The sequence below is a fragment of the Ambystoma mexicanum genome, chromosome 9 (assembly GCF_040938575.1).
Source record: "Ambystoma mexicanum isolate Mex_15411 chromosome 9, UKY_AmexF1_1, whole genome shotgun sequence".
Lineage (NCBI taxonomy): Eukaryota > Metazoa > Chordata > Amphibia > Caudata > Ambystomatidae > Ambystoma > Ambystoma mexicanum.
In genome coordinates this window covers 733,234,320-733,378,498 of record NC_090931.1, presented here as the reverse complement: position 1 = coordinate 733,378,498, position 144,179 = coordinate 733,234,320, and positions in this window count along the sequence as shown.

Here is a 144,179-nt window from a genome sequence, read left to right as displayed (position 1 = left end):
CAGGAAGCCGATTTCTTTGACTATTTTAAATGAAATTGCTTATAGGGGTGGGGCGGAGGGGCTCTTCAACAATGTCAGAGTCCCACAACCACTGTCAAAAGGAACTGCAAACACTAACAGAATTTGGCTCCAGCAATTGGAATCCGTATTGACTTGACATCATGAAAATCTCTTGCAATGACATCCGACGACCACTAATGACATAACCACAGAAGGGTTCTTTATTTACTACCCTTGTACAACTGAGAAAGAGGATCTGAAACATCAAACACACAAAAAATAGTTCAACCATAACCAATCAGCCTTGAAGTAGGAGGGCATAACCTGGATCGAAAATGGCAAAAATCTAAATTGAAGAATGATAAGATTATATGTGGTTATTAAATAACACCTTATGGCAGATTCTTTACAACACTAAGCTGTGTAATAATAGCTGTTATTTGTATCCACTTTAATAGTTTATGATTTCTGAACCTCAGTGGGATAAAGGGCCGAGTCGGCCCAATCTGGATTTGAAGTTGCAAAATACAGGTTGGTGCCATGGCAGAGGCAAGTGCTTAACCCATGACCTAGCCTTACAGATACAACATCCACACGAGAGGCCATCACCAAGCCATCAAGTATGCAAATAAACTATTTTACACAATTAAGATTCTGCAACAGAGCTGTTTCAAATGCACCAGGAATTAACAGACATACAAATCATGAAGTACTTCCATGCTGATTTCAGCCATCTCTTTTAGAACCTCCTGGTCTTCTTTATATTACCATAATTGTGAATGTCAAACTCAATCACTAACAACCCAACATACTCTCTTTTTGACCCTGTACATTCATCTGCATCTCATGTTGCCCAATCATTTTCTTCAATGAATCCACGGCAGGTTATGAATACTGAAGCCTTGGTCAAGGCCTCCACCTCCTGGTTGAACCGTGAATGGCAACTGGGAAGGAGATGAAATATAATCAGCCTATTCCGAGACTTCATTGATATAGTAAACACCTTCCTGAAGCACAACTCCAGTGCACCTAAGGTATGCAAATGGTACCCCCGCACCCCGTCAAAGACACTTGTACCACATCACAAAGACCCCTTCAACTATAGAACTGTCTCGAATCTTCACTTCCTAAGTAAGGTACTAAAGTGCAAAGTCATTTGGCAACTTCAGGAATTTGAAGAATACAAATAACTGCTGCATGATCAACAATACCGTTTCTGGCTATGAACATTAGCCAAGTTGGGCTTTCAATAAAGCACATTCCTTTAACCATTGTCAAAGAACATCCCTGCAGTAAAGAAAAATAACACAGATCTTAATGTTATACCTTTCAGTAAAGTTGATCAGCCAGTGGCTGTGCTTGTCGATTTCTACTGCAGACTTCAGTAAATGATGACCATTATAAAACATTCCTACTTAGGCCATTTACCAAACATCATTGTGTATTTCTGGATGCAGGGGGTTTTAGCCGCTGATTGTCATATTCTATTCTATTGTAGGTTCCTGCAACCATTTGTCACTAACTTGTCACTAAAACATTCTTCAGAATTGGTCTTTGCAAGCTCACTAACTATGGTGTGTTTGTGATAATGCTACATTATGCTTCTTCTGTTCATTACCACCAATAACAGTATTTCAGCAGAGTCCAACACACTACACCCATATAATGGACACTCCACTGTACTCCCTTTCAGCTGAAACTTCTCTGGAACATATGCAGAATCCTGCCTCAGCTCTGTACCATGAAATCACCTGCAGAAAGGATCCACAACCAATCAACATTGACTTTAATCAACATAATCCGGCGGCAACCCCTCAGTTTGAACCCTGAAGTCAGCATCCATCTGAAACCATTGGTCCTCTTGTTCACTCACATGAGTGTCCATGAACTCCAGTCTGTTCAATAGAGAGCCACAACCACTGATCACTATCACTTATAACTAGAGCATCTTTCTACAAATTTTGAAAAGCAGCGGCATCCTCTTCTTCTGAATGTTCATTACTTTAAGGATGCTCACGATAAACAGATCTAGTCTCTATTTGCATCAATGCCCTGCATATACTGAAACGTATAGGCACTCTGTGCAACAGAGTACAAATATCAATGGCCATCATGAATCTCTCCTGCAGCGTAGTCCTTTGCAATTTGTTGCACTTGATTTATCATCCAGCAATATTCCCCCGTGGCTTTCCATGCATTATAACCTTGACCATGTCGATTCATGCATGCAGGGGTTGGACATCTTAAACAACTATGTGTGTACACTGTGTAGCGAACTCACAATATCATCTACCCACCAACCACGTTGATGCTCCATGAAGCCCATAATTTTGACTATTGACTATTTAAAGACCTAACAAGATTGGATAGTATTGGTCATGCAGTTTCTCATAGAGGGGCTCCTGAGCAACTGATCAAAGATGTAATTTCCTCTGTCAAGAGTTCTACAACCTCCAACCACAGTCATACTACACTGCATACACTGACTGTGTTAAACACCTACAATCATAATCTGCATTGACCTTTCATCAAGAAAATGTTCTGCAATGGCATCTTGCATTCACACATTTTCATGTGCGACCGACCTAACCTTAGTAGATTTCTGTAACTACTGCCCTCTACAACTGAGAAGGATTAAATCAAGTATCACATGATCTAGTAACCTTCAAATGGGAGGGCCAGAATCCGGATTGAAGATGTCAAAACTACAATTAGAAGAATGAGAAGGTAATGTCAGGTTTTTATATTGCAGATTCCTCCGACCTCTAAGTGGGAAAAAAATTGCTGTTATTAATACCTATTTTAATGGTACTCAATGTATTGACCCCCCGAGAAATAAAGGCCTAGTTTGCTCTGCCTGGACTCGAACTTGTTAAGTGCAGGCTGCTTTCATGTCAAAGGTAAACGATTAACCCATGAGCCCCAGATACAGCATCACATGAGAGGCTACCACTATGATTTCAAGCATGAAATGAAAAGGTTTTATACAATAATGAGCATATGGAGCACCAGTACTGATCAGACCTGTTTACAATAAACCAGGAATTAACACATTTGCAAATCATGAAGACCATTATTCCTGATTTCAGCCACCTTTTGGCAATCTCCTGGACTTTATTTCTAGCATTGCGAATATCTGACTCGATGAACAACCGCAGCAAGAAGAACCGTATGAGTCCTCATGGACATCCATGAGGCTCTTCTGAACATCTTGGACGAGTTCTCAGCCTTGAACTACTTCGGCCTCTTGTCTGCGTACAGTGATGTTGACAACGAGATTCTTCTCAACGCCTACATGAATGGTTGAGTGTTGCTGAGATGGCTTTGTAATGAGTCTGTGACTTTCTTAAGAATCGAAGCCAACAGCTACAGATTTGTTCATCTGCAGTCAATATGGAACTGATAATATTCAGAGGTCAACAGGGCTCTTTACTCCTCCCATTGCTGTTCAATGCGTAGATGCACCCACTGGCACAATTAATTGAATGCTGCAAACTTTTCTTCCCAATGTTACAGATGACCCCCACATTTACATTGGGATTGGAGAACAATATCAATGGAACATTTCCATATCTTGAACATTCATATCATTGGATCAAAAAGAGCATCCCATGCCTCAGAGGAATCAAAAGAGATGTCTTCTGGCCAGAGGAAATCTAGGATTCAATACCTTTCCCATGGCCTAAAACTCGGAGGAACCCACCATCCATCACACAAGATAAAGAAGTTGAGATTTTTATTTATTTATTTCAGCCAGTGCTTTTCCCATCAATTTGGCAAAGTTGTGACACAAATTCAACCTGAACTGCACACACACCCAGAAAGATATGTCAGTTAAATCATTGCATACACCGCGTCCGGGTCTTACTCCTACCTTGTCTGGAATACTGAAACATCTTCTACAGAAGCTCAAGAGAATGCAGAATAGAGTGGAACTCGCAAACCATATCAGGGGTGTGGGGAGATCTCAAAAAACCTTTTTGTGGCTCCGTTGTACCAACTTCTCAAAAACCTTTCAGTAACCGGCCATACCTGGGTATTGCAATGAGGAGCTGGGGAGAAGTAAGGCCGTTTCTTGCAGGAGGCAATGATAGCAAGTCATGGAAATATACACAGCTGACCATGTGACCAATCCAGAGGAATTGGAATACTGGAGGAAAAAGCAGAAGCTCAAAAAACCTCCAGAGGCTGGCACCAGGAGACATCACAACAGCAGATGAAAGCCAGAGATCCGGAACACCAATGCAGTAGTCTCAGGAGGGATGAGAGCAGGCTGGAGAATGGCAGAGACAGAAAAACAGGGCCCAGGAGAAGTTGGTATGGGCACAGCAGACTAGAGAAGGAAAGTAGCAGAGGAAAAGACAACATGGGGACAGGCAACGTACACCTTCCCTCAGCAGTGATCACAGAGCAGATTCAATGAAACTATATTATGGTTTCCAGGAAGATGTGAGGGAAAAGTGGCAATACACGTAAAAGTAACATCTTGCCGTTACAGAACACGTTGGCTACCCACAATGCACTGATTTACTATCAATGTAAAACCTTGTTATTCCAAGTAGAATATCTCTGGAACCGTCATCCTCAATTAATTACAATATCTCTGGAACCGTCATCCTCAATCAATTAGGTATTAGTCACCTAGCAGGTGCCCCGAACATATTTGAAAACAATACCCTTCAGCCAAGCTTGCTGCTGTTGAAAACTATTCATTCGGCCCAACTCATTTTTGTTTTTCGGTTTATCAAAAGGGCCCTACTTTCAACTCCAGTACACTTTTGTATAATGTGTTTTCCACTACGCACAGCAGATGTGCAAACACAACTGATCAAAGACACAATACTAATTAATCCTGAGTTTGAGTCAACACAAACGTGGTTAATGGCGACTTGACTAGTGCAGATAAGGACTACGGCAAGATATAGTGTGACATTGATACATATACGTATATATGCAGTAAACATTACAAACAGATAGAGTTGCAATGACCAGACTTTAGGCCCTTACTAAGAATAACCCTGCAACTAAAAACAATCTCCAACGACCTACTATATACCCAGGATGCCAGTAGTTCTCTGTTTCTCTTTTGAACATGGCACTGACTATTATGTGGCATTGCCCTATTATGAAGTAAGCAGATCCTGCATTTACATTTATTTAGGCTTCCTGTTGCTCATGCAAGAAAAATCCAACGCCTCATTGCATGCAATTAACCATTCACTCCTCCCCTTTCTGATGACCACAAACCATTGTGAATATGCCTCATAATATTGTAGAAAGGGTGCCTCATGGGACCTCTAAGCATAGTGCTCCAATTGTTCACTCTTGCATTAGAATCCTGGCATCCTTGAGCATTTTGATTGATGGATGATTTCACGTTGTGCCATGGATGCTCATCGCTGGCCCTTTTTAAAATCAAAATGTATCTTATTACGATCATTCATGCCATGAATCACAATGCAACTCCTTGTTACACTATCCTTCATCCATCCATCAAATATCACCATTTGAATAGATTGTGTGCTCCCATGTATTTCTCAACTTTGATATACGCATCTTGGCAGCTTTTCTGCTTTGGAACATTTTTCTCAGCAGAGGGCGCTGTGCACGATGTTGTGGCATCGATGTCCCTTGAGGGCCACCGTGGGGTGTCGACGTCACCAGTAGTATAAACAGCTTGTGCCGCGCCCGTTGGCTTCAGTTCCGTTATTCCGATAGTTTTGCTTCGAGATAATGGCGCACTTTGTTTTTTCCTCAAGAGGAAATGTCTTCTTCTTCGACTCATTCTATCCCTAAATCGGGTTTAAAATGTCGATAACAGACCCTCACCGTGTCTGCCTTTGGTGTTTGGGTTCCGCTCATCGACCAATGACTGCGGCTCCTGTCAGTCTATGACTGAAAAAGCTCTTTGGGAACACAAAGGTAAGTTGGCGGTGAGGCGGAAAACTTCGAAGGGCTCTTTTGAAGAAATATAAAAAATCCACTGAGTTCAAGGATTCTACTCGCCATAAGCACCCGAAAAGGTCTCGATCGAGGAGTCGGTCGAGACTATCGTGGTCTTTTGCTTCCAAGAAGGCGAAGAAGAGACATCATAGGTCTCCCGCTTCGTCCGACACCTGCTCTGAGGTTATACGATGCCCGACTAGGTCGGATTCCCCCAGCAAGTGGAATGCTTTTAGGGTGGAAATGTTGCGAACATTTGAGAATGCAGCCCAGACCCCCTCAAAAGAGCCTTGCAAGAGCCAGACCCCGGTCGCTCCTTTGGAGGATGCAGGAAGGCCAAAAACTGCTTCGGCTAAGTCAAGTAGTAGGTCAGAAAATCTGCATTCTCGACCCAACACTAAGGTGTCGAAGGTTTCGACCCGAGTGTCGGGTCAGTCTCCGATAACGGCAAAGAAGCATAAGATGTCAAAACATTCGATGATTTCATCGACGCCATTGGCGCCAATCCATACAACGCCGAAGTCAAAGGAGACATTTACTCCTTTATGGAAGATGTCATCTACGCCTTCGGCGATACCTTCGATTCCCTCGAGGCAAACTCCATTCAGGAGAAAAGGTACAGACCTGTACCAAAGACAGATATTTTTAAGTCAATGTCCTCTATTTGTGCAGAGGAAACTGCCCCACAGGAGGATATTTCTCCATTTGGAGTCAAGTTAGGCACTAGAGAAGTGCCTGAAGAATTAATTGACCTTGAGTCAAGAATGAAAGATCTCAGCAAATCTCTCCACTCTGCCACTCTGCCAGTGGTCTTGTTAAATCACCAGATTTGGAATTTGCTAAGCCTGACCCTTCAGACCATGCAGATTCAGGGTACAGGAATCTCATGAACAGGGTTACTGAGTACATGGGTTGGAGTAGGGCCTCACCAACCTTTGACAGACATCCTGGACCAGGGTCCCCAAAAAGACCCAGTTCTACCTTTTCATAAGGCCCTTCAGAGGAAGGTGGTGGCTAACTGGGAAAATCCTGAATCTGGTTCAGCTGTCAATAGGAGCTTTGCCAGGAAATATAGGCCATCAACCAGTGACCCTGATTATCTCAGCAAACACCCTACGCCTGAGAGTTTGGTGGTCCAGGCTGCGACTTGCACCAGACAGTCAGCCTATCCCTCTATTCTTCCTTATAGAGACAATAAAAAGTGGACGCTTGGGCTCACAAGGTGTTTACCTCAGACAGGATGACTCTAAAGTTCACTAATGTCACCTGTACCCTAGCCAGATATACCCGTACCCTGTGGGACTGTGTTAAGATGGCGGCTGAACATATTCCAGAAGGCGAGGAAAGGAAAGGCTTTCTGAATATAGTTAAGGATGGCAAGGAGGGGATGGGAGGCGACAGGATTGGATACTGAAGACAGCATTAGCAGATCTATGGTTGCAAGCAAGGCACTGCAATGATTTGCGTGGTTGAGAAAGTCTGGGTTTGCACCGGACGTGCAGGCCAGGCTACTCAACATGCCTTTTGACGGCTTGAGATTAGCAAGGCGGATGAAAGCCTGGAGAAGCTGCAGACCTCCAAGGCGGCAGCTAAGTCCCTTCGCGCCTCCATTTGGCAACTTCAGCAACCTTATTCGGGCTCATCTTCCTGGAGAGGTCGTCCTTTTCGTTACAATTCCTCAGTTGGTAGAGGAAGAGGACAGGCCGTACAGAAAGGACAAAGAAAATTCCCTCGTAGTGGACGAGAAAGGGGTGCTAAATAAGCCCCAGCAGTGGCATCTTTGCCCTCAGCCGCCTCTAAGCCACTCTGAGTCCTTGAAACACAAGACCCTGGTGGGAGGCAGAATCTCTCAGCATCTGAACGAATGGCAGGGCATTACTTCAGATGCTTGGGCACTGGAAACAGTAGCTCAAGGTTACTGTCTTCCTTTTGTAAAAAGGCCTCAGGTTTATCCACCGGGAACCAATCTGTCCAGATCTGCTCCTTGTGCAGGAAATCTTAATCCTGCTACAGAAAGGTGCGATTGAACAAGTACCTGTAGCGGAGAGGAACAAGGGTTGATATTCCCCCTACTTTCTCATTCCCAAGAGGGACGGAGGATTGAGACCCATCGTGGATTTACGAAACTTGAACAAGTTCCTCAGGAAGGACAAGTTCAAGATGGTAACCCTTTCTCAGATCCTTCAGGCTCTCCAACTCCAAGACTGGTTGGTATCATTGGGTCTTCAGGATGCTTACTTTCATGTGCCAATCCATCTCAAGCACAAAAAGTACCTGAGGTTCGCTGTTGGTGGTTCTCATTATCAGTTTCGAGTTCTGCCATTCGGGCTGACCTCCGCCCAAGGGTTTTCACCAAGCTGATGGCGGTAGTGGCAGCAAGTCACAGGAGAGGGGGGATTCATGTTTCCCCCTACCTGGACTATTGGCTGATCATGGCTCGCTCACCCGAGCAAGCTCAGGAACATCTCAGTATCACCTGCCACTCCCTAAACAGACTGGGCTTCTCCCTCAATTACAAGAAGTCCCATATGACACCATTCCAAACAGTATTGCTCAAGGGAATTTCCTCAGAGAGGAGCTCTGGGAGACGCATTCGTGGAGGACTGGGAATTTCCACTCCTGTACACGTTTCCTCCAGTCCCCGTGATTCCTCACGTAATCAGGAGGTTGAGAAAGTTCTGAAAAACCATGATCCTAATTGCTCCGGATTGGGCCAGGAGGACGTGGTACCAGGACCTTCTGGACATGTCCATCTGCCCTCCAATACGTCTTCCACAAAGTGAGGCTCTTCTCTCACAAGAGGAAGGTCGGGTTCTGCATCCAGAGGTCAGGACACTCAGCCTTCACAAATGGTTTCTGAGAGGCTGAGATATAAGGATTGGGACCTCCCGGACGATGTAATGGAGATCTTGCTTTTGGCCAGAAGGCCAGCAACCAAGTCTTTGTATCGATGTCGTTGTAATAAGTTCAGTAACTGGTGCAAAGATAAGAATGTGGACCCTTTTCAGTGTGGCACTCCGATGGTGCTTTCTTTCCTGTTGAATCTGGCCAATCTGGGGCTCCAGATTGGAACAATAAAAGGATACCTAGCCGCACTTTCCATCTTTAAGCACTCCCCTGAAGAGGTTTCCTATTTCAAAATTCCATTGATTGTCCATTTTATTAAGGTGCTCACTAACGTGTACCCTCAATACCATTTAATGTCCCTGCTTGGGATTTGAATCTCATGTTGAAGTTTTTAACATGTATACCCTTTGAGCCTTTTCATTCCTGCCCGTTCAGGCTTTTAACATTGAAAACTGCCCTTCTTATGGCACTAACATCAGCCCACAGAGTTAGTGAGGCTCTTTCATGCAAACCTCAATATACTACCTTTCATAAGGATAGTCCTTAGAGTTAAACCATCTTTCTTGCCGAAAGTAGTTTCTGACTTTTACTTGTCACAAAAAATAACACTCCCAACTTTCTACCCTCCTCCTCATTTGGGCAAATAGGAAGAGTGGTTGCATAGACTAGACCCAAAAAGGGCTCTGAGTTTTTATATACCGAGAATGGCAAAATTACGCCAGGATGACCAACTCTTTGTGGGTTATACCGGTCCTAAATTGGGATTGGCAGTGAAAAAACAGACTATATCCCGCTGGATTGCTCTAGCTATTGGGGAGTGTTACAGGTTCGCTGGAAAGGAACCGCCGGAAGTGCTTGTTGTGCCCTGGGGGAAGCCCTGTGGTGGTGTGCGGGCCTCCCTGGGTCGGGACACCAGCGCGCGTTGGCGGCGCGCAAGAACACACGCCGGAGACGTCTGCTTGTTCCGGTGCTCCGGCGCGAACTGCCGGGGCACCGCCTTTATTAACTAGCGCGCATGCGCCGGCCCGCTGGGCCGCGCATGCACGCTTTGTGTACCACGTACACAACATCCCTCCTTTTCCCCCTCAAACAACAAACACATTAAACATGGGGAGCCAACATGGCTCAAAACACACGGTACTTAACAGACTTCGTTACTCAGGCTGCCGAGTCCATGATGAAGTCTTGGAACCTTTGCGGAGGGCGGCGCCCTTCTCTGCGCGGGTACCTGGGCGAGCCTCTCTCGAGGTTCTCTGGTCCCCCAGGGTCTTCGGGCGGTTCACCGCCTTCCTGTGGCGCCTCTGCTGCCTGTCCTTGATCAGGATCGGTTTCTTCCTCCGCTGCCACGGGTCCTATGCGCTTGAAGAAGGACACGTTTCTGGTCACCGTTCCTCACGCGTTCGCAGCTGTGACCATTGAACCTTTGACATGAGTTACTCCCATTGGTTGGGTTTCGTAAGTCATCGAGAGTTTTCCTTCCGGTTTCCTGTTCCGGACTAGGACGGTGTCTCCTACTGCTATCTCTTTTCCCGGCAGCCTCCGCCTTGTTGTTTCGCTCTCGTTTCTCGCGGCTCTGTCTGCTGTCACCTGTGCGCTATCGATCACTCCTGGGCGTCGGTCTCCCGCTTCGGGTATCAGCCCTCTGGGTATTCGCCTGAACAGCGCCTCGGCGGGTGCGATTCCGGTGGACCGATGTGGGGTGGACCGGTACTCACGGAGAAAGTCGATTAGGTTGTGTCGCAGGTCCTCCCCTCCATTGACAGAAATACGAAAAATGTTGTTAAGCGTCCGCATGAAACGCTCAACCTCTCCATTGGCCCTTGGCCACAGCGGGGTCACCTTCCGGTGCTTGATGCCTCGTTCCGCGCAGTACCTGGCAAACCGCTGCCCTTGGAACGGCGCTCCATTATCTGAGCAGATCTCAAGTGGGAACCCATGGGTGGCGAAGATTTTGTCCATGGCCAGGATGGTGTGATCGCTGGCGGTGGATTCCACGAGTTCCACTTCCGGGTACCTCGACCACTGGTCTGTGACCACCAAGAAATAGAGACCTCTTCCGGTCGAGCCGAAATCTGCGTGCACTGTTCCCCATGGCACGTCGCTCCGTTCCATGGCCTGAATGGGTGGACCCCTCTCCGCAGGACTCGTGGCCTGGCAGGGGATGCAGGTCCTCACAAATTCGGCTACCCTGTGTTCCAGATCGGGGAACCAGACCTTCAGCCTGAGGCGCGCCTTCATCCTCGCCATGCCTTGGTGCCCGGTGTGGGCCAACTGGAGGACTCTCATGACCAATGACCTGGGAATCACGATCTGGTTCCCTCGCAGCAACAGGCCGTCCGTGGACACTGAGAGCTCGTGTCGAGCTTTCCACAGCAGTTGTAGGTCCCTTTGTACCTCCGGGTTCCTCCTGGCATTGTTTAGGAGGATGTCCCGCCACTCTCCTGTGGCCACCGCCCTTTTCACTCTTAGGAACGCCTCGTCAGAGTTCGAGTCGTCCGCGATGTCCTCCCTCGACAAGGCTACTGGCAGGGCTGATTCGATGACGAGATGCACGGCGTCCCCAGCGTCTGTCATCTCTACGGGACTCTGGGCGTTCCCCGTGCTTGGGTGGCGAGAAAGGTAGTCGGCGGGGTTATGAGTACCTGGGCGGTATACTAGCTTGACGCCGTATTCAATGAGGGACAGCATCCATCTTTCGATGCGGGGAGGCGGCTTGGAAGACGTTCCGGACAGGATAGGAATCAGGGGTTTATGGTCCGTAACCACGACGACGGGTTTGCCGAGGATATAGATTCTAAAGTGTTTGCACCCCCACAGGATGGCAAGGGCTTCCCTTTCTATCTGGGAGTACCGCCTTTCCGTGTCGGTGAGGGCTTTGCTGGCATATGCTATGGGCCTCATGACCCCTAGTTCGTCTGCTTGCATGAGGACTGCCCCCAGTCCCACCGGGCTGGCATCGACCACAACCTCCGATTCCCGGCTGGGGTTGAAGTAGGCCATTGTCTCCTGCTCTGACAGGGCTTCCTTGATGGCATTGAAGGATCGTTGTTCAATCTCAGTCCACTGCCAAGCCACGTCATTTCTCGTAAGTGCCCTCAGTGGTTCGGACAGAGAGGCCAGGTCTTTGATGAAGCGGCCGCAGTAGTTGACCATCCCCAAGAAGCTCCGAACCTCCGCCGGTGATGTGGGTGGAGGCGCATCCCTTATGTCCTTCACTTTTCCAGGGTCCGGGGATATGCCCCCCGCATGGAAGGTGAACCCAAAGAACTCTAGCCGGTCTTTGAGGAATTCGCACTTTTCTTGGTGCAGGGTTAGGCCTACCGCCTGTAGTCTCTCAAACGTGTTCTCTAGCCGTTTAAGGTGTTCACTTTCCGACCTGGCGAAGACTAAGATGTCGTCGGATATGTTAATGACACCTTTCAGTCCGGACAGGGCTCCTCTGATGGCATTCTGGAAGACCTCTGCCGCGGACGAGATTCCAAAGTTAAGTCTCTTGTACTGGTACAACCCCTCGTGAGTAGTGAATGTCGTAATGTACCTCGACTCGGGGTGCAGTTCCAACTGGTGGTACCCAGACCTGAGGTCCAGTTTGGAGAAGACTTTGGCGCCTTGAAGTTCTCCGACGATGTCGTCTAGAGTGGGTGTGAGGTGACGCTCCCTTTTGATGGTGGCATTTGGGAGCCTCATGTCCACGCAGATGCGTACTGCCCCCGGCTGTTTCGGCTTTGGGGCTACTACGATGGGCGAAACCCAAGGGGTGGGGCCTTCCACTCTTTCAATGATGTCCCGGTCGACTAGCTGTTGCAGCTCCTCCTCCACTTGGGCTCTTAAGTGAAAAGGAATCCGGCGGTGTTTGAGGGCTGTCGGCCTCACGGACTTGTCGATGTGTAGGCGAATGGGCTCTGCGTTCAGTTTACCAATGCCCTTGAAGAGAGTTTCAAACCTGTGTAGCATGCTTTTCAGATCGGCGTGGTATACCCCAAACGTGAAATGGACAATGTCGAGTGCTTCCGACGCCGCACAGCTCAACAGGGAATGTGGGCTGACGCTGGTGACAAAGAACCTTGCTTTGATGGTGTTTTGTCCATGAGAAACCGGGGCAACGAACACACCTTGGATGGGTAGGGGTGTTTCCCCCCCGAATGCATATATTTGTGCCATGGACGCTGACAGTTCCGGTGGGCCAGGCAGGGCTTCATAATGTTTGGTGGCTAGCACGCAGACCGAAGCCCCAGTGTCGATGAGAATGGGGGTGGGAACGTCATCAATGTTGACAGTGCACGTGGGTTGGCGCCTCGTGCCAGGACCTTTTGCGATGCTGGAGATGAAGAAAACCTCTTCCTCTTCCTCTTCTTCTTCCGCGATGTCCAGGTCCTGCAGGCCCTGATCGATCGAAGAGATGCCTCTCACTCTGCGAGCGCCTCCTCGTCCAACTCTCTCCGGTCCCCTTCCTGCTGCAACGGGGGAGGCGGCTCGGCACATCCTGGCATAGTGCCCCGGTGTGCCACACCGGGCGCATGTTCTCGACTTTGCCGGGCAGTCACCACTGTGGGGGAGGTCATACCCACAGTATGAGCACGATGGGGCGTTGCCTGGCGTGGGCGTGGTATCGGGCCTTCTCGGCGCCCATCTTGACCTTCCCGCTGCTGACCATCCCACTGCAAATGCATCCTCGTCATTCTTTGGTCGCGTGGCAGCGTCCATTTTCGCACCTCTGGCTTCCGCCAGCTCATGTGCTCTACCCAGGTCCAAAATTTGCTGGAGGGTCAGGCCAGGTTCTCTCAATACCTGCCTTCGAAGTTTTCGGAGCTGCACCCCTGCAGCAATTGGTTGCGGACCATTTCTTCCTCATTGACCCATCTGCAGGAGGTTGCCAGGTGTCTCAGGCGGGCGCAAAATTTGTCTAGGGGCTCGTCGTCCAGTTGTCTTTCAGCGCCCATGACAAACCTATCAAAATCCACGTTAGCCATGGGGAGAAAATGGTCTTTGAGTGCCTGCTTGACTGCGTCATACGTGACCACGGGGATGACGAGGGAGTCGTAGATCTTGTGGACTTCTGCGCCTGCCGAGTAGATCATGGTCGCAATTTTGGTGTCATCATCGTCCACTCCAGATGCCCTGAAGAACATATCTAGTCTTTTGACCCTCAATAGCCATTTCGGGCCCAGCTTGGAAGGGGGCCCAGTAGTATCGAATTCCGGCATGGGGGCTAGGGAGTTGCGAGCTCTGCGGGGGATTGGGGCGGCGGCACCCTCATCGTCAGCCTCTTCACCCATTTCTGCGCCACGTACTCACAGTTGTCTGTCTTGAGAGAAGGGCGGCTTGTCCTGGTCTCGTGGCAGTGTTGGGGTGTAAAAACCCACTTCTTTCTTCTGAATTGCCACAGCCCTGCGCCTGCAGGACTGTGGGCTTTCCAAAAATTGTCTGTGTCCTTCAACACAGCTGGCGAGTGGCGCACGAGCACCCTTTCGGGCCGCAACCACGGCCGCCACGTGTGAAGGGGGAGCGAGTGAAAAGAAGATGGCTGCCGGCGCTCCGCGGGTCCGTAATACGGAAGACTTTCCGTCTCTCCGAGGTTGTCGGGGCACGGAAGCAGACCGTACCTCCTCGTCGCCAGTGTTGTGCCCTGGGGGAAGCCCTGTGGTGGTGTGGGTCGGGACACCAGCGCGCGTTGGCGGCGCGCAAGAACACACGCCGGAGACGTCTGCTTGTTCCGGCGCTCCGGCGCGAACTGCCGGGGCACCGCCTTTATTAACTAGCGCGCATGCGCCGGCCCGCTGGGCCGCGCATGCGCGCTTCGTGTACCACGTACACAACAGTGCTCATTCCACGAGGGGGTGGCAACTTCCGCTGTTCTTCTGAGGTGAGTCCCTGTAATTGACATCTGGTCAGCTGCAACTCGAGCATCAATTCATATTTTCGTTAAGCATTACTGCTTTGACTCTTCTTCTTCCCAAGAAGGCCTTTTTGCGAAGGCTGTACTTCATTCCATTCATGATAAGACGGTCACCCTGATTCATGGAATTATTTGCGCGTAAACCGCACGTTTGCGCGCCATTCTGCCCGAAAATCCCTGTTTGAGGTATGGGGATTTTCGGGCAGAATGGCGCGCAAATGTGTGTTTTACGCGCAAATAATTCCATGAATCAGGGGCTAAATAGTACTCACACCTCCAAAATTATCACTAATTTGGGAGACTATCAAAGATGAGGAATACATGGGAGGACACAAGCCATTCGAAGAACAAGTTACTTACCAATTGGTAACATTCTTTCGACTGGATGTTCCTCCCGTGTATTCTTCATCGCCCCTCCCATCCAACCCCGCTGTACAATTTACGTGATTTACAATCTGCGTTCCCATAGAGCTTACAGTCTGGGGCATGCATGGATGGTTCCTCGAATTATAAAATGAAAAAAAGAACTGAAGCCAACGGGCACGGCACAAGCTATTTATACTACTGCTGACGTCGACACGCCACAGCGGCCCTCGAGGGACATCGATACACAGCGCCCTATGGCGAGAAAAGATTTCTGAAGCACGAAGCTGGCGAGATACGTATATCAAAGATGAGGAATACATGGGAGGAAGATCCAGTCGAAAGAACGTTATCAGTTGATAAGTAACTTGTTCTTCTGCAGAGTTCTACAGTCAAAGCCAAAATGAACCCCCTACTGACTACTTCCTTAACTACTGAACATCAGGTATCCATTCAAAAGCAACATGCATCCAATTAAAATTATGCATTTTCTAAGGAATCCCTACCCCAACACAGAAAAGCCCTTAAAGCCATTATAGTAGAGATGTACAGGAAAAACATCTATGCAATACACTCTGGTGCTCCTATACCTAGATGCAACCTTCTACTCTCTGGATCATCATATCAAATATTGAAGGATCAAATAAGTGGTCAGCATATCTGAATCGAACATTGTTGTGCTTTTGCATTCTGTATAGTATAACCTGCCTGACAATTGAGAACTGCTTTACCACTTTCAACACTGAGACATTAGCGCGTCTCTGGAATGAACTCTTTTCACAGCACTGTTTAAGCCGTACTCAATACCGCAACATACAGGTTGAGCATGGGATTGAAGTTTAACTCAGATGACATTCAGCTGTACATCCCACTATCCGGCACCTTCCTGCAAAACAAACAAGTTTAAACTAGTCAAAGAATGGATGAAGGACAAATGGATGAGCAAAAATCCCCTCAACTGAATTTTTTACAAAAGTTCTGAAAAACAAGCTGGAAAAAAGAACACCAAGCAAGTCCAACTGGACGACCACCTTATCAAAATCAAACCCAAAGTGGATTTCAAGGCTTCCTTTTTACAGAACATAATGTATGGAAATACCTATTCAGAAAAATTGAACCAAGCTTCTTAAAGGCTAATTTGGCTACAATACATTGTGCCGTTGTAAAACACAAAGTTCATCACTGCATCAGTCAAAACATCTGGAAACTGTGAGAAACTAATAAATATATGACAACGGATTAAGAAAGTAGCTACTGTACAAGATCTTATCACAAGGCTTCAGGATTTCATACTAATAAAACTACATTTGCCAACAGTGCCTGCCGGGACCATGTTCCAAATGCTAAGTATGATGCATCAAATAATTCTTTAAAACTCACCAAATTGCCCATGCGTGAATATCCCCAGATATACACCTTTGAGGAATCTGCATTATGCCGCTGCAAGCACCCTGTCCATTTATATATGTATGCACAATTCTGTATTCAATTAGAGGAGAAAACCCTGCTCTTACAAAAAAAGCAATAACATTGAAAACATTTAATCTTCTTCAAACGATGACCTATGTTGTTCGCGTTCTCCTTTATATGTTGCTAAAGAGTTTGGATGCTCTTACGAAATAGCTCGAATAAATAGATTAATAAGTGTAAATGTAACTCTTCCCATAGTGTGTTTCAGCAGCCATTTTGACTCTGCAAGTGACTCCACCAAGTATCGTTGACTGTCAATGCAGCTAGCTCAGAAATGACTAACCACTTTATGCTCTTCGTATAGAATATCACTACTATCAAATGCTGCGCCTGCACTCAAAAGACCAACTACCCATTATTGCACAACTTCCAGCAGTTCTTTGCTTTATGATCATGCTGTGCATTTAAACCACAGACTCCTAAGACCAAAGTCCAAAAAGTAAGCCTGGTGTTCTATATTTCAGGAATTGTACATTATTGTCAACACTTTCCAGCTAAACCCATGTAACAGCTACCAACAAAGATTGCTGTTCACTGTAGCCCTACAATAACCAATCTCCACAAACTCTCATCAATCAGTACCATTTTCTGCCTTGCTCGAGCAGAGAGATTACGTCCTTCCATCAGGGTCTGAGAATAAATGACCTTAGTGCACTTACTCTGCACTTACTCTGTAGCAGAATTCTACAACCAGTGGTAATCTTGTTTCTCCCATCTATGGAACATTTAAAAAATTCATTGCAGCTGATATGCTATTGATAACATTGCATCAGATGATGGCAAGGCAGGTGAGATTTGTAGCCATCACCAATTTGTGACCCGTCCTCCAGCATGAACCTAATACCTTGGACCTACCTGGTCTCTACTGTCATTGCCATGGGCTCTAGCTCCCACTGGTCTTTTTCCATTTGCCCTATCCCTGCTCTGTAGCAGGATCCATCATTCACTTGCAATAATTTCTTTCATCTTAAAAAAGTAGTCTGCTTGCAGACATTTAACTGTAATTTCCCTCTTAATCAATGAATATCCCAACATTTACAAATGTGTAATACTGTTACAGGGTTGTAAACCCAGAACACCTAATAGATCGCTCTGCAATGGATATCTTAAACAACCAACCACCATCTCAGGCCTTTCTAAAAGAAAAGTGCTACAACCAACATAATTCTGACCATGCACATAGATCTAACATTTAAGCCTCCACTGTCAGGTGAGGACAAAGGCAGTGACTATGGAAAGGGAAATGTGCACAAAATCACACAGTGAATAGTTTTGAGTCAAACAACATGCACACAGGAATCAAGACTCATGTATACTAAAACCCAGGAGTGCAAATAGAGTGTGACAACAATACAAATATATGAAAAGGGATGTGAGGTATGCACTTAGAAGCTCCTTATGAATGCAAGGAAAGTCGGCAAGCTCCTTACCCACAATTGCTGTTGCAGGTACTGACAGCGCTAAGTCCACATAGAGGGCAAGCAACAACAGGATCTGTGAGCTAACACTCTTGATGGTATTGAATAAGGGATCTTAAAAACAGTACTCACGAGGACGAGAAATACCACTTGAATGTCAGCAAGCCCACATACCCTGTTGATCAAACAGGGACCCAGAAAGGCTATAACAGCAATGGGAGGATAACTAAATACATAAGACTCAAGACAAAGGGCAAGTAGGAATAGTGATTACAGAATAATGAGGAAAACATAGACATTCACACAGGAGCTAGCTATAACAGCACACCACACCTAATAATCAATGGGAAATAAATGCAGAAGTGCAAGGGAAAACATGGAATGGATTCCAAGAGAAGGTAAAGGAACAGGAGCAGGGAAAAACGAAATCACAAAGGCAAACTTCCCCCACCCATCCAAGGAAAAATGGCAGGAAGCTAAATCTATAAAGAGGAAAGACTAAAGCATCAAGATTTACAGCAGCAAAGGACAAAGTCAAATAAATATAGAACACAGGCAAACTTTGCTGCACCAAAAGGGAAAGCACTGAGAAATGCTGCCTGCAAACAGAGGAATACAGAAAGGGAATCTAGGAAGCAGAAATCAATTAAGCACATACATTCGAAATCCAGGGATAAGGAACAAGGAATAGAAACTCGGAACTAGGCACAAAGCTAAGAACTAGGAACAAGGGACCAGTCACAAACAGGAACACTGCATCAATGACCAGCACTGGACTGCAGCAAACTGAGGCTTTTAAAGCTGCTAAACGAGCACACGCCTCAGGTGTGCTGCTTGCTGCACCTGCAGCCACAGGTGTTGCCTATCCTCCACCCAGCCTTGTCCTGCAAGGGTGGAGATGAAGCTGTGGGCCAGGCATTCTGGGAAGCATAGTCATTTGATTAAAGCAGCATGCTGGCTGCCAAAAACCTGGAATGGATCCGGAAGTAGCTTGGAAAATAAGGGTTTAGCGCTCCCAATTCATCACAGCACTGTAGCATATGGTTCAGAAGGAAAGTCCAGTAGGGAATAAACCCCAAACCATGCCCCCAAGTGTTGGGAATGGGAGCGAAGAGAGCGAATCGTGACATCCACGCAGCAAAAACCTTCAAACATCAGCTCCAATTTACTTCCCAATCTGAATCGTGAAACCATTGGCAACACTATCTCTGAAGAAAGCATATTTCATCCGAAAAATACCATGCCATACCATACCACAGCCACATTGCCTACATGGAGCAAGGTCCGATTATTGCCTGCTGTTGTGAAACTCTCTTGTAGCATAATCATTCGGTGATTTACCAACATGAACCATTTTACACCATCTTTCGCTTTCTGTTCATCAGCTGAGATACCACCAAGCATAGAAGCAAATATGACAGTACATCTAATATAAATTTGCCAAGGATCACAATTCATCCAAGAACAGTTTCCTCATATTTGAGATATTCAAGAACTACCCAGTAAGTAGATTCTAAAGATCACCAACTTTGTTAGGCTCTTCATGGATTAGTTCAGCAAGTGACAATTACCTCTTCAGTCGGGATCCCCAGATGTTATTAACAGCCTAGCTCTCTGTAAACCCTCTTACACCGGGATAGCATGCATGCCGTCAAGAATGAAAGCTTTAGAAAATCTGACTTCTTGTAGAAATGGCTAATGTGCAAAAGTTACCTTCAATCACCTACAATTAAACTTCCCACATGCAGTAGGGGTCTGAGACACTGGACTATCTTGAACTCTCTCTAAAGTAGAGTTCTTCTTGCTCCTGCATGATTCCTCAGCAATTGCGATTTTATTGAACACTGCAGGATTTCTCTACACGTTTCAAATTTGGTAAACAGTGACAACATTGGAATATGAATGACGCATTGTCTTGCAAACACACACCCTTCATTCTCTTTCTCTATTCATGCTTTCTTATGCAATCAAAGAACCTTGTGGACTTCTTTATGTGGATCACTAAAATTTCAGTCCATTGTTGGCCCTCTGATTAATTTTACCACTTACAATTGGACATCTGGTGGGACTGGGGAAGAGAAAACCATCAATCATAACGATACTCCATGTAATAGAGGTCCCACATCAATTGCTGTTATCTTTGTGATATGTAGTGTTGAAACCAGAGTCAGAAATTACAAAATGATGAGATTTAACAGCCACTTAACATTAGGAAAATCCCTCAGAAGTGATCTGTATTCATCTGTCATCTTCAAAGTCCCACTTGGCGCTACACTTAGATCCTGTAAACACTGATCATTGAGATCTTGTAAATCAAGTCACCACAAAACTGCTTACTGCTGCTCCCGTTGTGAGCCTTTCAGTGTCTACAGACTTTGAAAAGATTCTGTTGTTATGTCTCCTTGGAGCAAGATCAAATAATATTTCGAGTCCCCCAAACTATGAACTTAGAAGACTTTCCCGAAAGCAAACATCTACAAACTGTAGGCAAAGAGAGTTTGATCACATTGTGCAGCTCACAGCCGACAGAAATGATGCAAACAGTGCACTGCAACCATAATCAAACTTTCATGCTTCAGGTGCCTGAAAAATCCATGTTTAAAAATGGTTTGCCTCCCATTTTAAGATCATTTTAAACACTGGAATTTATGTAAGGACTGCCTCCTGTGGTCTGTAACAACCACCAAACTGCTACTTAGAGAGTAAACTTCTAACAGTCATCCCCCCTTGCTGAAGTATAGCTCTTATGACAGTAGCTGCATCCGAATCTCTCAAAATATGTGAGCGAGTCCTGCAAAAGGTTATGTTATCTTAGGCTCAGAGTCCCTCTTTGGATTGGGAATGCTGCCCTACTCTTTACCATGGCTGTCTGTTTTCTTTTCTCCCCTCCGCTGTGCGGTTCTTTGACTCCACTAGGTTCAACATTCACCAAACCTTTCCTCCTGGGTTCTTCTTCACGCTGACCCAAGGGTACCCAGTTTCAATGGGGTCTACAATATTCGTACATGTGAACCCAAAGGACTAATTGAGTTCATTCTTATTAAGTTGTACCTACCACCTGCTTCCTAAATTAGAGGATTTGTTTTATTTTACCGCACTCCAGTCTCGAGCGTTGTCTGTCACAGAAAATTGGTGGCACTGGTGGGATTCATGAAAACGCACCATGGAAAGCATCATAAAGACCCTCACAGTTGCAACAGTTGTTGCAGGTACAGAGCCATAAAGTCCAGGCCGATCACCAGGCTTTCCAACAGGTAATCCAGATCCAAAGTGCCACTCATGAGAAGAATCAGGAAGTTCTCAAACAGATCACGTACGCTATGGTGGCCTTCAGAGGACATCCCATGGTCCTTACCAGCATCCTGCAAAAGTATCAACAGGGAGAAGACCCGATATTCTTCTTCACTAACTTTGAACGAGTGACCTAAAATACTCAGTGGGCACCTGAGAGGTCGGGACATTATATGGCACGACTCCTTACCAGCGTTATGCAAGGTGTTTACCAAGCGCCGAATCCTTCAGGTGACACTTCCTATGGGGATATAAAAAGAGCCATCCTGAAACATCTCGGGGTGGACGACGAGGCATATGGTCTACAACTTTGTGAAATTAAGCTCAAGCCAGAGGAGACACCCCGGTCAGTTATATTATCACATTCAGGACTTGACGGAGAAGTGGTTAAAACCCACCTCGGCTACAGTGGTCGACATTGTGGAAAAGATACAACTGGAGCAGTTCATTGACACCCTTCCAGGACCAGTACATAGGTGAGTGAGACAACGCCATCGCTCCACGTTGTCAGAAACAATTAATATTCCAACCGCATTTCGGAAGGCAGGATTCATCTGATATCAAAGAGTCAGAGTGACGGGAGAGGCCCAAAAGCACACGGCTGCTTGATGGCGTTTGGTCGAGCAGAAGCCACCCAGACAAGATCTGTGTGTACTCCCTGGACTTTCCCCCTCAAGACAATCCCAGTGCTTTGATTGTGGGGAGTTGGGACACATTGCCCGGTTCTGCCTGCGACAGACCAAACCCGAGCTGATGGAGGTGGAAATGCTACAATCCCAAGAATACCAAAGAAGAAAGTACCCTTATACGGTAGAGGTGACTGTAGACGGAAGACCAGCCCAGGCGTTGTTGGACAGCGGGAGTCAACAAACCGCGATAACCCCCATGTAAGTGGTAACACGGGTTGTGATCCCATATCAATACTAGTCAAATATTTTGACGGGGACGTCAGGTCATATCCATATAGGGTTGTTAGCCTAGTTACCCTGAACCAGACCATGGATGTCAGGGCCGCCATAGTACCGTCTCTGATGGGAACCCATGGTATTGGGGACCGATCACCCTAGGTTCAGGGCATACATTAACGAGAAGGAATGGCTACGGATGGCGCCCTTCTCGCAAGAATCAAAACAGGAGCCTGGACGCACAAAGACAGAAAGGTCTAGAAGGGAAGTCAGAGAAGAAAAGAGGAAGTGGGAAACCCAAAGAATCTCCGCCACCACCATTAACTGGTTTAACAAGGGTTCTGGGGCTTGCTTCTGGGCAGAAAGCCAAACTGATCCCACATTGTATAGACACACAGAACAAGCACTTAATATCAGGAATGCTAAAGGACCTACAAGACCGTGGTTTAAAGAAAGAGGTAGTCTATACTATCGAGTTATTAAGGACAGGGATGGAAGCGAATTGGAACAATTGCTTTAGGAAGCTGGTATTAAGACTCGCCCATACATAAGACTCGCCCACGACGAACCAACGGGGGTCATCTAGCAACAGAGGAAACTCAGGAGAAGGTGTTAAAAAGTATGTATTGGTTTGGCGTGTACAGGGAGGTCAATGACCATTGCCAGGCATGTGTCATATGCCAAAACATCAACCCTCTTATTCCCCACAAAGCCCCCTTCAACAAAGGCCTTTTAATAAAGGAATCCTTTCAACGCAAAGGTATGGATATCGTTGGGCCTCTCAAACCCATCAGCCGTGGATATCAGTACCTGTTGGTGGTGGTGAATTTACGCCACACATCAATTCGAGGTGTTCCCAATGAGGGGGGACCTCCGCTACCCAGGTTTGAGACCTCATTCCTTTCTTCGACCAAGGCTGGATTCCTAAGGAGATAGTATTGAATTTTAATGGTCCTTAGAGACACCCCTCAGTCGTCGATGGGTTTCGCTCCCTTCAAACTGTTATTTGGACACCAACTGAGGACCTTGTTGGTCATAACAAAGGAAGGATGGGGACAAGAAGAGGAATGACCTCTGCATATGTACATAGAGAAACTGCACAACCACCTAGAAACCTTAAGAAATCTGTCTGGCCCAGATTAATTTAGGGCGAGCAAAAGAGAAATAAGAGTTGTAGTATAATCACCACTGCCGGGTGAGGACCTTCAAGCATGGCAACAAAATACTGGAGATGCTTCCGACTAACAGTAATAAAATGCTGGCCCAATGGAGGGGACTCTGTACAGTCAAGTCAGTTTTAGCACCAGTAAACTATCTTGTTCACCAACCAGATAGACAGGACAAAGGCAAGAACTATCATGTCAACCTGTTCAAGGACTGGAAAGACCCTGCAAGGAACATGGCTTTGATTATCCCTGAACGTCCCAATAAAGAACAGTTCAATAGGGCTGATCCTTCAGGTCTACAAGATGTACAGTGGGGTACTCATGTGAGTCCCCAATCCAAACAGGAAGTCATACTGGCACTGAAACCCTTTGCTTACGTTTTTTGTCACTTACCCGGAAGAACCAATTTGATGGAACATTCCATCAACACCATCCCTGGAAAAATCATACATATCGTATCCCTGAAGCAAAGAGAGAAGAGGAACAAAGGGAAACCAACAAGATGATAAAAAGGGACATCATCAAACCCTCCTCAAGCCTTTGGTGTTCCCCTGTGGCTTTGGTACCCAAGCCAGACGGTTCTATCCGCTTTTGTATGGACTTTCGTCATTTTAATTTTATCTCTAATTACCAGGTTTACCCCATGCCCCTGCATAAACAAGCTCTTGGAATGACTGGGGGCGGCACAATATCTGAGTACGATTGACTTAAACAAAGGGTACTGGCAGATAACCCTCCGGAAGGGAGACTGACCTAAAACAGCATTCTCCAGTCCGAAGGGATTATACCAGTTCACAGTCTTTCCATTCGGCCCGCACAGTGCTCCTGCCACCTTCCAGCTCCTCATGGACAAAATACTGGTGCCTCATACATCCTACACTTCAGCCTACCTGGACGACATCATCGTGTTCAGTTGTACGTGGCCTGAACACTAGGAACATCTCCATAAGGTAGTTGCCTCCTTGGGAAACAGTGGACTAAACATCAACCCCAAAAAAACATCTTGGCAAGCAACCAAACCAAATGCATAGGATACACTGTGGGGGGTGGAGAGATATGTCCCCAAATTAACAAAGTCCAGGCCATTCTACGACTATACCTACCCGCCAACAAGGCCATATGTGCCTTTCTAGGTTTCATGGGTTATTATCATCACTTTATACCCTTGTTCTCCACCATTGCGACACCGCTCACAAATGCCCTGAAGTCCTCCCATTCTGGGGATCTCACTTTGGACTATAAGGCAGTGGCTACTTTTTTTTTAACTCGAGGACATCATCTTCTCGCTTCCAGTATTGAGGTGCACAGAATTTTCACAGCACTTCTTCTTACAGACTGATGCATCTGGGAGGGGCCTCAGCGCGGTCCTCTCCTAGGGATCTGTTGAGGACTTGCTTCCTGTGGAAGTTCTTACCTGGAAACTGCTTCCCTGTGAACTGTCCTATTCCGGCATAGAAAAGGATTGTTCAAATGGGCCGTGGAATCCTTCTGCTATTACCTTTTGGGTCGTCCTTTTACTATCTTCACCAGCCATGCACCCCTACAATGGTTGTCCACCCAGAAGGACTCCAACCATCGGGTTCTGCAGTGGTTTTTGACTCCAGCCTTTTACCTTCCAAACGCTGCATCAACCGGCTTCCTTCCAGGTAGTCCCAAACTATCTATCGCGCTCTACTGACCTGCCCAGAGGGCTTGTCCCTTCAGTGAATGTTGAACTCAGTGGAGGCAAATAACCGTACAGCGGAGGTGAGGAAGCGGAGGGGCGAAAAGAAAATAGCCGGCCACTGGAAAGCAGAGTGGCATTCCCAATCGAAAGACAGACAGGGGCTCTGAGCCCGAGAGGATGCACATCCAACCCCTTGTCCATGAATGTTGGGGAAAGTGGCTGAGTCCGCTTTGGGGCTGAAAGACCAGAAGACCATGCCTACACTATGCCGAAGCATGTTGCACGCTCGGAGAGCACCTGCTCTGATCTGGGCGAAAACCATCGTGCCCCCAGTCCACCTGGCTGGTGCAGTGGTGAAGGAATGGGATATACATTTTTGTTTAATGCCACAGTGGCAGCGCGGGGATGGACTGTGGCGACCCTGGGCGCCCATCGCCCAGAAAAGGCTAGTTCATCCGTATAGCAACGACTACCGCAAGTCATTTCTATAAAGACCCGCCAAATTGTTACTAAGTGGCATTCTGTCTCTGATTCTTGCAGGAGAGACACGTTCCAGAAGCAGAAAGATAGTACCATTGGGCCTATTAGGGCCCTCGGCCAGGTCAGCTCATAAAGGAGAAGACATCCTTACCTCCAAAAGGGGACAACTTACCTGAACCTGAAGGACTAATTGAGTTCTTTCTTATTAAGTTGTACCTACCAACCTGCTTCCTGAATTAAAGGATTTGTTTTATTTTACCGCACTCCAGTCTCCAGTGTTGTCTGTCACAAAAAAATGGTGGCAGCGGTGGGATTCATGACAATGCACCATGGAAAGCATCACCAAGACCCTCACAGTTGCAACAGTTGTTGCAGATACAGAGCCATCAGGTCCAGGCCGATCGGCAGGCTTTCCAGCAGGCAATCCAGATCCAAAGTGCCATTCATGAGAAGAACCAGGAAGTTCTCAAACAGAACACGGACGCTATGGTGGCCTCCAGAGGACATCCCGTGGTCCTTACCAGCATATCAACAGGGATAAGACCCGCAATTCTTCTTCACTAACTTTGAATGAGTGGCCTGAGTTGTTCAGTGGGCACCTGAGATGTGGGGGCATTATATCGCGCCACTCATTACCAGCGTTATGCAAGGCGTTCTTTACCAAGCGGTGAATCCTTCAGGTGACACTTCCTATAGGGATATAAAAAGAGCCATCCTCCAACGTCTCGGGGTGGATGCCGAGGCATACCGCCTACAACTTAGTGAAATTAAGCTCAAGCCAGAAGAGACACCCGGTCAGTTATATTATCGCATTCAGGACTTGACGGAGAAGTGGTTAAAACCCACCTCAGCTACAGTGGTTGACATCGTGGAAAAGATACAACTCGAGCAGTTCATTGACGCCCTTCCAGGACCAGTACATAGGTGGGTGAGACAACACCATCGCCCCACCTTGTCAGAAGCAGTTCATTTTGCAACTGCATTGAGTTAATTCTTATTAATGTGTACCTATCAACATGCTTCCTGAATTAAAGGAATTGTTTTATTCTACCACACTCCAGTCCTCAGTCCTTGTCTGTCATACCCATCTAAAACAATGCACTTATTTCAGCTAACATTTTGGATCATTTATGGCATGGAACATAAGCATTTGATCATTTTCATACATCTTACATGTTTCCTCTTCCTGCATGAGGGTCACAATCACTGACCACCATGGGCCTTATGTGCTGTCAAGACACTGACCACCTACATTTACAAAGTGCACTCCCAACACTACAGAAACATGAAATGATCAGTTTTCCGAAGCACTCCGAAAATGGGATTCATTTACCCATGGCTAAACCATTTATCATAGCTGTTGCTTTCAATTGCAGAGTCCTAAATCCCAGTCGCAAGCTGCTAACTGCTGCCATTAACCTTTGTGGACCTCATTATGCAACAATAAACTGCAGTCACCTCATTCATAACAGTGCCCTGTGAGTTAGTCCCGCAGTCACTGATCATGAGGACCTCTCACTGCAACAGAATGCCATGTGTCCATGCCCTACAACAATGCACATTACTGCAGCAAAGTCATACAAACAAAACCCACAGTTGTCTTTCTCTACACCTGAGTGTTACAACCACCAAGGAAGGTGGTTCCTTCACGCAGAAGGGTTCTCTGATTATCATTGCCTTGGTGTACACTGTAGCTGAGCTCTGAAATGCAACAACCATCAAAAAAAGATTCTCTAGCTGAGAGGTGTAAACACCCAAAAATTGTTGATCAGATCAACACATTTATGAGACCACCAACCTTCCCGGATACTGAACTCACTGATTCTTGTGGCCTTTGAATAAAGATGAGTTCTGCAAATACTGCAATTTGTGAACGGTCATGTTAGTTTAGAGACTTACACAATGTTCTTGTGATTCCTACACATAGAAAATCCAACTATCACTTGAATTATTGCCCATTCTTGTCATCCAAACTGTGACCATTATGAAATTTGTCCTCATAATTCTTCATAATTCTTCATTAATTGTCCTCTATGCTCCCTCCTGGAAGCTCTTTCCAGTTCCAACTGAAAAACAGCAAGCACCATGACACAAGACCTTTATACAGAGCATGTAAATCATCCTCTCGCAAAGAACAGAAAACATCCTCTTGTTGACGCTATAGAACAGTTGACCTTTCCTGACAATTGAGCAGTACAAACATCTACATTTGGTCCTCTGGCATAGCTGGATTTCCTAATCTTTGCGAGGACCTTAAACCTTCAAGCAAGATTTTACACTCATTCATCTTTTTGAATCCACATCCAGAAGAGCCACTGCTTCCAATGATAACTGATGTAACTAAATAGAGTTCTGCAGTGGCAATCGCGCTTGAACCACGGTTGTATAGATTCCAAACCAACAATCATCACCACAGTCTTGCTTATCAGCACAGCTCTAACTCACAATACCTTCCTGCTATGGGCTGCAGATAGTTGAACTTGTTTTGAACTTTGCATAAGAAAGAATATTAACCATTACTGATCATCAACGCATACCACCATTTAAGAACAGTTATGTAAGCAATGCATCATTTTCACTCATGTTAATCATGCCAAGTTCATTCATGGGTACCAAACGGCAGAAGGCAGACGCTCCATATAAAACGTACATGTACAAACCAACAAGCACTTTCATAGTCCTATCTGTGACCTTTGTGTATTACTCTTGCATCAGCCATTAATATTTCACTGTTTGGTGCTTTTTGTAGCAGATTCCTTGTATTTCTCACTGTTTGTGTTAATGTCCAAAAACCATTAAGCTTTTCATATTTTGAAGGCTTGGAATTGCCAGACATCTCCATCCTTGCATCAGTCTTTTGTAATGTAATGGACATTGAGAACTTGCAAAAATAGAGAACTCTAAGGTCATCATATGGAACTCTGCAACTCTACATGAAGTGACTGCCTTCATCCACTGACAACCTAAAGACCATCCTTGTAGTCAGGACTGAAAATCACTGCTATTCAAGTTGAACCTTTTACCACTGATCACAGCTTTAACTGTGTGCCCCAGAGCCCTACATCTGTTGACCACTGACAATGAAAGAACCCCTTCATTGTACTACAATCGTTAATGGCTGACAAACCCCTTCGGTATTGATCTAAAATCAGCTGCCATCAAGAAATCAACTAGTTGAATCCTGATTTCTGCAACCTGATTTCTGCAACCTCACATTGTCATGAGCTTTCTCCTTTGTCTTTCTGGTTTTTCTTCACTGATTTATTTTTACCATTGTTACTTAATGATCGGGCTTTGCAGCATACCCATACCTCTTTTGTAATAGTACTGATGACTGATTTTGCCTCCTATCTCCGTACTGTTTACCCTGCAGTACAATGCTCCAATGCATGATGATTGTGCAATTGTTCCTGTTGCAGGATTGTACTATCATTCCCAAAAGTTGCCCTTTGTAGCAGCTCACTCCAGTTTCAACTGACCACTGTTGAACATGCTGGAGGCGATGATGCAAGGTTTTACATTTCCAGGAACCATCATCTTCCTCTGGCAGATATCTGGAACCATCAAATATTCTTACTGTACCCCAAAAGAGACCTACAACGACAATAATTTAGTAGAATGCCAGCTGCATGAACTTGAATCCAGCCGACTGCTCTGTCCATAAGCAGAGCTATTAAAACTCATAGGTGTGCTTCAGCACTCACTGAACATTTTGGATACTCTGTACAACAGGTCTAGGACTGCTGATTATGATCTTGGCTGCTTGCCACATTTCTAAAAAACATTTGGATGTGATTCCTACATTAGATGCAATACATTTGCCTAGTGCTACTTCAGTTACCTCTTTGCAAAGTTGCCTTCAAGCATTTGAGTAGAATTATCTGTCTTGTTGATTAAGCAGATTCTCCTAATGATTGATGATCTTAAATCATATATGGAATGACAATTACAATTCCAGCAGTTCTCCATCAACCAGCCATTGGTTCCATGCTACTATGAAATACTTTGATCAAAGTCCCTGAACCACTGAACACAGCGGCAATCTTCAGAAGCAACTTGTAATTACTTACTATTATGAAAATCTTGTGCCACTGTACTCAGATTTACAAAAAACAAGCATTGTCCCTGCACAACACTGGCGAGTTCTTCAGCTTCCTGCAGAATCTGAATTTCATGGTGTGCCAATTCTTCTTGCAGTACAAGATTTAGCATTTTACCAATTGGTCTATATTGCATCAGTGTGCAATCTGTTCTTGCCTCAAACAGATTGCAGCAACCTTTGCCAATAGTGTGCCTTTCATGCGCTGCAGAATTGTACCCTATGAATCACCAACCATTTATGATATATTTTATTTGTATCATGATCATACACGAGTGTTACCTCAGAGTTCTACAACAAATGACAAGTGGGATCGCCTCTGGCATCAGAGTCCTCCAATCACTCAGAAGGGCAGAACACCATGCAAATAAATCTAGATACAGAAACTACCTTAGGTCACCTACCGGCTAAAAGCTCTCACCAGCAGCCATGAATGATATTGAACAATAAGTTCAGCAACCCACAAACGCTCTTTGAACACGTTCTTGTGTGAATACAAGTTGGTCCTATTTTGCATAAAAATGAATTACTCGTCTACTTTGATATTCACAACTTTTCCACCCAAGAAATGTTACACACCTTTATTGTCCTGACTCAACAAAATCCTGCAACCACCAACACAACATCATCAGCGATTATTTTGTAACTTAAATGCCTTCTAAATACACAAACGGTCTTAATACATTCCTCATAGATAGAAACGTCCCATTTTCGAATCTCCAGTCAATCCATGAATCCTCAAATTTCTCGATTCACACTGAAGTATTTTTATAATCAGACCACTGCCACAGTTGGGATGGGAAACATTGATTTAGATGTAACTCCTTTTAGTAGATTGCATCTACTCTTTGTTCTGGTTGTATAGAACAGCTGCAGTGTCTTACACCCACTACCATTGTCCATAAATAATACCTATTGCATATTGGCAGAGCCACCAATAATCACGGCCAACCCGACTGTACGACTTGTAGCATCCTACATTACTTGTAACTCCATCCATTAGCACAGGCAAACATTGATCCTCATATCCTCTTATTAAGACCGAGACAGCAAACGAATGTCAAGATTTCATGAATAATAACGACATGGAACTTACTTTGCCACAAGAGATAAGGGCAGAGTTGCCAAAAAAGGAGAGACATATATGTGATATACAGGAAGAACAGTAAATCTGTGAAAATAAAGCTAGTAAAATATTGAAAAGATAGTCAAGATGGCAGATGACACAAGGTTAAAACATGTAAAGAAAGGACAAGACATACCCCTCTGGATCAAATTAAAGTGCAAAGCTAGAGACAAACCTGTCATATTCAGTGATTTGAAAAATTGGAGAAAGATAGGGAGATGGAAGAAAGCAAAGGACAAATGGGAAGGGTTTCTCTGCAACTAACAAGATTGTTCGTCGATATTGCATAAAATGCAATAATATGGTAAGACGCGTCAAAGAAAATAAAGTAAGTGAAAGGATGAATCAGTAGAAAAGAAAAATGAGAAAGTTGGGAAATGTGTAATTTAGCAGTTCTATATTCATTGAATTATGAATGATTTAAAGTAACACAAAAGAGCTATGTAAATGTTTTAACAAGTAAAACATTATTTTAGAGGATATGTAGTACAGATTTGCAAGTGTGAAAGAGAAGGGTACATTTGAGAAGAGTATGGGCCATGTGTCATATCTCAGCTACTAGCCAAAGCAGATAGCAGAAGCAGGAAGTGAAAACCACAAGGGGCCTCAAAGAATATGTAATTGATTTACTAAACAATATATTAAACAATAATTAGCTGGAGAGGAAGGCATATACTTTTTCATTAGAATTCAAAGAATTACTCTCATGCTACTGCACAATCTCCACAAAAAAACATAGAATTCTGCAAGCAGCACAGTGTCATAACCCTGACAATTCTTTACTTGCATCTAAAACGTGCATCACTTGTGCATACACATACAGAAGAGGCAGTTCATCCCTCCCTTCCTCAATGAACTCCATAAGCTCATAATCAGTAAGCCCTCTTTGCAGTCCACCGACTACTGTAGATCTCCCTTGCAGTCCATAAGCAAAAATATCATCTACCTTGAACTCTCACTAAATTAGACTTCAGCAGTTACTGCCCATTATGGATTGTTCATGCCTTGTAGTTTCTAATACATTAACCATCCTAGTTCATCAAATATAAAAATAACCTACAGTTGTATACCATTATTGATGCCCCATGCAGTGGTTGCAAAATGTTCTTGTACATCTTCGACTCACACTAAAGCATTACTTTAACCATTGACATTCAAGGACAATTCCAATTGCTGACAAACAAATAATGGCAAACTATATTTCTTTAATTATTGGTTTTGTCAATTTCTGGTAGAAAGTCATATTTACCGGGACTATAAATAAGACCTTCTTCATTGTCCCCCAAGGAGCAACGATCATTGACTTGCCCAGGTTTGAAATTAGTAATGCCTTACCGTTGTGAAACTGCATGCAAACCTATCTGAGAAGCCCTGATCATGTCCTCTTAATGCAGTAGAGATCCTCGGCCACAGCAAATCTAATTTCCCACTGCAGGAAGACGTTTAACCAATTGAGATCACATTACCAACCAATGATTCATGCTGGTAAAGAGTGTTCTAAGCACACAAATACTCTTGGCAACTCCACTGAAACCAACAATCCTCAGTGTTTGACCACAGGTGAGCCCCCAGCGACTCATTTTTTTGAACCAATGTCTCTTGATCCCTGCTTGAGCAGGATGTTTTATTCATTAGCAGTATTGTCCATCCATTTTGCAATCTTCCAAATTATGGACATAGTACACTGCAATAAAGTTATGCAAGTTTCCAATCTTGTAACTTAACTCATTTGTGCACTAATGACTACCATATGTGAATCAGCCTGCATCAGCACTGTTTATCCAGAAATAATAGATCTTATTTCCGAAGAGAACCACAGTGAGCTACTTATTTTTGGCGTTGCGGACACACAGAACTGCAACTATCAACAGTATGGAAGTCTGTGTGCATCAGACACCATCCATCCCACTGGAAGCACTAGAAGAGTCCTTTAAGCACTGACATTAATGCAGAAAACTCTGATCAATGGACTCCTCTGCTGATGGCCTTTTTATGCCATGTCTACAAAACAAACATTAAGACACCAATTTCAACACTTCACTCCACTACACAGCTCTACAACTACTAATGATTACTGAATCTCTGAATTAGCTAATGTGGATCATCAATGCATTGTTGCATTGCAATCAGTAATTAACTATCCAAATCCTTCCATGCTGCTGTCACTTACAATCACAAATCATTGTGGGTTCTATATTAGGTAGAGCCTTGAAATCACAAAACATGCTTATCTCTATATGTCACATTCCTTTAACTGCTGATAGTAGCAAAGCATTTCTATATTTGAGACTGGAAATGATTTATTGCCTTGCAACTCAATGAACTCGAGTTCATCAACCATTGCCAAATGTTGTCCCATTCTGTAGCACAGACCCACGTTCAATCACCATAATTGATATCCACTGTATAGCACTTAAGCCAGTTACTTTAATGACTGAACCTTGAAGCCAAGACCTGAAATTAGCTACCCCCATTACACTCTTCTGCTCTAGCTTTTGGCACCCGGGTTTAGCATCTGGTGAATATCACATCTTTTTATTCCTGCCTAAGTTTCCACTAAGCAACTGTGCCTTGCAACTCAGTAAATAATCATGCTTCTCAAACAAGTGGATCCATTGAAATTTTGCAACAACGCCCCTTTCTGTAATAACGCTGTCCAATCTGCTTCCATTGTAGAATCTCACTAGAGCTGATTTCTGTAACTGTTTTTGTTTGTTAAATGAACTCTGTACCCATGGTGTATAACCAGAAATTGTAAATGAGCTGCATGCAGCAGACAGGCGAGGCCACCAACCATAGGTGACGTGATTAGGCTGCGTGCTGCAAAATCCATCTATCTGCACCCTCACTAGTGCATAAATCTGAGAGCACTAATTCCATTAATCACAGCACATCCCACTCCCGGACTACTGCACCCACCAAAGTGATGAGACTATCTTCAATAGTGAACATTAACCCCTCAGTATGATCATGCCTCTTTATTGCATAGCTCAAACAACCCTGAAGAGTAGTCATTCTTCCTGTATCATAATCATGCTACTATTATGGATGTTCCCTAGAGTGCTTGCAGGCATTCTTATAACAAAATAGAGTGCTAAAACTGGGTACAACATCTCAATATCAAAGTCTGAAACAAGAAACCATGATACATCCTGGCACCAACTTAATCCTTCAACATTTGACCTGTTGCCAAGTTCTCAGACCTTTCTCTTGCCCCATTTGAGTTCTTCAAACACTCATCGTTGCAGACCTCCAATGCACCAGAGAAATGCAGAAAACAGCATGCTTCAGTAAACCATTCAGCCATCTTTTGCATTCACAGAATATTGAGGACTTTCCATTCAGCTGAGCCAGTAGTCATTGTGTACTTCCCACTTAGCTGATTATTTTAAGCAATGAAATTCACATAGCACCTCTGCACTGAAGACTGAACCCCATTATAATCATGTTAATCCTTATCACATATGTATTAAGGCATTCATCACAGCTAACACATTATGCTGCAAAGGTCCACATCAAATGATTATAATAGAAATATGATGGTCTTGCAACCATCAATCATTTGTAGATAAATCCTTCAGCTATTGGGACCTCCCTGAAATCACATGTTTGGGAACCAACCTTTTACCTTTATACATTAGTCATCTATGGTAATACCGCTTTACGCAGCCTTCTCTGCCACATAGCAACAATATATTTTCTAGATCAAGCAGAATAACAACTGCTGACAACGTAGGTCTGATGCCACAGGAGAGACCAAAATTCACACATCATGTGGAACTTCATGCACTTTCTTTTCATCTTTCTGTGTAATGCCTTTCTTCTGCTGGGCACCCAATCAATCAAAATAATGGACCCTGATACAAGTCCTGTAACCACCAAACATCTGGATTCCACTTTAGGAGTGAGTTGGTATCCCCTACCATCATAAATAAAACTCCTGCTTCAATGTAATGAGGACCTGAAAGCACTGGTTATCATCTTATCACACCTCAGAACTCAGCAGCCACCTCCAATGTGAACTCTAATGGACGAACGCTTTGAACAACATCTGTTGCTGACTTTCCTGGCAGATTAATCAATTGATCATTTGAAATAATGTTCATGCAGCAGAACCCAGGAAATTATAAACTGAGTCAAATATCCTTGTAACGAATAGCCAGAGTAATCAATATTCCCAGCTGAACTCGTTCACCACTGAAGACCACACAACAGTCTCTGACTGACATGTACTTAAAGAAATCATCATGGATGTCTCTCTAGCCAAGAAGTTGAATATTCAGTCCTATAATACAGATCCTGGCAACCAATATTATGCCTGGATACTGCACAATGATTTTCCCTGAAGCCTCCTGTCATTTTGGACTTTTGAATCAATATCAACAGTTATTAAAACTGAACTTTGTAAGAACTCCTTGATAGGAGCATGTACTTTTTGTGTAATCTTTCCTGCATCTTATAATACGTACTTGCACTGGTAAATGGATCCTCGGCAGCAGATTCCTTAATTCAATGAACACGAGTTCTCATTGCTTTATATGGCTTAAGCATTTCCCTATTTCAATACTGCTTCCAGGTCCTTACCGTTTCACCATTGTGGGATTTATAAGCATTGTAGTTTTGCTCTCATCGAAGATCTCAGTCAATCAATTCAGCATTGTCCTCCATTATAGGGAAGACTCACCATCTCTGTAAAGCAGACTTCATAATTGTAGACAACCAGAGATCACTCTTTCAGTCAAGACTGGAATCCACTGATCTGATTCACTCGCCATAATTGAGAACGGCTATTGTGTGGATGGTGGTTTTCATGTGACTGCACTGGCTCTGGCCTCTCACAAGCAGGCTAAATCACTGAATCCCTCTGACAAACTACAAAAGAAGAAAACAGAAAAAGTAGCAGACACCAAAATTAGCAGGTGCGTATTACAGTAGCAAAGTAGAAAAGAGATGTGTTTTATATATGCAGAAGTATTTAACTTAAATAATGTATGCTCTTTTTTTCAGGAATCTGTGAACTGCTTCACTGGCTGATGCAGTAGCAAAGATGCCAATACTAACGTGTGAATAAAGTGAGTACAGCCAGCTGTTCATGCAGAGCAATATTCAATCTGGTGGATCGATAAAACTGGATGATAAGAGGAAAGATTCTCAAAGAAAGACTAGGTGAACCAATTGCCATCGGAAGGCAGAGCAGTGATGGAGCTTTACTAGCCAGACAAGCAAGTGACAGACCTTGACATCTGTTCTGTACATATTGAAAATATACATATTGAAAATCCTGACGAATTACCAGTGAGGTGCCCAGCGCGTACCAATGACCTTGGTAGCACCAGATAAACCATTGGACAATGAATGGACACTGATGGCAATGGCTAGGGACCGATATCTGGAGTGTCATTTCTATGTTGAGAACATCCCCTTCCAAATACAGCAGCATTAAGCGGTACAAGAGAAACATTTCCAGAAGGATGGTATTTGTACCATCTTCATTATCTTTTCTCACATTTGAAAAATATAAAGTGCACTCGTGAAAACAATCCATAGAAGGAAGAAAAGGAGTCATTGAAAGAATTAAAAATAAGCGACAATGAGCAGTCCGCAATAGCCTGCCCGATAGATGACATTTTAAATATTGGTGTGCTGAAGAAAACTGGAGTATTGACCCCTTAGCCTTTGCTTTTTGTTTAGAGAGTGGAAGCTGCAAGCCTGAGCGCTCTTCCCCTAGAACACAATTGAAAAAGGCAAACATGCCATATGATTTTGTCAGAGTGGATTGGGCAGAAACTCTGGCAATAGAAGAGCTGAATGTACAGGTAAGCTCCTGAATACTGTGAGTTCTTCGAAAAAAGGTCTCCCTTCTTGAGGACATCATATAAAGCAAGACATCATGAGAGCGAGAAGTAGATGTGTTGCCAGAGATAGTGGTCATAGCGATAACAAGGCTCCAGCATTATGAAAGGGGAGTACTCAGAAATCACTGTATATCACATTGAAAAGTGTTTAACTGAGATGAATGAAGTGCAGGGAACACTCTGTGTGTCAAGCTAAGTACTCCAGGAGCCAGGCAAATCTGCAACATATTCTACCAAACTCCATACCATAAATGCTAGAACTAAAGAGCAAGGCCTTGATGAAATGGACTTTTAATAAAAGGAAGGAAAACAGAAGTTAAGAAAGAAATTCTGTTTCTACATGAAGATTTCTCAAAACTGTAGAACATAGTCAACTGTCTCTAAAAGACTCCAAATCTAAGGATTAAACTTACAAATGAAAAGCGGATCTTGAATAAGATGACAGCAGCAGGTGCCATGCCACAATTTGCAAGATCTCACCTGAAGTTCTTAGTGACACAGAGGAAGGACGGGAAGCTATTGAAAATAGGTCAAGTAAAACAACGAGCAGGCAGGAAACAGTCATGAGGACATGGATTCAAAGATCATATAAAAGGGCAAAAGATAAATCAAAGAACAACCAGACATACACCCATGGAACATAAATGGAGGAGACGGAGACTGTCAAGGAGGAAAGGAATAAAGGAAAGATTGTCTCTGCAACCAAGAAGGTGTCTTATAATATTGCCTAAGACACAAAACCATTTAGAGGGACAATGGAATTAAGTAAGATAAAGAGAAGACTATTTGGAAAAGAAATTACAAGCATAATTGCTAGTTCTTTAGCATTTCTGCATAAGAAAAGAGGTTAAACGAATACAACATGAATTAAAAGAAAGGGCTGGCTAATTGGCTGAACAACTTGAAATATAGTGAAACAAATTAGAGGATATTAAGTAGAGAAAAGTCAGATTGGCCAATGAGGAGCAAGTAGCCACAGAAAGTAGAATTAACAACCTCATTTGAAAAATGTCGGGCATTCAGACAGCGTTAGCATTAGCATTCCAGACAAAGATAGACATTTAAGAGTGGTCCATGAAATACGTGACCACTCTTGACTCACTGCTTCCACATTGTGCATCATTTGTGCACCTACCGCAGATTCAGTTAATTCGACAACAATGTCTTCTATGAACTCATGACCATCAATTGTCTCTGTATCAGAGTCCTTAAATCACTGGTAATTGGAGTTCTGCCTGGCAGCAGAGTCTACAAGCATTGCTATCTATCTCACAACAGAGTTCTCAAACCTTACTTTCGTACATTATAGGCCAGCAATGATTAAGGATTCCAAATCACCCATATGTTGTTGCTTGGAGAAACACCAAACATCTTAATCCATAGCATATACAGCAGTGACCAGCAATCTACACTCTAATATCGTCACCTGACACAAAGCATTCCTTTAGCCACCAACATCCAGCACAGTTCAGAATGAAAAATATGGATCTGACTATAACCCCTTTCAGTAGTAACATCTTTTTTTCTTGCTTTCCCATCCGCTAATCTTCCTTTTTGACTAGAAGACTAAGGCCTAGATTCCCTGTGCGGAGACACAATACACCACTCTTTTGGCAAGCTTTGGTGCTCTGAAACGATGACTGTAGTGAATAGATGAAATTTAAGCATAATAACGCAGCATAACAGATACAATAAGCTGTTGTTTATAGTTATCTAAAGTTTGCTATAGAGTTCTGCTTCCAAAGACAATAGACCTGTACTGCTTGGGTCTATGGCCTTTACCAATCGTGGACCTTCCCTGATTTCATACCATCATGCATCTTCTTGAATTGGTATAAGGCAAGCACAGCTCATCATTTGCTGTTATAGTGACAGAGTTCTTCAGCTCCTACATTTGTGAGCTACCTCCCAGTAAGTTTTCAACAGTGCATCCCCACTGGTTAAACCATTAATCATCTGCAGTAACATTTATCCCAAGCCGAAAACATTGGGTACTTTTGCCAGAGTTTGGAATTCCACGATTTCTGGTGTCTTAACAAACTCTTGTGTTATACCACTCATAGGCAGAAGAGAGGGAAAGCCATTATAAATCATTCATGTTCATCAGTGGCATCCTATAACCATCCCCCGATTCTGAAACAGTTGAGCCAAACAATCCAGGTGGAAGTTGGCTACAGAAGTGTTCTTATGCCCTTTGCAAACTGCATCCCTCTGCAGACCGTACTTTGGAACACACTATGACAGCAGTAGGTATTCTCTGCAGTTGTGGTTTTTCCCTCCATACAGGTCTGTTAATGTAGTACTGCCACTTATCAAACACCCTGAAAGAGTATTTTTCTAGAAACTATCATACGTCTTTCAGAAAAAACAGCATTTACCATTGTCCACTTTACTGCTGAGTAGCGCAACTATCAACAAACCTTGTGACACCCGTCTAAAACTACTCACCAATCTTCACATCAGCAGGTGTGCTTTATGCTCTGACATTTATTGAACAACTCACTGGATTCAAAACAGAATGCCTTTTTGTTCCATTTGTATAATTCAGACTTTGAGCCCCTATTTACAATTGTGCTGCTATTATGGATGCTCCCTAGAACAGATTAAGGGAATCCTTTGAAAAGTAAAATATGCCAGATACCACAACACTTCGCAACATCACTCTTAAAAGCAACAAATCATTATAGATCCTTGTTCCAACTTGTCAATTCTGATATGGCAATCATTACCCATTTTGCTGCAAAATTCCCACACTTATATCTTCTTCCACCAGAGTCCTTCAATATGTAACCCTTGTGGGGTTTCAATGCATTGGATAATTGCAATCACCAGCAATCTTCACTCACCCATGCAACAGCGTTATTCAGTATCTCCATACAGTGGAGCTCCTTAAACCCTAGCCATCGCCAGGTAGCAACCCTGTGATGAAAGTCAACTAGTACCCCCAGTGAAAACTGAAAACAATGATAATCAAGTAATGCCTTTTCATGCAATGCCAACAAACATCTAATGAATAATACTACAACCATCTTTCAACTCCTGCAACAGCAACCTGGCATCACTGACGTGATGAAACTGTCACACAGTAGCTTCTGCAACCACTGAATACCTTGACTTTTCTCAGCTGAAGATACCTCCAGCTTTTGTGACCATCATTAATCATGGTCCTCTATGCAGCTCAATGAATCAGCTTTAAGATCATGCAGGTGTCTCCCCATTTCGCAACTATGAATCTTGTTGCTCCTGCTGATAAATGTACTGTTGAGAAGACATAGCCAGTCCTGCATCAGAGTATGAAAAGCACATATTTTAATTGAACACCTAACTGCAGAGTTCTCCATTCATCAGTTTATCTATTTCTGCTACAGAATACTGCCATTAATAGTAATAGGCAAGACACATTCCAAATTCTGCTACTGCTGTAAACAGGCCCTCCCTTTAGAAGTGACCTGTAATCCCTTGTTGTAAAACGTGTCTGTTCCATGGTAACAGGGATCTGCAACCAATTATCAAGTTTTCACCCCCGAGATGCACTCTGTAGTCCCTTCCATTGTGAATTATCTTGTGAGTGACTGATTTCAACAACCTTTATTGAAAACCATCTTTGCAGTTGGACCCACGTTTCTTTTGAATCAATGTTCTTGCAAAGAGGGGCCAGCAAACTATAAGCAGAGCACACATTCCCTGCAACAGAATCCTACAAGCATTTCTAGCAGCATTGACTTTTTACAGATCAACTCAGTTACAATGATGAACATCAATCAGTCTGAGAGTGGATGCACCTCTAGGAGCCACCATGGATTATTCTGTAGCTAAGAACTGCAAACCATCAAAACATCCTTGATTATGTTTAACCAAGTCCTATAACCACCTTCAATACTGGACCTTGTACAAGCTCCTTTTGCGCAATGCTATCTATCCGTTTATTCTTTTCCATCAATAAAGAGTCCTTATAACTAAAATGTATATAGTAATGTTTACCTGTTGGCATGCACATTGTGTGCACTCTTCCTTCATCAAATATAGATCACCCCTTATGGAGGGTCTGATTTACACCTGCCACTGCAGCAGATATCCTTTACGCTGGGAATGGGTATGCCCATTTTCATACATCTTACATTGGGGCCTTTGATCTTTTTTCTACAGCAGTAGAAATTCAGCGGCACCGACAATTGCATTGTGGCCTTGTGACAGTCTCGGGCACTCAGCAAATTTATCCTGCAGCCAAAGGCTCTCCATTCAGTGGAGACAGGATTTGCCAACCATCTCGGATTGCTGTAAATCAGATTTAGTCATGACAGACAATCTCAAACTATTCTACCAGATCAGAGTTAAAACCATTAACAATTGGATTTCCTCAAATACTGACCATACTTTGCCCTTTCAGCTGCAGGGTCCCACAGCAAGACACCATATTGGAGCATTTCTGAGGGGAGAAAGAAGGCTGACACGTGACCTCACTGGCTGTAAACTCTGTCTGACAGCTGAATCAAACAATTGGTCCGACAAAGCTCCACATATAGCAAATAGAAAAATACAACAATGGATCTGAAAATCTGCAGACATATACTATTATAGCAAGAGATGAGAGAAAGGAGACATTATGTGCTTAACTTGCAGCAATATGTTCCTTGAACAATGTTGCATGCTCTTTTTAACCCCCTTAAAAATCAGCAGCTATAGGAGCAAAGACACCTTTCAACAGCAGAACAAACCTATTATCATTGAAAGGGAAAGCAGTACGGGAAAGCACGGATTACAGCCGTAGTGATCTGCAAAAAAGTTGTTGAAATTCCTGAGAATAATTCATTGAGGTGCTCTAACCTCAGAAGAGGCTTCCAACACAATAGTGATGAAAAGGCATTGCGGACAGGGCGAAAGGGAGCCCGGAGCAAGAGGAGACTGATATGCCGATGGCATCCCCCCATAGGCCCTGTTCACTGGGTGTCGGTGCACCTTGTTACATGAAGCCAAGGGAATAAGAAAGACCTTCAAACACATGGATATTATGAGGACGGTCATTCATTTCAAATCCCACAGTGGAGAAGAAGGTGCGATTTGAAAGCCTCTGAACGTTCCAAACAGCATCTACACCAGAGGAAGCTACGACTCTGATGCAGACACGATTACAGAAAATACCCTACAGCCAGCAACATGCGAGGAGCCACTCCCTCACCTACGTTTATACAGTCACCAGGTGTGGTGCCAATCTCTTGGGCTCAATGGTCCCAGTTCCATACATACATTGAACCTATTTATCGGATGGGGTTTGCAACAGAGAAGAAGTCTGTGCTTCTTTGAATATGTCAGGCAAGGGAGGCCAGATGAGATCAGTATAGGATGATGCTTTCAAAGAAGCATTAGCCAGGCTACAAAACAGATTTGGCAAGGTACCGAACATAGTAATAGAGTGCCAACAATTCTTGACCATACTGCAGTCACCATCAGAGTTAATAAATGATTTTTTCACAACCATCAAAGAACTTGCAAGCATGTGCGTGTTTGGCAATACAGCCAATAAACTTACAAGAGACCACCTAATTGTCCAGTGTCATGATACCAAAACGTAAGAGGCACTGTCGCTGAGTAGAGACCCAACGCTCGACTGAGCAATCACCATTGCCAAAACATTACAATACTTCCTGTGTTCCATCAGCAAAGTAAATCAAACACATCCAAGGAGTGGTTTGTATCATAAGACAAAGATGACAAGGGAATGTTCGCCTCGGATCACAAAACCACAGAAGACAGCATGCGGAAATGCCCCTTGGAGTGCCGGAATAGAGAGTAATCACTCAAGTGATTTCGATACGGCAACCACAGTCACATTGCCAATGTCAGGTCATGCACACTAACAGGGAAGGAATGCATGAAGTGGCCATTTTGCATCCATGTCTAACACCAATAAAAGATTAACTGTTGCAGCTGTGCATGAAACACCAGAAGACAAAGAACTAAGCAAACAACTTGAGCATCTGGTCCTATGCATTAAGGACAACAAGATCAAATGTGAGCGTTTTCACCACCATTGTATCTGACTTAGGGTCAGACTTCACCATACTACCACAAGACAGTTACTTCGAGCTATTTCCTCATCGCAGAAATTGTCTTCACCTACCAGATATAGCACCAGGAGCCTAATGCAGCAACATAATAGACACAATAGGCTATTCAGAACGGTATTATTCAGGGACTGATAAGACGTAATAAAGTTATATCTTTCAACCAAAGGCCAGTGGTACTGGGTTTGAAAGATCAGAGATAGTTGAAGATAAAACTCGATCTATGCTCCATCCAGCAGATTTGCTCTGTTCAGTGCTCTACAGTAGCAGAACTACTTGCGCAACACCAAAACATTTTCTGGTAATGACTGGAACACTGAAACAATACATATGATCATTCTTCGACCGAAAATGCTTCTTGTGAGGTACGTCCTGTCCTGATGACAGCACGCAATGAACTCAAACTCGTCCTTCGCGAACTACCAGACTCGTGCCCTCTACCTAATATCACAGAATTACCACTGTTAGTCCAAGATGCAAATGTTTTCACCAAACTAGACTTTGAAAGTGCTTATCACCAAATATGCATCGAACATGATTCTAAAGCATCTGAAGGCACGTTTCATTACACAAGATGCTGTTTGGGCTTTCCTCTGCAACCAGTGTTTCAAAGGCTCCTTACTAAACTACTCAGGTACGTGACGAATATGGCATTCTTTCAAGAAGACACTCTAGTCTGATGTAAGGATGAAGTAGCACACTGTGCCACACTAAGCAAAGTCCTGAAGACACTTAAGGATAGGGTTGACCCTCAGAAAATACTTATACAAGTTGAAATAACAGGAAGTCGAGAACCTTCTTTGAAGCAGGATTCTGCCCCAAGTATTCTCTAGTGGAAACCATCCACAAAGCCCCTAGTTCGACCAACAAAGAACAACTGTGCTTATTCATGGGCCTATTAGACTACTACATGACGTTTGTAGATAACGTCTCTGCGAAAACTGAAACACTCCGGTCACTCCTCAAAAATGGGGCGATGTACGATAGCCTACCATCATGCCAATCTGCTTTTCACAGCATCCTCCATCTTAAATGCAATAACTTTATGTCCATTTGTACCAGAGAAACCAACGATCATCACTGTGAACGCCATCGCATATAGCCTAGCTGCATCTGCATCTAGAGCCCTCACTGATTCAGAGAAAATCTATTCAGTTATTGAGAAATAAGGCTTGTGTGGCCATCCAAGCACTTCAGGAATTGCATATGGGGGAGACACTTCACCCTTCAGACAGATCACAAACCTCTACTTGACATTTTGAATCCGAGCAGCACCAGCAAGGTCTTGTCACGTCTAGCATGACTAGCCGCGAAACTTGAAGATTTCCTGTTCACAGTAGAATATGTCCCCGGCTGGCAGAACACTCAGGTTTACTTCCTATTAAGACTTCAAACAACTACAAGTTCACCACCATAGAAGATGCAGAGGTGAGCACAACATCGAGCATTTCAGCTTAGGAGCGGGAGAGCCATGCAAATGATGACAACACTGTACAACTGGATGCCATGTACACTAGATCAGGCTGGCCTTCCAATAAAGACTTACCACACAGCATGCACCCTTTCTACAAAATCGCACCAGAGATCACAGAGGAGGATGGGTTACTTCACAGGAAAGACAAGATAAAATCACCCAAAGCACTATTTATTTATTTACTGCATTTATATAGCACCTTTATCCAAAATGCTCCACAGATTAATAAATGGAACAACAATAAAAGAAAACATAGCAAATTAATCACTGAAAGAGTTCAACATATTATTCAGGAAAGTTGAAGATGGATTTTAAACATTTTTTTAATTGTGAGAGATTAGAGCAAGAACAATGGAATCCAGAGGTAAAGGATTCCACAGTTTGAGAGCAAGTAACTGAAAAGAACAAAAGCGGGAAGCAGGTGGAGAAGGAACAGAAAGAAGAAACTGAGAGGCGGAACGAACGTTACGTGATGGATGGTAAAGTGAAATCAAAGCACATAAATAGGCAGGAGCCAGCATGTGAATAGATTTAAAGACTAAACAAAGTGAAATTCACAGTGCTGCTGAACTGGTAGCCACTTACAGTGAGCCAAAAACTGGGAGATGTGGGAAAACAGTGTCAGGTACTGTCAGGTTACAGTGGCATATTCTCAATTACATTGGGTCTGGGGAGATTTAGTATAGAAAGGTTTTGGGAAGTTTTTATGGAGTTTAATTTTAAAACAGCCAATTTTGCCCTTAACATTCATTGCAGTCTATGGAGAATGCCCCAAGCCAAGATGGAGGTCCTCAGTCTAAATTCTAATTGGCTGGTGATTGTTTATAGGGAAGACAGTGAACATTCTAAACTGCCTTTCATCGTCTTTGCCCAGCTGAGAGGTCGTGTACTAAGCTGCTCCTGCTTAACTTGTTCAGGGGTTTCAAGTTTCAAGCAGTCGAGCGGCTTCTTTGGAAAGTAAGCAGGAATCTTTATGGAGTTCGTTTTGGCACAGGACTGGATTAAGATATTTCAAGTTGCCTAAGAAAATAAGTTTCCAAGACTCTTCACAAGATAAGCTCTTTTAAAACTCAAAACTCTTTATCTAATGTTCTTGTTGAAGAGTTAAATTGATTTTCAAGCTCATATGAAGACATTTAATAGAACGGTAGTGCTTTTGTTTGTTTTTCTTTGCTACGCTACGTTATTTCTATTCAGCGTGTGGTTTTTCCGTTAACAGAAGCCTGCGCGTGAAAGTCTTTGCGTGAGAATCTAGCGCAAGCTCTTTTGTGTCACGTGATACTATAGCGCGTGTGTTTTTCTACCCGCGGTTGGTTTTCAGCACGTGTGCGTTTACTCGCTCTTTGGATAAGCGCGTGTGGATTTTTCCCGCGGTTTAGACTTCAGCGCGTGTGCGTTTATTCGTTACTTGGATAAAGCGCGTGTGTATTTTTCCCGCGGAATGGACATTATCGCGTGTGCTTTTTACTCGCTCCTTGGATAAGCGCGTGTGGATCTTTCCCGCGGTTTAGACTTCAGCGCGTGTGCGTTTACTCGCTCCTTGGATAAGCGTGTGTGGATTTTTCCCACGGTTTAGACTTCAGCGCGTGTGCGTTTATTCGCTACTTGGATAAAGCGCGTGTGTATTTTTCCCGCGGAATGGACATTATCGCGTGTGCTTTTTACTCGCTCCTAGAATAAGCGCGTGTGCATTTTTCCGCGGTTTGGTTTTCAGCGCGTGTACGTTCTACACTCAATTTGGATTTTTATGCGTGTGCAAGATATTTCCACGTGAAATGTTTCGTCGCAAGTTTCAAAGGCAGTTAATAAGAAATATAAGAACTTTCCAGAAACACTAGAACATCCATTTACTTTTAATGAACTTAAGACTTTGTTCAAGCTTCTTGAGTTTTTAGAAGATATCTGCAAAGTTAATTTCGCATTCATGGACCTACTGAGAAGGCTGAATGATCATTGAGATTCAAGTCAACTAGTAAGGAAGTCTAGTCAGCTTATCACTTCTCTGGGCATTCCTTAGAGAAGTTCCAGGTATGGTTTTTACTTTTTTTGGTAAAGGATTTTGAGAATTAAGGTTAGTATAGTACTCAATGAATAACAAGGTGTATATATGTTTATGTTTTTACTACAGGTGAAGATAATAGCTTCCAGCCTGGTGTTTGTTAATTTGTCCCTTCCCCCTTTCCCCTGGAAGTGAGGTAAACTGAGCAGTTTATAGTATCAGCTCAGAGTGCCACATTTTGGGTGGATTGTCGGGGGCTCAGCAGCTTCCGCAGACACCAGGATCTCAGCCTGACAGACAGAGGAAGAAGGAAAAGAATCCAAACTGCAGAACTGTCATGCTGAGAACCTGGTGTCTGCAGAAGCTGCTGAACCCCCGACAATCCACCCAAAATGTGGCACTCTGAGCTGACATATATAACTGCTCAGTTTACCTCACTTTCAGGGGAAAGGAGGAAGGGACAAAGAAACAAACACCAGGCTGGAAGCTATCAACTCGCTGGTTCTTCACCTGTAGTTAAAACATAAACATGCAATACACCTCATTACTCATGGGTTACTATACTAACCTTAAACTATAAATCCTTTACCAAAATAGTTTAAAAACCATACCTGGTACTTCTCTTCAGAATGCCCAGAGAAGTGATAAGCAGACAAGACTTCCTTACTTGTGGACCAGAATGTTATAGATCATTCAGCCTTCTCAGTAGGTCCATGAATGTAATTTAACTTTGTAGTTAGTCTGCTCAACCCTAAGATTCTTGAACAAGGTCTTCAAATAAGTTTAAGGAAGTTCTTGTAAGTTCTTGTATTTGTTTTTAATATTTTCTTTGTAGAGTGTCTTTTTCTCAGGAATGAATTTAAGTTGCGATGGAATCTTCACGTGGAAAGCCAGCACACGCGCTAAAATCCAAAACCGCGGGAAAAAATCACACGCACTTTTCTCCAAGTCGCGGGAAATTCGCACACGCGCTGACAATCCAAATCGCGGGAAAAAACACACGCGCTTTTCTCCAAGTCGCGGGAAATACGCACACGCGCTGACAATCCAATTCGCGGGTAAAACGCACTCGCGCTAAAGTCCAAGACGCGATAAAAAATTGCACGCGCTTTTCTCCAAGTCGAGGGAAATACGCACATGCGCAAAAAACCAAATCGCGAGAAAAAACACACGTGCTTATTTTATCACGCAGAAAAACCCTCGCGTAAACGAACAGTAAACGCGAGTCCAAAGTTCACGCTCGCGCTTCACTCTCACGCGCAGAGACACACGCGCGGGCTCAAAGTAACGGGAAAAAACTCACGCGCTAGTTTGAATTGACACGTAGCGATAAAACAAACGTACGCGCTTCAATCTTTTTAGATACAGATTTGCGATTTCATTCCCTTAAATAAATATAACCTTTTTACAAAGTTCAACAAAACTGGAAAGTCACTTATCTTGTGAATGAGACTTGAAAACTTCTTTTCTCAGAAAATTGGAAGTTTCTGACTCCTGTCCTGTGTCTCCACCAAACTCCAAACACGACTCCTGTTATACTTTCAGATTTTCCACTCAACTGCTAGAAACTTGTCACCCTTGACAAAGTTAAGCAGGAGCTACAAGGCACACAACCTCTCAGCTGGGCATGGACGATGAAAGGCAGTTTAGAATGTTCATTGTCCTCCCTATAAACAATCTCCAGCCAATCAGAATTTAGACTGAGAACCTCCATCTTGGCTTGGGGCAATTTCCATAGACTGCAATGAAGGTTAAGGGCAAAATTGGCTGTTTAAAAATATAACCCATAATAACTTCCTAAAACCTTTCTATACTAAATATGTGTCTCCCCTGACCCAATGTAAATGAGTATATGATACTGTATGTAAAGAATATGTCACTCCAACCTGACAGTACCTGACAAGAATGAAGAAGCAAAAGTAGAGGAAGAACACATTTTGGAAGACCAACTTAAAGTGAGCAACAATAATACATACACGATTGAACCAAACTTTGAAGCAACATTTTTGCTTAATTTTAAATAAATGGAAACAACAAGAATGAACGACAGAAGACATTTTTATCTGAAAAGAAAACGAAGGGTCAAATAGAGCACCACAATTCTGTGCCTGAGATGACAAGGAAAGAGACCGAGGGAATAGAATCGACAGAGAAGAGATTTTAGAAGGTGAAAAAAATAAGATTTCAGTTTATTTTTTTCACCTTTTTCTAAATTCTCTTCTCTGTCGATTTTAGTATTTAAAAATGTGTATTTAATAAAGAAAATGAGAAACATCCAAGAAGAAATAGCCACAATACAGGAAGACAAGCCTCAGATTATTAATGTCACCAGCACACAAAGGACACGTAGGCAGCACACTCTAAAGTGCAGAATGTGAGAACAGTACAGGGGTGGACAACATGGAGAAGCACTGTATGCCTGTACAATTATATTACGGAGACAAATAACTCCTTATGCACCCTCCCACATTGAAATCTGTATAATGCACCCTGGCAGAAAATAGGGATTGACGTCATAGAAGTGGAACATATGACCACGGAACAGAGATATACTTTAGTCCTAATGGGTGGCTGCTGTGTTCATGACACAACCATTTAAACACTCACCCAATATTTCGTAGGGGAGAATGCCCAGAATCCTTAGTGTCAGACAATGGTTTCCATTTTGTATCAAATTAAATGATGAATTTTCTGAGCTGTACAGCACCTCCCACAGTCAGGACCAGAGCCAAATATATTTGAAGGCTCAAGAAGGGTATAAGAAGGTCAGGAACACCAAAGACTGAACTTCGACATAACCAATGCAGTTGCTATCAGGAGTGTCAACATAAGCGACGTGGCAAACGTAAGGATGCCTCACACAAACAGAGAGATTTTGTCTCAAGTCAGCGTCCCCATGGAAGTGGTCAGGACTCACTGAGATACATCACAACAGAAGATTTGAGACAGTGGAATATGTCTCGAGTAGCACTTAACCAAGAGAAGACTCAACCGTAAGGAGAATAGAAGGGATCAGACATAATGAGGAAGACAGGACATATCAAACATTTCAGAACAACCCAGAAAGGCACACACTGGCAAGGACATGTAGTAATCCCAATCCTGAATGAACCGAATGAAACCAGAAGTCAAATTGGAATACTACTAAATTCAAATAGGAGAGAAGCAGATAAAAGCATGAATTTTGACGATGGAGAGAACACAAGATGGTCTGTAGAGTTGAAAAGATCATAGTATGCCAACGACCCACCGATCAGGAAGAAGAGCATACCCTCCGGATCCTGTTAGAATGAACTTTATTTATCACAAAAGGGGATGATGTGGTATTCCGGCAGTCCCTTTAATTCTGCAGTTCTCTGCACCTTGTCATCATGCTACCCAGCCCCATGTTGGTGAGCTGATATGGCGTACAAGTAGGTCGAGAGGGAGTCAAGAGCAAGAGGTGACGGATGTGCTATTGTGTTTCCACCTAATAAGCGCTGTTCATCAGGTGTCAGTTCATCCTATTACAAGAAAGAATGGCCTTAAAACCCATGCATATCGTGAGCACATTCAATCATTTGAAATTGCCACAGTATCATGAGAAGTTCTAAGTAGGTCTAGGAGCATAGCAAAACCCTATAACAAATCCTGTCAGGAAATTCCATACCAAGACATCAGCCAGTACCCCAAAGAAATGTGTTGAGGAAAAGGTTTTAAAGGGGGAAGAAAAGCAGAATGGGAACAAGAAATGTCATTTTGTCATATTGTGATAGTAACTAAGAAAGAGACCCTAGCACAAAGAATGGAGCAGATTGCCAAGGAAAGAGAGGGTACTGATAATAGGATGTGCCCCACAATTGCTAGGCTACAAGTGATGTGAAGAGGTCACTATTTGCTGAGATCAGAGCAACATGATAAAGTTATTTGTGATGAAAAGGAAGGACTTATGAATCAGTGAAAATAAGTCAGGCAAAGAAAGGCAGAATGGACAAATAAACTAAGGACTAGTCACCACTTTAAAATAAATTAGAGGTCTTATAAGCAAGACAATATTTCATCAAAAGTAGTGTGGAGTGATCAAGACAAAAAAGGATAACAAGGAAAAAGCCAAGTAATTCTCTCAAACCAAGAACATTGATTTCAAGGATTTCGTCTTAACAGGAAGGATCAATGGAAGGAAAGGTTAGATTGAAACGAAAGGAAGTGGTGATATGAGTTGCTTTGATCATTTCTGCTTAAAACTACTGAACAAATAAATAATTCTAAAAGCTGGTTAACTTCATAAACCAAAACTCAAGACTCAGCCAAGAAGATAAGCAAAGAGCATCCATATTGGAATTGAATGCATCTGAGAATGCGGATCATTCAACATGCTATACCAGCTACAAGCAAGCAAGTGGATGGGCAGGAGAGTGAATGTTAGGATGTGGGTGCATTTGAGACAATGGAAGGTGCCAGGGACCTCAAGAAATATGTAAATGGTATGCCACATAAACAGTTGTAGCTAGAACAAAACATTTTATTTCTTCCCAACTAAATTGGAAGGATTCACAGAGAACCAGGTCAAAGATCTCCCACAGTAAGGAAACAATGAAGAACGTTAAGCGACTTCCTGAGTTGCCAGATTAGGAAGAATATGATTCCTAGAGCACAAGTATTTCACTTTCTTTGTTAGGTAAAGATGTTTTCTTTTTTAGGTGAACAGGAAGTAATAGTAGCTGGGCTAGTTGATAGGCAGTTTCAAATGTTAAAGACAGCCACAATAATTCTGTTTCCAGCTGGCTTAATAATATGTTGGATATCTTTTGGGGTGTTCAAAGTGATCCATCAATTGATTTTCCTGAAGGAGAAGATTTTGTGAATATTGCGTAAGGGGGGAAGAGGGGCGGAGTTGAATATTGAAGGCTATAAGACTCCCATCAGAAGAATAAAGTATGTTTCTTTGGGTAGTGAGTGAGAAATAAAAGCGGATGAAGAGGATCGAGTGGGGTCAACCAGAGCAGAAATTAGTACAGCTGCGCTTGCATGCAGTACATTTATTTCACAGTTTTGAGATTTTAAGTGCCCGATCAGCATAAAAAAGAGTGCCATGGAAAGCTACTTCAATGCAGAGAAGCAACAAGTTGATTCATTAACCATTGTTAGAAGAAACAGTTGAGGCAGGCACATAACCATGACTAGAGGTGAACTTACATTCTTGTCTAAATGGCTTAAAAACTCATATATAAAGAATATATGAAATCACTGATTTGAAATTTTTCTGCCAATTTAGTCCAGACAAGTGGATGCATTTTCACAGAACATGCAAGGTCTGGAGAAACAGCATGGTTAACTGGGAGACTAAATACAAAAGATGTCATCCTTCTGACATCTAAGAAGAGGGCTGAGTTTTGTATAATATTAGAGCCGATACTAGTTCAAGATTGGAAGTGGTAAAGTGCAGGGGGGCTGAGTTTACAGCCATATAAGTACAATGACCAAAAGAGGCGAGAGTTTAGCATTGCTATAAAAATAGTGATGGATCTGCCCCCTTATGTAATGCTGTTGCTATTTTAATTTATCACTATTCTCAAACAAGGGTAACACTACTAAGTATTTGCAGAACAAATTTGAGGGTCTGAAGGATGCGGGTGGAATGATGTGTATGATGAGTTTACTGGATATCTAGACAGCTAAGCATGAAGATATAATACGCATCTTTTATACAAAAGGATCAGAGCTCTTAGAGCATTATGAGGGTGCAACCTCTCTGGAGGCTGTATTAGACACTTGTAAAGCCTGAATTAGTGAAAGATGTTGCAACAATCAACAAATCGAGATACATACAAGAAAGTAAATAAAGAGGTAGCAGATACCTTAGATGAATTACAGTCCACCACAGACTGCGATAAACAGGAAGCTAAGGACATTTTTTTTTATCAGCAGTCATTTTTCAGAGAGAGCTGCCGCAGAGTTGAATGAACAAAAAGAAAACCTTTCAAAAATAATATTGTGCAAGTATGTAGATAATATGTACAATATAGTTTCAGTAAGTGTGCTATCTCCAGGAGAAGCACTGAGAAAATCTTGCAGTTCTTATTACACAAATCTCTATACAGGCATCTGTGAAAAGGAAGAGGCGCAAATAGACCCCTTAATGGCAGATTTACAATTGTTGACATTAGGAAACTCTGAGAAAAGAAGAGTCATCTGTTTAGAGCACAATCTTATATTGCTCCAACTTGGTGCACAACCTGCTGCCCTATATCAGTAATAGATCAGAATCGTAAAATCATTGTGAAAATTTTGATGATCCACATTACCTCTTTTGTGCCTTATCTTAGAAAAACAGGTCAAAAAGGGTTCCCTGGGCCATCAATTGTCGAAATTAACAGAACTTCCAATTGCCACAAGGATTCACCCCAGGCACAATTACTGATTTGTTCACATAAAGTGTTTGAAAGATTGAGATGCAGATCACTCTAGAAACTGTTCAGACAATATGGTTTTAGACAAGAATTCCCCATTGCCCTGCAAGTGACATAAAATGAAGCCAGGTCAGCAATACTGGAAGTAACACCCCCAACCGAGGCGGACAATAGAGTGAGAAGAGATCCCACCAAGAGAAATATACTTATACATTTGGTCCTATGCAGATGTGACCCTCATATTCGCACCACACACCAGGATTCCATTAAAGCCTTTCAGAATGTTTGGAGACTTACAGAAGAATTTTGCAATAGAAGATTACTAGAGATAAAACCAAGGTGATGGTGCAGAATGACAGAGAAGTAGGAGTCAACAAATCTGACAGAATGGGATATTTAGGAAATCAAAGCTGAAAATAGCAGCAATCTGTTATGCATATTTACACACATAAGAGAAGAGACTAAGAAATGGAAAATGAAAAAGCCCTGTTTTTGATGTTAACTAAAAGGCAATGGTACAGGATTCCACTTCAGACCTACATCTGCACTGCTGGGCCATTCAGATCAAAGCTGCATTGGGGCATGTGTCAAGGAATTAATGTATGCTGCAGGAAGGTATATAGCAGTATGACTGGCAGAGATTTTACTGAAATTAATGTATGTAAGTTTGCAAACCCTTGTTTCCAAAAATACACAATAAAATGTGACAATTGACAGAGCTACTCAAGAATGCTATATAAAATCACCAGAGGTTAAGGACTTCCATATATGTCCTGGAATAGGTATTTGTTAAGATTTGTAATGGATTGGAAGATCCTGTAAAACAAGTATTTAGGACCTTTAGATGTAGTAGCAGATGTGAAGAAGGACTTCAGGAAGAGCGTGACAATCTCTTATTTTGAAGATCTTCAAAACAAAGCGAATGGAATTTTGAGCAGGTTGAAACACCTCTAAATTAAACACTACATTCCCTTTACCACATACCAAGGCATCTAGGCATCTCACGGAGAAGGTCACTGAGAAACAAAGTTTTATACTGGTCTGGTAGACATCACAGCAAAATGACCAAATCAAAGACGTCTTTGAGTGGGACGTTCAACCAGAAAACAGCGCAAACACTGCATGGCATTTGCTCTTAAGCTAATGTACAAGACAACAAGGCCAGATCAACTTAAAGGACAAATTCTTTCATCCTGGAAAGATGACTACTTTGACAATAGCATGAAGGAAATTGACTAATCTGTGGAAGGTAGCTGCCTACAATGTGCTGCAGAGGTTGCAGATAGTACCTTTCTCATAACAGTACTATATGCATGTCAATTATGGGTACCTGTAAGTATACTAATAAGCAGAACATTTCCAAAAGGTATTCAGGTGAGTCTTCATTCAATGCATTAATTATATCTGCATACAATGTTTGGGGCTCATGCTGGATAGCATTACTTTTTTTTTTACCCATTGAGAACTAGGCTATCACCCATCCAGTTTTGTATTTTGGATGGGCATGTTGTTATGGCCTGCTAATGATTTGCACCTTTACCCCAGTTAGATCACAATACATCATGATTTGTGTGTTTTCCAAATACATTTGGTACTGCATAGTGTTTGTCCATGAATGTGGGTTGCAGTTGCATGAAAACATTAAAGAGCAATGGGGAGTGGGCTCACCCTTAGTTGGCATTTCTAGAGCAAGCGGGACATTTTGGGTTCAGTTGAACATCCCTATTAAAATGATTTGAGACACTGAAAGGACCTCCTAAATGTTGTCATGATCCTCCATGTTTTAGGATGGGTGGTAGAGAATTAATGTTGCTATTTGGTTTGCTTCAAGCATTTTGAGGTGTTCTTTTCTAATATTGACTATCATGGATTCTGTGAGCTGAGGCGGTCTGAAATAAGCTTAGGAGAATCTTAGGTGACTTTTGTTTCAATGATTTCAGTTTCCATCAAAATCTTTGATGTTGGTCAATAGTTGCAGAAATCCTTCACACCGTGTTTGTTTTGTTCAGAAGTGCGATGATTGTTAGTTGTAGCAGCATGTGCTGTATACCAGTATGAATAGTTCCAGTAGGCTTTTAGTGCTGGTCTGAAGGTATTTATTTCCTCTTATCAAATTGATCCAATGTGAGAGCCTTTGCCTTTTTTTTTGGTCACTTTGTGTCAGGCTCCAGACTCTCTATCACACAAGAGCTGATGTTGTCTGACACCAATCCCCTCACCCCTAAATACTCCCTAGGGAGAAAATGGGGTGTGTCAGGAAGGTAAGTGGGTCAGGACTGCCTGGGCATGACAGGAGCGGGCATCCTTACTCAAGCATGTAACAACGAGGCAGGAAGAGTTGGGACAGATAGATCTGCAATTTAATGCAAGTGGGGCTGGAAGAGAAGAGAAAAGTAGTCCGTACCCAGACTTGCCCAAACCCCTCCCCACTGCTCCTGTTCTCACACTCTACTGCAGACCCCTAAAGTCACCAAGGCGGATAGTCCGGTTGGGGGCCACCACTGGCAGACACATTCTTGTCGAGGAACAGGCAGGCCTTGACAACAACATGAGGGCTTGGTTGGAAATACTAGCCTGGATTATTCATGAAGACGAGCATGGGCCGGAGAGGATGTTCGCTGGATTCACGGCAGCTGACGAAACACCAATAATGAATGTCGTTGCCAGGTGAAGGGTTTGGGTGCGCAGGAAGCTTTTGTAGATGCAGTTTACACAGGTTGGTTGTATCCTCTCATGATAGCTAAGCATGAGCAAATCAATTTCAGAGAAGGTCATCTGTTGTGATGCCTCTAATGTACATCAGAGCCTGCAGAGTCAGTGGTCTGCACAAGAACCTGAGCCGATTCCTGACACCATCTTTATTCAATGTCCAGATGTTGGAAGGATGGTGGGATGGGGTTAATCTTATTAGTTTGTTGTTATGTATGGTAATTCTTTGATTGAAGGAGGTGGAAAATGTTTCACTGACTTTTTGGGATGATATGTCATTTTTTGCTTTGCCTGGGATCGATATATTGATAAACATTTTGAAAAGTTCAGATGTTTTGTTGCATAGATTAATAATACAGGGGGAGCAGTATTTTGTTTTCTTCAATTGTGTTCTTGTAGCACCTTGCTGAAATCTTAGAAGACAATTTGTCTTGGAAATGTAAGGATTCACGTCATTACCATTCAGGTTGTCGTCTTTCACATGTTATGCCTACATGTTTCTTATAAAGAGACATGAAGACTCTTTTTTGGGCCATTCTTTGAAGTATGGATTTATGGTGTAGATCACTTAGCAAAATACTAGGATGTCTGTGTCATCAAATTAACCTTAGGCTGTGACAATACTTCAGCAAATGCTTCTGGACATATGTGCTCACTGATTCTGAGTTTTGTGGTTTCCGTTTGACTTTTTTTTTAGGTGGTAATATTTGTGTTGGTTGGTTCTGATGTCTTGTTATTGATGCCATTGGTGATGATAATGTCCAATGTATGACAGCCTTTGTTGGTTGGCCTTGGACTAGCTGGCTAAATATCAAGTTCAAAAACAAACCAAAAGGCCTGTAGAACAATGCATGTTGCCTCTCTGGTGCTCTAAACTTATCATGTAAAAACTGGAGAGAGAGGAACTTCAACTTTCATTCAGATAACCTGTGCTACTAGGTAAATGTCCCTGCACAGACTCTAACTTTCCCTGTGCATCGGTATGCTATCTCTAGTATGCAGTGGTGGGCCACTTATCTAGGTGAAAGAGAGGAACTGACCCTGTCTATGCTCGTTATAAAAATACATTGGTTCTCAAATAGTCATTGTTCATTTTTATTATCGACTGTTGTGCCAATAGCTTTAAAAGAATAATATATGTTCCCCATACAATTCCACACCATTTCACCAATCTGCACCAAAATGTGCACAGTCACCTGTTAGGACCCTCTGGACATTACTGGCTACATGACATCTGGACTCCCCACCTCTTTCCCCGGATTTTAGCAAAAGCAAACATTTGGATGTGGGTTTGTGACTTTGCATATGTTCCCTATACGATTCCACACCGTTTCACCAATCTGCACTTAATTTACACAGTCACCTGTTAGGGCCCTCCAGAAATTACTGGCTACATGACATCTGGACACCCCACCTCTTTCCCTGGATTTCATAAAAAGTGAACATTTGGGTGTGGGTTTGTGGCTTGGCAAAGCGTTCTTCCTTATACAATTCCACACCGTTTCACCAATCTGCACCAAATTTTGCAGTTACCTGTACCTATGAGGGAATGAAAGCCCAGGCAATGCCGGGTATATCAGCTAGTATACATATATTATTATTATCCATTCGAAATTGGTACATTAGATTGAGCATCAAGGAAGGAAGGGCTTGTATCATTGTGGGTGGCATGCATTAGGTATGGTGATTGCTGTGGTTTGGGTTAAAATGCATTTGGATGATGTGGTGCTTGAAGGAAGGGTCCAGGTTTTGTAGACTAAGTGCTCTGTTGTTTGTCTGTAAATATTAGTGTCACGACTACGCCTTATTTGGACATTTTGTTTTTGCAAATGACTTTGTAACCCGTTGATAGTAAGTGGTCCAGAATACTAGTATAGTTTCAGAAACACGTTTTGTTGAGGCAATAGAAGGATGGTTTCATGTATTTGTCAAATTGTACATATCATCTGAATTGTTGCTGGGGAATGAGCATTAGTTTGACCCACTACTGTGCTTGTTTTGATGTGGGCATTCTGAGGATTAGTAGGGCTGAATGGCTTATTAGGATGTGTAGCAGGTGGTGTTTGTATGGTGCTGTGATAAAAGTGATGGAGACCTGTTTTTTGACAGTGTTAATAGCACCTATTATTATCTGTCACGAAATAGGATATGAAAACATTATATTATTATTATTATTATGATTATGATTATTATTATTGTTTCCAAGACTTATGTTTCCTTTGGGCATTTTACCACAAAGATTCTTTGTTGTGCTGAATGGGAGTAGACGTTCCTGTTGAGATAAGGGAAAAGAGACTTTATATATTTTGTTTTGACAGAATTTTACTGAAAGAATGTTGTATGCTCTCTTGCTTATTTACCTAGAGTGTTCTTCACTGGGAGACATGGGAGCCGAGATGTCAGTTAGCAGCAGGTGCAGTTGTTGCAACCATAGCAGGCTCATCAGTCTGATCAAGCACAGTGTGGCTCAAGCTGACGGAAGAGGTGGAACAGGAAGGTCTCTCAAAGGAATACTGAGGGATCTCGTAACTATTTAAAAGGAAGAGCAGATGGAAGCAAGTGATGACAGTATTGAACATCTCCAGAAAGTCAGTGGGGTGCCCTTCTGTGCTCTGAGTAGAAGCAATCTCAAAAACAGCAGCTAATATATTGACATGCATAAGGGTGCTGATGGCAATGACTATGACATGTCATTTTCCTGCTGATAACACCCTCCTTCCATATATACTGCAGCAGCATCTTCTCTATAAAATATTATGAAGGGGGCTTAAAATCCGGGGCTTAAAATCCCCCCCTTTTCATTGTATTGCCTATCCACCTGTAAAATTAACTGGAATTAACCCAGAGATAGATCACACATAAACCATAAAGAGATGTGACCATAAGAGGTTGTGACTATATAAATGATATTTCAAGTATACTCAGCCTGGAGATAACCATACTCCTTGCCCCCTTTAGATCATATAGAGAACCAGCTACAAAACATCTAAGCAACCCTGTCGTAGAATGAATTACTTTAAAATATGTTTTAGTATTTGTTCGGCAGAATCCCGGGTGAAGGAAGACATGAGTGGACAAACAACGTCTGTAAGTGTTCAAGTGAAGTGAACACATGATTTCCCTTCTTTGACGTATCATTGAAAGCAATAGCTTAGGAGGGATGAGCACTGAGGTAGGAGTGAATCAGCAGCTTAGACAGAAGGGGACACTTTTGAGATGGGTAGCACTGACCAAAACATCCATGCGCACCTCACTGCAGAAAATCAAAGAATAAGAGCAGGTCAAAACTCTATAACAGACCCAGACAAGCACTCTATAGCAGGAGTTCAACCAGAACTCCAGAAAACCAGGTTAAAGAATACAACCTTGAATGAGAGAAGCAAAGCAGAAGAGAAGAAATAAATGCTTATTTTGCATGCTATTTTCAAAAGGTTAATGAAGACCAGCCCCTTGCATGATGATCTAAAGAGGTTGGAGGAGATCATTAACAGTCTTCTGATACTCTCTAAGAGACTCAACAACAACAGAATGGATCACAAACCAAAACGAAGTGAGGTGCATAATATCAATGAACAATAGTTATGCCATAAGTGACCAAGAGTCCCTATTGGACAAGTACAGAAGCAACAAATTGAATGAAAAAGAGCTTTGTGACACAAAATGAAGACTGGGAATCTGGTAAATTAAAACAAATGAAGAATAAAAGATAGCGAATCGGCCAGAGAGCTTGTGTGTAAATCCAAGACAAAATGTTGAATGTCATGAAGAAAATCACTTAATCCCCCCGAAAGGATTCCAGGTAATAGGAGGTAGACAGAGTAGACTGGCATAACTGGCGAGAAGCAAGAAGTAAGAAAACAACTGATGTATTTCTCTGCAACCCCAAAAAGAGAGTGGTCCAGGGTCTGCTATAAAACATCTTTGTGGTGGGAGGAACCAATTAAATTAAGAGAAGAAACTAACATTAAATTTGGTTCAATAAAATATCTAGATCTTCAAAAAATAAGCGAAGAAACGAACATCAAATTTGGTACTAAAACAGAGGTAGTGCAAGGAATACCATCTGTATCTATAGCCTCATTGTAGTCCCATTAATTATGCGGTCCTCTGTGCTGCATCGTCAGGCTGCAGCCTGCATGAGTGAAATGATACAGAGCAGGAGTGGGGTGAGTATAGCAACAGGAGATGGACGTATCGGTGCCACCTCCCCCTGATAAACGCTGTTCACTGGGTGTTGGTGCACCTTATTACATGAAGCCAAGAAAATAATAAAGGCCTTCAAACCCATGCATATTATGAGGACAGTCAATCATTTCAAATCCCCACAGTGGAGACGAAGGTGGGATTTGGAAGCCTGTGAACACTCCAAACAGCAACAACTCCCAAGGACGCTAAGACGCTGCTCAGACACGATTGTAGATAACAACTTGAGATCGGTAACCTGTAGGGAGTCACTCCCCCACCTGCATTTCTACAGTCTCCAGGTCAGCAGCTGATCCCTTGGGCTCAAGGAAAGTCTGGCATGGTCGGCCAAAGCCTGTTTGCACTAAGTAGCCAAGAAGCCAGATGAATCAGTGCATGGTGATGCTTTCGAATAAGCATTAACTAGGCTACAAATCAGGTTTGGGAAGTTGCCGAGCATAGTATTAGAGTGCCAAAAATTCTTTCCAGACTGCAGTCACCATTGGAGTCAAGAGAATATTTTATATTTTGTCACAGCTCTCAAAGAACCTGTGAGCATGTGCGCGATCGTCAACATGGCCGACCAACTTATAAAAGACCAACCAACATTTGACCAAGCCATCACCATTGCCAAAACAGTAGAATGCTACCTGCTTTCTATACAAGGAGTAAAACAAACAAATCAAAGAACAAGTTTGTATCATTAAGACGAAGAAATGACAAGGGAAGGTTTACACTGGAACCTGCAACCACAGAAGACAGCATGCGGAAATGCCCCACGGAATCATCCGAGTGCTTTTGATGTGGCAACCACAGTCACATCGCTAGTGAGAGGTCATGCCCAGCTATGGGTGAGGAATCCATGGAGTGCCACAAAATTGGCAATTTTGCATCCATGTGCAATACCAAGAAAAGATGAACTGATGCAGCTGGCCATAAGACACCAGAACACAAGGGCCTCAGAAGTATGGCATAGTGGGAAAAAACTGTCCGTAATGGAATTACCGCCACTTTTCCCAAGCCACCATATTACAAGTATGGTCCCAGAGTTGAGGATTTACTTCCAGCAAAATTCTGGAGGTAAATCCTCCAACTCTCTGCTGAAAAATCTGTGAAATTGGTAGAATTACCACAGCGGAATTGCTGCCGCACGAATTCCGTCAAAAAAGCCCCAGAGAATCCTATGGACTCAAAAAATATGGGGATTTACACAGCCAGTGCCACTTGTAATCCGGCAGATTTCCCGCCCAGATACCACCAAACTATGTGTCAAAGATTACAAGAACCTCTGCAGAAAACAGTACTGTGATGTCAGCGTGTGAACCACCATTCTAGCTGACTCAGGGTTAGACTTCACCAAACTACCACAAATAAGTTACCTCCAGCTATTTCGTCATCACAGAAATTGTCTCCACCTACCAGATATTGCAACAGCAGTGTAGAACAACCACAAAATAGACCTTGTACGCTATACAGCATAGTATCATTCGAGGACTGTTCAGCCTAAATAAAGGTATATCTCTGTTAACCCAAAGTTCAGCGGTACTAGGTTGGAATGATCGGAGACTGTTGGAGATAAAACTCGATCCATGCTCCTTCGAGTAGATGTTCTCTTTTCTGAGCTCTACAGTAGCAGAACTACTTGTGCAACACCAGAACATTTTCCGGGAATCGACCGGAGCGCTGAAACAATACGTACATAGGAGCAGTCTTCAACCAAACGTGGTTCCTGTGAGGCAAAAGGTTTGTTCCCATGATAACATGTGATGAACTCAAACTTCCCCTTCACGAACTACTAGACCAAGGCATTATCGAACCAGTAGAAGTAACCAAATGGTTGAGCCCCATTGTTCTTACCAAGAAAAAAGGGAGAAACAAGTGTGTGGACCTCTGTAGCCTGAACATTAACATTGTCACAGGCTTGTACACACTACCCAATATCTCAGAATTACTAATGTTAGTCCAAGATGCAAAAGTCTTTACCAAACTAGACTTTAAAAGCACTTATCACCAAATATGCCTCCATCAGGATTCCTAAGCACCTGAAGACACGTTTCAGTACACCCAGATGCCGTTCGAGTTGTCGTCCATAGCAGCAGTGTTTCTTAGGCTTGTTACCAACCGACTCAGGAACTTGCTGAATGTAGCATTCTTTCAAGACTACATTCTAGCCTAATGTAAGGATTAGGTAGCATACTGTGCCACGCTAAGCAATGTCCTCACGACCCGCGAGCATAGGGTTGACCCTCAGAAAAGACATATGCAAGTTCGAAGAAAGAAAGTTGAGTACCATATGTTATTCCATCTCTTCTGCGGTATTCTGCTTCAAGAATTCTCTAGTGGAAGTCATCACCAACACCACCAGTTCGACCAACAAAGAACAACTGTGCTTATTCATGGGACTATATGTATGAGTACTATGTGAAACGTGTAGATACCTTCTCTGTGAAAACTGAACCACTCATATCACTCCTCAAAAATAGGGTGATATACAAATGGTCACCCTTGTGTCAACTTGCTTTTGGCACCATGAAGGCCAACATACAAAGTGCATCCACATTATGTCCATTCATACAAGGGAAACCCACGATCATCACAGTGGACAATGGTATTGCCTATAGTCTAGGCCAATCATGATGCTGAAAGAAAATGGCATTCCATAGCCTCGTTTGCATCCAGAGCCTTCACTGATTCAAAGAAAAACTATTCAGTTATTGAGAAAGAAATGTAGGCATGGGCAACAGAGCACTTCAGGAATTACATATGGGTGAGTCACTTCGAAACTTCAGGCAGATCACAAGCCCCTACTTCACATTTTGACACCGAGCAGCACCGGCACGTTCTCGTCATAGCACGACTAGCTGCAAAGCTGCAAGAATTCCTGTTTACAGTGGTATATATCCCAGGCTGGTAGAACACTCGGGCCGATTGCCAGGACTTCCTCTGACTCTCAGAAACAAAAGCCATTTGATGGCAAACAACTGCATGGTCACCTTCATACAAGATGTAGTGCTGAGCACAACATCCAGCATTTCAGCACATGAGTGGCAGAGGCACGCAAATGACAACCACGCTCTACAACTGGTTAACACGTACACTAAATCAGGAGGGCCTTTGGAGGAACACTTGCCATACAGCATGAGCCCCTTCTACTAAATAGCACCAGAGATCACAGAAGAGGATGGGTTACTTTGCAGGAAGCACAAAATACCACTCAAAGCACTTCACAGAACATTGATGTCACTAGCACACGGACAGGCATTTAGAGAGCACACATTGTCAAAGCGCAGACTGCAAAAACAGTACTCGGATGGACAGCGACATGGAGAACCATGTGCACACCTGTGCAGTATGTAAAGAATGAGGCAAATTACTCCTTATGTTCATGTTAGGTCCTGGTTACCTCGTCCACACAAGCTACTCAACCACACAGACCCTCTAAAGTGTTCCGTCAGCTACTGATCTTGTTTACAGCAGAAGCCAGGATACCCTTGAGGGAAGGAGAAGTGGATAAAATCAAAAAAGAACAGACTTCAGTCTTCAACTTGGCTGCTAGTAGCTGGAAATCTGCAGAGGGCGAGAAAACTACAACAATGACTACCCCTCAAACCCAGACCCCTCCCTTCTGACCCAATGCTATAATATATACCTGTATTTCCTCCTCGAAGAGCTAAGAGGAATTCCAATATCCAAATAACCTTTTGAGGCGTCAAAATAACTTTCACCAAAGTTTTAAAACACTCCTAAACTTAAAGAGAACAGTTTGTGGAAGTAGCTGTACTTTATTGTAATAGTCTGAAGGCTGACTTAAGCATCATGCAGACACTGCTCTCTGCACTGTAACGTTTTCTTTGTGAAACTAGGTGAATAGATTATTCTCCTTCGCTGACTTTGTCTTGTCTTCACAAACTCGGGTCAAACGAATTGTGCACTTTCTCAATATTGCCTGAGTACCGTTGTTCATGGATTCTGAAGTATAACGGAAATACGAGGACAGAATACTTGCGCGCGCATGCTCAGTTCAGCTCTGTCCCCAAAAGACACGGCTCCCCTTGAGGCAAGATGCTTTGCTGAGTTCCGAGAGAGTCACTAACTCCTTGAGCATGCGTGCATATAAAAACAACGCCTTTAGGTTCGGGATAGCGCACTACAGTCATACACTCTGTCTTATACTAAAAACAAATGAAGTAATAACATGGAACTTGCGCACAACGGAAACTTGCACCTTCACATTTTGAGCTTCATATCCTTCATGAGAAACGTTGCAAGCGGATAAATCTTGCGTCCCTCACTAAATACCTAAACTAAACCACCTTATAACCAAGTTATACGTTATTTATAAGTTCCACATAAACTTCAACATTGTCTCTTTCACATTGTCTTTAGATACGCTGCGCTCCCACCAAGAGAAAACAGCTTGTTTTGTCCCACACTGACTTTCCTGCTTGCAGATGGTTCTTAGAATTATTTACTGCTTTAACTGATTAGGCCTTAAAAACGAGTGACTTAAACACAGCACCTTCCTGTTCAAGGTTAAACAATGAAAGGCATTTGGAAACAGAGAAACAGGAACAAAGTTCCAATTGTCCTCAATCAGCTGTCCTGTTAATATTCACTAGTCAGCTTCCAAGTCTTTTCAGCCATGATTGCTTGGGGAATCCTCTTTCTGATAGCCAATTAGTTAAGGCCTGAACCAATTATAAAACTCTCCCCTTAATAAACCCAACACTCTGTAACTAATATCCCTATTCCTCTCAAGGCCCAACCTGACAGTTCACATCCCTAATGAAATCTGTATAATGGACACGAGTACCCTGGCAGAAAATAGGGATTTACTTCATAGGTCCTCTGGAACACATCACCACAGAACAGAGATACAATTTAGTCCTTATAAAACTACATGTCCAAATGGATGGAGTTCATGCCTCAACCATTCAAGCACGCACCCCAAATCTTTGAAAGGGGAGGATGCTCAGAATCAATAGTGTTAGACAGTGATGTGCAATTCGTATCAAATGAAACAATGACTTCTAAAGCGAAATAACATTCAGCATCTCTGCGCATCTCTCTACCACTCCAGACGCAATGGGCAGGTGGACAAATTAAACAGATTGAAAAAAGAGGCTATGAAACCAGCCAGAGCAAAGAGTTTGGACTGTCATGAAGCCATTCAAAAGGCAATCTTAGCACATAGGGAAATGACAAATTCCACCACAGAAATTACCCCATTCCCAATGAGGAGCGGACTAAGAGCAACCCCAAAGCTGAATCCTTCATGGACGCACTCACGGTCTGGACCGGAGCCAAACATATGTGAAGACTCCAGAAGGGTATCAGAAGCTGAGGAACACCAAAGACTGTACTTTGACAAAGCCAATGCAGTTGCCACAAGGAGCGCAAGCATAGGCGACATGATGAAGGTAAGGATGCCTCACATAGAGATTTTGTCTAAAGTCAACGGCCCATAGAAGTGTTCTAGACTCACCAAGATACCATCACAATAGACGGTGAGAGATGGCGGAATATGTCAAGTGGCACTTGACCAAAAGAGAGAAAATACAAACAGAAGTGAGACAGAAGGGATCAGATATTACGAGGAAGACAGTGCAGATCAAACCCTTCAGAATGACCCAGCTAGGCATACAACACCAATTACATGAGGTTATCTCAATCCTGAATGAAACAACAACACCAGATTGTGCTCTGGAAAACTACTAAATTCAAATGGCAGTGTAGGAGAGAAAAGCATGATCTTTGACAACGAGGGAGAGAACACAAGAGGGTCTGTAGAGTTGACCAGAGTGCAGTATGCCAACAGCAGGCTGATCAGAAAAAAGAGCATACTCTCCAGATCCACTCAGTATGAACTTTATTTATTACAAAAGGGGAATGATGTAGTAGCCGGGCAGTCATTTTAATTCTGCAGTCCTCCATGCTGCGTCATCATGCCAATTAGCTTGTGTTGGTGACCCGACATGGACCACAAGTGGGGCGAGAGGGAGAAGGATGTGCCGGTCAGGTCTCCTCTGGATAAGCGCTGTTCTTTGGGTGTCTGTGCACCATATTAGATGAAGCCATAGACATAATGACCTTCAAACCAATGCATATTGTGAGGATATTCAACCATTTCAAATTGCCACAGTATCAATAGAAATTCTAAGAAGGTCTAGGAGCATTGCAAAACCCTATAACAAATCCTGCCAGGCCACTACATACCAAGACATCAGCCATTAAACTAGAACAAGGTGTTGAAGAAAATGTTTTAAAGGGAGAAGAAAAGCAGAAGGCTGGGGACCAAGAAATTCAGTTTTCACTTGTAAATCCCTTAATGTGAAAAAAATGGAGAGTCCCTCAGACGATATAGCTAAGGTGGAAGAATAGTAAATAGTCTCATGATATTACTAAGAAAGAGTCCATAGCACAAAGAATGGAGCAGATAGAAAAATTAAGAGAGAGGGTACTGTGAACAAGATGTGTGCCGCAATTGATAGGTTACAAGTGATGAGCACAGAGGTCCCTATATGTGCCTATATGCCTATATGCTGGGATCAGAGCGAAATGATAAAGAGTGCTTTGTGATGAAAAGGAAGGACTTGGGAATGTGTGAAAATAAGTCAGGCAAAGAATGGCAGAACAGACAAATAAACTAAGTGATTACCACTTTAAAATAAATTAGAGGTCTTAAAATAGAGAAACAAAATAATAAAAAGGAAAACAGAAAAGTAATTCTCTCAAACCAAGAACATAGTATTCAAGGATTTGGTCTTAACAGGAATGATCAATCGAAGAAAAGGTTGGTTTGAAAAGAAAGGAGTTGGATTTTATCATTTCTTATTAAAACAGATCACACAAACACATACTCTTACTCAACAAAATGATATTCCAAAGAGCTGGGTAACTGCATAAACTAAAACCTAAGACTCAACCAAGAAGATAAGTAAAGAACATCCACATTGGAATTGAAGGACCAAGAAGCCACAACTTACATCTGAGAAGAGTGGAACATTAAACATGCTATGTCCAGCTGCAAGCAAGCAAGTGGAAGGGAGCAGGAGCGGTGTACTGAAGAGAATAGAAATCACCAGGGTCCAAATGAAACATCTATTTGGTATGCCAGACCACATAATCTCTTTCTAGCAAAATTAGAAGGATTCACGGAGAGCCAGCTCAAGGATCTCTCACGAGGAAACAATCAAGAACATTAAGCAATTTCCTGAGTTGCAAGATTAAGGAGAATATATTTCCTAGAGCACAAGAAGGGGTTCACTTTCATTGTTAGGTTAAATCTTTCTTTTAAGGTGGACAGGAGGTAATGGTACCTGGCCCAGTTCATAAGCAGTCTCACATTTTAAGGACAGCCACAAAAAGTCTGTTTCCAGCTAGCTTGATAATGAGAGTTTAGGATAGCATTGTTTAGTAGTCATGTATTTGTCTCCTTGTGTAATGCTGTTTGTTGCTTTTTTAATTCATCACTATGCCCAAACAAGGATAACACTACTAAGTATTTGCAGAACACATTTGAAGGCCTGAATGATGTGGGTGGAATGAAGGGTATGATGATTTTACTGGATAGCTGGACAAATAAGCATGAATATATCGTACACATCTTTTATTCAAAGGGATCACAGCTCTTTGAGCATTATGAAGGTGCAAGCTCTGCAGGCTGCATTAACACCTGTAAATCCTGAATAATTGGAAGATTTTGGAACAACCAAGAAAGTGAAATGCATACAAGAATGTAAATGAAGAGGAGGATACTTTAGGCGAATTACAATCCACATCAGGGTGTGATAAACAAGAAGCTAAGGACATTTTAATCTGCAGTCCTTTTCAGAGAGAGCTGCAGCAGAGTTGGAATGAACAAAAAGATTGTTTTCAAAAATAATATTGTGCAAGTATATATAATCTATCCAAAAGTTTCAGAGAATGTACTGACTCTAAGAGAAGACCTGAGAAAATGCTGCAGTTCTTATTAGAAGAATGTGTATAAAGATGTCAGTGACATGGAAGTGGCACAGATAGCCCCCCTCAATGAAAAAGCTACAGTTGCCGACATTAGAAAACTCTGAAAAACAGGAGTCATCTGTTTAGAGCAGAATCTTATATTGAAAAACGATAGCGCTCCAACCTGGTGCACAACTTGCTGCCCTACATCGGTAATAAATCAGAACCGTGAAATCATTGTCAATCTTTTGATGAACCACATTACATCTTTTGTACCTTATCTTCGAAATACGGATCAAAAAAGGTTCGGCCTGGGCCATCAATTGTCTACATTAACAAAACGTGTAACTGCCACAAGGATTCGCCTCAGGCACAATTGATTTTTTCACATGGAAAGTTTTTGAAAGTGTGAGCTGGTGAGCACTCTAAAAATTGTTGAGACAATTTGGTGTTACAGACAAATTCATCATTGCCCTGAAAGTGATATATAATCAGGTCAGGACAACAATACTGTGAATTAGCCCCCTGACCCAAGGTGTAAAGAGGGGTGAGAAAGGGATCCCACCTAGGGAAATATTCTAATAAATGTGCTTCTATGAAGATGGTACCCTAATATTCGCAACACACACTCAGGATTCTATTAAAGCCTTTCAGAATGTCCGGAGACTTACAGAAGAATTTGCAATTGAATATTACTGGAGATAAAACCAGGGTGATGCCTTAGAAGGACACAGAAGTAGGAGTCACCAAATCTGACAGAATATGATATTTAGGAAATCAAAGTGACATTAACAGTCTACGTGAAGCATATTTACATAAAAAGAGAAGAGGCTAAGAGATGGAAGATGGACAAGTGCAGTTTTGATGTTAACTGAAAGGCAATGGTAAGGAATACTACTTCAGACCTACATCTGCACTGCTGGGCCACCCAGATCAAAGCAGCACTACGATTGGCAGAGATTTTACATGAAATAAATACAGAGAAGTTTGCAAATCCTAATTTCCGAAATTAAAAAATAAAATGTAGAAAGTGGAGGCGCTACTCAACAATGCTATATACAATCTCCAGAAGTTAAGGACACCCATGTTTGTCCTGAAATGTGTATTTGCTAAGATTTCTAATGGATTCAAAAATCCTTTAAAACAAGCTTTCGGGACTTCTATAAGTAGCAGCAGATATGATTGAATGACTTTATTAAAAGAGTGAACATTTCTTATTTTGAAGATCTTCAAAACCAACTGAATGACATTTTGAGCAGGTTGAAATACCTGCAAGTTAAACAATTACTGCAATCAGTAACAATCCCTTTACCACATACCAAGGCATCTAGACTTTTCAAGGAGAAAATCACCAAGCAACAACATTTTATGCTGGGCTAGTAGACATCATGGACAGCAAAATTACCACATCAAAGATCACTTTTGAGTGGGACATTTTACCTGCAAACCGGAAAAGCTGCGTGTCAGATCTCTTAAGCTAATGCACAAGACAATAAGGCAAGATAAACTTAAAGGACATCTTTTTTCATCCTGGAAAGATGTCTTTCCCACTAGCATGAAGAATATTGACTAATCCATGGACGGTAGCGGTCTACAATGTGCCACAGAGGATGCAGATAGCACCTTTCCTTTAGCAGTTGTGTATATATATATATATATATATATATATATATATATATATATGGCAATTATGGGTACACGTAAGTATACTAAGGAGCAGAACATTTCCAAACGTGATTCAGGTAAGTCTTCTTTCAATTATATTTTAAATTATATCTGCATATAATGTTTTGGGCTAATTAAACAGTGAGGTGCTCAAGTTGCCTAGTATGATTTTGTTTTTTGACCATTTGAGAAATAGGCTATCACCCATACAGTTGTGTATTTTGGATGGCCGTGTTTTTCTGATCTCTTAATGTTGTGTGCCTTTTCCCAGGTAGATCATAATATTCTGATTTGTGTGTTGTCCATATACATTTGGAACTGCATTGCATTTGTCAATGAATGTGGCTTGTAGTTGCATTAAAATGCTGAAGAGCCTCATGGAGTGGGCTCACCCTTAGCTAGGGTTTGGTGAGAAAGCCTGACATATTGGATTTAGTTGAACAGCCCTATTAAAATGATTTGAGACACTTGATGGGGATCCTGAATGTTCTCATGATCCTGCGTGTCTTGGGCAATAGATGGGTGCTAGATAATAAATGTTGCTATTTGGTTTGCTTCAAGCATTTTGAGGAGTTCTTTTCTAATATTGACTATCGTGAATTTTAAGTGACTTTTCTTTTCAGTGATTACAGTTTCCATCAAGATATTTGATATTGGTCAATATTTGCAGAGATTCTTTACCCCGTGTTTGCTTTTTTCAGAGGTGTGTGACGATTGTTAATTGTAGCAGTGTGATGATATATACCTTATATATAGTTCCAGTAAGTTGTTAATGGCGGTCTAAAGGTATTTATTATGTCTTTTATAATATTGATCCAATGTGAAACCTTTTTCCGTCATGCTATTTACTTTGTGTTGGGCTTCAGACACTGATATCACACACAAACTGATGTTGTCTGACACCAACTCTCCTAAATAGTCTCTAGCGAGATGAGGTGTGTGAGGAAGGGAAGTAGGCCTGGACATGACACAAGCGTGCATCCTTTCTCAAGCATGTAACATAGAGGCAGGAAGAGTTGGGACAGATAGGCCCGCACTGAAATGCAAGTGGGGCTAAAAGAGAAGTAAAAAGTAGTCAGTACTCAGACTTTAGCAAACCCCTCCCCACTGCTTCCATTCTCCACGCTGCTGCAGACCCCTAAACTCCTGAAGGCGATTGTGCGTTTGGGGACCAGCACTGGTGGTGAGGAACAGACAGGACGTGATGGACAACATGAGGGCTTGTTTGTAAATACTTGCAGGGATGAGTCATAAATACGAGCCTGGTTAGCAGAGGCCTTTCGATGGGATCACAGCAGCCCACGAGACAACAATAATGAATGATGTTGTGAAGTGAAGGTATTGGGTGCATTGCAAGCTTTTGTATTCAGGGTTTTACACAGGTTGGATATGTCTTCTGATGAGAGCTAAGCATGAACAGAGAAACTTCAGACAAGGTCATCTCTGCAGTGCCTCTTATGTACATCAAAGCGTGCAGAGTCAGTGGAGGCAGAAGGATGGTTTCATGAATTAGTCTGATTGGGTATATCATGTGAATTGTTGCTGGGGAATGGACATTTATTTGACCCAGTACTGTGATTGTATTAGCATAGGCTTTCTGAGGATCAGTAGGCCTGAATGGCTTATTAGGAAGTGCAGCAGGTGGGTTTTGTATGGTTCCCTATGTGATGACAGTGCTGGAGATCTATTGCTTCACAGTCAGTGGTAATAAAGGTTCAATGTGATTATATCGAAAACATTTCAGAGAGGCAATTTTGAAAAAAACAAAAACAGCGAAAGAAATGCTGATTTTATTTGCTATTTGGCCCCCCCCAAGCTCCCTCTTTCCCTATGTGTTTATGCCCTACCCAAGTGCCTACCCACCCATTTGATCCCTTTACCACACCCCATCTATGTTTCCACAAAAATGTGCTGTTTTTTTCATAGTTTTTGCTTTGTTATAAATTCCCTCTATAAATTCTCTCTCTGTAATTGTTTTCCCTGTAATCACTGGATACCGGTAATAACACCTATTATTGCAGGGCCCAGAAGCGGAAGGAACCTGTCACGAAATACTATATGAAAACATGATGTTAGTCGTATTATTATTATTATTATTGTTACGAAGACTTATGTTGCCTCTGGGGATTTGACCACAACATTTCTTTTTTGTGCTGATTGGAGGAGATTACTGAAAGAATGTTGTATGCTCTCTTGATTTTTTACATAGAGTCTTCTTCACTGGGAGCTGAGATGCCAGTTAGCAGCAGGTGCGGTTGCTGCAACCATAGCGAGGCACCAGTTAGCAGCAGGTGCGGTTGCTGCAACCATAGCAGGATGATCAAGCTGATCAAGTGCAGTGTGGCCCAACCTGACAGAATAGGTGGAGCAGTCGTCTGATGAGAGCTAAGCATGAACAGAGAAACTTCAGACAAGGTCATCTCTGCGGTGCCTCTAATGTACATCAAAGCCTGAAGAGTCAGTGGTCTGCACAAGAACCTGAGCCTATTCCTGACACCTTCTTTATGCAATGTGCAGATGTTGGCAGGATGGTGGCATGGGGTTAATTCCATTGATTTGTTGTTAAGGATTGTGATTATTTGATTGAAGGAGGTGGAAAACATTTCCCTAACCTTTCAGATGATGTGATGTCCTTTTTTGCTTTGCCTGGGTTAGATATTTTGATAAACATTTTGAAAAGTTCAGATGTTTTGTTGGCTAGGTTAATGATACAGGGGGAGAAGTAATTCATTTTTCTTCAATTGATTATGTTCTGGTAGCCCTTTTCTGAAATCTTCCAAAACAATTTGTCTTGGACATGATTCACGCCATTACCATTCCACCAGTGGCAATTCTGCCGATTTTGCCATTTTTTGGTGGTAAGGTGGAGGATTTATCTCCATCATTTTGCCTGAGGAAAACCCTCCACCTTACCACCAAATTTCTATTATGGTGGTGCGGTTTTGCGGCAGAAATGCACTACCACCACTTTCCTGCATGGCCACAGTCATACTGAGGCCCTTTGTATGCTGTTGATAGTAAGAAGAAGTCCAGAATAGTAGTATAGTTTCAGAAATACATTTTGTTGAGGCAGAAGGATGGTTTCATGAATTTGTCTGATTGGGCATATCATGTGAATTGTTGCTGGGGAATGGACACTTATTTGACCCAGTACTGTGCTTTTATTAGCATGAGCTTTCTGAGGATCAGTAGGTCTGAATGGCTCATTAGGAAGTGCAGCAGGTGGGTTTTGTATGGTTCTCTGTGTGATGACAGTGCTGTGTCACAGTGGTAATAACGGTTCTATGTGATTGTATCGAAAAACATTTCAGAGAGGCAATTCTTAACAAAACAAAAACACCAAAACATATACTTATTTTATTTTCTATGTGGACCCCATAAACTCCCTCTTTCCCTATGTGTTTAAGCCCTACCCAAGCCCCTCCCCACCAATTTTATCCCCTTACCCCACCCGCCATCTATGTTTCCACAAAAAGTATGTGTTCAAAAAAAATAGAATACTGATTTTATATTCTATTTGGGAACCCCCAAGCTCCCTCTTTCCCTATGTATTTAAGCCCTACCCAAACCCCTCCCCACCCGTTTTATCCCCTTACCCCACACCCATCTATTTTTCCACCAACATCCAGGGTCTTTTTCAGATTTTGTTTTGTTATAACTTCCCTCTCTGTAATTGTTTTCTCTGTAATCACTGGATACCGGTAATAACACCTATTAGTACCCGGCGAGGGCGCAATCAGAATGAAAGAGCCATTCTGATTGGCCCTCGCCGAGTCGTTACCAGGCCGGGAATCCCTCTGTCGGGATTCTACGGCCTTTGTCCCCGGCGGGGGGCGTGGCAGCCCCTCAGCCAATGAGGAGGCTCGAAGCGGGGGCCATCCCCGCTCCGAGCCTCCCCAGCTGAGAGGCTGCCTTCGCCCCCCGTCGGGTACTCGGGTAAGTCTGTTTTTTTTTTTTTATTCCCTTCCCTCCCTCCCACCCGCACCCCCAATTTACCTTCTTGTTCTTGTGTCCCCGGCGGGGGACGTGGGAAGCCTCCAGCCGTGTGGAGACTCGGAGCGGGGCCATCCACGCTCCGCGCCTCCACACGGCTGGAGGCTTCCCTCCTCCCTCGCCGGGGACGCAGGTAAGTTTTTTTTTTTTTTTCTCCCCCCATCCCAATCCCGCCCTGCCAACCCCACTTACCGTCTTTTTTATCCTTTTTTTTCAGGAGCGGACGCGCTGGGAACACTTGTGTTCCCAGCGCGTCCGCTCCCGATGGCCGCCATGGAAAGGGAAAACGGAGTCCGTTTTCCCTTTCCCTGGCGGCAGGCATTTTCTTTCTTGTCTTTTTTTTTTTTTTTTCGAAACGCTGCAGCGTCAGGGCCTATACCTATACCTATGGGCCCCGGGGCATTACCTGAGTTGGTAATGCCCCCGCCGCTCGGGTCATATTGCTTAATTAGTACCCATCGAGTGTCAATCAGAATGTTACAAACAATCTGATTGGCCCTCACCCAGTCCATACCCCACACAGAATCCCTCGAAGCTTTGCTTCTTTCACTTCCCCGACGGGGGGGGCGTGCCAGCCCCTCAGCCAATGAGGAGGCTGGGAACAGGATAATCCCGTTCAGAACCTCCGCATGGCTGGAGGCTGCCATTCTCCCCTGCCGGGGATTCAGGTAAGTGGTTTCCATTCCCCTGCCCTATCCCTCTAAACAATCCCCTCACCGCCCTCCCATCCCGACTTACCTTCTTTTTCTTCCGTTTTAGAGAGCAAACGTGCTGAGAACACCTGTGTCCCCAGCGCGTCCGCTCCCGATGGCCACCATGGAAAGGGAAAATGGACTCTGCTTTCCCTACCCCAGCAGCCTTTTTTTAACATTTATTTTTCTTTTTCTGTTCCAAAACGCTGCAGCATTTTGGAACAGAAAAAGATTGCTATTAGTACCCCCGTCTTGTGGACCGGGGTACTAATAGCAATAAACCCCCTCGCCACAGGGCCATTACTGAGTCAGGTAATGCCCCAGGGCCTTTGTTAAACTATGGGCTCCGGGGCATTACCTGACTCGGTAATGGCCGCGCAGCTCGGGGCTTATTGCTTAATTATTACAGTGCCCAGAAGCGGACAGAACCTGTCATGAAATAGTATATGAAAACATGATGTTAGTCTTATTGTTATTATTTTTACGAAGACGTATGTTGCCTTTGGGGATTTGCCCACAAAGTTTCTCTTTTTTGTTGATTGGGAGATAAGGGAAATGAGAGATTTTATCTTTTATATTTGACAGAATTTTACTGAAAGAATGTTGTATGCTTTCTTGTTTTTTTACCTAGAGTCTTCTTCACTGGGAGACATGGGAGCCGAGACGCCAGTTAGCGGCAGGTGCGGTTGCTGCAACAATAGCAGGATCATCAATCTGATCGAGCACAGGGAGGCTCAAGATGACAGAAGAGTCGAACAGTGGAAGGGATCTCAAAGAAATACTGAGGGATCTCATTACCATTTAAAAGGAAGAGCACCTGAAAGTCAGTGGGGTGATCTTCTTTGCTCAGAGTAAAAGCAATCTTAAAAACAGCAGCCAATACAAAGACGAGCATAAGGGTATACTGATAATGACTATGAAATATGTTGTTTTCCTGCTGATAACACCCTACTTCCATGTACTGCAGCAGCATCTTGCCTGTAAAAAGATAAAGGATTGCCTAAAATGTCCCCTTTTTAATTGTATTCCCTACCCACCTGTAAAAGAAAAATATGCTGCTGGAATTAACCCATAGAAAGGTCACAAATGAGCCATATTGGAAGTGAAGGAACATATACGTGAGCTAGCCAAGGGAGAATACAGTATGAGAAGAAAGACTTAACCAAACTAAGACTTTAAAACCGCTTATCACCGAATATGTCTCCATCAAGACTCAAGCACCTGAAGGCACGTTTCAGCACACCCAGCTGTCGTTCGGGTTGTCCTCTGCAGCAGCAGTGTTTCAAAGGCTCATTACCAACCTACCAAAAAACTTGCCAACTGTGGCCTTCTTTAACGACAACATTCTATTCTAATGTAAGGATAAAGTAACACTGTGCCACACTAAGAAAAGTCCTGAAGACCCTCGAGGATAGAGTTGACCCTCAGAAAAGAAATATGCAAGTTCAAAAAATAGGATGTTCAGTACCTAGATTACTCAGTCTCTGCTGCAGGATTCTGCCCCAAGACTTCTCGAGTGGAAGCCATCACCAATGCCTAGAAAGGTCACAAATGAGCCATATTGGAAGTGAAGGAACATATACGTGAGCTAGCCAAGGGAGAATACAGTATGAGAAGAAAGACTTAACCAAACTAAGACTTTAAAACCGCTTATCATCGAATATGTCTCCATCAAGACTTCAAGCACCTGAAGGCACGTTTCAGCACACCCAGCTGTCGTTCGGGTTGTCCTCTGCAGCAGCAGTGTTTCAAAGGCTCATTACCAACCTACCAAAAAACTTGCCAACTGTGGCCTTCTTTAACGACAACATTCTATTCTAATGTAAGGATAAAGTAACACTGTGCCACACTAAGAAAAGTCCTGAAGACCCTCGAGGATAGAGTTGACCCTCAGAAAAGAAATATGCAAGTTCAAAAAATAGGATGTTCAGTACCTAGATTACTCAGTCTCCGCTGCAGGATTCTGCCCAAGACTTCTCGAGTGGAAGCCATCAGCCATTGCCCACAGTTCAACCAAAAAAGAACAACTACTCTCATTCTTGTTCCTATGTGAATATGTGAAATTTGTAGATGCCTTCTCTGGGAAAACTGCACCACTCATATCACTTCAGAAATGGGGTGAAGTACGATTGGTCCTCCTTCATGTCAATCTGCTTTTGACACCATCATGGCCGACATCTTAAGTGCACCCACGTTATGTTGATTTGTACCAGAGAAACCCACGATCATCACAGTGGATGCCAGCACATATAGCCTTGGCACAAACATGATGCAGAAAGTGAATGGCATTCCATATCTGTGTTTCCATCCAGAGCCCTCACTGATTCAGAGAAAAACTATTCAGTAATTGAGACAGAAATGCTCACATGGGGAACCGAGCACTTCAGGAATTACATGTGGGGTGACACTTCGGACGGATCACAAACCCCTACTTCACATTTCAACACTGAGCCGCAGCAGCCAGGTCTCATAACGTCTAGCACGCAGAGTCACAAAACTACAAGAATTCCTGTTAACAGTAGAAAATGTCCTGGGCTGACAGAATACCCGGGCCGGCTGCCTATCAAGGGTTCCCCTGCCTCGGACACTTAATCAAGCTGGACTTTGGAGGAAGACTTGTCACACAACATACACCCTTTCTTCAAAATAGTATGAGCAATCACATAGGAGGATGAGTTACTTCACAGGAATGACAAGATAATACCAGCCAAACCAATACTCAGAACATTGATGTCACTAGTATACAAAGGACATTTAGGCAGCACACTGTCAAAGTGCAGACTGTGAGAACAGTACTGAGATGGCCAGCGACATGGAGAACCACATGTACGCCTGTACAGAGAGTAAGGTCGAGACACATGATTCCTTATGCAGACACCCCTAAGAAAATCTGTATAATAAACAAGAGCCCCCTGCCAGAAAATAGGAATTGACTTCATATTCATACGTCCTCTGGAACATGCCAGGCTGGAAGTTCATGTCCTGACCTGAGTCCGTGGAAGCTGCTGAAACCCCGACAATCTCCCTGAAGTGTAACACCCAGAACCAAAGTATCATACAGCTCTGTCTACCACACTCTTAAGGGAAAGGGGGAATTGGATAACATAATAAACACCAGTCTGGCAGTTCAGAACCTGCAGATGAAATGGAACAAATACAGAGAAACTTATTACAATACTGGTGTACCTGCCCAGAATATCAATCCACAAATAAACAGACCAAAAACCATGCCTGGTACTTCTCTTACTAAAGCCCAGAGAAGTGTTGATATACTTGCTGGAGAATTACTGCTCACTCCGTCCAAAAGATAGTTTGCTATTTGAATCCAACTTGCACTGGAGCAATTGTCTCTTTAAACTCTGTTCCTTGCAGTCTTTTCCTGGAAGCCTTCTGCAGTTACTTGCTTTAGATTAATCATTATTCTCTAATGTTCAGTTCACCCTCTAAGGAAGAGTTTTTCCCAAGAAGAATTGAGTTCTATGAACACAGAGCTCTTCTGGACCTTCTGTAGGTTCCCTTCACACTCTCTTTTACTTTTTCCCTTAAGTGCAGCGTGTTGTCTCTTCAGGAGTTCTGAATTTAGTTCATTCAGAATCCTTTGCTGAATCGCTGAATTAATGCTGCATCAATGAATTATTTGCTGCATCCCTGAAAACTTTGCAGCTTCAATGAGAGATTCTCATAATAGGAGCACTTGAGGTCTGCAGAAAACCTTGTACGAGCGAGTCCCAAAACTCTCCCGAGAAAACAAAGACATGACGGGAAGACACGAACCCAACGGTAATTTCACCAAAGCCGCTGCACTCCTGATGAACACTTTCTCTTTGGGGTGACCACGCATGCGCCGAAAAGACACACGCTGATCCGAAGCCCGCAGGCACGAAAGCTGAGACGCTCTTGAAAATTAGGTCCCGCGCATGCATCAGAAGTGAACTCGAGTTAGCTGACAGCGCGCACGCACGGGCATGAGAGCACTTCTTTAAAAAAATTACTGAAAACGCAAGCGCGACCACAATGAACCGTGCACTAATCACCACAGGCACAATGATTATACGGAATAAACGCGCTGGCTTCTGAGCTCCTTCTTGTCCTAGCGCACACGCGCGCTCACCCGAAATGGCACAGAAGAGTTCAAAGCTTACTCACCGGAGCAAACACAGACGGACATCTCAATTAACTTGAAATAACAGCCAATCCTCTATTCAGGGAGTAAGCAATGAACATGAAGGGAGTTTCAAAAGAAACATTCAAATTGTCTGACTCCAAATCTTTCTGAATTCTTTTTAAAACGTGTTGCTGGGAAAAGGGAGTTCAATAGAAATGGGAACAGTGTTTATATTTACTAATAACGAATATTTTAAGCCAGATGGCCAGTCACTTATCTCCTGAATTACTGGGAACACTCCAACTGACTCTGGCTCAGGAAAGATGATCCTCTGCACTCCACCAGTCTCCTGAAACTCTCCTGGCACCACTCCTGAAGGCTTTAAAGGCTCTACTACTAGAAACTCAGGCCTAAAGCCCAAATTTAGCAGGAGCAGCTTCAAAACATGTCCTCTCAGCTGGGCTTAGACAATAAAAGGCAGTTTAGAATGTTCATTGTCTGCCCGTTAGAAAACCCCAACCAATCAAGGCTTAAGCTGGGAACCTCCATCTTGATTGGGGCTGCCTTCACACACTGCAAAGGAGAGTTAAGGCCAAACCAACCACATTAAATGAACCTTCCTACCCAAACTAACTCTGCCTATTCCTAAGCGCCATACCTGACACTACCCCCCTCCTAACGCCCAGTCCCTTGGCTACACTTAAAAGGAAATCTTTTATGAAACTTCTCAATTAGGCGAGGAGCATGTACCCCCCTAGCATCTCCCAAGAGCACTCCTCCGGTCCGTAACCTTCCCAATTAATAAGATACTGTAACTTTCCTCTCACCCTTCTGGAATCCAAAATCCTCTTCACTAGGAACTCCTCTGATGATTCCTCCTCAACCACCACCGAAGGAGGTGACGCTAAAATCCTGGTTCCCTGATTGACTGGCTTTAAAAGACTAATATGGAATGTTGGATGTATTTTCATATGACCAGGCAGCTTCAAACGAACAGCTACGGGATTTATCACTCTTTCCACAACAAATGGTCCCACAAAACGAGTCCTCCCTTTAATTCTCAAATACCTGGTTGAAAACCAAACCAGATCTCCCTCCCAATACTTGGGACTTGACTTTCTCTTAAGATCCGCAAATTTCTGGTATTTGCACTTACTCTCCATCAACACACGCTTAGCTTGTTCTAAATTTTCTTTCATTACCTCAAGCCGTTCTTCCACCAAAGGACTTCCTGAATCACAATTAGCTTCGAAACTTAAAAAACGAGGAGGGAAACCTTGCCCCAAAGAAAAAGGACACATAGAGGTGGCATCCTTGCAACAGTTGTTATAAGCAAATTCCGCAACCCAAATCAAAACCACCCACTCTTCACCTGCTTGAAGATAACACCTCAGGTACTTTTCCAACTCTTGGTTTATTCTCTGTACTTGGCCATTAGTCTCGAGGTGATAACCCGAAAATAAACTTGAACCTCCACTCCTAATCTCTTGCATAAAGCCTTCCAAAATGTAGAGATAAATTGTGAACCTCTATCAGAGATCACCTTACTAGGAAGTCCATGCAACCTGACAAGCTCCTGCAGGAAACTGCAAGCTAGATTATCTGCGGTAACCTCTCCCTCCATAGGTATGAAATGCGCCTCCTTGGTGAGTAGATCTACCACCACCAACACTGATATATAACCTTTAACCTTAGGGAGGTCAGAGATTAAATCCAGGGAAACTGTGTGCCAAGGTCTAAGTGGAACAGGTAAAGGCTCGAGTAATCCCGACGGCTTCCCTACAAGACTCTTCGCTTGCGCATAGACCACACAAGTCTTAACAAAATTGACTGTCTTGCCGGATCTTTTCCCACCAGAAATTTTTTACCAGTTCCAGTGTCTTCCGAAAACCAGGATTCCCCGACAGAACCGACTCATGGCACTCCTTTAAGACCTTCTCCTTCCATTCCACCGAAGGTAATAAAGTCTATTGTCCAAAAAGGGCAATCCATCTTTAATCTGGCGGGCAGGATCCTGATGAGCCCATTCTTCAATTTGCAACAGAGTCATGCATTCTCGAACCATCTTCAAAACCTCGTCCTCTCTACTAACTCCTGCCAAAATGAAACATTCAGGCGCGATCAAAGGCGAAGACTCACAAGCTGCTGTGACCTCACCCCCTGGGAATTGTCGAGACAATGCATCCGCCTTCCCATTCTGATTTCCTGGCTTGAAAGTCACCACAAAATCATACCCTGCGAAGAATAAAGACCACTTGAGTTGCCCTGGTGTCAAGGTTCTCTCTGACTTAAAGAAAAGCAAATATCGATGATCTGTCAGCACAGTCACTGTGTGCCGTGCACCCTTCAGAAAATGTTGCCATTCCTCAAAGGCTAACTTTATGGCCAAAAGTTCACGATCAGAGATGGTATAATTCTCTTCTGCTGATGAGAACCTCTTGGAAAAAAAAGCCACTCGATGTAATTGACCTGTAACCTCGTGTCTTTGTGAAAGTACTGCTCCCATTGCCATATTAGAAGCATTCGCTTCCACAAAGAAAGGGTTTGCTGCATCAGGATCAACCAAAATCGGACTGGTAACACACCTTTTCCTTTAAAATCTGAAAAGCCTTCTCTGCCTTTTCATCCCAAACAAATGGCACACCTTTTCTCAAAAGATGAGTAATTGGGGAAACCAAACTGGATAAACCTTCAATAAACCTACGATAGAAATTTGCAAAGCCTAAAAAACTCTGAATCTCTTTCACCTTAGTAGGAACCGGCCAATCTCGAGCCGCTTGCACCTTCTTCTTATTCATTTCCAAGCCTCTTGGGGAAATAACGAATCCCAGGAACTCAATTGAGTCAGTGTGAAATTGACACTTCATTAACTTTGCAAAAAGATGATTCTTTCTCAGTTTCTGCAGAACCTGTCGAATGTGAACCTGATGTTTTTCCAGGTCTTGCAAAAAAAATCAAAATATCATCAATATATACCACGACGAAAATGTCCAAAACTCTGCAGAACCTCGTCGATGAAAAACTGAAAGGCTGCAGGAGCATTGCAGAGGCCAAACGGCATTACTTGATATTCGTAAAGCCCAAACCTGGTCTTGAATGCTGTCTTCCACTCATCTCCTTCTGGCACCCGCACAAGATGGTATGTACCGCATAGATCCAACTTGGAGAACACAGTTGCACCCAGGATCTGATTCAGCATTTCAGAGATAAGAGGGCGAGGATACCGTTTTTTAACTGTAACCTTATTTACTGCCCTGTAGTCAATACACGTCGTGAGAGACCCATCTGTTTTAGCCACAAAAAATAGAGGGGACGCTGCAGGGGTTGCAAATGACGAATAAACCCCTTCGCCACATTTTCTTTAAGATATTCTTTCGAATAATCGCTATCTTTTTCAGTCAAGGCATAAACCCTACTGCTAGGCATAACAGGTCCCAGACTCCAAATCGATCTTGCAATCAAAAGGCCTATGAGGAGGGAACTCCCCCACCACCCGTTCATCAAATACAGCCCAAAAATCCTGATAACAGCTAGGAAGTTCCCCCAACACAACACAAATGTCTAACCCCGTTAATCCTCTCTCAGCTAGTGCAAACGAAACTGAATTTGCTTGACTCCAATCCCTCTCTCGTACAAACTCAGAAAAACAGTGTTCTTGACAAAAAAGCAGAGTCTAAGCCACATTTCTAGCACTCCAGACTATCTTAGGGTTATGTAGTGTAAACCAAGGCATACCTAAAATAATCTTTAAAAGTGAAGCATCTATCAGTTCAAACAAGACTGTTTCCCTATGACCACTAGACAATTCCATGACTAATTACCCTGTCTCATGAGTGATCGGGCCAGATGAAAGAGATGTCCCATCTACCGCCCTGACCTGTTCTACCACCTCCTTGAGGACTATGGGAACTCCTAGGGTCTGTGCTAACCCTCCAATCCTTGAAGTTACCCGTGGCTCCCAAATCAATCATTACAGGTCCTCTACCCTTAATTACCTTCTCCAAAATCAAGGATACGTTCATAGTAATATGAGGAGCTGCTGTCTGCAATGTGTTGGCCACCTGCTGCAACTTGCTTGAAGAGCTGGAGAACTTCTTGGGAGTGAAGGGGCAATTCCTTAGGAAATGACCACTCCTACCACAGTAAAGACTCAGATTATTCTCCCTTTGCCTAGCCTTCTCTTCCTTGGTTAGGGGACCCCTCACTCTAACCTGCTGATCACTTGCCTTCACCTTCACTTCCCTATTTACCACCTCTGTCTTAGGCCGCTCCATCTTACGCTGAAATCTCACATCTCCCTGCAAACGCCTCTGCTCTAACCGCCTTTCAGATAAATGAACACCCAACTGAACCACCAAATCTATTAAAGCATCACAGGTGGTTGGGCGCTCCAAAATTCCAGACAAAGCATCTTTTAACTCCTCCCTCAATCCTCTGTTGAACAAAGAAGCCCTGTTCCCCTCTGGCCACTTGCTTTCTAGAACGAGAGACCGAAACTGAGTAATGTAAGTCACCAGCTCCTTATTCCCCTGTTGTAATTCTAGTAGTTCCTCATCCACCTCCAGAGAGACCTGCCTCTTATCAAAAGGTTTTCTGAACTCTGCCATAAAAAGAGAGTAATCATTCAGTGGCAAACTCTTCTGGCCAACCAGTAAACTTCCCCAAGCAGACGCTTCTCCGGACAGGTAGGACAAAGTGAAAGTCACTTTCAAAGCGTCTGTGGAAAAAACCTCAGGACGGCTCAGGAAATGCAATTCACACTGCGTAAAAAATACCTGAAACTTTTTTGAATTCCCAAAAAAGTGCTCTGGCGCAGCCAACGGAACTGGCATTACCAATGCTCCAAATCCTTCTCTAGCCCCTGCTCCCCTCAAGGGCGAACGTTCCTCACCCACCCTTTCCAACTCGGGTGGGAATCCTGAGCCCCCGACACTTCCTCATTCCTCCTTGTGCCTGCCTCCTGCAATTGCGTTACCCTTAATGATAATGATGTGTTATTTATATAGCGCCTTAATCCAAAGCCCTTTACAGAGCAAATATTTACATGCAATATCACCCAACCGTAATTGGTACTCATTTATCCACCTCGGAAGGATGAAAGGCTGAGTTGGCCTGCCAAGATTCGAACCTGCGACCTGCAGATCACGCTCAGATCGCAGCAGCGAGTGCTCAACCCACTGAGCTATCTTACCGGCAATAAACCCTTAAACTCAACTCCTCCACCTTCTGACTAAGAGACATCTCTATGAGCTACTCGTATTTCCTCCCTCATTTCCCTGATCATGTCCCCCAAAGCCTCCATGGTAGTCTCGTTTGGGTTCATAACAGCTTAGGCGGACAACATTTCATTCTGGCCTTTCATACTGTCAGGCTGGAAGTTCATGTCCTGACCCAAGTCTGCAGAAGCTGCTGAACCCCTAAAAATCCCCTGAAGTGTAACACCCAGAGACAAAGTATCATACAGCTCTGTCTACCACACTCCTAAGGGAAAGGGGTAATTGGATAAAATAATAAACACCAGGCTGGCAGCATCTACTCTGTTCAGAACCTGCAGATGAAATGGAACAAATACAGAGCAACTTATTACAATACTGGTGTACCTGCCCAGAATATAAATCCACAAATAAATAGACCAAAAACCATACGTGGTACTTCTCTTATTAAAGCCCAGAGAAGTGTTGATATACTTGCTGGAGAATTACTGCTCACTCCGTCCAAAAGATAGTTTGCTATTTGAATCCAACTTGCACTGGAGCAATTGTCTCTTTAAACTCTGTTCCTTGCAGTTTTTTCCTGGAAGCCTTCTGCAGTTACTTGCTTTAGATTAATCATTATTCTCTAATGTTCAGTTCACCCTCTAAGGAAGAGTTTTTCCCTAGAAGAATTGAGTTCTATGAACGTAGATGCTTTTTGAGCTCTTCTGGACCTACTGTAGGTTCCCTTCACACTCTCTTTTACTTTTTCCCTTAAGTGCAGCGTATTGTCTCTTCAGGCGTTCTGAATTTAGTTCATTCTGAATCCTTTGCTGAGTCACTGAATTTATGCTGCATCAATGAATTCTTTGCTGCATCCCTGAAAACATTGCAGCTTCAATGAGAGATTCTCATAATAGAAGCACTAGCGGTCTGCAAAAAACCTTGTACGCGTCTCAAAACTATCCCGAGAAAACGAAGACACAACGGGAAGACACAAACCCAACAGTAATTTCACCAAAGCCGCTCCGCTCCTGATGAACACTTTCTCTTTGGAGTGACCGCGCGCATATGGCGAAAAGACACGCGCTGATCCGAAGTCCGCAGGCACGGAAGCTGAGACGCTCTTGAAAATGAGGTACCAAGCATGCGTCAGAAGTGAACTCGAGTCAGCTGACTGCACGCACGCGGGCATGAGAGCACTTTTTTTTAAAAATGACTGAAGACACACGCGCGACCAAAGTCAACTGCGCACTAATCACCACAGGCACAATGTTTATACAGAATAAACGCGCAGGCTTCTGAACTCCTTCCTGCCCTACCGCGCACGTGCGCTCACCCGAAATGGCACAGAAGAGTTCAAAGCTTACTCGCCGCAGCAAACGCAGACAGAATTCTCAATTAACTTGAAATGACAGCCAATCCTCTTTTCAGGCAGTAAGCAATGAACATGAAGGGAGTTTCAAAAGAAACATTCAAATTGTCTGACTCCAAATCTTTCTGAATTCTTTTTAAAACGTGTTACTGGGAAAAGGGAGTTCAATATAAATGGGAACAGTGTTTTTATTTACTAATAACGAATATTATAAGCCAGATGACCAGTCACTTATCTCCTGAATTCCTGGGAACACTCCAGCCGACTGTGGCTCGGGAAAGATGATCCTCTGCACTCCACCAGTCTCCTGAAACTCTCCTGGCACCACTCCTGAAGGCTTTAAAGACTCTACTGCTAGAAACTCAGGCCCAAAGCCCAGATTTAGCAGGAGCAGCTTCAAAACATATCCTCTCAGCTGGGCTTAGACAATGAAAGGCAGTTTAGAATGTTCATTGTCTGCCCTATAGAAAACATCAACCAATCAGGGCTTAAGCTGGGAACCTCCATCTTGATTGGGGCTGCCTTCACACACTGCAAAGGAGAGTTAAGGCCAAACCAACCACATTAAATGAACCTTCCTACCCAAACTAACTAACTCCCCTTATTCCTAAGCGCCATACCTGACAGAACACATGACCACGGAACATAGATGCGCTTTAGTTCTGCCCAACCATTTAAGCACTCACCCCAAATCTTTCATAGGGGAGGATGCCCAGAATCGTTAGTGTCAGACAATGGTGTCCAATTTGTATCAAATTAAACAATGGCTTTCTGAAGCAAAACAACATTCAGCACTTCAGCACCACTCTTTTTACACCCCATGCACCCCATGGGCAACGGGCAGATGGAAAGAGCAAACAGAATGATAAAAGAGGCTATACAACAAGCCATAGTAAAATGTTTGAACTGTCATGAAGCCATTGAAAAGACAATCTGGGCACATAGGGTGACAACAAATTCCACCACAGCAATTATCCCATTCCTAATGATGAGTGTACGAAGAGTAACCACAAAGCTGAATCCTTCATGGACACACTCACAGTCAGGACTGGAGTCAAACATATCTATGTAGGTTCTGGAAGGGGAATCAGAAGCCCCGGAACACCAAATACTGAACTTTGACAAAGCCAATGCAGTTGATACCAGGAGCATGAGCAGATGCGTTGTGGTGAAAAAAAGGATGCCTCACAAAAACAGAGAGTCTTTCTCTAAAGTCAGCGGCCCATGGAAGTGGTCAAGACTCACCAAGAAACCATCATAACAGAAGGAGAGAGATGGTGGAATAGGTCTCCAGTGGCCCTTGACCAAAAGAGAGAAAACACAAACATAAGGCAGAGAGAAGGGATCAGGCATTATGAGGAAGGCAGGACAGGTCAAACCCAGATAGGCATACAATGCCAATTACATGTAACAATCCCAATCATGAATGGACCGAAGATACCAGAAGTCACTCTAGAATACTAATAAATTAAAATGGGAAAGGAGAGAAAAGCATGAAGTTTGACAATGGGGAAAAGAACAGAAGACGGTCTGTAGACCAGATCACAGTATGCCAAAGACATGCCGGTCAAGAAGAAGAGCGTACCATGCAAATCCAGTCAGTATGAACTTTATTGATTACAAAAGGGGATGATGTAGCATCCCAACAGTCCCTTTAATTCTGTGGTACTCCACTCCACTTCATCACGCCAGCCTGGGTTGGTGACCCAACATGGGGCACGAGTGGGGGGAGGGGGGTGCGGAGCAAGAGGAGACAAATGTACCAGTGACGTCTCCTCCTGATAAGTGCTGTTCACTGGCTGTCAGTGCAACTTCTTACACAAAGACATAGAAATAATGACCTTCAAACCCATGCATATCGTGAGGATATTCAATAATTTCAAATTGCCACAGTATCATGAGAAGTTCTAAGAAGTTCTAGGAGCATATCAAAACCATACAACAAATACTATTGGGCGACTCCATACTCAGACATAAGCCAGTACCCCAGAAAGTGTTTAAAGGAGGAGAAAAAGCAAATGGGGACCAAGACATTCGATTTTCTCTTGTAATTTCCTTAATGTGCAACAAAGGGGGAGACCCTCAGAAGATATAGCTAAGTTGGAGAGATAGTAAATAATCTCACGATAGCTACTAAGAAAGAGACCCTAGCACAAAGAATGGAGCAGATAGCAAAAGAATGAGAGGCTACTCTGAATAATATGTGTGCTATAATTGCTAGGCTACAAGCGATGAGCATAGAGGTCCCTATATGCTGGGATCGGAGCAAAATTATTAGAAAGTGTGTTGTGCTGAAAAGGAAGGACTTGGTAATCAGTGAAAATAAGGCACGCAAAGAAAGGCAGAGCAGACACCGTAAGGCACTTTAAAATAAGGTATTAAAAGGGAGACAATACTTTATCAAAAGCAGTGTAGTAATAAATAGAGGAGAAACAAATGGATAAAAAGGAAAAAAAAGGAAAGTAATTCTCTCAAACCAAGACAGAGAGTTTCAAGACCATCGTTTGAAAAGAAAGAAGGTGGTGTTAAGAGTTGAATTTGATCATTTCTACTTAAAACAGATAACATGAACACAAACTTTCTCTACAAAACACTACCCCAAAGAGCTGGGTAACTGCAAAAATGAAAAGGTAAGACTCAGCTGAGAAGCTAAGTAAAGAACATCCATATTGGAATTGAAGAATCAAATTGCCACATCTGAGAAGAGTGGTACACTAAACATGCTACATCTCTGCTGCAAGCAAGCAAGCAACTGCAAGGGAGCAGGGGTGTGGGGGGGCAATCTTAACATTTGGGTGCCCTGGAGAGAATGGAAAGTGCCAGGAACTCTAAGAAACATGTATTTGGCATGCCACCTAAACAGTTCTCGCTTGAACAGAACACGCAATCTCTTTCTAGCAAAATTAGAAGGATCTTCAAAACCAACCAAATGTAATTTTGAGCAGATTGAAATACCTTCAAATTCAACCCTTACTTCAGTCAGTAACAATCCCTTTACCACATACCAAGGCATCTAGGCTTCTCAAGGAGAAGATCACAGAGCAACAACATTTTATGCTGGGCTAGTGGACATCATGGACAGCAAAATTACCATATCAAAGAACACTTCGAGTGGGACCTTCGACCAGCAAACAACATAAAGCCTGCATGTCAGAGGTCTTAAGTTAATACATAAGTAACAAGGCCAGATCAACTTAAAGGATTAATTTGTTGAAGGCAGACATCTACAAATTGCCAAAGAGGATCCACATCATACCTTTCTCATAGCAGTAATGTATACATGTCATTTATGGGTACCTGTAAGTATACTAATAAGCAGAACATTTCCAAAAGGGATCCAGGTGAGTCTTCATTCAATTATTGTGTAATTATATTTGCATACAATGTATGGAGCACATGCTGGATAATATGCCTTTTTTACCCTTTGAGAAATAGGCTATCACCCATCCAGTTGGGTATTATGGACAGGCATGTTATGACCTGTTAATGTTTTGTGCCTTTTCCCAGGTAGATCACAATACATCATGATTTGAGTGTTGTCCAAATACAGTTGGTACTGCATGATATTTGTCAATGAGCGTGGCTTGCAGTTGCATGTAAACGTGAAACAGCCATGGGGAGTGGGCTCACCCTTAGTTGGCATTTCAAGAGAAAGTGGGACATTTTGGGTTCAGTTGAACAGCCCTATTAAAATGATTTGAGACACTTGATGGACCTCCTGAATGTTCTCATGATGCTCCATGTCTTGGGCCATAGATGGGTGCTAGAGAATTAATGTTGCTATTGGGTTTGCTTCAAGCATTTTGAGGAGTTCTTTTCTAATATTGACTGTCGTGGATTCTGTGAGCTGAGTTGGTCTGAAAAAAGATAAGAAGAATTTTAGGTGACCTTTCTTTCCACCAGTAGTGTACGATGAATGTGTGTTAATTGTAGCAGTACATGCTATGTACCAGTATGTATAGTTCCAGTAGTCTGTTAGTGCTGGTCTGAGGGTATGTATTTCCTCTTTCATCATATTGATCCAATGTGATAGCCTTTGCCTTCTGCTATTTACTTTTTGTCAGGCTTCAGACTCTCCGATATCACATAGGAACTGATGTTGTCTGGCACCAATCCTCTCAACCCCTAAATACTACCTAGGGAGATAATGGGGTGTGTCAGGAAAGCAAGTGTGTCAGAACTGCCTGCGCAACACAGGAGTGAGCTTCCTTCCTTTAAGCATGTAACATAGAATAATGTCTATGGCCAAATATGTCTTGCTGGCCAAATATGTAACTCCCATTGCCAGCCCATTGCATGCATTGCCCAGTTCACCCTCGGCTGTCTCCCATAAGATTATTTTCACTTTTATGTAGGATAAGTGCACTGAAGCTTGTGTGGAAATATTAGTGCCACCACAACGCCTTGTTTGGCATTTTCGATTTTGCATATGACTTTGTACCCTGTTAATAGTAAGAAGTCCAAAACAATAGTATCGTTTCAGAAACACATTTTCCTGAGGCCGAGGAGGGATGTTTTCATGTGAATTGTTTTTAGGGAATGGGCATTCATTTGACCCAGAACTGTGCTTGTTTTTGTTCGGGCTTTCACAGGATCAATAGGTCTATATGGCTTGTTAGGATCTTTAACAGGTGGGTTTTGTATGGTTCTCTATGTGATGATAGTGCTGGAGACCTATTGTTTGATAGTGGTATCCAGTGATAATATTGCAGGAAATAATGAAGATTGAATTTACAAAGATGAAAAAATATTGCAAAAAATAACAGAGTGGGTAAAAAATACCTAAAAGCAGATAAGATATCGAAATAAAAGTAAATTTAATGTTAGGCGTGGGTTATAGGTGTAAAAAAAGAGATTTAGGTTAAAATTGGGATAAGGTGGAGGCAGGTGAGACTTTAGGAGTAGGAGAGATAAGGGGGTAACGGGCGGGGCGGGGGGTTACCCTCCAAAAATAGGTATTTTTATAATGTGCCCTGTAAAAGGCATTTCAACATTTTTCATGCAATATTTATTACACTTTGTAATTGTACGTCACTGTTATTTTCGTAATAAAATCACAGTGAACCAGTAACAACACCTCCTGTCCAGCGCTCAGGAGTGGAAGGAATGTGTAGCAAAACACTATGAAAACATATTAATATTATTACCAATAAAATCACTAAAGGCAACATAAGCCTTTAGTGATTTGGCCACATAACTTCTTATTTGGTGCTGATTGGGAGTAGACGTTCCTGTTGCGATAAGGGAAAAGAGACATTTTATATTGACAGAATTTTGCTGAATGTTGTATGCTCTCTTGTTTTTTACCTAGAGTCTTCTTCACTGGGAGACATGGGAGCGGAGACACCAGTTAGCAGCCGGTGCTGTTGCTGCAACCATAGCAGGATCATCAAGCTGACCAACTGCAGTGTGGCCCAAGCTGACAGAAGAGGTGGAACAGTGGAAGGGCTCTCAAAGGAATACGGAGGGATCTCATTACCATTTAAAAGGAAGAGCACATGGGGGCGAGTGATGAAAATCCCGAAACTCTCCATAAAGTCAGTGGGGTGCAATTCTGTCCTCTGAGTAGAAGCAATCTCAAAAACAGCAGCCAATACATTGACAAGCATAAGGGTGCGGATGGCAATGACTATGAAATTTGTCATTTTCTTGCTGATAGCACCTTCCTCCCATATACTGCAGCAGCATCTGCTCTATAAAATGATATTATGAAGGGGGCTTAAAATCCCCCCTTTTTCATTTTATTCCCTATGCACCCATAAAATAAAAAAAAGATGCTGCTGGAATGAACCCATAGATAGGCCACAAATAAGCCATAAAGAGATGTTGTGACCATATAAATGATATTTTAAATATAGGCATCCTAGAGATAACCATTTTACTTGCCCCCTGTAGATCGGATATAGAAGCAGCTACACAACATCTAAGCAACCCTGTCTAACAAAATATGTTGTTAGTATTGGTGCGGCAGAATCCCAAGTTAAGCAAGACATGAGTATATAGACAACCTCTGTACGTTTCCAAGTGGAGGGAACACAAGATTTCTCTTTGACGTATCATAGCAAGCAATAGCTTAGGAGGGATGAGCACTCAGGTAGCGGTGAAGCAGTGGCTTAGGCTGAAGGGGATAGCTTTGATATGGGTAGCACGGACAGAAACATCTGTTTTTTTTTACCTCATTGTACAAATGCAAGGCATAAGAGCAGGACAGAACTCAGTCTCTCACAAGCACTCATTAGCAGGAATTAAGTCAGAACTCTAGAAAATGTGGTTGAAGAAAACTTTTAATGCGAAAAACAAAGCAGAAGGGAAGAAACAAACCCTAATTTTGTAGGTGATTTTCAAAAGGTAAATGAAGAGCCTCTCGCATGATGATCTAAAGAGGTCGGAGGAGATTGTCAACAGTCTCTTGATACTCTCTAAGAGCCTCAACAACAAAGAATGGAACACAAACCAAAAGGAAGTGAGGTGCATAATATCGATGCAACAATAGTTATGCCTTAAGTGACCAAGAACCCCCTATTGGACAAGGACAGAAGCAACAATTTGAATGAGAAAGAGCTTTGTGACACAAAATGAAGACTGTGAATCCGGTACACTAAGACAAATAAAGAATAAAAGACAGCGAAGCAGCCAGAGAGCTTGGGTGCAAATCCAATACAAAATGTTGAATGTCATGAAGAAAATCACTTAATCCCCCCAAAAGGATTCCAGGTAATAGGAGGTAGACAGAGTAGACTGGCATAACTGGCGAGAAGCAAGAAGAAAAAAACAGATGTATTTCTCTGCAACCCCAAAATGAGAGTGTTCCAGGGTCTGCTATAAAACATCTCTGTGGTGGGAGGGACCAATTAAACTAAGGAAGATGAAAGGAAGAATGTGTAGAAAAGTAGGGTCAAGTGGTGAAAATAGGAATTTAGTATTTGTACATAAAATGAGAGACAAAATGAACATCACATTTGGCTCACTAAAATATGTAGATCTACAAAAAGCTGGGTAAATAGACAAATAATGTACTGCCAATTCTACAGGACATTAAGTACAGAACAGCCAGATTGAAAGTGAAGCAGCATGTACATGAGTTCCCAATGGCGAATGCAGCATGCAAACAAGGTTTGGAGAAAGGAAAATGTTCTAGTCTACAAAAAGCAATATGGCAGTGGGAACAAATGAAATAAGAAACATACATGAGAGGAACAAACAGAACAGGAGCAGAAAGCACAATCTTAGGGTTTGTTGAGTCCCAGAAGGAGTGGGAGCCACAAACAACTTCAAGAAAAGTTCTAATTTACCTACTGCACAAAACAGTTTCAGCTCAAATGCAAGATATAGAGATAGGTAGCAACATTGAATTGATTCACGTTATCGTAGCACACAGATACTCAGCAAAAAGAAAACCATGCCATATTTCAATTTATTGAGTTATCAGGTTAGGAAAAACATAATTTCTAGGCTTCAGCAGTTAGGCCAAATAATCAACAGTTTTAGAATGTTGGTAGAACATCAAAAAACAGTTAGCATAATGTTAGGTCAATTGAAAATTTCCACTGAGTTTTGTGAGTCAAGGAAATACATTTATTGAGAACATTTTAAGGATTCTGCCTCAGTTAGGGAATCCCAGAGTAAGGATATATCGGACATCCTAATAAGAATCAAATGGTCTTCGTTAGTTAGTTTGGTTGGAGTAACAGAGGAGTTAGAGGGAAGGCAAGGGTAATGAGGTTAAATAGAAGGACAGTGCTTTAAGCGAAAAAATTCGCTTTTCCATTGTTTTGAATTTTTGTTTTTAGTATGCGTTCACTATAAAAAATAATAAAAGGGGTGATTGAGTTCAAGAGATCAACAAACAATTTAAGCATTAACCTCTGTTTGAAGCAGGGGAGGTTTTGGCTGGAGCAAAACATATTTTATCTTACAATGTAAATGGCTCGAACATTTCAATAAAAAGACAATTGTATCAAATCACTGTCTTAATTGGTAAACAAGTAGCACAAATTGCATGTTTAACTTAGAAAACAATAAGAGGGCATTTGACATCTTAAAAGGTTTATTTATTTTGTATTAAGTTGGAGCTAATGCTGGAGAAATGCTGGAGAAAGTTGGGTAGTACAAAGACCAATGGCAAATGGACTGGGTTTATAGTCCTTCCGGTATATGGGCTGTCACATATGGGACAGCAGGGACCAAGAAGGATCCCAAGACCATGTAGTTCATTTACTAGTTTATGTGGGATTTTTTACAGTGGGCTAACTGAAAGGTAACTAGGAACTTTGCATACAAGAAAAGAAATGTAATAAGAACAAGAAACCATGATGGTCCTCGCCAATTGAGTCTTTCTCTCTGGGTGCCTGTACTAGGCGCTCCTATGGCTTGGTGTCAAAGTCCCCATCCTTAGAGCTCTCAAGGTTGCAACACTTCCTTCTACTTTGGGATTGCAAGCTCATATGGTTCTCAAACCCTCTTCTTTCTATGTCCCTTAAAGTGCTATGAGGCTGCACCACTTCCACCTATGCTGATTTTGCAGATGGACAGGGTTCTTGCCCAGGTCCTCCCTGGACTGCTGCAGTCCTCAAAGTTCCTGAGTGGCCCCATTGTTGAACCTAGCTGGCAGAGTGAGCTACAGAGGGCTTTCTTGAGCAGGGTGGGCAAATCTTAGAGGTCATACCCTTCTATGTACTGACCGTAATCGCTCTGACCCCTATCTCATTCCTCTCACCATCTGGGCCTGCCTAGGACCGATCTGGCGTGCTGGCTAGCTATTGTGACTGGTTGTGCCCTGATCTCAATCACAGCTGTTTTTCCTCCTCAAGCTCACTTGCCTTTTCATTACATCCTCTGTACCTCTCCCTTGGGATGTATGCCGGTTCTGTTTCACTCCTGACTCCCAATGGTTTCCCTTCTTCTTTGCCTGGGACTCCTTTCACCTCCGTCTGATTGTCCTTTTTCCCATCCATAACTCTTGTCCTAGCACCTCCTGAACTGTCACTGCTTTCTTATGCTTACTCTCAAATGTTGCTGCCCCCTTCCTTTTCACCCCTGCTATAATAGCCTACTTTTACATTTCTGTTACCATATCCTCCCAGTCCCCTCCAGATGATACCTCTTCACTCCTTTGATCTACTGCGGTATGCCCCTCCTTCTAATCCACTCCAGGTTTGATCTCCTTTCCTTCTCTGTTACCTCTTGCAATGCAGACCAGGGTTTACATCCTCCCTACGTTCCTCCTCTGCTGTCTACATATATTACCTCCTGCCTTCTCTGCAACCCTTCTGCTCTCACTAGCTTCTCGTGCTCTTCTCTGCTGCCACCCCACCAGTCTCTTTTACTCCTGTAGCCTTCTGCTATTTTTCCTTCTAGCCTTCACTGAATGTGAGCTTGCGCCTGCAACCCACCTCCCCATGCCTCCCCTCCCCATAGAGTGTCTGGCGTATATAGAGCTATCCCTACTCCTCGTGGTTGGAACCTCCACTGAGGGTGTGCACCTGTGAGTGGCAATGGGTGGAAGGTTGTTGTTAGCTCTGGGCCTTGACTTTCTGTGGCTCAGAATGAAGCTGCAGGGGCTGGTCTCAGTCTATATGGAACCTGGAAGCCATTTTGAAATCTCTTAGTTTATGTAGTGAGCCAGTGAAATCTGTCTGTGCTTGTGGCCAGACTGCGGAAGAGTGTTGGGCAGGGAAGGATAGTTTGGGAGGTCTAGGGGCATTTTCTGTTGGGGTTTCCATGTTTCCCATAGGTCTTGCATTGAACCCATATTTTCACAGACGTTTCCTGTGGGTCTGAAGACCCAAACAGATCTGCAAACCCTGCTGACGGGTCCACGGACCCTGCTGAAGGGCACGCATGACTTGTGATGAGTACTCTAGGGCTGTGAAAGTCCCATTCAGTGTCTCCTCAAGTTTCATATGGCCAGGGATCGGTTGTTCTTTGAGAGGGGGATATGGAAGATGCCTGATATTGACTGGCCCAGCTTGGGGTGGTGGGTATGGTGTCTTCGCTGTGACAGACCTCTGCCAAGTGGCTCAGGCAGGGGAGAATGGCCTATGTATCATCCCCATTCTCCCCCTGGATCCATTGTCATCTGGCTTCGGAGGATATATCCGGCGCCCAAGGCCACTCTCGCAACTGTCTTCAGAGCCAGGTAGATAACTTTGCCACAGAGCCTCATGCGTGTAAAAGTATTGTAAGATTTCTCACCCTGTGAAGCACTTGGCTCGGGCATTTTTGCACATCCTGCAGATCATAGTTTAATATACTGGCAGGGCAGCCTCAGCCCATAATCCTTCTGAGCTTGATAAATTGATTACCCAGGTTTTAATATTACCAAAATTACATTGTGTAATAACACCTGTTATTACAGCACATAGAAGCAGGAGAAATCTGTCTAGATTGCTGTATGAATATGCCCTTTGTCAGGTACATAATAGGATTTGCAGGACGTTGCAAACCTTTGATGGAACAATAGAAGGGCTTTGTATCCCCAGCAAGGTGTACCACATGAGGGCAGGAGTACTGAGCAAAGAGCGGAGGATATTGGTGTGCCTCTACTCAATAGGAGAGGATCGGGGAAACCCCAAAGATGTTTTGTATTACCCATACTCAGTATTCGACATTCATATTTCAAGTGTAAATAACTTTATATAAGCTGTACTACAATCATCAGCTATATTAACTGTGAGCATTGCGCAAACCACTTTACAACGGTTTATGGTCATTTCATCTAAAACCATTGCATCTAATGCCATTCAATTGAAATTTTTCCTTCTAAAAAATTTCCATCTAATGGTTTTTCTTTTTTCTTTTTTGGTGGGGGGGGGCGGTCCCCCTGCAAACCCCTGTTTTTTACCCTTTAAAATGCACCTGAACAAAAATTAACCCTTCACCGCCCTCCCCCAAAAACATGCATTAGATGGACATTTTTTAGATGGAAAAATTTCGATGGAATGGGTTTAGATGAATTGACTAGATACCCTTTATAACAACATACGGTTAACAGCATAAACATCAAAAAATAACTTTTATAATATATGCATACAAATGTATCACATTTCACCTTTAACCACGTTGTTTTATGAAGTTCTCTAAACTCGAGTAGTACACGATGTTTTGTGTGCAGAGTATGAAATCATACAGTTGCACAGTTTTTTTAATTTCAGCTCCTAGAATGACAGACATGTCGATCATGTGTGTAAAAGGGAAGCTGGACCCATCCACAGCGGATCTCGGACAAACTGGGTCAAAAGCGGACTTTCAGCATAATGTTCCTGTCAACAGACACGCATTCAGGAAACGTGAACGCAGGCAACACAGAGGGGCGCCAAGGTGAAAACAACTGTTCTTAGCAGAGGTAAATTATGTGAAGGGAAAACGTAATAAGCCTCTACAAACCATGTTACACAAAAAGTCATTCAAAAAGAGTGTCAGAGAAGAGTAAATATTTTTCATGAAAATCATTGGTACGATTGTGGATGTGTTGGGCCCATACACTGGTAAGGGCATTAGGACAGAATTTAGCTTACAGTTTTGCGGGTGTACAGGTTGACAGGGCATTCCTCATTGTCATTCCCGGGCATGCTACAATGATTTTGAACTGTGGTGCCCCTCAAAATCTGTTAGGGGCAGTGCAAAGCACAACAAGAAGGTGAAAGAATCTTTGCTGCAATTCGTTTGTGGGGATGGCGACAACATAAGGAACCTCATGCATGTGTTATGGCTTTGACTCAAAAGACCCTAGTTGATTGGCATGGTGTGCATGCAGCTAATCATTATAGGGCATGATTATGAATATTCTTAAACATAACGTGTGCATTATAAACAGGGAACATGCACTATGTACATTCGTATACTATTCACTGGCAAAAGAAAATGATCAGACAAGAAACACACACAAAAACCACTTGATGTGGTGTGATTGTGTGCTTTGTATCAGGGAGGGGGGGGGTTCCACATAGTCTGGGTTCCATGGGGAAGCCGAACACTCAATGATGTAACCCCTAGAGGTGGCACAAAGGTGATCACCCGACTCTTTCTCCTCAGTTCTTCAGAATAGTTACACCAGCAACCCTACCGCCCATTGAGGGAGCACCATTTTGTGAGGGACATGCGATACAATGGTGGTATGTGATCCAGGACCGCAAACTGAAGACAAACTCTTGTGAATGTGCAAATTCAGGGAAAATGAGTGGAACCGTGGGTCCTTTCGCTCACTTACCAGACACATAGGGGACGTGTCCACAAACTGCAACCTGATGTGGAAGCACCTAGTGACATCTGAACTGACACCAACGACTACTGGGGAACCAGGTTAAGAGCAGGCAGCAGTCTTGGTAGTGCGGCTTGATCCCAAACTGGCCGAGCACCCTCTTACATTCTTAGCCTGTGGCTCCTCAGGATGGGAAGGCAAACAGATAAACAGCATCCTGCGAAAAAGGCTGCATCTGAAGGCCATGAAATCATGAATGAAAATGCTTGAGGAGAGCACAGTTAGAATGGGCTAATCACCCATGACTGAGGTACCAAGGGAGCAGACACACCAACCAAAGTGCACAAGGAAGACTCTGTCTCATACTATGAAAGGAGGCAGAGGCAGCAAAGCTTTGAGAGATTTAGGACTGTGTTCCATGGTTGCAGGTTGTGCAGAGAGAGGAGACAGAGCAGGGAGGAGATAGAAGCAAGTGACATTTTGGAAGAGGCTAAATGAAAGAAGAGGAGGGAAGAGCAAGCTACAGCTTGAAGGGGAATAAGGGGCAGAGTGAGAAAAGGAGCAAGCAAAGGTTATAGAAGGGGAGGGCTAGAGACAAGGGGAGAAAGAAAGACATCCAAGAGGAAAAATAGGCAAAGGAAGAGATAATAGAAGAAAGACCCTAACAATAGACACCAGAGGAGGAAAAAGAGGCAAGGGAAAGATAGAAGGAAGAGAAGGGAAAAAGAGAAAGAACCATCAGGTTGGAGAAAAAGAGTGGAGAGGAGGAAAGCGAGAAGGAGGCAGAGGCTACGGGCTATATAAAGCAATTCCTGGTCTGGGCCAGAAGAGCCGGTTAGAAAGAAAAACTGCTGGGGTGCAATTCCCAGAACCCATGCATTTTAGGAGAAGACGCTGAAGTTGGTCCAACACTGGAGCTTCAGTACACATGTACTGAACCGCCCTTAGATAAGGGAGCACAAGAATGACTGCTGCCTGAAGATCTACCCAGGATGTGGGTGGTGAGGTCGGAGAGAAAGCCTGTCAATATCCGCAAGCTTAGGACACAAGATTTTGCCACATTTCAGGCACGTGAGGCCATTCAATGTCTGACACAGGAAGTCACCATCTCCCAGCAGGAAATATTGCCACAAATCAATCCCAGGAGTGTAATTCCATATTTGAGGCACTAAAGAAGTGTCCTGGCGACCTCTAAAAATCATGTGAATGTGAGTGCTGAGTGAGAAAGTGCATAGTTGAGAGTGCTGTCACAGACACAGAAAGTGGTATCAACAACGAACTGAAGATGTAGCTTTTATTCAAAGGCACAGAGTTTAAACATATTTTTTTATTATTATTTATATAACTACACAAAAACAAGAAACCAAATGACAGCTCTCCAACATGTTATAACACATTCACATTCACTTTGTCTTGTCCTCCCTCCCCCGTCCCCTCAACTCGAGCCTACTCTCCCACTTCCGCTGCTGTGGTGTCTTCCAGGAATTCGTTGTCTTCTGTATCCATAGAGGAGTTCTGTTCCTCTGGCCCATCTAGGGTGGACCCTTGCAGCGTAGCTATAAGGAGTCTCCATGCCATTAGAGTTTCCACTTCCTCCTCACCCCCTCTATTGGTTGCTTCATGCCATACGGCTGTTTCCGCCTCTGCCCATTTCAATAGGTCCCACCAGCACACTTCTAGTCTGGGTCTATGGCTCGCCTTCCATCCCATGGCAATTCTACGCTTGGCCAGTACGTAGGCCAGGTCCTTAAGTTTGCTTACATGCATCTGGTTGTGAAGTCTCGTAAAGCCCCCCATCATACATGCCCACACTGATTCCACGTCCAGCCAGATTCCTTTCTCGGCTAATCTTAGGTTAATTTCGCCCCAGAATTTCCCAATCTCCGGGCATGCCGAGAACATGTGCACTATCCCATCGTTAGCTTATCCTGCATTTAGGGCAGGCTTGTGTTCTTGCAACTCCTTGGGGGAGGAGGGTCATGTGTGCTCTGTGGGTTACATATAATTGTATCTGCTGCAGCCTTGCGTTCCTGCACACTTTTTTATGATATGATTGGGCTCGCTCCCACATCCCGTCCTGCATAGGAATCCCTACTTCCTCCTCCCAGTCCCTCCTCAATTGTGCTACCTCCTTCCCCACTCTGGACATCAGGAGTTCATAGATTCAGGAGACCTCATGTCCTCCTTCCGTTATATCATATATTGTTTCAACAGACTCATCAGGTTGATCTTCCAGCACCAACATAGGCCACTTATCTCGCACCAGCCGAACCACCCTGGAATAAGTAATGTATTGACCAGAGTGTACCCCTGTTCTCTCAATTAGATCGTCAAATTCTATGGCCTTACCCTCTTGCCATAGTTCTCCCACTGTAGCTATGTCCACGGTTTCCCAGTGCTTCCTGATCGTCTTGTGCAATTGTTCGTCTACTCCCTTCAGCGCCACTAACAGCGCCTGGGGGGAGCACAGAGACATGTTTTCCAGTGCCCGGCAGGCTCTGCGCCACATGCTCCATCCCAGGTCTAGCAGCCGCGCTCTCCCTTTCATTTCTAGGTTGGGCACCCAAATCATTTCTTTCAGGAAGAATGAGGCACATTCGGACCGAAGCAAGTTGGACTCATCTGTGGGGTCTTCCTTTAGCCATCTGGCCACGTGCTGTAACTGGCTGGCCAGGTAGTACATCTCAAAATTGGGTAGTTTAATCCCACCCTTGTCGTATGGGTTTTGCAACTTCCATAGGCTATCCTGTTTCTGGTATTGTGCCATATGAAACCCCTACATAAGCTTTGTAATCTGCCAAAGAATCGCTTAGGTATCATGTAGGGGATATTGACAAAAAGTGTAATAGCCTAGGGAGCGCCACCATTTTCAACAGTGCTACCCTCCCAACCATAGCAAGGGGTAGCCTTGCCCAGAATCTAATGCTCTTCTCCAGGTTTTCTACTGCCCTTACCGTGTTATGTTTATGCACATCCTCCACCCTGTGGTATATATTCACCCCCAGGTATCTAAAGGTGCTGGTTTACCAAGGTATCTGTAACACTGGTAAGTCTTCACTCGGGGTCCGAGTCTTGACTCTGGCGAGTGGGGAGCTGTACAGCAGTTTCGCCCATCGTAGGTATGCTGGCCCTATGCTGTATTCTTCCAAGGCTGCGAGCAGCCAGGGCCACCTGACCGAGTCGAAGGCCTTCACTGCGTCCAGCGAGGCTATTGCCATTTCCTGGGTGTCCCCTTCCACCTGTTCTATGACGCGGTGGACTAATACAAAGAAACTAGTACTGCTACTGGGAAAGGTTCATCTTGTTTGTTTTTCATTGAGTAAAGCATGACCAATTTGTGAAATCAAGGAACCTTCACTGGTTTTACTATTAGAATGTATCTTGAAAGAAATTTTAACCCAAAAGAACAAGTCCAGAAGGAAAACCCACATACACACGAGGGGTTGTGAAAATAGATAACTTGTATTGAACACACGCACTTACGATTTTGTGCAAAACATTTAACATTGATTACAAACAAAACCAAACCATCATGTTTTCAAATAAGACAATAATACACCTTGAACATAGTTTTGTAAAGAAAAATTCTAAAATTAGACATAGAGCAGAAAAATCGATACTGATCAACAACTTGTACTCTTCATGGGTATTTGCGTTGAAACAAATTCCTGAGTTATCCCAGTAGTCTTAGAGCTATCTATCTGGGTAAGTTCAGTCTAATTCCCAATGGTTAGATGTCTATGCTGGAAAGTTCTATTGGGTGGAGCCTCCTCAGGTTATCAGCTATTCGTCTGTGTGGCACATAACTGGTTTCATCTGGGTGTATGAGCTTGCCTATGACTTGTTGAAATCTAGACGCCAGTGCAGCCGTAAGAATCTTGCTATCTTGATTCAACATGGAGAGCGGTTGATACGACCGCAGTGTTCTCTAGGTTTGTCCGGTTTAAGGAGTGGGATGATAATCGCCTCTCAAAGGGATTCCGGCAGTCTCCCCACTTCCAGCGCCTCTTTCAACATGTCTAGCATCGGGGGAAGTACCTCTGCGCTATACATTTTATAAAATTCACTAGGCAGTCCATCCGTCACCGGGGCTTTACTGGTGGGCAGCTGCTTAACCACTGCTTCTAGCTCCTCTAGCATTATCGGGGCATCCAAGCGCTCTCTGTCTTCCGTGCTAATTTTGGGTAGGCCTATATCCTGCAGTATTTCTGTGATCTCGCTCTCCTCCCTTTTTCCCCTGTCTTGGTATAGTTGTTGGTAGAATCTGTAGAACCTCCCCCTTTTGGGTTTCCAGCATCTGGCCGGTCTCCCCTTTTATTACTCTGATAGCTGTTCTGGGCGTGTCCTTCTTGTACAGCCATGCCAACAGCCTTCCCAGTTTATCTCCCCCTGCATGCTGTCTCTCTATGTATTTCTTGTAATTTAGGTTACAAAGTCTCACCCAGAGTCCCTCACATTCTTGCTGTAGTTTACTTATGGTGTTCACGTCCCCTAGGGGGTCTTCCCCCTTTTTCATAACTGTTTCAAGTTTTTCCTCAGCCTTTCGTAGGTCCCGAATTATATCCCCTTGGAGCCCCTTAGATTTTGCTATGGCGGAACCCCTCACCACCACCTTAAAAGCCTCCCACAGGGTGCTCGCTGATCGTACGCTACCTGTGTTTTTCTCAAAGTATTCCATGATGTCTTCCCTTAGATCCTCCCTAAACCCTGTATCTTTCAATGCCTCTGCTCTGAGCCGCCAAGTTAGGATCCTAGGTCTGGGGGGCAAATATTGCCATTTTATCATCAGTAGCGAGTAGTCCGAAAGGACCCTCACTTTGTATTTTGCCTGCACTATTTCCCCAGTCACGTCTGAAGAGATGAACACATAATCCAGCCGAGTGTGTAGCTTTTGTGGGGATGCACAGTGCGAGTACTGTCTATCCTGCGGGTGGCGTATCCTCCATATGTCTTTTAGTTGTAGTTCCCTAAGCAAGAACTTCAGAGTTCTACCAGCAGGGGTAGGCTTGCTCTGCTTCTCGTCCGATCTACCCACCTCTGGGTTCAGCGTACAGTTAAAATCTCCTGCCCATATCACTACCCCTCCTAGGCACGGGCTAATTTTCCCATATAGGGTCTTAAAGTATGCTACAGAGTCCTGGTTGGGTGCGTATGAGTTGATGAGGCTCACCTCCTTGCTTTCAATCAGACCCCTTATCGCTACGAGCCTCTCACCCGTGTCCACTGTGGACTGTATTAATTGGAAGGGTACGTGAGGTGCTATCCAGGTCGTCACCCCCCTGGCGTATGCCGAATATGTTGCCCCAATAATGGTTCCCTTCCATTTCCCCGTATCATTTCCTGTTTGTCCTTTGTTAGATGGGTTTCCTGCAGCAGGGCAATGTCTATTTTCTGTCTCTTTAGGTACAACATGACTTTATTTCTTTTTAGATAACTGTTGAGTCCCCTGACATTCCAGGTTACTCTCTTGAGGTCCCCCATTTTCAGACATATTCTGATCATCCCCCTGCTTCTATCTTCATCCATGACACGCGCAGTAGCACATGGTTGTAAACTCGTTCCCTTTCAACTCCCACAACACACACTGGTGCTGGGAGCTGTCAGAGGGCTATTCTCTGCATAGGTGTGGGGCGTCACTCTGGGTGTGAGGGGTGCCACACCTATCCCCAGATCCCGCTCCTTGCTGCCGCTACTCGTTGGTCAATTCTCAATCTTCGCCCATCAGGAGTCCCTTTCCTTTATGCACTTGTTTCTGTGGCACGGTTGTCTTGCTTGCCAGTGTGGATGTTCAGCCTCCAGTATTCTGGGGCGCTGAGTCTTATGATTTCCTTGTGTGTGGCATTGGTACTGATGTCACCCCCAGCATGGTGGTGGCCTTTATCCCCCAGCCTAGTCTTCCTTTTGTGAAGTGCACCAGCTGTGTCCTGCCTGGAGGCCCTTCTATGCCGGCCTCTTACCGGGCAGTGCTGTCCGGCGTGTGTAGTTAATTGACTTACATATGGTGTGGTGCACCGTGTTTCACAGCTCCCCGGCGCTCCTGTGCATATGTTATCTGGGGCTAAGGCGCTCTGCCTGCTTGTTTGTCAATATTGGCACTGTGCCTGTGGCAGGACTTCTTAGTCTGCCTGTGGTCCAAATCCACAAGTGCAGTGCAGTGCTACAGGGACGGCAACTGCAGGCTCCTCACCCCTTCCGTGCTGGTTACCTGTGTGCTGCAGAGCGGGCCCCTGTCTTCAACAGGTGTGGCCCGCCCCCGCCAGGTTTCCAGTCCGTCTCCACATTGCCTGTTGTTCGGGGGAGGGGGCGAGCCACACTCCGACTCCACAAATACAGTGCAGTGCTACCGGGGCGGCAATTGCAGGCCCCTCCCCCCTCCCATGCTCGTTACCTATGGGCCGCAGAGCGGGGGCTCCCACTCCAGCGGGTGCGGCCCGCCCCGACCCTGCTGTGTTTCAAGTCCGCCTTCGTGTAGCCCGTTGTTTGGGGGGGTGGGCCGCACTCCGATTCCTCGAGCGGGACCGCCCCGCCTTCCGCCCCCGCTCCGGTGCTGTGCCACGTCTCGGGTGCTGCCCGGGTGCCCAAGCACGTGTGCTTTCTTGTGGGGGCCTCGGATTGTGGGCGCACAGGGTTGGCACCCACAGACTGCCCGCCTCCTTCGTCCGACACCGGCAGTCGTGCTGTTTTTCGGGCAAAGGCGGTACCCGCTTCATTCCACGGCTCGCGATCTCTAGAGCCCTTTGTTATTTGAGGCGGCCATTTTGTTACTATTTCCACAGCATCGGCGCGTATCTTATCCCGCGGTCAGTTTCCTTTAGGTGACATTGTATCTGCAGCTGGATATTTCTGTTGCGTTCAGCATTCTGTCCCACACATTCGCCTGGATTTTGCTGCACTTTTGATGGCTCAGGCGGCGGGCATTACCAGGATTGTAAACGGATCCTCGGGAGCTCCGGTGAAGGCTTGCCTCCTACATGGCTTGCTAGCCATGCCCCCCAAATGCAGAGAGTTATTGTGATCCACACAACAGGAAAATAATATTGGTGAAACCAAGATAGGCTAGTTCTCCTTAAATAAACTGAGGGAAAGGAAACCATCACAAGCAGATAACGTTCATGAAATTAGAGTCCGTCTCTGTCGGGGTCATTACCCTGAGGTAAAGACAAAAGTTTGTGGCCAGAAGAGAGGGCTCTCAAAGAGCTTACAAAATAAAACATTAGCCTAGGGGCATCTGAATTTAGTTCCTATTTAGATAACAATATCTTATACCTCCCCTTTGTTTTCTTGCTTCTCCTATACCCTTTCACTGTTGTATAGAGGCGTGCCCTTTTTGTGTACTGATTCTCGACTGATAGACCTAATAGGTCTTCTTCCAACATTTTCTGATAGCACAATAGAATGTGTTCAGCCCAAGATCTTAGTGTCTGAGTTTTCGTGCAGTACCTACTGCCTCTGGCGTTCAATTTCAAATGACCAGAAATCACTGCCCTCTCTTTTTACTCTGCAAAATCCTTAGACTTCACAATTGACAGTAGCCTGTCCATCCAGAAACACAGAGCCAAGAAGAACCAAACAACCTAACTCTGAATCTCTGCCCTTTGAAAAATCAAACTCTTCTTTTCGCAGGACTTCCAGACCGTAGTTGTGGGGTTTAATGGCAGCCCCAGGATCCAATGAACTGGGACGGCATATTGGCAGACTGAAAAGCCAGCATCAAAAATGTCAACCCTGACAATGTGCCTAATTAATTCAAATGTATCTACTTCTGCAGTTGAAGCAAGGCACGTGTGAAAAATTAAACCAGGCTGTGGATGGGAATTGGAAAGGCACATTGCGAGTTGACAGACAAAAAGGCAGCATTTCCTTTTCAACTGCCACATGAAAAATGCTGTGTTCTAAAAAAGAGCATTTCACTTATGAAGTGTGCCTTGCATGCGAAATTCAAAGCCGTGAAAGTACCTTTCATTACATGTGACTGAGGTCTACTTAGCAGTAAAACTGACTGATGCCTAATTTGTAACTTTGAAAAGCAGAAATTGTTATCATGGAAGTGAGTGTATTTTGCAGTCTAAAATAATGAGCACATGGAGTCAGAATTCCCATTGCCAGGGTAATGCGAATACATATCATGAGGGAAAAATATACATTGATGGCAAGACCCAATTATATTAAAAAGAAACAGAAGCCCTCATTCATAACATTCGAACATCTGTTCTGTGCATGGAGACAAGCTGGGTTCACCCATGAGACATTTTCCCGTTCCCCCACCAGGGGCTAAAAGCTCTGCTCAGCTCTTTAGCTGAAAGTCAAATCTCCTTGAAGTTTCTGCAGAGCCAACTTGTGATGGACTAAGGTTTGATGAGGTTAGCAGATGACCCCATAGATAAACAGAAAACCCATTACTGGAAGTAAAATCTTTACAAAATACATGTATTTATATTTGTTTCATGGTGTGGTCAAGACTTCAATGACAAATGATATGTTGCAGAGCCTGCCCCATGATGTTGATGGAGCAGAGGTTACACCATCTGGCCAGGAAGATAAAATCTCTTCTGTAGACCACTGGGTTTGCAACAGTGATTAATGGTTTTACACCAGGACAGGGTCGCAAAGGAAGCAGATGCCCAGGGTTAATGTTCATTAGAGAAATGAAACCTATTGTACTTGAAGTGTAAAAATGCATATAATTAAAGGGGCGGGCAATATGAGTGTATGCAGAATCATGCTTTATTGATTTTCTCAGGAACCGTGACACTTGTAGAAATGGGACAGGTATCGTAGTAAAGCTTAGCACAAGGCAAAACTGTTGACTCAACTCTCATCTAAATGTTACTTTTGGAAACCAAGTTGAAAACTAAAATGTGTTGTAGCTCCCCCGAAAAATGAAGCAGAAATGTTAGGGGGGGGTAGTTTTATAAATTAGATATCTGGATAGTCGTATTGATAACTACATTTTTGAATAAACCATGAAAAACCCTCACTCAAACCCACAACCTTGTGCCGACATGGGACATGGTTCAATACGTGAGACATGAAGAGAAGAACCCATATATATTTATACGTTATTATGGTTAGCTATACATTACAACGTTTCACCATGTAGTGACTTTGTAAGTGCACAAATGAAAAGGTCGAGAAAAAGTCATTTTAAGTGGGAGGACTTGCCCCTCCCAATTTGGCCTTGGTAAACTGAAGAGACCAATCAGAGAAGGGAGGCTAGCCCTTAAATAAGGGGATGGAGAATAGTTGACCAATGGAAATGAATAACCAATAAGCTGGCATTTGATCATTTAGAAATTCTTTGTGGGTGTGGTGGAAGATTGATAAGGACACGCACAATGGAACTCAGGAGAGCAGCATGGGAAAGGATTGAGGAAAGTTGCCTGATATCATCTGGATGGAACTGCTAACCAGGAGAAGGGACTATCTTTGATCAGAGGAAGCAGAATACAAGGGATGATGCTGGTGGCTCTCCATGGCTGAGGTTGGAAAGCTGACCAGAACCCTGTGTTTCCCTTGAATAATCAGAAGTATTGATGCCTTTCCTATGTGCCAACCCAGGGATGATTATGTAAGTTAACTTCTCCAACCAATTTGTCCAACTAGACCTGGTCTTCTGGGGATCTGCTTGAGTTCATACCTTTCCCTTAATTAGTGGGTGGGTGGCTGCCAGTAAACCTTTACAAATGTTATTAAATAATAATGTAATCAATTCCCATATAGCAAAATTACACAGTGATTTTGTTAACATTCGAAAATAACAACATCGCTTCCAGTGCGGATAGAAACTATAGTCTATAAAGTAATTGGGTATTCCTATTCTTTTGCCAACCCCAAAACTACCTAAAGAAAGCGTGCATTCAAAGGAAATTCCCTACTGATTCCCCCGAACCCTGCATTAAGTCAGAAAGGGTCCCAGGTAATTAACTAAATAACTGGATTGTGTGCTGGGACAGAAATAGCGTCTTCCCGAAGTTAATCAGAATAAAGTCCCTGGGCCTCATTACGGCTTCGGCGGTAGCCATGCCGCTATTGGCCGCATGGCTGCCACCAAAACCGGGTCCGGGTTCCCTGAATGGGGAATTACCGGGCCATTCCGAGTTTGGGGGGCCCGGTAATTCCCCCTACAGGGAACCCAGGCCCGGACCTTCCCCATTCCCATTGAGCCCATATAGGGCTCAATGGGAATGGGTGCAGGGAGATAACAACGGGCCAATTACGACCGGCCCGATGTTAGCTCGCTGGTCCCCTCGCGGGACCCGGTAACGACGCCTGGTTTTACCAGACATCCTTACCGGGTCCCGCGAGGGGACCTTGTAATCAGGCAGAATGGGTTTAACGTGTCCGCATCCATTTGCGGCACCCTTTAACCCATTCCGCCAGGGTCGTAATGAGGCCCCCTGATTTGAAAAGCACACTTTCTCCAGAAAGTGGGAAAGTGTTTCCTGAGGGAAGGGTGATTTCACATTGCAGATGGGTGATGAGAAAGGGTTCCAAAAATAAATGAAAGTGTGTTTTGAAAATATTGTTGTGCAATAAGACTGCCAGCTTTGCTAAGGGTGTAGCGCCAATCAACATTTGGTTTACATGTGATGCAGTTAAACCATACTGTAATGCTTTGCTAAGCACGCGTGGCGATAACCATATAGATCACTGCATGTGTGAAATTATTTTTGCAAAGTAAAGTGTTACAATTTTGATTTGTATTGAATCTTTGTTTTGGTGCCACAGAAAATGTGATGTGTCATGTGACATAGTGTAAATATTACATTTTCCATGATAATTAATACAAATATATAATTTCTTTACAACAGCCTGGTTATTGGCCTAACATTGCTAAAGGGCGAGGGATTCACTAGTTCTAGATGAGTCACGGATATGGCTAGATAGAATATGAAGGTATATTTGTGTGGCGCTGTTGATTGGGAGGGAAAGTACACCCAAGGGATCCCATAAATATATCTCACAGAAATGGGGGCTTGAGTCCGTGATCTAGCTTGCTGTTTTTGATTCATGACAAGTGTATTTATGACAGGCTATTCATTCTAGTGTAACCGGATTGAGGTGGATAGAAGGTTGTTGATGCTTTGTTTAGGATCTACTGTGGCTTGAACACTGAGAGTCAGGGAGGTGTACAGAAGTGCGATATTGTGCAAGATTAATGCATAGATAGTTGGATTTGGTATTGATTGTTTGAAAGCTAGTAGGAATAAAGTGAGGTTTTGCTCCTGTGCAGAGAGAGTGGCTAAGGTTGCAAAAAGCCACATTTAAAATGAGTGCCGTTGAACTAGGTGATGTCAGGAAACATCTCCTAGCCAAGTCATTTATTTGAGGAGAATGGCCAGAGAATTAGGGCACCTTGACCAATCAGGGTATGGGATAGGGCCCTCTTATTAAGGGGAGATGCCCCTCTCAACAGGGACCTCATGCCACTTATCCACAACCTCCCATGTACAGGCTGGAACTGACTTCATGCATACCACCTACAGAGAGCAGGGAAAAATGAGGTCATTGGTATCACCTATTCCTAGCCCATCTAGTCTGGAAGGCTGGTCTTGATCTCAGATTAATGAATATTCACCTTTACCAAACGGAAGGGAAGGTGGCCGGACCAGTGTCTCCTGGAAGACCAAAAGTAATCCTGTGAGTACTTCTGACCCCGAAAACTCATATGATGCAAAGATCAGAGAATTACACTTACAAAAAATGAGATTCCCAAGAGACCACCTAGTCTGCTTCACTGAAAGACAAAAACAAAAGCTTCAGCCTAGGAAAGGCATTCTAAAAACCTCCAAGCATATAGGTGAATGGGGGTATTTCCCCAGACTACTTGGAAGGGGGGATAGTACACATTGGCAACAGTCTGAAGAAGAGTTTGGGTTCTATCCTGAGCCTAAAAATAATGACAGGGAAAGTGACCCTGAGAGTTCACGGCGGCACCAGCGAGAGGAGCCCAGACCCTGTGATTCCCAATCTCATAAAGATAGGGAGCGCTTACGAGACAGGGAATGGAGTTCAAATAGCAGAAAGTGAATGGACTCAGGTTCAAAGGTGTAGAAAGAGAGCAAAACAGAGAAATGGTTTTATTAAGACCAAATCAGACAAATCAAAGCCATAAAAAGCTTCCTGACCCCATGCCATAAGACTGCCACGTATTCGGTATGAGAGCACTTAGAAACTTATGAGCAAATATGATATGATATGATATGATGTGGCATTTATAACGCGCCTATACACAAGTGTTTCAAAGCGCGACGAGGCAAGGAAGGCGGGAACAGGGGAAGACAGACAACGATCTTACTAGGCCAAGTGTAATTCAGATCGCGCAAGTGCAAAGGAAGGGGGAGGAGGGAAAGTGCAGTGCATGGTATAATAGAACAACAAGATAAATAAACGGCCAGCAGGTGGCAAGTGCAGGGTGAGTGCAGAAAATAAGTGCTAGTGGGGGGACTGTCGGGATACAGAAAACAGTCCACAGGTGCGAGGGTTGCCAGGGTGGCAGTGCAGGCGTGCAACTGGCAAGGCTAGGGCCCAAGATAAGATGGGTGGCCAGGTAACCAGTGCAGTTTCAGTAACAGCCAGGACATTAGCAGGGGAGAGGGGGAGAGAAAGCAGAAGCAAAGAGGAGGGTTTTCAGGTGCTTCCGGAACCGCAGGTGGTTCTCCTCAAGTTTCAGGGAGGCAGGGAGGCTGTTCCAGAGGGAGGCCTCAGCCGAAGAGAGAGATCGGCCACCAACTTGTTGCTTGGAGAAGCGACTGACCCTGAGGGAGTTGGAGGCGGATGAGCGAAGAGCTCGGGAGGGAAGGTATCTAGTAAGAGAGAGTTGAAGGTATTGAGGCCGCAGACCCCAGTAGGCCTTGTGGACGATGCAGAGGGTTTTGAACGTAATCCTCGCAGCCACCAGGAGACAGTGCAGAGATTTCAGTCCTGGAGAGATACGATCCCTGGGCTTGAGGCCAAGGACAAGTCTTGCAGTCCTGTTCTGGATGAGTTGCAGAGGGCATAGAGTGGAAGCAGGCAGATCTAGAAGGAGGCTGTTGCAATAGTCCAGCTTAGAGAAAACCAGTGCTCGAGAGAAAGTGACCTTCTGGGGGAAGGAGAGGAAAGGAAGAATACCTCTGAGGAGGTGCAGCTGGTAGTGTGACTTCTTAGAGACGTCAGAGATGTGAGGCGAGAAAGAGAGTGTGGAGTCGAAGATGACCCCAAGGTTTTTAGCCTTGCAGGTGGGAGCGGGGAGTGGGCCAAGAGATGCCGCCCAGAGAGCTACAGGGAAGGAGGGAGTGGGTGTGCGGATGAGGAGAATCTCAGTCTTACTGGCATTAAGGCAGAGGTCATTGGCGGCGCACCACTCCTGGATAGAAGACAGTCAGAGATGAGGGATGGAGAAGAGGTGGCCGAAGGTAGCCTGAAAGTGAGCTGAGTGTCATCCGCATAGCACTGAAAGTTGGGGCAGAGAGTGGCAATGCGGTGGGCAAGGAGTGCCAGGTATTGGTTGAACAGCCAGGGAGAGAGGTTAGACCCCTGGGGGACACCACAGGTAGAGAAGAAGATAGCAGAGAGGAAGGATCCAAGTTGGACCTGGGAGGGTCGGTCAAAGAGGAAGGAAGTCAGCCACTCCAGGGCCTGACCGGTGATCTCTAGATTAACACGGAGAAAATTAAGCAGGATGGCATGGTTGACAGTGTCAAAGGCAGAAGAAAGATCAAGCAAGATGAGAACACAGGGGGTGTTAGAGTCAAGGTTGGAGAGCAGGTCTTCACGGATGTTCAGGAGAGTAGTTTCCGTGCTTCTGGCAGCTCTGAAGCCAGACTGATGGTCATGAAGACAACCAACAGATTCAGTGTGGAGATTTAGCTGGGAGATGGCCAGTTTCTCCAGGAGCTTGCCCAGGAAGGGAGTGATGGAGATTGGGCGATAGTTAGCCGGGCAAGAGGGATCGGCAGAGGGTTTCTTAAGAAGAGGGTGCACAAGGGAGTGCTTCAGGGGGGAAGGGAAGACTCCAGTGGCGAAGGAGTGGTTGCAGAATTCAGCCAGGGCAAGGGCAAGGGTGTCAATGTGGTCCTTGATGGTTTTGGAGGAACAGTGGTGAGCCTGTTTTGACGAGACTTTCATAGATCGGACTTGTCTAGAAACCTCGTCAGCGGAGAACAGGGAGAAGGAGGGAGGAGAGGTGGCTGCAGAAGGGCCAGAGGAAGAACAGGGAGTATAGGGAGGGAGGGGAGAGGAGGCGAGTGAGGACAGGATGTCCTGAGTTTTAGAGATGAAGTGAGACGCCAGTGCTGTGCAGAGGGCCTGGGAAGGGACAGGAGAGGTAGAGACCGCGGCAGGATTGGCCAGTTCCTTGCAGATTTTAAAGAGTTCAGCCGAGTTGTTAGATGCCGCGGAGATGCGGGCTTGGATATGAGCTCTCTTCTTGGTGAGGACAGAGAGCCGGTATTGCCTTTGGAGCAGGCGACAGGCCAGTTTGTCAGAGGATGAACAAGAAGCACGCCATGTCCTCTCAGCCACCCTGCACTTGCGTTTAAGGGCGACAAGGTCTGAGTCGTACCAGGAGTTGCACTTGGCCTTGAGCTTCAGGCGGATCCTCATGACAGGGGCAAGGATATCAAGAGTATCAGAGATAGCAGAGTGGAGAGTGGAGAGGGCTGTGTCAGGGTGAGAGTCAGCCAAAGGGGATGGGGTGGGTGAGAAAGTGGCAGCGAAAGCCTCAACTGATACATGCTTCATGGGTCGGATGACCGAGAAGGTGGGTGGCAGTGATGGAAGTGGCTTGGCCTGAGAGGTAGCGAGGGTGAGAGGGGAGGAAAGGAGAAAGTGATCACTCCGGGAGAGGAGAGTGGTGAGGGGGACAGAAAGGGGAAGGTCAGAGGAGATCAGAACATCCAGAGTGTGCCCTGCAGAGTGAGTCGGGCCAGAGGGGAGAAGGGTGAGTAAGAGAGAGTCACAGAGGTCACGAAAGAGTCCAGAGGCATGACAGGAAACATCCAGGTGGATGTTGAAGTCTCCAAGAAGGAGGAGTTGAGTGGTCGAGGCCAGGAGTGAGGAGGAGAGGTCCGCCCACTCAGAGAGGAAGGAGGGGATTTGACCAGGTGGCCGATAGATAGTAGCCACAGTAAGGGAATAGTTAGGGGAGAGAGAGAGCCTGCAGACAAGGCATTCAAAAGAAGAGTAGGCCTGTGTAGGAATGACAGAGGCAGGAATCCACTCTGGGAAGATCAGGGCTACACCCCCTCCGGAGCAGATGGACCTGGGCGCGGAGAGGATCTTGTAGCCATCAGGGAGGAGTGTGTCAAAGCTGGTGGCAGAGCTGGCTGTGAACCATGTCTCAGTGAGACCGAGGACATCGAGGTCAAGTTCTTCCAGAAGGCGGCAGATGTCGGAGGAGTGTTTGACCGATGAGCGAGAGTTAAGAGTGGCAATGTGGAGTAGGTTGCCACCCTTGAAGGACTTCCGGGGAGGGGTACAGATCAGAGGAACGCCCTGCGGAGGTGTGGGAGGAGCCGGAGGGGGGGCAGAGAGGGAATGAGAGGGCAAGGTAGCCGAGGGGGGGCAGCAGGGGGAGGTGAGGAGGCCGTGGAGGTGGGAGAGGGGACAGCAGGAGAGGAGAGGAAATTGATGAGGCGCGGAAAGCGTCTATCAAAGAGGTGAAGGTTAGCCTGAGGGCCTTAGACCAGGACGGTCCCATTTAAATAAACATTAATGATGACCGTAGAGGAATGGAAGGAGGCCAGGAGGGCATCCCACCTGGTGCCACCATTAATGGGACAAGAAGAGAAAGGAGAGAGCACAGAGACCATATGTAGGGTCCACCGGTCTGGCGAGGGAACGACAAAGAGGATGTCAGTGAGAGTTTCCTTGGAGGAGGCACTGGTATTGATGTTATCATTTGAGATAAACAATGATGTCAATTGCATGGAGTTTGCAAAATTGACATTTTCTCCTCAGTACTCCAGTTTCTTTGCAGGACTGGAGGACCAGGATCATTATAAATGGTCCACCTATAAGGCGGCCAATTTGAAACACCTCTCCACTCATAGGAACCCACAAGAGGCCCGTAAGGGTACATATAACTAGCAATGTGAGGAAGATCAGGTGCCTATGCAGTTTGCCCAGGAACTAAAACAGGCATTTGCTCAGACTTTCAGGCAGGTGAATACAAATAGCAGGGAATGTGTGACCACTAAATTTAATGCGTTTCCCAAATATATAATTACCCAGTTAGTGCATGCTTTCCATGAGCGCAGGGCACTGGATTGGGTAATAGAGAAAGTCGCCAGGATAAATGAGGTCCAGAAACCCACTGACAATAAAAAATAACCACAAAACTACCTATCACTCCTGCCGCTGCTAAGGTGGCAGAGGTGAAAACGACCTCTCCTTTGGAATTGGAGACGGGGGGCCTAAAATACTTCTCCTGCAAACAAGCAGAATGAAAGGCAGAGTGGACCTTCCACCCAGGCCCAATTGAACAGTAGTCAGGTAGGATTCCAGAACAATGACCCCTCTGTCCCTGCCACCTATCTAAGTGCTCGATACAAGGATACAAAACCAATCCTGGGTATGTTTACTGTGAGACAGGCATGGTAGCTAGAGAGACACAAACTCAAAAGTAACAGTTTGAAAACCTTTCTAAACTTTGTTGGGTTGGTAAATGCCTAAGTGGCCGTAACTCTAAAGGGGTGGTTCCCTCAACTGATGCTTCATAGGGCGGTTGATGTCCGTAAGTCCAAAACCAAAGTCTGTCTGTGTCTAAACCTATGCTTGCCCTCACTCTTAGACAAAATGTGTTCAGGGATCTTTTTAAAGAGAAATCTTGGTTAAAAAGGAAATCTAAATCACAGCTGGTTTCAGGTAGTCTGCCAGTTCAAAATAGTTCAACTCAAAAGGGTTTCCCTTGGAACCTTCCACGTAGGGCTCTTGTCGTAAGTCAATAGAGTTCACAATGTCTCTGGGTCTCTTGGGGTTCCATTCCACAAACTCCAATCCTTCTAGTTCCAAACAAAAAACGACAGTTCCTGTTAGGCCTCTCAGGGTTCCCTTCCCCAAGGTTTAGGCCTCTCTTCATAATGTTCAACAATGCTATGGTGAGCCTCTCAGGGTTCCCGTCCCAACCTTAGGCTCTTCAAGTTCAACAATGTCTTTTGTGGGTCTCTCAAGGTTCCCTTCCCTAAGCCTAGGCCCCTCTGATTTCACATAGAAGTTCACCTTGTCAAGATGCACTGTTTTAACACACAGGTCTTTCCATCTGGTAGTGGCAGAGACTTTCAAAAGCGCCGGGCTTTGGCCCCTCCTTTGTGTGACCACTCTGACACCTGACTCCCCTCTTTGTACTCTGTTTCTTCCTTTTGCGCACCTTTACCTCGTGGGCTTTTTTCCACTCGGGCTTTGTTTCTCTTTCACTTTCTTTCACATGTCTTTCCTTATATGGTGCACACCTGCACCCTTCTCTCTTCTTTGCTGGGCCTCTTGCACACTCCTCTTGACTTTATCATGCCCCTGGCACCTTCTGCTTGTTGGTCATTCACCCTTGCACCTTCCTTTCTTTGTATTGTGCCTCTTGCACTTTCCCTTTTGAACCTGCAGGTCTTTTGTACCCCCTTTTCCTGCTTTTGCATCGCTCGCACCCTTCTTTCCTGTTTAGGGTCACTCGCACCCTCGCTTTACTTTCTTTCACTCATTTTCAATCTTTCACTTATTTTCAATCTGTCGGGTTGCTCGCACCCCCTTTTCTGCTTTGGGTTGCTTGCACCTTCACTTTACTGTCTTTCGCTACGTGCCCCTTGCCCCTTGCACGCTTTGCTTTTTCCTTGCTTTCTTTTCCTTTACGCTTCCCGCTCCAGCCATCCTCATGTGCCTGGGCTTCTCAGATTCACCTAGCGAGACTGACCCAAACAGCGCAGCACTGGTGAGCAGCACCCCGGGATACGGGGCTTGAGGTCAGGGTCTCACCACCTGCCCGTCAGACACCCCTGGGACCGACACATGTACCAGGGGAATGAGTACTGGCCTGGACACGCCCAATAAGCAGCACCTCGCCTTCCTCCGGCTTCACAGAGACATGGCTTTTTCATCACGCTGCAACCCCTCTGGTACACCGGGCCAGCGTCTCAGCATCCCGTTCTCCACAGGTCCTCCCAGCCTTCTCGTGTTGCTGCCTTCATGTTCCAACCAGCGATCCCAGCTCGCTCGTACTTCTTGGCAGAATCATACCTTTTATACCTGAAGTAATTGTCAAGTGGAGTCAGGTGTAAATGGTTTGGGTTGATTGCCTGACCATGCCTGACTCTATCAGTGGGACAATCTACTGGTGTTTTACACGGTAGGCCTCACTTTGTATTCCCATCTTGTTTCTAGGGGTAATCCTCATTGTTCTCGATCACCTCTTCTTCGTCCCAGTGCTTATTGGAAATGGAGAGGCAGAGATGGGGTGTAATTGGAAATACCCCATTGAGGGGGAGGAAGAGTGGGTGGGTGTATAATTGGGAAAGGGGGAATACTATGTCTCACCCTTGGGTATTCTCCCAATTCCTTGTGACCCTCCACTCAGGTGATCCTCTCTCGCTTGTGACCAAAAGCGATGGCCCTTCCCTGGCCACCTGAATGGAAGAACCTGGGGGAGTAGGTGGGAGAATACTGCCAGGTTTCTCACAGTACACTCCCCCGGCACAAAGGGGGTGCCAAACCAGGTAAGTTTTTCTCTGGGATACTTTCCTCCAAACTTCTCATAGGAGAGAAGTACCACTCTACCTCCCAACCTGAATTATTTCAACAGGTACCCTCAAAATCAGAACTTCCAAAACTATCCTCCTCCTTCTTCCCCCAGTTCCAGGACAATAGATCCCTGAACCAAGGAGAAGGAAGGTTCAGGACTGAAAATTGTGGAGGTAATTTCGAATACCCGAGCTACTCCACGATAAGTGACAGTTCCCCTTTTAGGGAGCAGCAGAGGTATGAGCAGAGACCTCCCTAAAACCTTGAGAAAGTTACCCTTTTAGGTAGCAGACGAAGAATGAGCAGAGACCTTCCTTCAACCCAACTGAAAGTTACCCAACTGGAGCGGCAGGTTCAACAATTGACCAACAACCTGGAACGCATATTGAGGGCTCAGTCGAACCCTCAACCTAACACTGCTTCCCAGAATCCCCCAACACCTGGGTCTGATGCCCCAGAAATGACTGAAGGAAAGTCTTATCAATCAACAGGTTCCTGAGGATGGGGCTCAGGTGGATGGGAGATGCCAAGCCTTAGAGGAAGCTTTCTTACCAGAGCAGAACCCCTGGAAACCTCTCAGCCTGGGTAAAGGGTAAGTAGAAGAGTCCAAAAAAAAAATCCATTTTGTGGTGAGCTAAAACAAGATAATCCCCTTTGAAAGAGAAGAATCCCTGGAGGAGTGAGTCAAAGAAAATTTCCTGTTCAGGAATGGGGGATCCCTCCCAAAGAAAATGGGTACCAAAAGACCGAGAGTTTGACAGGGTAAGTATAGAGACTGACTCAGAGACAGAGAGATTACTAGACCTCACAGAAAGGTTCTGAAAATTGTCTTCAGACAAAGGGGGACAACAAAGAATATGGGGAGAAATAGGACCCCTCAACTATGGCCTTTAAAAAATGTCAATTGCTTCCTACAGATTCCCAATCTCTGACACAGAAAATCACCCAAGATCACACAGTGTCAGAGTTCAACATTAAGAAAATGACAGCTGAGTTGGAAAATAACATAAACTTTCTTTGTCCCCTTGAGGAGAAAGAGGGCAGATTGTATGCCCTGGTCAAGGTATGGTGTCAGTGTGAATGATCAGCTCTGCTGGATACTGGATCCCAAGCCACTCTTCTGTCCAAAAAGGCATTCGACCAACTGAATATAGAAAGGGGGAGGGTTGCCAGATTCCCCTCATACCTTTTCCTGGACAACTCCAAAATGTCAATGGGAATGACATTTCCATCGAAGGGACTGCAGATCTAGAAATAAAAATTGGGTGACATTGGTTAAAACACCCAGTGATAGTCGTGACTCCAGAGGGCACACATTGTTTACTGGGGAACGATCTCCTTCGGAGGTTATCACCTCTGTTCGACTATGTGAACAAGGTCCTCTGGACCCAAACTATCCAGCCTCTAAATAAAAATGAGTACAAATTATGGGAGTTTGAATGGCACCTGCCATTTATTCAAACAATGTTCAGAGCAAGTGGAATTTCACTTCCAGAATAATCAAGTCCCAGACATCACTCTGTAGAAGAACAAACTTGGGATGGGAACACTTCTCAATTTTAGAAACTCAAACCTTCCAGTTTTAAGTAGTACTCTACACTGCTATGAAATACTTTGAGGTTTTATATGAATTCAAATCTTGAAGAAAACCAAAGTCCCATGAAAGAGGACGATGAAAAACTAGCACAAAGTCTGACTGACATTCCGAAAAAGGGCAAACACTTGTCTTTGCCCATTTAGATAAATGAGGGGGGAGGAGCCAGTACTAGCCAGGGTATGCCTGATAATTGGAAAAAGGTTCATCAGTGAAGGATTATTCATGAAAATCCAAAAAGATCAGAGCATTCCCACATTTAAATTGAGTGATAAATGGGAGGTGGCTCTGGAAACACCAAATTAAAAACATTTCTTGCATAGCAGGTGTATGCAAAAAATGTCCATTGGCAACAAATGCAAAGAACACAATTGTTGGGTCTTGAAAGATTTCCCTTCTGCCTTTTATTTAGGTAATGACACCCTCAATCGATTTGCAATCAATATGGATCTAATTAATAATACAGTATGGTCCCAACTGGGGGGTAAGTTCAAATGTGAAAAGAGGTTACCATCCCAGGACAGGTGCGATAATGCACGATTCCCCTCAGAATTAAGCGAGGACAGAACCTCAAACATCACGACACCTATATAAATTTGAATTATCATCTCCAATAACAATGTTTGTATTTACATCCAACACCGCTAGTGTATCTAGAACATGACACCATTCGAATATTGGTGGATAACAGCGATCCTCAAAGTATCACTTTGGGCGCAGAGTCCTTTATTGGAATGGCGGTTGATGGCCAACATTATTCTATTGATTTATGGTATTCCTCCAGAAAATAATTTTCTTGGTCATGGGGGGAATTTCTTGGTGTACTCTTCATACCTTTATGGAGTGGAAAAGGTAACCTGGGACATCAGGAAAGATGAGGTGATATTTAGAGTTAATAACAACTGCCACGAATCCAGGGAACCTCCTGTTCAGGTGAAAACCATAAAAAGAGATTTCTCTATCCACCTGGAGGATTCCATTGAAATAGCCAAGCCCAAAGCCTTTCCAGGTTTCAGGCAGATGGACGAGGAACGGATCAATCTTGCCGGTGGCTGTGAGACAGAGGAACAAAGACTGAAACTGAAACAGGTATTCCTGGACTCCCAGAATATTGTTTCAGTAGACCCATATGACTGTGGACATACATCTATTCAACCACCATACCCATGGATTCATAGATGGCTCCAGCATTTGTTAAACAGTACCGGTTACCTCCCGCGTCCATGGAGTCACTTACAGAGATAATTAAAAACTTAGAATCCTGTGGGATAATTCGTCCAGCCTCAGTACCTTTAACAACCTGGTACTGGGAATACTAAAACCATACAAGTACAGCAGTCTGGAAATATACCATCTCCCTTTCCAGACCGCCATACTACGTGAATGAGTTAGTCCTTTTTTAGAAAATATTTTTACTTCATCGGAGTAGCACGAATAATAGAGACTACAGCTTTAGTAGTTTTTAGCTATTAAGAAATTAATAATTACTTACAATGACAGAATATCCTTACTGATTAAGAATACTTCTTCAATTTGCAGGAGGAACCTTGTCTTACCAAAGAAACTTTGATATAAAGGAAGATTTAGAGGTTTTTGTACAAGACTATATCATCCAGGTGACTATCTAAGTAGGATTCATGACAGACATTTCTATTAATGAATAAGTTGATATATTGTATATAATAATTGAACTCTAATATATGATCACTACATATTGTATATTGTAGATATGAAAAGGAATAACCACTTACAGAATAAAAAGCTCCTGAAGAAGGGGATACGTTACCGAAATGCGTAGAGCAAACACCTAAGAAATTGTAAAACTACCAGTGCTATGAAAACAATGATATGAGAAATTGTTTAGCATTTAATTGTGTATAATTGTATCAGTGGTTGTGCAATATACTCTTGAAAAAAAAAGTAAAACAGTATATTTGGATGAACTTTATTTTTCATTTAAACTTGGCATTTTACCACATTATTACCTAGACTTTGACATGAATGAAAATAATATTCTGTTTTGTAGATCTGACTTGAAACATGTTCAAACCACATCATAACACAATACGAACATATTTGAAAGGGAAATCCTTGCACAAACCTGTTAGGCAACATAATGATTTTACTCCATCTTTATTTTCTTCAGAAAGGGAATGTCATGATGGCCATCAGGATCAACAGGCAAAATGGTTACAAAATGTATGTGCAAAACGACATTATTTGGGATTGGTGTACAAGTTGAGTCAAAATAACAAACTGGGTGTTAGAAGGTAACTAAAGTAAAAAAGTCTCTCAAAGTTCCTTGGTGGCCCTCTTCTGGTGGTCACTTCCCAGGTCAGTCTCACTTTCTCTGCCATTAGGGGTTCCAGATGAGGTGGTCTCTCCTTGGGTCTTCCCAGTGTGGGTTTAAAGTGGCTTCCGAGCCCTAGTTAGGGAATATCTAAACAGTTGTTTCTGTGCAGCTTGAAGCGAGTCTTGCAATTTCACGTGAAGAGGAGGCAGGCTCAGGCCGGTGTGCCCAAGCTTTCCCTGGTACTGACCAACTTTCCCTCTCATTTCTGTATGATAATCTTGAGGGTTCACCACCCTCTCAATACTCCTCCCCCTCTACTGCTTGACTAGGGCCATTCGGGCCCTCTTGTACCTCATGGCACTGTCGGGGTACCTGGTGTTCCCTAAAGCCTTCTACTATGCAGCGCTCCCTGTCTCCTCACACTCACACCATCACCTCCTGATACCTGTTTATTGGTTGTGGCTCCAGCTCCTTCTCATTCTAATCTCCTTTTCCTCTTACTATAGGCTCATTTGACCTGATCTCCTCCACTTTTATCTTCCAATATCTAACTCCTCTTGCTTTTTTGCCCTCTAGCTCTTCATCAATCTCCTCCTCTGAAAACACAGCACTTACCTCCTCAAACTCCCAAACAACTTCCTCTTCCATCGATGGTATGTCTCCTTCACCCACTCCTGTGCCACTCTCCTCCTAAACCTCCAGGTTATCTCCTCTGATTTCTTCTTTAATATCTCTTCCTATTCTATTTCTCTTATCTGTTCCTACACAAACTCTTCATCTCTCTCTTCAAGCTCTATCTGTTTTTCAACCACTGCTCATGTCTTCCTACAGTCTCCTCCTCAATCTCTGCCTCTCTGTTGTTCTCCTGAGCCTCACCCGCCGCCTGCCTACCCAGGATCTTTAAGTGCTTTCACCCTTCACTACAACCTCCTCAATGTCTTCTCCAGCCACTGCCGTAGTACTCTCCTCCGACCTCCTGGGTATTTTCTTCTATTGCATCCATGTGACTCTCCTCCTCCAATACCTTTATCCCTCCACCTACCACCTCCTCTATCCCTCTAACACATTTCCACCATTTTCTGACAAGTCTTTATTCTCCTATTCTTGCTTCTCACCAAATTCTTTCAACTTGCCAACCTTCTCCAGCAACCTGGTAACCTTATCCTTGACTCTACTAACCTCCTCCTTAAAATGTCCAAACTCCTCCAACAACAACAGACATTCATTCTTCCCACAAAGAGAGTCCAGGTGCGCCTGAAAGAGACCACCAATCCCAGATTTGCCCCAAATGTAAGGCACAGGTGCAGACCTCACAGAAAGCACTGCCCATGCAGGAGGCAGCACTCTACAAAAATCCAGAGAGTTCAGTCAGTCAATGTTGGTGTTTGGAAAATGAAGGAGGTTGGAATTTTGAGAGTAAAAAGTGGAATTTTGCAGAGGAGTTGGAGTTGGAGAAAGGAGTGTGGAGGTGACTTTGTGAGGGAAGAGGGTTTACAGAAGAGAGTATATGGGAGGTCCAGGTGGCTGAATGAGGCCAGGCCAGGCAGAACTGGAGATCACCTCCTGATAGAAACTGCAAGGAAAAAAGAAGGGCAACGTAAATAAACAAGGTTCTTTTGCAGGCAAGTAAGTCTTGTGACCCACCTTCTGCCTCTTACTCTCACCTGCTGCTACCAGAAAGAGATTTAGTAAGGAGTATCAAAAATCCAGAGGCCAGGAAACCCGTTCCCCTGAAGCAGAGAAAACGAAGAAGACACCAGGGAGTGAGCTGATCCGGACAGGATGAGAACGGTACTCTAATGGAATGAAGAAGAGGTACAGGCAGTTTGAATGTTTCATGATGAAATCTGGAATTCCTAGAATACACTAATCCAGGCAAGATTTGAATCAAGCGCAGTTATGAGCTTCAGAGGGGAAGCCAAAACCAAGTCCATCACAGCAGGTCCAAATATGCCAGAGCCAAAAGAGAAATTCCATGTTGCAGTCCAAAAGAAAGAGCTGAAATCAGGTATTGGGAGAAGTTGAGCTTTATCACTACAGGAAGACAACCCAGTTCAAGGTGAAGCAAAGCCGGATGTCGGGGATTGTAGCCAAATGTAAAAAAATGGCAAGCAAAACACACAAGAAAGCAGATTCATGAAAAGCGCTGCTCTCCGACTAAAGCTGTGCGGAGTACCAGCTGTTGCCAGCGGCTATTTACTTCCCCAGCTGGGCAGCCATAGTATGGTGTGACATCACTGTCGCAGAACCTGCTGGTGGTTGGGGTCCCTGAAGCGAGCAGTGATCTAGGAACAGTCACAGGAGCTGTCAACAAGCACGTACATGCTTTGTGACAAACTGTTCTGCAGGATGCAGAACACATCGGGAGGATGTTGGTGACATTAAGGAGGAGGTTGAAAGACATCAGGATGGTGGTGACAGTAAGAAGGAGGTTGGGAAACATCAGCAGGGATTGGTGGTAAAACAGAAGAGTTTGGGAAACATCAGGCAGAGAGTGGTGATGGTGAATAGGAGTAGGAGGTTGTTACTGAGGAGGAGGTTGGTGATAGTAAGGAGGAGGCTGGGAAACAGCAGGAGATTGGTTTTAGGACAGGGAACAGAGGGTGGATGGTCTCAGGGGAAGACCAGTAACCAGAAAGGAGCAAACGAGAACTGGAGGAGTCTTCAGAAGTGGTCAAGGAGCGTTTGGAGAGGAGACTGGAAATAAGAGAGAAAAACAGAGGTGATCAGAGACCTTAAGCAGGTGGTGGTAGGAGATACACATCAGGGGATGGTAAGAGAACATGAGGAAGAAGAATTAGATAACCAGAATAGGCAGCTTCCAGTAGTCCTGGTTGGCTAGAGGCCAGAGGAGGATCAGGCATCCTTCAGAGAGTCTACATCAGGATCGGAGAGCCAGCAGTAAGAGGAGAATCCAAGACCCTGCGAGGAGAGGCCAACAGGTCTTAGAGAATCCACCAGTAGGGTGTCAGAAACGTCTTCCATGGCTCTGCCATAAACAAGAGCGGCACCTTCCCTTCCCAGCTGAGGCACCTGAGATGGAGCTTGATGCTCTGCTGATGGACAACATCCAGCTCTACCTGTCCCTCCTCGAGAAGGCCCAACTAGACCTGTAGGTCGGTGATGGGCCGTAATGGTGAACCTAAGGAAATGTGCGGGAGGCCCTAAAACCAAACTAAGACCGAATTTAAGAGGTTTTGGGACCCTCTGTAAGCCCATCACACAAGGTTAAGGGAGCCCCTGGAATACTAGCAACATTGGCACAGATTATGTTAATAGAGACATTGTTGGTTGTGTGCTTACTTTTTTCTTAGACACTTACTCTTTGATTGAATGGCTGAGACGTTTCCCTTGGAGAGGAATAGCCATCCTATTTTGTTTTTTTTAAGAGAGTCCAGTTTGGTTTGTTATTTTTGCCACGGCTTGTACATTTACCCAGAATACTTCACTGAAAGAAAATATATTCTTATCAGGTTGGCTTGTTGATCCTGTCATCCTGCATGATGCCAGTTTCTACAACCCTCTTTTGGAGGAACCAAGCTCTAGACCTGCACCATACTGATGATATGTTATTTTGTAGAACTAGTGCATTCTGGTACAGGTATTGTTTTGTCTGCCTTGCCAGGATATGGCACTGTAATCTGGCACACGAATACAAATCTCTGCAATGAGTATTTAACACACTGAGATACCTTCTGACTCATGGTTGGACTTAAACGTATTATGCATTACAACTTTGGTTATTGCATGCAAGTAATATATTCCCCAATGTAAGGTGAACGTGCTGGATGAGTTGCAGTAGAGTGAACACAAACAGTGTGTACTGCAGTGAACACAGAATGTATTAAATCATTATTGATCATATTGAACCTAAATTGTAATCATCCATGTATAAGGCTTAATTTCTCAGCCTCATACTAGACAATATCATGGCATGTTTTATTTTATGTTTGTAAGAAAATGTGCACTGATTTGCATCCATCAGCCAGCAAGGTGGCACCCCACCTCCCCCCGCCCCAAGAGTGAGGGCCTGGGCCATGAGCATTTTGTTCTCCCTTAGATATACGTCTGTAGGCTTCTGCACTGAGTTCAAGGGAAGCAAGAACAACTTCCTTGTCTTCTCTGGTGACAGGCAGTCTGGAGCAGTTGCTACTAGCTTCATTGTACTTAGTTTCTTAGCAGGCTTTAGGTTCAGGGTGAAGGGGCTCCTTTTTCCATCTTCAGTTTGGTAGCTAACGTGCTTCCGGATACCTACTAATCATGACATCAAAGTCCCACAAGCAAACATAAATACTAAAACTAACCAGAGTTTGGAAACGTTCATGTTTAGGAGGGTTGTTGATGAGACAGGATAGGCGTGGGTACTGGTGGCTAACTTTCTCAAACTAGCCACCTAAAATAATCAGCCTACAAATTGCAATGGCTTCCATCTAGTTTCTAACCAACATTATTGACACAGCCAATCCATGACAACGCTGTAATGGAATTCATGAAGAAACCTGCAATTTAAGAAGGGAGGATCTTCAAAGGACTTCTTGCTACAACCCAATATGTTCAGGCTACTAAAGAGATGGTTATTGGATCCAATAAACAAGGATTTAGTAAATGTTATCTTTGAACCCACCTTTAGATCTGCATTACACTTGGGGAAACATACATGTACCATCAAAAATGTGACACACCACAACATGAATAGTAACATCTTGCCAGGCATAATCACCTATGCAGATATTGAGCATGGAACTAAAATGGTGATTATTAAGGTCGCTGATCCGCCAGACCATTCATGTATAGTTAACTGAAAAGACTTGTGTGGGAAGGGTTTCGACGCAAATTGCCCCACCATCCCTATGGTCAACTTAAATGCTAGATGCCCAGCGTCATCCGAGGACAGCAAAGAGTTGACTAGCCTAGATGCTAATTGGGGACTGGGTCTACCACAGATGTTACAACCATAAACAAATACAAATGGCAAACATTGGCTTACATCTTTACGCTTCATTTAAGGACACGGACTGCTTGACCGAGGGTGATATACCGGTACCATTCACCCATTGTATGTACCAATCAGTCTCACTGATCGACTATATGTTTGTCAGACCGGGAGATTGTGGTTAAGTTCTAATGATAAAGATAATGATAATGAGCTTTGAATATTATGTTTAGAATGGAAAACTTCTCACCTTGCCCCACTATTGTCTATTTTGCACTCATCTGTACATCTTATATGTTCCCTCACTTCGTGTAGCTCTATTTTATAGGCTCTTAACTCTCTCTATTGTCTATCTTTTGAACACTGTCTTCAATACCATTTTTTCTATTTTTTTTAAATGCCTCTAAGGAATGGCACCTCCCTATAGCTGTTCTCTTGTTTCCTGATATCAACCATCATGCCTTCTTCACCCTTCAATCCCCCTTTCTCCTCTCAGTCCCATGGCCTCCCTGTACCCAATCACGTGCTCACTCGTTTTCTCTCGCTCACTCCTTTTCTCTCTTTTACTCCAAACTCTGGAACTCTCTTCCTCTATCCATTTGCTCTCTTACCTCGTATCCCTTATTTTGCACCCAGATTAAATCTCACTTTCTTTCCTCATCCTAAAATATGCCATTTCTTTATCCCATGAATTGTACCATTGATTAATTGATGGACGTGCTTTGTTTAATTCTTCTCGTTCAGAGCTCTGGTAATAAGCGCAACACAAGCACAAATTAATGAAATGAAATGAAAATTTAAAGCAACCACTTTCCTCATCTTCTGGTTTGGGATCAAACACCTGAGAATGTGTTGTCTCCTTTAGGCAGCATTGACATAAACATTAGCATGGTAGTAGTTGTATAATTTGTTTGTAGAAAAAACATTGTGCCTCATTATAACCTTGCCGGTCAGGAAACAACGGTGCCAGTGAGCTTACCTGCACTGTTGTTTCTGGACCGCCAAAGTACAACTCTGCTCGGCAGGTGCCCTTCCGCAGGGCAGGTCTGACCACAGAGTTTCACAGAAGCACCGGCACCATTATTTCGGGTGCCAGTGTTTCCGTGGTCCCGATTCCTATAGAGTCCTATAGAGCAACATTTTACCAGCACCTGACTTTCCGGCCGCTGGTGTTGTAATACCCCAGTGTTACCGGCAAGTCAAGCGTCAGTAACTGTTTACGGGTCCGGCAGTTATCTGCCGGTTTTACCGGCACGGTTACCGTTGGACTCACAATGAGGCCCATTGTCTATTATGGCCAAAATGTGTGACAGCACATTTTCAGGACTCGAAATGATAGACCCCTTGAGCAGACATCATATGAAGGAGTATAATGTACTGACTGACATGACACAAGACTACTGCTGGCATGAAACTGAGAAGCCGACATACTATGTCACAGGCCCCAACCATTACAATCATAGATATGATGGTTTCATAATAAATCGATATGCACAACTGTGATGTGACATCAGAATTTGTATTCTGGATAAAAATACAGACGTAAAACAGAAAGTTACATGATACAAAAAATTGTAAGTGTCAGTAGAAACACTGCCATACACACCATACAATGCAGCTTATAAATTGGCGGTCGATGATGTATATTGTTGAAATAACGATTTTCAAATACATGTCCATTCAAACGCCAAGACTCTTGTACTGATCTTGGCTTATATTGTCACCTCTTCTGGTACTCATTTGTGTGTAGGGTAGTTCAACAGCTAATACATACCTCTCAGCAAATCTGTAAATCAGGTGCACAGACTGGCACAGATAATGGGGTATTTCCGGGAAGAACCATGCAAGCTGTAACGCTGTAATGTTTTTTAAAGGCTTCCTTCCATCTGTGACTTAGGAAGTGAATTCCATGAAAGCTTGCAAAAATGCAAAAGAAGTGACTTAGTTAGCCTAATTAAGGTATGAACTCATTGCTTTCTTATGGATCAGCATGTATTATACAAAATGCAGACCTACCTACCATTCTGATCAAGGTACAAGCATTTCTCCCTAATCTGGCCAAGGCTTAAGTCCAATGGCTGTGTTATGAGGACTATGTGGCCGCCCTGAAGTGAACCCTCACTGAGCTGCTCCATGCCATGAAAATCATTGGCAGTTTTTCTGCCACTTTGGAACTGATGATGACTCCTGGTCTAAAGGTATATTTACACAAAAAAGCACAAGAAGCATCTTTATCAATAGTATATTGATGGCAAAGTTATTGAGTCCGTTAAATACTATGGCTATCTAGAGGTCACCATAAATGACACGGCAAGCTGGACAAAGCACCACGTCCTGACCTCAAATAAACCATTAAAACGATGTTGGCATCAAATCGGATTCATACATTAAATGGAGTCTTCAGTGGGCTACCACCCAAGAGGCTAACAATCTAAAGGTGGTGGCAACAATGTTACATGGATCAGAACCTTGGGCCCAGGAGGACAAATCAGGGTTGAAAACATGTGAAGGGCTCACTTGGCCCCTGGCCTTTCGCATTTCGACAGAATATAGTTGACTGGATATGGGACTAGTATCTCGGGCCACTCAAGCTAAGGCTATAGCAGTAAACACGTTTTTCTAAATCTGTGTCATTTTGAATGCCACTTGACCTTATTATTGCTTAAACAAGAGCTGTGCAACTTTAGGCATTGGAAAGACGGGGGTTTCTGGGCATAGGAATAACTCAAGTGCACGTTTGCAGAGGGTTTTATTCCAAAATACATTAAACCATTTCTTTGTCGTATAAAACGTCGGCCATATTTGAAAATGTGGTTTAATAATGTGCTCACATATGATATAACGGGAGCTGGGCGGGGTATCCCATACAATAAGCGAGGTTGCTCAACTCCTTCCCCACTGCCCACTATTGATTTTACCTGTGTCCCTTTGAAGTGGTGCTTTCTGCATGAAGTGCATTACAAAACACCAACAACAATACGTAGGAATATTGAAACCTGCCCTGTAACTATATAGTGCAAATAGCATGTAGTGCGCAGATGCACATAACAGAGAAACGTGTTGAGATGGGTGTAGCCTCCTTTTTTGTTTTCAAATGCAGCAAACTCATTAATGCTTCCTTTTGGACCCCTACAATTGATACCACTCATGTTTCATTCTTCTTATTTTTTTATGGGCCATGAAAACCCCGCTTTCAGTTAAACAGATGTGTTTTTCATATCATAGGCAATAACGCACGACATAAAGTAACTCTCGTCGTCTACCACTGGATGGCAGTCAAGGCCTATCTAATGTGTATGTCATGTACTTAACAGTAAGATCTCCATCTTTGGTTTGAATCAACGGGTGCCGCCCTTCGACGCCTGAAAGCCAAAGCGAAGATATTTGTAAGAATAAAATAAACAGGCAAGACATTGAATGATTCTGAAGCATCTTGCAGAGGAGGGAGATATTGCGTGTGGTGCGGATTGCTTGAATGATGTGTGCAGAACTTCCTGTCTGTGGTGTTATGTGGTTAAACACCACTGCTAGTTGTGGGCCTGGACAGGAGTGGCTGCCGATCAAAGTAAGAGACAGAGTGGCTGCCGATCAAAGTAAGAGACAACAGACACACTGGTCAGATTGTCTGTTTCCAACTGTCCGGTTTTGGCGGGCAGTCGGCTCCTTTATTCCTTTCCTTGCGTCGTGACGTCGTAACGTCAGGACGCCTCTGGGACCTTTCGCCACATACCACACGGTCCACCATAGCTCCCAACCTTTTTTGTCTCCAAGGCGGGTGAAAACACCCGATTTTCTTTTTGGCGGGTGAGAGGCCCATAGAAGTGAATGGGCGCCTCAGGGACTTGGCGGGTGATTCATCTGCTTTCAAAGCAGGTGACACCCGCCAAAAGCGGGTGAGTTGAAAGCTATGCGGTCCACTGTACTCCCTGTCCAGGGACTTATGGGTGAGAACAATTGTCCATGGCAACACCTTTTGAAATAAACCTCGATGAGTGTCCAATTCCAAAGGTGTATCAGAGAGTTCAAGGGAAGATCATCAAACCATATTACAAGTTTGGCAGTCCGGAAATAAAGGTGCCGGTAGCAACGTACCAGCACCCTTTCCAGACCGCCAAACTACCAGAATGCCGGCAGGGACACTGAACTACCAGCAAGCTGACTTGCCAGGAGTTCAGGCCCCTAACAGCATGTTTTTCACTGAAGCACCGTCACCGTTAAGAACAGTGACAGTATTTGTGTCCCCATTCCCATAGAGCCCTATGGGATTCGATGGGAATGGGGATTTACTGTACCGCCACTGCTTCTGATATCCCGGTAGCAGTGTTACAGGTTGGTGGCAACCCACCGCTCTTAATTTTTAAAGTGCTGGCAAATATTTTAGAAATACTATTCAATCCTCTTAATTCATCTAGTGAGCGCAGCCCTGATATCATTGATAGATCACAAAGGACCTGCTTTATCCATGGGATTTAGGCACATACTGGACCCCACACTATTACTAAACAAGCAGTGATTGTGAATCCAATGATAAAGGTGAAACAGCAGTGCTGGAAATGGAAATGATTTACTGGGGGAACTCATTAGTGATGAATGGGGGGAGTTAGGAGAGCAGAGGTGGAGGGGCATATTTTTCTCAAACCCTCTGCCCCCAACGCAAATTTCAATTTGTCTTTCAGAAGTGGTTAATCATGAGCCCCTGGGAAATAACCCATGAGAGCAATGTTTCATTTCCTATAATGCTGCAAGACAATTTAAAGGTGCACGCTCTTAAAACAAAAAAAAAAGACTGAAGTTCAATATTTTCTGCAGATTACTATCCTAACAAGCAATCTTCACAGGCACGCTGACCTAAAACTCAAGTGGTCTTGTGGTTAAGTGACACGACTCTGGTCTGGCTGCAACTCCCAGCGTCTTATTGTGGTTGACGGATGTACTCACAACGGCATATGTGTGATTTACAAATGCTAATAAGCATACACATAAAATAACATAACACATGCTTAAGTGTGTCTTTAAACACAATCATCGTTTACATTTCGCTCTGATTATATGAGTTTATTATGTGGCTGGCAGTTAAAATAATAAAGTTGCCAAAACACCGCATCATAATCAAACAATAAGTGCCAGGTCTCAGAAATAAGTGCCGGGGCTGAGCCTGGCAAACACCTCCACAAATGAAGCACTGGGCTCACCTGGCTCAAACGATGTTTGGCGCACAGCAGCGATGGCCAGCGGTTCAAAGAAGCTGGTAACCAAACAGGCTGTGTCGAGTTCAGGACGATTGAACACTCAGTGTGTCTTATATGCAAAGACGGTCTAGTTTCAACATCCTCACTGAGAAAAAACAGAGATGTGAAGGCGATTGAGTATCAAGGCAGAAAATGACCCCGTTGTTTCCCTTGCAACAGTTTGGATGGATTCAGAGATGCCCAAACCAGCATTGAGGCAGTTACAAGATGCAGGGAGATGGAAGGGTTGCGGCCTTCATTCTGTGGTTGTCAGAGACCCAGTCCAGGGACTCAGGGCCAAGATGAGTCCTTGATTTTGCCCTTCTCAACCAAGATGGTTTGTAGAGGGCACTTGAGGGTTCCATTACCTTCCCGCTTCTCTCTTTGGCAGAGAACTCTGGAATAGACTGTATCCTTAACAGATTTCCAGATGAATCAATGTTATCTTGAAGTCCAATGAAAAATCAATTCAGGTTTAAGGTCTCCCACTTATATATGCAACATGCTTTAGCACATTGGTCCAGAGCAAGCCTGTTGTCTAGGGTCCATTCCATGCTACTGTAACAAGTGTCCTTTGCCTTCTGATGTCAAAACAAAACCAGAGTGCCTTGTCTGCAGGAAGTTGGGGGTGGTCAGTATGTTTGGAGAGACCTAACAAATCCAGGATTTTGTGACCCCTCAGTGGTCTGATTCTCTTATCTGAGCTACTCTAACTCGGCTCCTTCCTCTGACTACCTCAAACTGTTTACAGTAATAAGCACTCTGGTGTGAGATGGACGCTGTCATGGCAGGCCTGTCTTTGCAGCGCTGGTTCCCAGGGGACCTCCCGGGGAGAGTTTCTGCTCCTTGCAGGAAAATGTTGACATTTCTGCAGGAGAACAAACAAAAAGGACTTCTTGGGCTATGTCCCACATGGTTGTTTACCAGATGGCTAAGGTACACCCATCTCTGTTATGCATGAGTCACTGCTCACCAATAATATAAAATCCAGATTCCTATAGCTGTATAATTGTGTAATCTCACTAGTCACCATGCTAAAACCAGAGAAGGCCAATATTTAGATTTTAATATTGCCACCAAGCTGCTGACAATTATAATATTTTTAACTGGAGCTACAGACGGTTAAGAAGCCTGTTCTGCTTTTGGAATTTTGCGTTCCCAAAACCTGTGCTGAGCGAGGCATATGATTCCTTTGAGCCTGCCCTGTTGTTACTTCTGACAAGTGCTTCATTATGCATCTGTACTGTTGTACACCTCTGTAAAGCTCTCCATTGCTTCTCAAAGCTAGGTCAGCGCTCAATAAATACTTATTTATTTAATGTGATTTAGTCTGAGAAAAACACAAACTTTACACATATTATACAGAAAGATAAAAAAAGACTATTTAATATATTTTGCAATTACATAATCAAATATGATAAAACAATAATTCACATAATATTTAAAACAAATACATTAAATCAGAGATTCACATAATGCATAAAAAAGGAACAAAAAATGTATATCCTACATCTGCTAAGTGGCCGCTTATCTTCACACTCGACCACCTACCTATAAATACAAAGCAGCTCACACGACTTCCCAATTCCGGCCCACTTCCCCTAGACTAATCAAATTTGTCTCCTTCTTATCAATAGCCAGGTTTAACTCCTTCTTTTCAATACCTCATTTAGCATTTCTACCTTGAGTTCCACCTTAAGGCATACATTATAAAGGGCAATTAATAGACTCATATTCCACGAGTTTGTACAATAACACCAAAAGGGCAGATCTTTCAAGGATTCCAGATTATGGACATATTTCCCAAGTAACAAATGAATAATATTGACCATTTCTTGGCAATCGGTTAATAAATGTCTAGCTGTCTCCAATTTGTCTGTTTGCAGAGGCATCAGAAACGATCCTTAATAGGGATCTTGACTCTACCTCCCCAGATCATCATGGTTGGTAACTGTTCCATTCTAAGAAGCATGATAAATCGTCTAAGACTTTTAGCTGGGCAAAGGTTCAAATAGGTCTGTGGTTGCATAAAAGTATAATTTCTATTTTGGACAAATTGGTATCTCTTCAATGAGCTTAAATGGGCAAAATTCTCAAGCCAATCCCATAAGGCAATTTTCTTTCCAAGAGCATTAATAACTGGCTTTGAGAAATTGGCTCCTCTATGGTTCCAACCTATCTCCGCTAAGAATTTCATCATGGGTTTAAATAATTTACCAATGATATAACTTTTGTTTAACTCCTGATGGACTGCAATTAGTAGGGAATTAGAGATAGAGCTCATCATTCTTAGGAAGAACACAGCACGCTCTTTTAACACAACTGCTTTTAAAGAGGGAAGTCCTAGTTCTAATCTTATAAGAGCCATCAGCACTCCCGATGAATACAATAATAATGATAATAAACAAATATTGATTATGGTACTTTTTGCAATCATACATGTACAGGGAGAAGGCATAGGGAGTGTGGCCCTCCCAATTCCCACACCCCATCTCTGGGGTAAACCCTGGCAGGCCTTCCATCCTAGGCTTAGAAGGAACCCTATCACTGCCTGATATCGACAGATCTTTGGTGCATTGACACACCTCGACCCTTTCTTCTAAGTTTCACTCCTCCTCCAAGAAGATAATTTTCTGCAGGTCCAGCGACAGGTGTGCTGACCTCTTCCCTTGTATTTTTCAAAACCACTGGTCAAACGGGAAAATCTGTGCCCAAGAGAACTTCCTCAAGGAGCCCAGGAATGACTATCACTAGCACTAGGAACTGTTCTCCTAGAACATGGATCCTTACCTTGGCTTGTGGGGAAAGATCAGCATCTCCATGCGCAGAAATTATTTGAGATAGGGCTCTTGGGTGGAGTCCTTCAGGACTGGTCAGCTCAGTATGAATGGCTGTCCATTTACTGCCTTAATCAAGTAGTACTCTAGCTGAGATTCCCTGAACTTTTACAGTTAGGTGGAATTTTGAATTGGTCTCTCCGGTGGTGTAAACGGTCCATGGGTTGGAGTCTGGTCCCTATTCTTTTCTGCTAAAAAGGTAATCCAGATACTCTGTGTCAGTCGGTTCTACCCCACAGTATGGCAGGATCTCCTCAAGCGTTGTTGATACTCCATGGTTAATGGGCCTGATCTTCCTTGCCTTGTTCTGGACAGAACATGGAAATGTGCCATGCTTCCCATGGGCGTAACACTTTGCTATCTATGTGCGTGGTGCAGCTATGGGTTACCATCAATCGGTTGGGACAGGAGGTCTCGCCTTGGACTCTAGTGTTGATGGGATGGGGCCTGGTCTCGTTAGGGCTGGACTTTCTTCTCTTCCCCCGTAACCCAGATTATGCATATGTAGGTTTCTTTGGTCCCCCAATTGATTCCCTCGAGTACATGGTCCTCTGATGTGTGTTGGTCATTTGAATGACTTCCTCCAACTTCCGCTCATGTAATTGCCAGATTCATTTTTGCAGGTAAGGGGGAAAAGAAATTGATAAACTACTCCAAAAACCAATATTTCTTTAACTTCGTCAAATGTTTTGTTTGCTAGCCATTTATTAAGTAAGTCTCGTACTCACAATGACATCTGGCAGGGCATTTCCCCTTGTGCCACTCGTAGGGTATATCCTGTAATGTTCCCGATCTTGCCCCTGTGTGGGCATGATTTCTAACAGTGGCATGTCATTTTTTACTAGCATTATGGAGTAAGCCAATAGTTCGCCCGTATTACGAGTTTTGCAGTATTCTGGCGGTAAATCCAGCAGAATACCACCAAATGGAATTACCGTTACCGCACTTGGTCGGCGAATTTATCGCCGGATTACAAGTGGTGGTAGGCAGTGTTAGTCCCATTTGTAGGAATCCATAGGACTCCATGGGGATTTGCCAATGTTGCTGAGTTATGGCAGAAAAAGCAGCACATTTGCCTCCAGCTTTTTGCTGGAAGTGAATCCTCCCCTTCACCGCTGAACTTGTAGTACGGCGGTGCAGTGATGTGGCAGTAACGGAATTACCACTCTGTTACTGCTATTTTTTACCACCTATGCTGTGCTTGTACCAATGCCCTTTGAGTGTTCTTTTGTGGCCACACAAGCCTACATTGTAGCAACCAATATGAATGTGCTTTCTTACAGTGACATTGCACTTTTTTCTGACATTGGGGCAGATAGTATGGACATGTCTTCTTACATTTTTTACAGTGGCATTGCATTTTAACTAGCATTATGGGAAAAGGCGACATGAAGTTTTCTTATTTAGGATACTGGCCTACATTAGTGCAGCCAGTATGGACATGACTCCTTACAATGGGCATGGATTTTGTAATGACATTATGAGAAAGGCCAAGACTGTGAGAGTTCTTATGTGGGGAATGGATAATGGGCTATATTGGTACAGCCAGATTTTCTATTGAAATTATGTGCAAAGTCAACTTAATGAGTGCATTTATATGGCCATACTTGCCTACATGTGTGCGGCCAGTATGAGCATGTTTTCTTAAAGTGACATGGCATTTTTGTCTGGCATTATGGGCAAGGCCAACATGCTGAGTATCCTTAGGTTGGCCATTCTGGAATGGATATGTTTTCTTACAGTGTCATTGCATTTTAAGTAGCATTGTGGGAAAAGCCAATGTGATTAGTCTTTTTGCATTTGGATACTGGCCTACGATTGTACATATTTTATGTACATGTTTTCTTACAGTGGCATGAAAGGTTTGACCGGCACTTACACTGTGATCGTACTGTAATTATTAACTTGTGCCCTCTAGGCGCTTTGATTATTAGTTTGTGCCCTCTAAGATTATTAGCTTGAACACCTCTGGAATAGGACTGTGATTATTAGCTTGTGCCCTCTAGGACCACACTGTGATGATTAGCTTGCTTGTGCCCTCTAGGACTACACTGTGATTATTAGCTTGTGCCCTCTAAGATTATTACCTTTAACACCTCTAGAATAGTACTGTGATTATTAGCTTGTTCCTTAGGATAATATTGTGGTTGTTAGACTGCACCCTACCCTTAGAGATTACCACAAATTGACCTGATTCACATCTATAAAGCACCACTATAGAATAATACCGTGAATATTAATGCACACCTTCTAGGATAGTACTGTAATTATTAGCTTGACCAACTCTAGGATAGCACTGTGATTATTAACTTGTGCCCTCTAGGACTACACTGTGATTATCAGCTTGTACCCACTAGGACCATGCTGTGATTATTTACTTGTGCCCTCTAGGACTACACTGTTATTATCAGCTTGTACCCACTAGGACCACGCTGTGATTATTATATTTTGCCCTCTAGGACTACACTGTGACTATCAGCTTGCACCAACTTGGACCATGATGTGATTATTAGCTGGTGCCCTCTAGGACTACACTGTGATTACTAGCTTATGCCCTCTAAGATTATTAGCTTGAACACCTCTAGAATAGGACGGTGATTATTAGCTTGTGCTCTCTAGGACCGCACTGTGATTATTAGTTTGTGCCCTCTAGGACTATACTGTGATTATTAGCTCGCGCCATCTAAGATTATTAGCTTGTACACCTCTAGAATAGGACTGTGATTATTAGCTTGTGCCCTCTAAGATTATTATCTTGAACACCTCTAGAATAGGACTGTGATTATTAGCTTGTGCCCTCTAAGATTATTAGCTTGAACACCTCTAGAACAGGACTGTGATTATTAGCTTGTGCCCTCTAGGCCCGCACAGTGATTATTAGCTTGTGCGCTCTAGGACTCTACTGTGATTATTAGCTTGTGCCCTCTAGGATTATTAGCTTGAACACCTCTAGAATAGGACTGTGATTATTAGCGTGTGCCCTTTAAGATTATTAGCTTGAACACCTCTAAATTATGATTGTGATTATTAGTTTGTGCCCACTAGGACCAGACAGTGATTATTAGCGTGTGCCCTCTAGGACTACACTGTGATTATTAGCTTGTGTCCTCTAAGATTATTAGCTTGAACACCTCTAGAATAGGATTGTGATTACGAGCTCTTTCCTTACGGTAATACTGGGATTGTTGGACTGCACCCTTCCCTTGGAGAATATCACAAATGGACCTCATTCACATCAGAAGGCGCCACTATAGAATAATACTGTGAATATTAACACGCACCCTCTAGGATAGCACCGTGATAGCTTGTGCCCTCTAGGATTATTAACTTGAACACCTCTAGGATAGCACCGTTATTACTAGCTTGCAGCCTCTAAGATAGCACTGTGATTATGTGACCGAGCACTAACCTTAGAGATTAGCACACATTGACCAAATTCACATCTAGAAAGCTTCACTATAGAATTGTACTGTGATTATTAGATCATACCCCCTGAGATAGCACTGTGATTATCAGTTTGCACCCACTAGGACAATTCAGTAGTTATTAGTTATACCCTGCTTCACACCACAGAGTTTTGTTTACTGCAGTAAGCCTCTTCCAGGGAGACCCACATTAGGGACAGCCACGGGAATATCCCGGCGATATAACCCTAGTAAACCTCCTCAACCAGACAACTCTAACTCGAGACAGCGACCGAACTACCCCAACAATATCACATGACTAGCCCACCCCAACAGACAGAGCCCAAGCTTGTACCGGACATCTCCCCACACCCAGTCCAACACCACAAGACTGCCGGACCAAAGCAAAAAAGACCAACACTGCATCTACGAACCGAAGAAAACCCAACAAAAAACGCTCAAGTTCAAAATGCAATGCAAACGAATGGCACAAAAGGAAAGACAAAGAGCAGAAAGACGAAACCCAACTGAACACCACAGAAGACTCACAACTTCAGGACACACTCCCACAGACAGGAACAACAACAGAACCAGTGCAAGAGAAGAGAGAAATCCCTCTATCTAACTTCATACCTCGCAAATAACCACTCACCAGAACGAGCCAACCCAACGTACAAATCAAGAACAACAGACAACCAAACACAACCACGCAGAAGAAGAATGGACAAAGCTGGAAATAACAAGAACATAATCGAGACATCACCAAAACAAGAGGACCTTCCACTCGACAGCCACAAAAATTAGAAGAGTAGCCTGATGAAAACAAAAACCCAAGACTGAACCTAGAAGCACTTTTCGACAACACAGACACAACTGTACCAACACCTCAACTAGAGATCGACCGGGAAGGAAACCTTAACACCAGTCAGAAGACAACTACAGCATTAAAGCACAAACCAAACTACACCTTTAAAATTCACTGCAACCTAATAAACGGAAGATCCATGTCAAACACTCAACAGAGATCTTTGACCTTCTCTACGACAACGGCATTGACATCCTACTCATCACAGAAACATGGCTGGATGACAACTACAAAATCACAATCCAAAGCTGCCTCCCCACCAACTTCAAATTACTTCAGGTAAACAGGAAAAATAAAAAAGGAGGAGGCCTCTCAATAGCATTCAAAGAACACCTGAAGGTAAAAACAGACAAACCTCTTAACATCATCAACTGCGAAACCATGGTCATACACCTATCAGCGAATCCAAAAACAAACATCAAATTCATACTGGTTTACAGACCACCGACATACGATGAAACCTTCGTCGACAACTTCATAGACCATCACCAACATAGCCATCGAGCACGAACATCTAATAATCCTGGGGGACTTCAACATTTGGTTTGAAGAAAAACACGCCAACTCTCAAAACACACTAATTGGGCAGCTAACAACCATGGGCCTCATTATGACCCTGGCGGTATGGGGTTAACGGCGCCGTAAAAGGTGCCGGCGCCATCAACACCGTACCACCTCATTACGAGTTCCCCTCACGGGACACGGTAAGCACGCCTGGGAAAACCAGGCGTGCTTACCAGGTCCCGCGAGGGGAAGAGGGAGCAAACAACGGGCCAACTCGTAATGGCACGTTGTTTGCTTCCTCTCCCATTCCCATTCCGCCCTGTGGGGGCTGAAATGGGAATGGGGAAGGACCGGGTCCGGGTCCTTGGAGGGAGGAATTACCGGGCCTTCCGAACTCGGAATGGCCCGGTAATTCCTCATTCTGAGGATCCAGACCCGGACGCGATTTCGGCGGCAGCCATGCCGCCAATAGCGGCATGGCTACCGCCGAACTCGTAATGAGGGCCCATGAAATTACAACAGTTGGTCAAGGGGACAACATACTCAGCAGGACACACCCTTGACGCAATCTTCGCCAAGAAAAAACCTATCACCATGGCACCACTCATACAAATACTTTGGAGCGACCATCTCATCATCTCATTTGTGATCACACTACCAACTCAAGTCAGCATCCAGCCCCTAAGTACACAACCACCACAAAAAGAAACTGGAAAACCATCAAAGGAAGCAACCTAAGGGAACAACTGGAGATGACCAAACCTTCAACAACAGAACTGGAGCTGGCAGACCTAGACAGGAAAGCGTAGCTACTCAACAAATGGATTGCTGATACAATTGAAATCATCGCCGCGGAAAAACCATTTACCCCCTCAAGAAAAAGAGCAATGGCAAAATAGTTCACCCCACTACTAAGCACCATGAAAAAGAATAAGAAGAAGCTGGAATTGGAATAGAGGAAAGAATACGACCAAGACAAGAAAACCCAGTTCCAGAAACAAATCCGATCACACAAGAAGGAAATTCAAAAGGCAAAGAGAAGGCATTAAGCTGACAGAATCACCAATGCCACCAACACACAAAAAGAAATGTTCAACATCATAAAAGAAATGAAAACCCACCTGGTTGCGACAACACTCCAACCCCCTCAGAGAAACTATGCAATGACTTGGCAGACCATTTCAAGAACAAAATGAACGACATCCGACAAATCATACAAAACAGACCAACCAACGCTAACACTCAACTAACAGGACCTGACAAGGAGCCACAGCACAAACTTCAAAACTTTCCTGAAATATCAGCAGAGGCCTTCATCAAGCTGGTAAAACACAGCAAAAAAGCAGGATCACTCATGGATCCCTGCCCCCTGACATCTACAAATCAATCCTCGCACAAGGAATGCCATCAGAATACTACAGAAACCTCCTAAATCTTTCACTCACAACAAGAACTGTACCACGATCCTTCAAATCAGCATATAGTAAACCGCTTTTAAAAAACACAAGTGGCGACGTGGAAGACCTCTCCAATTACAGATCAATTTCAAACGTTCGCTACGCGGCAAAACCCCTAGAAAATTACGTATACAAATTAACCCAAGAACATGTAGAAAAACACCACTTGCCAGACCAAGCACAAGTTGGTATAGCTACGTGGTATAGCTGGGATGGTTTTATTCAATCCGCCTGCTGTACTTTATATGTGAGGTGGAACAGGACCTCTGTAATAACATAGGGCCCATGCCATCTCACCAGTAATTTGTTCTGGCTGGTGGTGTCATGCTTTCAGCTCGGACCAAACCGTATTGGCGGCATAGCTGGAATTTTTCCTGTTGTCTTCGGGGCCATCCCCACAAATGACATTTCCTGTGGGGCTAGACGGTTACTACGTAATAAGTGAATACCTACGTATCTTGAAACCGCGCTGCTACTCAATGCAGCTTTTTCCTGCTTGTGAGCAGCTGTTTTCTCCCACATCGCAGATTCTGGTTCTTTGACCTCGGCAACGTTGAACAGTATTTCATTTGCTTCTTCCCTGGATTGTTCCCTTTTTTTGGTACTTCGTTTTTTGGATTCTGTTTGCTTCTGACTTTGCTTTTTCTTCACGGATTGCTTATTGGATGCTCCTTTGTATTTGGTGACTGGACATTATTGGTTCTTCTGTTCTGGAACTAGAACTGCTTATTTTCCTTTTGGATTGTGAACCCTACTCTGCCCTTAGGTTCTGCCCTCGTGCCACCCACGTCAGGTCCCTTGTTTGTGTTTTCTTTTCTTTCCTCTATTTTGGGGGACGGGTTGTCTGACCTATGGACTTGATATGTTGTCCCTTTTGTGTACAATTCTTAATGCAAGCAGGTAAGAGAGGGACTAGCGAAAGGGGAAGCAGGGTTGTATCCACATGTAGTACTCACCTTGTTCTCTTTCCCTTGCCGCCCTTTTGGGCATCCTCTGTCTTCCCACCCTCGTCCACTACACAGGCTGTTCTTTTAAGTCTGTGTGGTGGGTTGGGGAGGAAGGTCTGTCACCTTCCAGGAGTCTTACATCCTGTCACAAAAGGTGGGGAGTAGCACCATGACTTTGTCTCCTGCCTCAAAAGTGCATAGATTGGCTTCTATATTGCAGGATTTCTTTTGATGTGCCTGTGCTGTTTGAAGGTGCTTTTTTTTACCAGACTTTGTACCTTCTCCATTTATTCTTTGTACTCTAATGTATTTTGTACTATGGTGGGATGATCTCTGGTCCGTCCACTCCCTGGGCCTTCCCACTCTTCCGTCATGATGTCAAGAACATCCCATGGGTTCCAGCCATTTGGCCATACACCAGCTCAAACGGAGAGAACCTGTGGATGATTGGGGTGTCTTACTCACAGCAAACAGGGCCCACAGGATTAAATAGTCCCACTTCTTTCAATCCTCAGTGACCAGTTTTCTCCGGATGCGCTTCAGGGTTTGGTCATACTTATCAATGAGGACACTGATTTGTGAATGATACACCAACATTCTATGGTTCTTGATATTCAAAAAGTCCTTCATTTCACTCATCCGCTTAGATGTGAAACTGCTGCCATGGTCTATGAGGATTTCTGTCAGGAAGCCAACTTGGGTGTGTTAGGAAAGATTTCTCTTTACAGCACAGTTCCCTTCATTTTTATGTACACCCAAACCTTTTGCTTTTATTTTTTAATCTGACCTGCTCTTTTTGTAATGTAGTGAAGCCTTCAGTGTCACTACACTGGCTTTTGCTCATGTGTCATGGGGAAACTGATATGACCTTCAGGCTGTCAGTACTGGAAAACACTGTTTCCCTTAGTCTTGTAAGATTGTTGCCACTTTTGGTAACTTGTTCTCATTTTTTGGTAACCTTTTTATCATTGTACATTGCATCTTACAATGCAGTACAATGGGGTACACGTTTTGTTTTGCCCTAGACTAACACTCATAGGAGTTTTGGTAACTTTAGGTGTGCCCAAGGGACAAGTTGGTGACAGCAGTTACTTTTCGCTATTTTTAGTGTATTTTACTTTAATGTTAATGTTAATGTTAAAGGACATTTATACCGCGCACTATCACCACCGAAGTGGTCCCCTGGCGCTCTGGCGGCTCTGAAAGGGGAGGGGGGGTTGAGTTAGTGGGAGGAAGCAGGACAAGTGCAAGAGAGCAGTGGTGTGCTGTTGGTGGCCACAGCCTGGTGGGTCCGTTGGCTGGGCCTGGGGTGTTTGCGGCCGGTAGTCGTGATGTACTGTTGTGCAAGACTATGTGTGTTTTTGTTTTGTTGTTGCAATGTAGTGAAATTTGTGCGGTGTGTTGTGCTGTAGGTTTTGGTTGTGTTTGGTTTAGAGTTTGAGAGGTATATGCAGAAAGGGAAATTGTTAGTAGGGTTGGTTAGTTTGCGACTCTATCCTGAATTGAGGCGCTCGGTTTGCGTAGTCTCCCCTGATGCGGGTCTGTCCTGATCTGGGTCCACTGGCAGACAAGGTTCCTTACTCCTCTGGCCCCCACCTCTAACAAGCTCTCTCATTGCTCCCCTGGTCCTCCCTTCATACTCCTGTGGCCAGTGCCCATGCCAATGTCAACCTCTCAGGTGGTGTGGTTATTGCCAATATCTCGACAATTCCACACCACTGTGGTATCTGGCGGTAACTAAGGGGCGGGCAAAAGTGTTGGTGGGATTGTCTGGGGTAGTTGACTCAGTCTCCGTGCGTGTCGCCTGTGTTCCAGTCTATCTAGTGTCACCCGTCCAGGTGCTGTGGGAGATACCCTCTCGAGTCGGGGATGTCCGTGTCCTTTCCGGTTTAGTCACCATTTTTCCAGTTTTGGTTTCCAGATTTACAGGCTGATTCATGTAATTCCTCTCAAAAGTGTCGCACGCGGCTGGCGCACAGTGTGCCCGTGCGAATGTCTGCGCCAGCCGCGTGCGATAAAATCAATTTCCGCGCACAGCGTATTCATGGATTCTCGCCTCCAAAAGCAGACGTGGCGCGGAGAGGCGCAGCAACCCTGCAGCAGTGCCAGTTAGGCCCCCAAGAACGCCCTTGAGCAAGGAAAAGCCATCAAGATCACAAAACCATCGCAAAGGGCCGTGCCAACCCTGTACCAGTTTACCAGACTGGCAAACAGCAAACGCAAAGCGGGGAACGCGTATTACGTGTTTCGGGAACACGCATGCGCTAAAAGTTTCACACGCGATCTGGCCTGGGGGAGCGTGTGCGTGTATTTCAGGGGTGCGCGAGAAGTTCCACACGCGATCGGGCCTGGGGGAGCGTGTGCGTGTATTTCAGAGGTGCGCAAGAAGTTCCACACGTGATCGGGCCTGGGGGAGCATGTGCGTGTATTTCAGGGGTGCGCGAGAAGTTCCACACGCGATTGGCCTGGGCACGTGTAGTTCAGAGGTGTGCGAGAAGTTCCACACGTGATCGGGCCTGGGGGAGCATGTGCGTGTATTTCAGAGGTGCGCAAGAAGTTCCACACGCGATCGTGCCTGGGGGAGCGCGTGCATGTATTTCAGAGGTGCGCGAGAAGTTCCACACGCGATTGGCCTGGGCGCGTGTAGGTCAGAGGTGCGCGAGAAGTTCCCGACGCGATCGGGCCTGGGGGAGCGTGTGCGTGTATTTCAGGGGTGCGCGAGAAGTTCCACACGCAATTGGCCTAGGTGCGTGTAGTTCAGAGGTGCGCGAGAATTTCCACACGCGATCGGGCCTGGGGGATTGTGTGCGTGTATTTCAGGGGTGCGCGAGAAGTTCCACACGTGATTGGCCTGGGCGCGTGTAGTTCAGAGGTATGCGAGAAGTTCCACACGCAATCGGGCCTGGGGGAGCATGTGCGTGTATTTCAGAGGTGCGCGAGAAGTTCCACACGCGATCGTGCCTGGGGGAGCGTGTGCATGTATTTCAGAGGTACGCGAGAAGTTCCACACGCGATTGGCCTGGGTGCGTGTAGTCCAGAGGTGCACGAGAAGTTCCACACGCGATCGGGCCTGGGGGAGCGTGTATTTCAGAGGTGCGCGAGAAGTTCCACATGCGATCGGGCCTGGGGGAGCGTGTGCGTGTATTTCAGGGGTGCGCGAGATGTTCCACACGCGATTGGCCTGGGCGCGTGTAGTTCAGAGGTGCGCGAGAAGTTCCACACTCGATTGGCCTGGGCGCGTGTAGTTCAGAGGTGCGCGAGAAGTTCCACATGCGATTGGGCTCGGTGCGGGTATTCCAGGGCTGCGCAGGAAGTTTTACACGCTCGCCTACAACACATATTCATGAAAACGAACGTGGCCAATCCGAAAACACGTACGCCAGCAGGAAGTAGGCGTACGTCCACCCGCACAGCATAAAAGTGCACGCAAACAACAAACAAGCTCAGACGCCAGGATGAACATACCGTTCCTAGCAGCAGTGGCCGTAGGATACCGCAGGAGGAGGAGGAGGATAGTCCGGGCCAGAATTTTTACACCCAGAACCAGCCTTTTTGGGATGCCTGATGACCATGTGTATGGGAGGTACAGGTTTCCACCTCACATAATACTCGACCTGGTCAATGAGAGGGAGATGACCTCACATCAACCACCCTGTGCTCCCAAGCACTTAGCCCCCTGGAGAAGGTCCTCAATGTACTGCACTTCCTGGCCACTGATCATTTCAGCGGACAAGTGCCATAGTGGGGGGGGGGGGTGTCACAGGCCACGCAGTCACGCTGCCTACACCAGGTCTTGGCCATCATCACTGCACGCCCATCAGTCCGCAGGCACATATACCTGCCCAGAACACCTGCAGAAAGGCAGGCTGTTGCCCAGGATTTCTACAGGGTGGCACAATTCCCCAAAGTGCTAGGTGCCATTGATTGCACCCATGTGGCTCTACGTCCCCCCAGGGCAACTGAGCACATCTATAGAAACCGCAAGCACTGGCATTCCATCAACTCCCAGGTAGTATGTGATGCCAAGGGAATCATCACCTCAGTATACGCCAACTATCCAGGCTCCACCCACGACAGTTTCATCTACAGAATGTCTACCCTAAACCGGGACATAGAGGCTGGGCGGCCTGGCAATACATGGCTGCTCGGTGAGTATAAATGCCACTGCGCATGCATGCATGTCAGATACTGAGTAATGTCACAACCCCACTGATGATACCCATCACCACCTCCCCAGGGGACAGTGCCTACCCTCTCAGCACCCACATGATGACGCCAATTCGGAACCCCACCACGCCACCCCAGGTAAGATACAACACAGCCCACATTGCAAACCGGGGCATCGTGGAGCGCACATTCGGAGTGCTCAAGTCACGCTTCCGCTCCCTTGACCGTTCTGGCAGGCAGCTGTTATACGCTCCCCCAGTAGTGTGCAGGATCATAGTGGCAGCATGTGTCCTGCACAACGTTGCAACACGCCGGGGCCTGGCCGTGGACATGGTGGTGCCCCCACATACCCAACCACATGCATGCCCACTGCGCATGGGAGGGGAAAGGGCACGGGGTGAGGCAGCCCGTACGCAGCTCGTGGCTAATTACTTCACATAAAATCACACCCCTGTGGAGTGCACACAGCCCTGGCACATACCAGCTGACAATCAATGATGATTGTAACTGACAATTATGATGTTGCAATGGACAGTCAACTGTCACAACCATACCAGCCTGAGATTGTACATCTGGAAGTGTTCCATTGTGTGCTTCCCTACCTACACAAACACCACCAATGCTGTGCTCAAAAGACACACTTCTATGCTGCTAAAATCATTACCCCCTTGCAAGACACAACATGACAACAGTGCCATGTCACCCATCCCTTCCCCAGCACCGCCACCCAACACACT